Source organism: Cololabis saira, chromosome 12, assembly GCF_033807715.1.
Source record: "Cololabis saira isolate AMF1-May2022 chromosome 12, fColSai1.1, whole genome shotgun sequence".
NCBI lineage: Eukaryota > Metazoa > Chordata > Actinopteri > Beloniformes > Belonidae > Cololabis > Cololabis saira.
The window spans coordinates 2,316,652-2,438,547 of record NC_084598.1 but is presented as its reverse complement, the minus strand read 5'-3'; the positions used below and the strand labels follow the sequence as shown (position 1 = coordinate 2,438,547).

Genomic DNA, 121,896 nt, shown 5'->3' with positions numbered 1-121,896 from the left:
CTGTTTGGCTTAAGGATTTTCTCCCACTAGGGGAGTTTTTACCTGCCATTGTTTATGTAATAACTGCTCGGGGGTTTATGTTCATGTTCCGGGTCTCTGGAAAGCATCTGGAGACCATTTTTGTTGTATTAGACGCTATATAAATAAAATTGAAATGAATTGAATTGGAGCCTATCCCAGCTCTCCTTGGCCAAAAGACAGGGGTACAACCTGGAGATGCCGCTAATCTGTTGCAGGGAAGTTTATTAATCTCTACAAGAAGATTATATTGCTTGATAAAAGTTGACATATGGTCCTCTCACTTGGGGATAAAGAAAAATGTTTAAGTCCGAAGCAATTTGCTTCATGGACTTGAAAGGATGATGCACCCTTAGTCTTGTTGCCCTGTATGAAAAGTTGATTAGAGCGGCATTGGACAGTAAGTAGGTTCTTATTTGCTGCATGGAGCGTTCCATGCTCTCCTATTTTATGTGCAAGTGGGTTTACATAATATATAAGATGCTATAATTGCTGAAATCCAGACTGGCTTTATGAAAAATCGTCATATCAGCAATAACATTAGATTAATTTTGGACTTAATTGAGTGAGGTAAATTATTATTTTTTTATATATATAAATCTTTTCACCCTCACACAAATTGCACTTTTTTTTTCTCCACCAAATGGACACAATCAGCAGTGGACAACTTACTGGTTGACATCTTCCTTATACACGGTGAACTGCCTAAACGAGGAGGAAAGGAAAAGCGTAAAAGAAGAGACACCTAACTTGATCTTACCACCACTTCTATGGCATCATGCATAGGTTTCAGACCGGGACACGACGTACGGCGGCGTCTAGGGTTTCAGATGAGGCCGCGGCTGCTGGAAATCTGCCAAAACTACATCAATTAAAAGAAAATAAGGGGGGGAGTCGAGGAGCGAGGCCCCGGCCTTCACCTTCATCAAGTATTTGGTTCGGCCCGGTTCCAGATGCTGGCATCTGGACCTGATAGGGCCTTATGTTCCTGTCAGAGCTCTCCGTTCTCAGAGTGCAGGTTTACTCGTAGTTCCTAGAGTATCTAAATGTAGATTTGGAGGGCGGGCGTTCTGCTATCAGGCACCACTACTATGGAGCCAACTTCCAATCTGGGTTAAGGAGGCTGACACCACCTCCACCTTTAAAACTAAACTTAAAACATTTCTGTTTAGTAAAGCCTATAGTTAGTGTTTAGTAAACCTCTAGCTGGTGTTGGTAAATCTCTAGGTAGTGTAAATTTTAGTGTGTCAGAGTCGCTCCTGTAGTTTCTTGTGCTGGCCCCCCCTTCTCCTCCCTTTTCTCTCTTTTGTCCATGTTGCAGCATCCTTTGCCGGACACCGGAACCTGCAGGTGGTCATGGGTGACTTGTAGCTTGCATTACGGAGCACAAGTCTTTCCCTGACCCTGCACCCCAACCTGGGACTTGCTGATTGGGCCGGAGCTTCGGGAGCTGCGTGCTGGCCTGCAGTCCCCACCCCTGGTCATCCCGTTGCTGGCCCCCCTTCTCATCCCTTTTCTCTCTCTGCAGGTGGTCGTGGGTGGCTTGTAGCTTGCATTAGGGACAGTGTTGGGGGTAACGCGTTACAAAAGTAACGCAATTACAGTAATGTATTACTATTTGCTGTAACGCAGTAATATAACGCATTACTAATAAATTTTCGGTAATATTTTACTCGTTACAATCTAAGTAACGCGCGTTACAACGCATTTTAACCCGTTTAGCTGTTGTTTTTTAAAGAATTCACCAACACCGCGTCCGCGAGACATCCCGACAACAGAAAAAAGCGTTGGGAACGCGGCGCGGCGGAACGTAGCGCCGCTGGACACTGTTTGTGTGGGGACTGTTCAGTGAGCAGAGCCGGCAGGGAAAAGTCAACAGTGCGGCGTGTCCGCGTGTAACTTAAATCTACCATGGTCTCAGCGTTAGGGCTCGGCCAAGTGAGGCTTTATTAATATATGGGCTTTATACATTTATTAAATATATATGAGCGCGGAGTCGGCGAGGAGCTGCGCGCGGCGAGGAGCACAAGCCGGGCTCACAGTCAGTCGCGCTGTGAGAGCGGATTTATGGTTCCGCGTTAAATCGACGCAGAGCTTTCGCCGTAGGGTACGCAGTAGTTCGCGTAACCCACGGCGTAAGGCCTGCGTTGGTGTAACGCGGAACCATAAATCAGCCTTAAACCACACCTGCAGCCCATCAGGAGGAGAGGTTAAAACAGCTGCGAGTTGTTGATTGCTGGTTCGTTTTGTTAACTCTGAGAGCTTTATTGGTTTTTTTGTTAGCTTGCTGGTGTTTTTTTTCTCTCTGGGAGTTATTTATGAAGAAGTTCTGAGTTCCGTGTGAGCAGTAGCCTATTCGAGTTGAGGGGGGATGAGGGGTGATGTGATGGCACCCCCCCTGAAATTAAAACGGTCCAAATCACCCCCCCTGAAATAAAAACGGTCCAAATCATCCCCCCTGAAATAAAAACAGTCCAAATCATCCCCCCTGAAATAAAAACGATCCAAATCATCCCCCCTGAAATAAAAACAGTCCAAATCACCCCCCCCTGAAATAAAAACGGTCCAAATCATCCCCCCCCCTGAAATAAAAACGGTCCAAATCATCCCCCCTGAAATAAAAACGGTCCAAATCATCCCCCCTGAAATAAAAATGGTCCAAATCATCCCCCCTGAAATAAAAACGGTCCAAATCATCCCCCCCTGTAAAACTGCCATCCCTCCTTTCCATCCCTTATGTCATTTCATCAATGAATGTGGTTTTACTGCTATTTCAACATTTAGAGTCATCACCAGAAAAATAACACCAGAAAAATAACTTATTTGACAATTTTCACCTGTTTCAAGTAAATTTTCACTTGAAATAAGTAGAAAAATCTGCCAGTGGGACAAGATTTATCTTTTTTTGCTATTTTGTTGAAAGTAACTCAAAAGTAGTGTAACGCATTACAATTCAGATATAGTAATATTGTAATGTAACTAATTACTTTCAAATGACAGTAACTAGTAATATATAATGTATTATATTTTGGATGTAACTTGCCCTACACTGATTACGGAGCACAAGTCTTTCCCTGACCCTGCACCCCAACCTGGGACTTGCTGATTGGGCCGGAGCTTCGGGAGCTGCATGCTGGCCTGCGGTCCCCACCCCTGGTCATCCCGTTGCTGCTTCCACCTGCCTGCTGTGCTGTTGCCGTCCCTGACCCACCAGTCTGGCCCTCGGCAGGAGGGTCCCCCCTTATGAGCCTGGTCCTGCTCAAGGTTTCTTCCCTCCTAAAGGGGAGTTTTTCCTTGCCACTGTTTGGCTTAAGGTTTTTCTCCCACTAGGGGAGTTTTTACCTGCCATTGTTTATGTAATAACTGCTCGGGGGTCATGTTCTGGGTATGGGTCTCTGGAAAGCGTCTAGAGACAACTCTGTTGTATTAGACGCTATATAAATAAAATTGAATTGAATTGAATTGGCAGCGTATGGAGCCAAATCAAGGCCAAAAGTTTTGCTGATTTGAAAATAAAATTTGAACCTGAAAATTCGAGTTTTGATCATAAACTTATTTTTGTACAGTTTAATTTATTTTTTTTCAGTATCAGATCTTTTTTTCAGTTTCAGATCTTTTTATTTCAGTTTCAGATCTTTTTTTTTCATTTTCACATCTTTTTTTTTCAGTTTCACATTTTTTTTCCAGTTTCAGACTTTTGGCCTCGATCTGGCGTAGGGGGCGTGGCATCAACTGAGATGGGGCGTGGTATCAACTGAGAGGGGCGTGGTATCAACTGAGAGGGGCGTGGTATCATGAATGACAGCATAACAGAGAAGGCGGGGGACGTTCCTCAGTCATGTTGCCCTCAGGAAACGTAGGTTGCAGAAGTTATCAGTAGAAGTATGATTCAAACACTACACCATATCCACGTGATTGGCAGTGGAAAAAACAGATATTAGTGACACATTTCTGTTTAAAAAGCTGTTTTAGACCGTACTTGGCACCAATCGCAGTATAAAAGCAATAAACTATGCCAGACTGTACAGTTCAACAGCCACACTTTAAAGTTTGACATTTCCCACTTCCACATACTACCATGAACGCATCGCAGTATCGTTTGCGATGGCGTCCGCTCGGCCAGGACAAGCCGCGGGCCCCAGCACTCAGATAAGAAATGTTAGCTACTTTTTCAATAGATGCTCTGGGGAAATATCTTAAAAATTATAATGATGTGTTGAATCATATTTCTACTGATAACTTCTGCAACCTACGTTTCCTGAAGGCAACATGACTGAGGAAGGTCCCCCGCCTTCTCTGTTATGCTGTCACTCATGATGCCACGCCCCTCTCAGTTGATGTCACGCCCCCTACGCCAGATCGGGGCCAAAAGTCTGAAACTGAAAAAAAGATCTGAAACTGAAAAAAAAAGATCTCAAACTGAAAAAAAAAGATGTGTAACTGAAAAAAAAGAAGTGAACGGGAGTTCAGGGGCAGTGCAGGGTCGAGGAAAAGGTTGAGAAGGAGCAGGGCCAGGGAGAGGAGTCTTGACGGACAAATCTCTCCCCCGCCTGAACGGGCCGTTACCCTGCCCCTCTCACTCCCACGCTGCAGGTTCCGGTGTTGTGCGTTCAGAGATGCTCTTCGCCACCGGCAGAGGATGCTGCATGATGTACAAAAGAGAAAAAAGAGAAGAAAAGGGGGGGCCAGCACAAGAAACTACAGAAGTGACTCTAACACACTAGAGTTTACACTACCTAGAGATTCACCAACACCAGCTAGAGGTTTACTAAACACTAACTATAGGCTTTACTAAACAGAAAGGTTTTCAGTTTAGTTTTAAAGGTGGAGGTGGTGTCAGCCTCCTTAACCCAGATTGGAAGTTGGTTCCATAGTAATGGTGCCTGATAGCAGAACGCCCACCCTCCAAATCTACATTTGGATACTCTAGGAACTACAAGTAAACCTGCACTCCGAGAACGGAGAGCTCTGCCAGGAACATAAGGCACTATCAGGGGCCTCATTTGAAATGGACTGCGTAGGATTCATACTAAAAGTGCACGTACACCCAAAAGCCGAAAATGCCGGGCGCAAAAAAAAATCCGGATCAATAAAACCATGTGCACGCACACTTGCACGCAATTTCGCTTTATAAATCACAGTCCAGCTGGAAGGCTGCGCAGCTGAATCCGCCTCATATCCCGTCCTCTACACACCCACTTTTTACCATAAATGCATATGGATGAGCCTACTGAGCATGCGCAGGGGCTTCCTGCAGCCTGTTTGGTGTCAGAATGAATGAGAGGGTGATGGTTCTGCGTTCTTATGGTTCTGCGTCACACCAACGCAGAGCCTACGGCGTAGGTGCGCGTCGCCGCGTACCCTACGCCGTAGGCTCTGCGTCGTTTTAACGCGGGACCCTAATTGAGGCTTACACCCGCACGTAAAGGTTTCACGCGCGCGTAAAACTCATTATATATATGAAAAAAATCTGTGTCCTTTTAGGGGCTCTGTAGAGCCCCTAAACGATCTACGGAGCCCCTCATTTGTTTTGTCGTAAAGCGGTGGGTGAAGAGGAGGTTCCCGGCGTGTCACCGCGGCTGCAGCAGCAGCAGAATCCTGACTGACTGAGCTTCACACACAGAGGGACACGATCAGCGCTATTTTATTATAAGTCTGATATATGTTGTGATATGTGATGACATTATTAAGAGTATGACATGAATCTGGCTTCATTTCACCACCTCACAGCCTGCGTCGCCAGTTCCCCATGTCTTAAGTACATTCTTACGGGAGGGTCCGGGTTGCCGTAGGGATCCGCATATTTTTCGGTTAGTTTGTTCTTTTTAGATCCGAGGATTTGCGTAGATGCCGGCTTCCGCAACTTTCAGGCGCTTTTTCTGCGCAAGCAAGCATTATAGATGAGGCCCCTGGTCTTGCAAATATTGCGGAGCTAAGCCATTTTGGGCCTTATACGTAAGTAATAACATTTTTAATTGGATTCTGAATTTTACGGGTAGCCAATGGAGCGACGCTAACACTGGAGAGACGTGGTCTCTCCTGCTGATTCCTGTCAGCACTCGGGCTGCTACATTTTGGATTAGCTGGAGCCTATTCAGCAAATTACTTGGACATCCTGCTAATAACACATTACAGTCATCTAGTCTAGAAGAACTAGTTTTTCTGCATCACTCTGCGAGAGGATTTTCCTAATTTTTCCAATAGGTCGGGGTAGAGTTGCTGGGTGGTCGCGATAGCTTCACCCATTCTACCCGACAACACCAGCTTCTGGATCTTTTGTCGGTTTTTGATGGAGGCCAGCTCCTCTCGCACGGCCTGGTCGGTGGATTTGGCAAAGGCCTCGGCTGTAGCACAGTTACCGTGGTGTACCAGGTACGACGCCACCATCTTCTGGATCATGGACTGCCACTCGCCCTCACGCTCTCCGATGGGAAAGCGATCAATCTGGGCCTGAATCTTTGTCCTCCAATCGCGCATGTAGTCCTCGATGTCAAACACAAAGGGGTGCTGGCCAAAGTTAGCATCCACCACCTCTCCTGGGGTCTGAAGGCCCACTGTCGGGTACAAGTTAGCTGGTAGATCTGTGAAGGCAATACCGAGGCTGTGGCCGTTCTGTGTAGAAGCAGGTGTTGTTGATGAGGTTTACGCAGCAGCCAATCACATCGCCCGTTGTAAACGTGGGTCCGTAGGGTTGCCCGGTGCCAGACGAGCAGAAGGAGTGGTTATCTGGCCTGGCTTTTTCCTCAGGTTGACATTAGGTGACACAAATCCACGAAGGGCGACGTTAAAAGGGACATTATCTGCGGCTCACGCCTCTACGGAAAGTAGTTAAAACACGCAAGCGAAGAGATCTGGGACGAGATCAAAGCAGCCGACAGCGTTACATCAGACGAACCGACGGAAGTGTGAGGTAAATAGTGAGGTAAATTCTGATGTACCTATTTTGTTTCTGGAGTTTTATAAAGCCCTTGACACAATTGAGCATATGTTTCTTTTACATTCTCTTATTTGCATTCGGTTTTGGTCAAGTATTTTTTGATATTGTCTTTTTTTTTTTTTTTTTTTTTTTTTTTTTTTTTTTTTTACCTTGTCTGCACACATATTATTGATTGATACCATGACGGTAGAAACCAAAAGTGTATATATGTGCATTATTACTATATGTAATATATACATATATATACGCACACATATGCGTACACATACATAAATATACACATACAAACCCAGTGTTTTTTTTTTTTTTTTTTTGGGGGGGGGGGGGGTGGGGGGTGGGGGGGGTGGTGACGACATCCACTGCCAATCCAGGAAGCAGGAACACACGGAGACACACGTCAAGCACTGGAAATCTGCAACAAAAAACCACAAACAAAGCACGAAACCGGCACGGAGCCAACCAAAACAATAACAGCAATCGACCTAAATCTTGAGATCTGATCGCAGTCTGAGCTAAGCTATCGCTACCGCTACCTAAACCCAAAAACTAGAGAGCCAGCATGCAGGTGAACAAGCCAGTGTGTATGTCTATGTGTGTGTGTGTGTATGTATATGATCATGCGTGTGTGTGTGTGTGTGTGTGTGTGAGTGTGCATGTGACTAAATGACTATACGTGTGTATGTGTGTGTGTGTGTGTGTGTGTGTGTGTGTGTGTGTGTGTGTGTGTGTGTGTGTGTGTGTGTGTGTGTGTGTGTGTGTGTGTGTGTGTGTGTGTGTGTAATAAACCAAACAAAGCTCCACCTGAAGTGTATCTATAGTGGGGAAGGGGGGGGAGCGACCCCGCCACCCGCGAGACCAGAGGCCGACAAGGAAGAGCCCGGAACCCAGGCCACCGGCAAACCCCACAGAGGGGAGAAGTAGGAGGGAGGCAACCCACCGCCTGCGAGGCCCCCCCCCCCACCCGGCGGCGGCCGAGGGGGCCCGCGGGCCGGGCCCCCACGGCGCGGAAAGAAGCAGCCAGGGATCCCGCGGCGGCGGACCGCGACCCAGGCAATCCCCGGCCACCCGGTCCGGGCCGGACACGCGGCCAGGAGGCCCTCACCCTTCAGGCCAACGACCCCCACCCGGCAGGGGGCCAGCCTGCCCGGAGAGACAGAGCCGCCCCGGCCGCCGACGGGGGTAGGCGCACCCGTCCCCCACGAAAGTGGCCCTCCAAGACCAGAGGGGCGCCCCGCCGTAGAGGCAGCGGGGGGGACCGGAGACGGGCCCGGAGAGAGGGAACCCCCCAACAAGGCGACACCCGCGCAGAAGGAGTGGTTATCTGGCCTGGCTTTTTCCTCAGGTTGACATTAGGTGACACAAATCCACGAAGGGCGACGTTAAAAGGGACATTATCTGCGGCTCACGCCTCTACGGAAAGTAGTTAAAACACGCAAGCGAAGAGATCTGGGACGAGATCAAAGCAGCCGACAGCGTTACATCAGACGAACCGACGGAAGTGTGAGGTAAATAGTGAGGTAAATTCTGATGTACCTATTTTGTTTCTGGAGTTTTATAAAGCCCTTGACACAATTGAGCATATGTTTCTTTTACATTCTCTTATTTGCATTCGGTTTTGGTCAAGTATTTTTTGATATTGTCAATATGTTTTATAGAGATATTAACGGCTCTGTGATAATCAATATGAACAAGTCTAAAAGATTCCAATTTAACAGGTGTTCGGCAAGGCTCCCCTATGTCACCCTTATTATTTATCTTGGTCATTGAATTATTGTCAATTCATATAGTTATTGATAAAAAATTTGAAGGTTTCTCAGTTTTTGGTATAGAATGAAACATTTCTCAACTTGCTGATGACACAACAATTTTTTTTAAAGGATAAACATCAACTATATTAACCTACTTAACCAAATTTCAAATGTTTCATTTTTAAAACAAAATGTATCCAAATGTGAAATTCTGTCCCTACATAAATGCAACGGTGCTGTGATCTGTAATGTTCCAGTTAAGGAAACAATAGGTATTTAGGTATATTCGTAACTAAAATTAATCCTAGTAATCCTGTGTGTACCACAGAGTCATTCAAAGGGGTATTTAGACCCGCGAAGTGCTGTTAACACTATGTATAGTGGATTTTGACCAGTAATGTACTGAGGAATTTAAGTTACAAATAACTGAAGAGTAAAAGGGAATGTGACAATGCAATGTTGTAAAATGAAGCCTATGCGTAATGGTGACAGTTATTTTGTGTGTTTTATTGTGTTTTATTATTGTAAATAATAAAGAAAAATGACCTGGCGGAGAACAGAGACGCATCGTGCTTTAATCACTCCGCACTCCACCTGCTTTTTACAGGTACACATATTTGTTACCACGGTCCTCACCCTTGGGACCCGTAACACAGGCAGCATTTAAACTTTTCAAACAGAATAACTAAAACTAAATCCATTTTCAAAGGGACTTGTCTGTCCTGGTAGAGTCCTTCTCTCTAAAGCAGAAGTCCTATCTGGCTTTGTGTATCCGTCCTTATCTCTTTTTGTTAATTATTTAACAGTTACAGAAGTTAACATTTTTCTAAACTTCATTTTGAAAATCAAATCACACAAACTTAAGAAAGGTGTACTTTCAAATATTAAGGCAGGAGAAGCTCTTGAAATCTTAGATTATTTTGACACCACTAACACCTTTAAGGTTAAATGGTTAAAAAATGTCTTATAAACCAGGGACGTCTTCAACTCTCACCCCCGAGAGAACTTCTCTCAGATCCCGGGGTAGGCGGGGGACATCGAGTCCGAGTGGACCATGTTCTCTGCTTCCATTGTCGATGTGGCGGCTCGAAGTTGTGGACGCAAGGTCTCCGGTGCGTGTCGTGGCGGCAATCCTAGAACCTGGTGGTGGACACCGGAAGTACAGGATGCCGTCAGACTGAAGAAGGAGTCCTACCGGGCTATGTTAGCCTGTGGGACTCCTGACGCAGTAGATAGGTACCGGCAGGCCAAGCAAGCCGCAGCTCGGGCGGTCCTGGAGGCAAAAACTCGGGTCTGGGAGGAGTTCGTGAGGCCATGGAGGAAGACTTTCGGTCGGCCTCGAGGAAATTCTGGGGGACCGTTTATGGTGTGGGTGGGGAGCTGTTGACCTCGACTGGGGACATTGTTGGACGGTGGAAGGAATTACTTCGAGGATCTCCTCAAACCGACTGACATGCCTTCCATTGAGGAAGCAGAGAGTGGGGACTCTGGGACGTGCTCATCCATCACCCAAGCCGAGGTCACCGAGGTGGTTCGTAAGCTCCTCAGTGGCACTGGGGGTGGATGAGATTCGCCCTGAGTACCTCAAGTCTCTGGATGTCCTAGGGCTGTCTTGGTTGACACGCCTCTGCGACATTGCATGGAGGAAGGGGACAGTGCCGCTGGAGTGGCAAACCGGGGTGGTGGTCCCTCTCTTTAAAAAGGGGGACCGGAGAGTTTGTTCCAACTATAGGGGGATCACACTTCTCAGCCTCCCCGGGAAAGTCTATGCCAGGGTACTGGAGGGGAGAATACGGCCGATAGTTCAACCTCGGATTCAGAAGGAACAATGCGGTTTTCGTCCCGGTCGTGGGACACTGGACCAGCTCTACACCCTCCGCATGGTGCTCAAAGGTTCATGGGAATTTGCCCAACCAGTCTACATGTGCTTTGTGGATCTGGAGAAGGCATTTTACCGTATCCCTCGTGTCAATCTGTGGTGGGTAAGTGAGTATGGAGTCCGGGGCCCTCTATTAAGGGCTATCCACTTTATGATCGGAGAGTTTGGTTCTCATTGCCAGCAGTAAGTCAGACTTGTTCCCGGTGCATGTTGGACTCCGGCAGGGCTGCCCTTTGTCACCGGTTCTGTTCATAATGTTTATGGACAGGATTTCTAGGCGTAGCCAGGGGCCGGAGGGGATCCGGTTTGGGAACCACAGGATCTCATCTCTGCTTTTTGCGGATGACGTTGTCCTGTTGGCTTCATCGGACCGGGACCTTCAGCATGTGCTGGGGCGGTTTGAGGCCGAGTGCGGCGCGGCGGGGATGAGAATCAGCACCTCCAAAACCGAGGTCATGGTTCTCCACCGGGAAAGGGTGGGGTGCCTTCTCCGGGTGGGTGGAGAAGTCCTGCCTCCGGTGGAGGAGTTCAAGTATCTCGGGGTCTTGTTCACGAGTGAGGGAACGATGGAACGTGAGATTGACAGACGGATCGGTGCAGCGTCCGCAGTTTATGTGGTTGATGTACAGGACCGCCATGGTGAAGAAGGAGCTGAGTCGAAAGGCGAAGCTCTCGATTTACCGGTCAATCTACGCACCTACCCTCACCTATGGTCATGAACTTTGGGTAGTGACCGAAAGGACAAGATCGTGGATACAAGCGGCCGAGATGAGTTTCCTCCGCAGGGTGGCTGGACGCTCCCTTAGAGATGAGTTTCCTCCGCAGGGTGGCTGGACGCTCCCTTAGAGATGAGTTTCCTCCGCAGGGTGGCTGGACGCTCCCTTAGAGATAGGCTGAGGAGTTCGGTCACCTGGGAGGAGCTCGGAGTCGAGCCGCTGCTCCTTCACATTGAGAGGAGTCAGCTGAGGTGGCTTGGGCATCTGTACCGGATCCTCCTGGACGCCTCCCTAGGGAGGTGTTCCAGGCATGTCCCTCCTCCCTAGGGAGGAGTTCCAGGCATGTCCCTCCTCCCTAAGGAGGTGTTCCAGGCATGTCCCTCCTCCCTAGGGAGGTGTTCCAGACAAGTCCCACCGAGAGGAGACCCCGGGGAAGACCCAGGACACGCTCTCTGCTGGCCTGGGAACGTCTCGGACTCCCCTGGAAGAGCTGGAGGAAGAGCTGGAGGGATAGCTGGAGGAAGAGCTGGAGGAAGGGTCTGGGGTGAAACTTGGCATCTCTGTTGAGACTGCTGCCCCCGCGACCCGGGAACGGATAAGTGGCGGAAAATAGATGGATGGATGTCTTATAAACCCAGAATCGATCTGGTTTTTCAATCCAAGTCATATCTTTAATAAAATAGGAGGCCTGACTTTCCTCTTGAAATGTAACTTTTTACCGAGTAAACTACCCATCAAAGTATCCAAATTTCATCACTAGGCCCTTCTAGCTTGGAAACCGGCTTTTGTCCACAATTTTTTACCCGACTCTCCTCTAGAATAACTGCGATATATCTTGATTAGAAATACATCTATATTCTTTCTTAACTGGTTGGAAAGACACACCAACCACATCCTTAATCTTGTGTTAAACTGTGTTATACCTAATTATATTATCACAACCAAACTGGTCAAGAATCAAGAGAAGCAATAGACATGGAACTATAAGATAGGAGTCAACTGAGTGATGACATGTTTGGTGCCGGTTGATTCTTCCAGCTCAGTTATTTCTGGCGTAAGTTCTCCCTCTAGTGGCTGAACCTTAGAACTGCATTGCTCCTCCAGGAATGACAGCAGGGACTAAAACTTAACAATTAAAAATATAATGCTTACTATAATACAAGAATCAATTGCTCGAGTAATTAATGGCTTATATGTATAGCCTTAATTACAACATTACGCTTAATGAGATAGCAGTAGATAAATCTGCTCAAAGACAAAAAATTGATTAAAAGTTCTGTTAGAAACATTCATAGTTTTTACATTTTATGGAAAATCTTATACATCAATAATTGTGTTTAGAAGAAATACAAAGACAGGCAGGTCATGACAGAAATTTTATTCAGGACAAAGCCAAACTTGACATTTTCAGGAAGTTTTAGTCAATCTGCCAAACAAACAATGTACTTGATGGACAAACATCTCGTTTTTGGAATGCATTTAAGAACACATTTCATCCTTCATTCAATTTTTAATATTCTTCCCCTTCCTCCTCTCCCTCACCCTCAATGGAGTCGACTCCAACCTCCTCATAATCCTTCTCCAGAGCTGCCATGTCCTCCCTGGCCTCGGAGAACTCTCCCTCCTCCATCCCCTCACCCACATACCAGTGAACAAAGGCACGCTTGGCGTACATCAGGTCAAACTTGTGGTCGAGCCGAGCCCAGGCCTCTGCAATAGCAGTGGTGTTGCTCAGCATGCACACAGCCCTCTGCACCTTGGCCAGGTCTCCCCCGGGAACTACGGTGGGGGGCTGGTAGTTGATGCCCACCTTGAAACCAGTGGGACACCAGTCCACGAACTGGATGCTGCGCTTGGTTTTGATGGTGGCAATGGCAGCGTTGACGTCTTTGGGCACAACATCACCACGGTACAGCAGGCAGCAAGCCATGTACTTGCCGTGGCGAGGGTCACATTTCACCATCTGGTTGGCCGGCTCAAAGCAGGCGTTGGTGATCTCAGACACCGAGAGCTGCTCGTGGTAAGCCTTCTCAGCAGAGATGACGGGGGCGTAGGTGGCCAGAGGGAAGTGGATACGGGGATATGGCACCAAGTTGGTCTGGAACTCCGTCAGATCAACATTGAGGGCACCATCAAAGCGAAGAGAAGCAGTGATGGAGGACACGATCTGACCGATCAGCCTGTTCAAGTTGGTGTAGGTGGGGCGCTCGATGTCGAGGTTCCTGCGGCAGATATCGTAGATGGCCTCATTGTCCACCATGAAGGCACAGTCGGAGTGCTCTAAGGTGGTGTGGGTGGTCAGGATGGAGTTGTAGGGCTCCACCACAGCAGTGGAGACCTGGGGGGCGGGGTAGATGGAGAACTCCAGCTTGGACTTCTTTCCATAGTCTACAGACAGACGCTCCATCAGCAGGGAGGTGAACCCAGACCCAGTGCCTCCACCGAAGCTGTGGAACACCAGGAAGCCCTGGAGACCAGTGCACTGGTCAGCCTGCCAACATAACCACAGATGGAAGCCATGAAATACAGTTGTGTCATTTCATTTGATATTTTGATTACCACTATGAAGGAATTTACCCACCAGTTTACGAATCCTGTCCAGAACCAGGTCAATGATCTCTTTACCAATGGTGTAGTGTCCACGGGCGTAGTTGTTGGCAGCATCCTCCTTGCCGGTGATCAGCTGCTCCGGGTGGAACAGCTGGCGGTAAGTTCCAGTACGCACCTCATCTGAAAAGGCAGGGACAAATCAGTTCTAGTTTAAGACATTCAGTAGGATTTCCCCAACCTTGATGTCGACCCATAACTAGTGATTACCGATGACCGTGGGCTCCAGGTCCACAAACACAGCTCTGGGGACGTGCTTTCCAGCTCCAGTCTCGCTGAAGAAGGTGTTGAAGGAGTCGTCTCCTCCGCCGATGGTCTTGTCACTGGGCATCTGTCCATCAGGCTGGATGCCATGTTCCAGACAGTAAAGCTCCCAGCAGGCATTTCCAATCTGGACCCCAGCCTGACCAACGTGGATGGAGATACACTCACGCTGGGGGAGAAAAAAGGGAAAGAGATCATGTTTCTGCATGAATGGATTACTTATTGGCAAAACCAGTTTCTGATTAAAAAATAAAATCCGAAGTGGAAAACTTTTTGCACACCGGATTTAGCAGAAAGGTGCGTCGTAGGAGGAAAGCTGCAGCAAAATTAAATGACCGAAACGTTGGCCTAATAAACAAGTGTACGGTGAGAAGAAGGTGTGCGGGAGTTTCTTGTTTGATTAAGAAATTAAAAAAAAAAAAAAAAAGTGAAAAGAATTGTCAATACTTCGTTGAGGAAATGTGCTTTTCTTTATAGAACAAAAATAAAATCAACCAGTCAATTAAATACTTAATTCCTAATTAACATTTTCTTAATAAAAAAAAGAAATTGTTTTTTTGTTTGTTTGTTTTTTTTTTTTAAGTAAAAAGCCATTTACAAGTCACTGGAAGGTATAAAGGTCTGGATAGAAGTCAGAGATTCTGTAACCTCTGTAACGTCAACCGTATTGGAGATGAATTTCATATTTTGTTTGAATGTAAAAATGTAAATATAATGAATCTCAGACAAAAATACTTACTAAAGTATTATACAAACGGACCATCTATGTTTGAATTGATTTTGTTACTTCAGCCTAATAAATTAAATGTTATTTATAAATTAGGCGCCTTTTTGAAGAATGTCCTTCCTCTGTTTAAATGATTTTAATTTTTTTTACCTTTGCCAAATTGAGTATTTTAGTTGAACATGTACAGCCTGCCACTTGCGACAAATTTACAAATATTTGTGTTTTTGTGCTCCATACCATGTGATCATGGTCGTGAGTTAAAATAAATGATTGATTAATTGATTGATTGAAGACCGTCAGGGTGTTTCAACTTCCTGGCGCACTGCCCTTTTGTCTGGAACTGCGTTGCTAGGCAACAAGCTCCGCACTCCGCACTGACAACCCAGTAACGCTCAGCAGCCTGACACTTGTATTGAGGGAGACTCGCTAAATAAATCAAGTAGTGAACGGTTAATGAGAAGAAGGAGTTTCATCTCGTCACAGAATAAATAAAAAGGCCATTGCTGGATCAAACTGATGCGCCCCCCCGCCCTGTATCTGCGCAACTGTGAGCTTCTAACATGCATTTTTAATCACAGGCGCCATGCTGACAGCGCATTTCATCCATTTCCCCCATGCACGGATAAGGTTTCTTTGAGTGTGAGACATTTTCAGCAAAATACTCCCGATTCCCCCGTTAGTCATTTCAAATGAGACAACTAAATACCGCAGAGTGGGCGGTTGGGCCGAAGACATGACTTAAATTCTTATTGTGTCCCACTGAAAACCTCTTTTGTTCATTCAGCCCCGCCACGTACCCATCCCTGCACACCAAGAATAAAAACCCAATGGTACATCGTAAATAGAGCATTAATCTAGTTTAAGTATACAGGACTGTCTCAGAAAATTATAATATTGTGATAAAGTTCTTTATTTTCTGTAATGCAATTAAAAAAACAAAAATGTCATACATTCTGGATTCATTACAAATCAACTGAAATATTGCAAGCCTTTTATTATTTTAATATTGCTGATTATGACTTACAGTTTAAGATTAAGATTCCCAGAATATTCTAATTTTTTGAGATAGGATATTTGAGTTTTCTTAAGCTGTAAGCCATAATCAGCAATATTAAAATAATAAAAGGCTTGCAATATTTCAGTTTATTTGTAATGAATCCAGAATGTATGACATTTTTGTTTTTGTAATTGCATTACAGAAATTAACAATATTCTAATTTTCTGAGACGGTCCTGTAAGTACAAGTACAAGTAATAATCTCCATCTTTGCATGTTAAAGGTAAAGTTTTCCCTCTTTTATCCTTAAAACAAGGCTACATCATACAAAAAAAAAACAGTTAAAAATCAAATATGTCAATTTAACAAGTCTGTTTTAAAGTTCTTACCATTTTTGTTGAAGTTTAGAGGGAGGATGGGTGAATATCCTCGACAAGGTGTCTTACAGTTCGACTGTTATGTGGTCGATGTAAGAGATAATGGCGCACATGAGGATGACAGCGGTATTTATACCGCCGCGGCCCCGGCACCGGTCACTTCTGCCCTGCGGTTGGTCAGTTCCCTGTCACTCAACCGAGCTGGAGCGATCCTCGACTTCCTATTGGCTGATGTCTGACCTCAGCAGAAGCCCCGCCCACCAGACCCCACCCTACGCCCTCCCCAGCCGTCATTGTATTGCAGCCATGGCGTTTATGACAGAAAGTAAAATGCTGCGTAATTTTCAGTTTTCCTGGTAGAAAACTGCCAAAATCGGACATCCTCAGCCTATTCACATTATTAACATATTATAAAATCAATACAAATACAATTAAACATCAAATGGTTTGTGATAGAGTGGAATAGAATGAAGAAGATATACATTTACTATCATTCATTATTTAATTTACATTTATACGCCAGATCACATAGATAGGCTACAACTAAAAAGTCTTCATCTCTAAAATGTGCACCATCATTTGCAACCACTGACTGAACTACATTTCAAATCTTGCACTCGGAGGACAAGTCAGACCATGATGCTTTCTTTGTATCACACATGTAATTTTATAAATAAAGTAATTTGAAATCTGTGTCCGGATATATCATTTTAACGAAAGCCAACTGCTTTATTTTTTTTTAACGCAATAGTTGCTTTTGCCATCTGTCTCACAATAGGCTACCTGTTTCAAACTAATATTTGCAAAATACTAAAAAATTCATCCAGTTTTTGCAGGTTGGCTGTATAGACTTTAGCTGACAATATTTCCCAGTGGGTTGGTTCTGTTTTTCAGTCTTCCTTAAGATACAAGATAAACTGCCCTGTCACACAGGGGGGATACAGGCTGCAGAGCACTGTAGACGCCCAACCCCCAGCTCTGCTCCCAAGATTTAACGGTTGCTAGGAAATGAATAAAGGAGTTGCCTGGATACAGCCCAGTATCCAGACAGACTGCCTTTATCTGCCGGTCACGTGACGCAGCTTAAACAGCAGCATTAAGGCTGTACTGTAGCTGTGTGTGGGGCTGAGATCCGCCTCTTTCCCCAAATCTGCATGTACTGTATTGATGGGGAAACGCCCTTATATTGTCTCCATAAGGTTGATGCAGTTTGTTCTCATTGACGTTTTGCACATAATTGAAAGCACAAAAAAGGTTGATCTTTAAGAATTTAGTGACTGGATTCAGCTCTGTTTGCGTCATTCAACCATCACCATCACTTGTTTATAATAGATGGTTTGATACATTTATTGATATTTATTCCAGCATCAATGTGGCTCCAATGTCGATGCATTTCATTCTTATTTCTTCTGAACTCGTGTTTTCTTCCTGTAAAGCCCCACCCTCGCAACCGCACAGCAGTAAAGTGAAACGTCACACCACAAGTTTTCTTACATGATAAAAGGGACATTTTGCTTTTGTCTTGCTCAGTTTATTTGACAGCATTTTTATGCAACAACACAGTTGTGCTCTGCTACTTCGCCGGGTATCATATTCCTTCTTTGAGAAGGATGCAAAGCACTCAGGACCACTCCCATGTACCGAGCATTCCCATCCTCCCCTCTCATCTTCTGAGCAGCTGCTCAGACCCGCCCGGCCTCACAGCTGCTGCGGAGGAAGAAGAGCCGGTCCGGAGGAGGGTGGGAGGTAAAGTCCAAGGCTGTTGGCAGTGTTGGCAGTGTTGGCTGTTTCCTCTTCTTCTTTTTTGCCTTCCCCTGCTGTTCATATCAAGTACAGCAACCACTATTAGCTGCAGTGAATCATAATGTGGGCTGCATCCTCACCCTGCTGGTTATGAGACGAAAGCTCACACATTGAGAATCCATTTTTAGTTCATCCTTTTTTTTTCCAAGAATTTAATTTGACTTAGAAAGCACTGATCATGTCACAAGGTAAGCCTCATTTGAAATGGCCCTCATTCTTTATTATTCAAGTCCAAAGCAGTTTTTATGAAGTGCTGGCTCCGAGGAGTTCAAGGTCCCTGACACCTCCACTTTGTCCCTATAAACTGCAGTTCGTGCAATTTTAGGTCCTCACACAGGACAGGACAGGACAGGACAGTACCAGGGGGAGCTGAACACTAGTCGCCATCCTGCACAACAAGCAAGCGGAGACGACAGGCAGTCACGTGATCGCCCCACTGAATGACATCATTGCAGAGAATCTAGGACAAAGAGGGAGGAGAGCAGAACGCTGGCATATTGGATGATGGCAGCCTATGGCAGGCCTCTGCAACATGGATGCCTGGCAGATACCAGCTCAAGATGAAAGCTTTTTGTGCAGTAAAAGCGTTTGGGAACTTTCCTGAGCTGCGCTGGGGGAAATTATGCCACCCAGTGCGGGATGCTCAGTGATCATGTATGCCTAAGAATTTTTACCCTTTTTACCTGATCACCTATTTAGTCGGCTTGCCCTCAAAAATAACTCAAAATAAATTAAAAAAAAATAAATAATAATAATAATAATAATAATAATAATAATTGATTGAAAGATTTTAAGGAAATCCCTACGTTAAACCAATTCATCCCATCAATGATCAAAAATCCACCTTGCACTTTAAAGTTTCAACCATGCATTCATCCCTTTTGACGCTATTTATTTTATTTCAGTGGACTAAAAATCTATTTTAAAGCATCGATTTTGTTCAGATCAGAATGCACAACGCAGACAATATACATTTGGGTAGTTGCAAGGCTTTTTTTCTCATGGCACACATGCAGGAGCGGTGCGTGTATAAATGCGGGAGCGCCGCCCTCGCAGGCAGCAGTTGTTGCATCGACCCCGTTGGGTTCAACACGCGACGCTTTCTCCTCGTTTTTACAAAGAATCCCTCCTTACATTTTCACCCCATCCTCCTTTTGCCTTTGACACTAAATTGGAAACATGGTAAGTTCGTTTAATACTGGAATTCTGTTCCAGAAATTCAAGTTTAATTCAGCAGTCTGGGTCTCTGTTGTTACACGATTTCGTCATGACGGGTTTCCAGTACACAAACCTTTTTGACAGCCAGCAATTAATATCCGGAATAAATGTCTTTGCCGCGCGTCTTAGTGATATTAAGAATGGAAGAGAACTGTGTGCGTTTTTCAGTGGATGCGCAGATTGGTCCGCAGCAAAGGCGACGGGGTTGTCGTCGTAAAGATGAGAACAATGCACTGACTGGACAGTGCAGGATCTGCTTCAGTTCAAACCATGTTTTTTTCTTCCATTTCTTATACATTGTATTTGTATTTATAGACTAAATTGTGGCTGCATACTCTGTTTAGGAGCTGGGAGGGGCAGTCTGGGTGTGGATGGATGAATACATCCGATTGCAGTTTTGCATCATTTTTGATTAATGCGATGCAGTAGGAAATGTTTTTGATCAAATTTTCCCCCCGATGCAGCTCAGTTATTCTATCTCAAATATTATATTAAATTTCCGTCATAAATGTAAATGAAGGCATTTGATCGATCTTACCTAAATTGATTAATTTGAATAACGTTCAGATTTATTTCTAAAGCACGGATGTGATTTGTCAGATGTCTTTTCTTCGCTTCCAAATATCAGTAGTGCATGTGTATCTTCAAGGACACCGAATGGAAGATTCCAGAACATGAAATGTGCGCGCCTGTGCACGAGCAAGTGAATAGACTGCATGAAGAGAAGAGGGGCGATACTGGGATAGAAAGACAAGAGAACAAAAAAGACTGAAGAAGAGGAGAGAATGAACCTCCTCTGCTGGGGTTGCTGACGGGCTGTTCTGTCTCCTGCGGGTTGTGGTGCAGGGAGGTGCCTCTTGCTGCATTGCCTGTTCCCCTCAGATAGGGGGAGCAACTAAATATCCCCAGTGTTCAGATATCTTTATGTATACATTATTGTTACATATGTATTATCCTGTGTGAAAACAAATGTTAAACTAACACAATAGGACGGCAGAAAAAAAAATGATCTGCTTCTTATCTCTCTTTCTCTTTTTTCTCCCACAGCGTGAGTGTATCTCCATCCACGTTGGTCAGGCTGGGGTCCAGATTGGAAATGCCTGCTGGGAGCTTTACTGTCTGGAACATGGCATCCAGCCTGATGGACAGATGCCCAGCGACAAGACTCTGGGAGGAGGAGACGACTCCTTCAACACCTTCTTCAGCGAGACCGGAGCTGGAAAGCACGTCCCCAGAGCTGTGTTTGTGGACCTGGAGCCCACGGTCATCGGTAATCACTAGTTATGGGTCAACATCAAGGTTGGGAAATCCTATAGATACACTTCAGGTGGAGCTTTGATAGGATTATTACACACACACACACACACACTCACACACGCATACGCACACGCACACGCACACGCACACACACACACACATATACATACACGCACACTCACGCACACACACACATATACATATATTCATACATGCACACATACACACACATAGCCACATATACATATACACATTCTCACACACACACACACACACACACACACACACACACACACACACACACACACACACACACACACACACACACATACATATATTCATACATGCACACATACACACACATAGCCACACTTACATATACATGCTCTCACACACACACACACACACACACACACACACACACACACACACACACACACACACACACACACACGTACACAGCCACACAAACATATACATACACACACATACACACACAGTGTGCAGGGGTGGCAGTAGCTCAGGTGGTAGAGTGGGTCGTCCAATGATCGGAAGGTCGGCGGTTCGAATCCCGCTCTGCCCCAGTTTGCTGTCGTAGTGTCCTTGGGCAAGACACCTTACCCACCTTGCCCCGTGTGAATGTGTTTGAATGTGTATGAATGTTGGTGGTGGTCGGAGGGGCCGTTTGGCGCGATATGGCAGCCACGCTTCTGTCAGTCTGCCCCAGGACAGCTGATGCTACAAAACATAGCTACCACCACCAGTGAGGATGTGGATGAATGAATAATGATCTCTGTAAAGCGCTCTGGGTGCCTTGAAGGGCGCTATATAAATCCAAGTCATTATTATTATTAAAACACACACACACACATAGCCACACAGACATGTACATACACACGCACGTATACACACACATACACACACACACATAGCCACACAGATGTTCAGCTGTATGCTTGCTCTGTAGTTTTTGGGGTTAGTTAGTCTCGGTAGCTTAGCTTAGATTGTGATTAGATCTCGAGATTTGGGACGATTGCTGCTCGTGTTACTGAATATCTTCGACTAGAACTGATTTGTCCCTGCCTTTTCAGATGAGGTGCGTACTGGAACTTACCGCCAGCTGTTCCACCCGGAGCAGCTGATCACCGGCAAGGAGGATGCTGCCAACAACTACGCCCGTGGACACTACACCATTGGTAAAGAGATCATTGACCTGGTTCTGGACAGGATTCGTAAACTGGTGGGTAAATTCATTCATAGTGGTAATCAAAATATCAAATGAAATGACACAACTGTATTTCATGGCTTTCATCTGTGGTTATGTTGGCAGGCTGACCAGTGCACTGGTCTCCAGGGCTTCCTGGTGTTCCACAGCTTCGGTGGAGGCACTGGGTCTGGGTTCACCTCCCTGCTGATGGAGCGTCTGTCTGTAGACTATGGAAAGAAGTCCAAGCTGGAGTTCTCCATCTACCCCGCCCCCCAGGTCTCCACTGCTGTGGTGGAGCCCTACAACTCCATCCTGACCACCCACACCACCCTAGAGCACTCCGACTGTGCCTTCATGGTGGACAATGAGGCCATCTACGATATTTGCCGCAGGAACCTCGACATCGAGCGCCCCACCTACACCAACTTGAACAGGCTGATCAGTCAGATCGTGTCCTCCATCACTGCTTCTCTTCGCTTTGATGGTGCCCTCAACGTTGATCTGACAGAGTTCCAGACCAACCTGGTGCCATATCCCCGTATCCACTTCCCTCTGGCCACCTACGCCCCCGTCATCTCTGCTGAGAAGGCTTACCACGAGCAGCTCTCGGTGTCTGAGATCACCAACGCCTGCTTTGAGCCGGCCAACCAGATGGTGAAATGTGACCCTCGCCACGGCAAGTACATGGCTTGCTGCCTGCTATTCCGTGGTGATGTGGTGCCCAAAGATGTCAATGCTGCCATCGCCACCATCAAAACCAAGCGCACCATCCAGTTCGTGGACTGGTGTCCCACTGGTTTCAAGGTGGGCATCAACTACCAGCCCCCCACCGTAGTTCCCGGGGGAGACCTGGCCAAGGTGCAGAGGGCTGTGTGCATGCTGAGCAACACCACTGCTATTGCAGAGGCCTGGGCTCGGCTCGACCACAAGTTTGACCTGATGTACGCCAAGCGTGCCTTTGTTCACTGGTATGTGGGTGAGGGGATGGAGGAGGGAGAGTTCTCCGAGGCCAGGGAGGACATGGCAGCTCTGGAGAAGGATTATGAGGAGGTTGGAGTTGACTCCATTGAGGGTGAGGGGGAGGAGGAAGGGGAAGAATATTAAAATAAACATCAAGGAATTAGCTAAATGAGAGATAATGTGTGTTCTTGACTGCATTCCAAATAGATATTTATTCCATAAATTAAAGTATCTGTTTGGAGTTCAATTGAAACTCCTGAAAATGTCAAATTGGGCTTTGTTCGGAATAAAATCTCTGAGATGTGGGATGTTGTTTGTGGGTTTTGTTTTTTTTATTATAATGAATTCGTCATGAGCAATTTTCATCAAAATGCAAAAATGTAATGTTCTTATCTTTTTCATGAAGAATATTTTAAATAGTTACATTGCTGAGATTGATTTGTCATTTATAGCATATTTAATGTTTTACTTGTCAGAAGTAATTCCTGCAGAAATTATCACTCATTATAGTAACTATAAAGATCTTTATATCATTCTCATAACTGAATTTTCCATGTGTTTTTCCACTCATAACTAAGTACTAAAGTGATATAATAAGCCTGTGATAATGATGAAAAGAAGAAATTGCATTTTTTTTTTTTTTTTTTTTACTTTGTCTGCAAATATATATTAATGGTTAATACCATGTTGGTAAAAACCTGAGGAATATACAGTATATATATATTTAGTTCCAATATCCAAAAAACATGCATATTAGGTTAATTGATGATTCTAAATTGCCCGTAGGTGTGAGCGTACGTGTGTCTGGTTGTTTGTCTATGTGGCCCTGTGATGGACTGGTGACCTGTCCAGGGTGTAACCCCTGCCTCTCACCTGAAATGAGCTGGGATAGGCTCCAGCAGACCCCCGTGACCCTGCAAAGGATAAAGCGGGTATAGATAATGGATGGATGGATATATATTTATTTTTTATTTATTTTTTTTATCTGGTGGGTGGGGTGGGGGGGTTGGGGCTGCTAGTCTAAAACACGAGAAACACAGGGAAATGCACAACGAGCACACAAGTCTTGGAGATCTGTAAGAGAAAAAACAGACACGAGAACAGGCAGAGACACAAACAGCCACCATTCCAGGTCCCTGAGACTGAATCAAAGCTAGGCTACTGCGATTATATGTCCCCCAAAACTGCAGAGTGAGCATGTAGGTGAGTGAGTAGGTGTGTATTGTTTTTCATTTGTATGCAAATAATGAGAGACGGTGCTTCAAATATTTCATAATGCATTAAGGAGCTCGGCCTCACCTTGTATAACTTATTTCTATCTGTAATGTACAAAGAGAGAAAACAATAACGCTTAAACAGCATTTATTTGAAAAATGTTCAACTTACATTCTTGTCCAATTTAAATACTTCACATCCAAAGTTATTCCAAAAAGTACAAAAAAAAGTAAGCATGTCTACCACACATTTCCAGATTATAGCTTGATTTCATCCTAAATATCACTCATAAATCAAATTTTTTTGTAATCCAAAAGAAATGTTTAAAAAAGTATAAAAAGCCATTCTAGGCGCTTGTGATTTTTGTCTTTTTTTTTCTTTTAATCAGTTGCTCATGTGCTTGGCTTTGCTGGTAGTGTGACAGTAGCTAGGAGTGTAGCAGAGGGCAGTTGTCCGAGGCTCCTTGTCTGTTCAGAGACTTCCAAAACGTCAAGGCTGCAGAGCCATTGTGAGCCCTGCTAAGCTTGGTGCCTTCAGGTGGAGTAACGTCCTCCTTCATGGGATGGTAAGACTTATAGCGCCTATTCAACAGAGAAAAATATACTGAACATTTGTTTGAAGCATCCTTAAAGGTATTGTGACATCATTTTTAACATGCTTTTAACACTATTAAAAGTCTTGGCCAACATCCCTCAAATGTGTCTAAAAGAGTGTAACAAGAAAAACTTCACTCTTAGTACTCTTTTCCTGGCTTTTTATTACAGTGTTTTTTTGCGCCGTGAAAAATGCTTCCTTTCCCCCCTTTCCTGTCAATCATTGCTCCGCTCCTCCTCCAAACCTCCTCCAGCCCAACCATACGCTCACAGCGGCGTCGGAGCGACAGGCGAAGCATGCACGGAAGAGCAGCAGGGAGAACCACAGCAAACAATCATAAAAATAAAGGCATGCAAGCAGCACTGTCCCCTTATCTTAAGTCCAGTCAGTGGCCGCGGGTCTTCTTAGCAGTTTTCCTCCGGTGATTATAACAAAAGACGCTCTAAACAGCTCCGTGTTAAGCCTCATTTATGGTTCCGCGTTAAATCGACGCAGAGCCTACGCCGTAGGGTTCAGCGTTTGGTGCGCGTCGCAGCGTAACCCTACGCCGTAGGTTCTGCGTCGGTGTAACGCGGAACCATAAATCAGCCTTTATGGTGCGCTGGAGAGGAGGCAGGGAGCTGGGTGGAGGGGGCGGTGATTTAGCGGATCGTTACGTAACGATCCGCCACCAAACCACATGCGCCGTTTTTGCACAGTTATGCGGAAAATCCCAGAAAGCACACAATACACTGAATGTTAAAAGTTCGTTGTTTTTTGGGTGTAATTGATGTCAAGACACCCAACAAAACACAAAAAATCAAGAAAAATGTGTTTTTCATGTCACAATCCCTTTAAAGCATTACCAAAAATAGTTAGTTGGGTCTGTAATAATAAACCAGGAGAATTATCAACTTAATATACACGTCACCTCGGCCCAGAGAGGTTCTTTGCAAGTTGGATTTTACTAAATTGTTTGAGGGTTTTCATTTCTTTCTTAGTGGCAATTTTGACTGGAGCAGGCAGTTGATCAAAGACTGAAGTTAAACCCAAGAGGTCATGTTTTATTTCTCTGGCAAAATGCATCAGCCTCAGATATTTAGTCACAGTTCTTACCTGTAAGAGTATGCTACTATTCCCACTGTGAGAACAAGCACCAGGACTCCAAATATCACGATGATGGGGCCAGAGGAGGACAAACCTGAGTCTGAAACAGAATTCTCAGTAAGCAGTGCAAAGCAGTCATGTTATGAACTCTTGTATGGCGGCTCTGTCGCATACCCATGTCAACCTTGACTTTGGCACTGGTGACAGCTAAACTGACATCATTTGACATGGAAACATTGATGCAGTAGACTCCAGAGTTGTTGAAAAAGTGACGCAACACCAGCTGGCATTCCTTGGAGGGCTCCACCATGTTGCATGAAGTGTGAATTGGCTTCAAGCATTCTGCATCCAGAATCACACTGCACACTTCCTTTGGAAGACTGCAAGAAAAAGAAATCCCAGTGAAATGAAATAATGCTAAAAGGCATCCGTGTGACCCTATTTGCTGTGTGGCTGATTTAAAGCATGATGTCCGGCTCCTCACCTTCCCTGGCATGTAACAGTGATGTCGAAGACATTGGTGTCTATTCTGGGTGTTGCCATGACAGTGTTGTCCATTTGTACAATTTCCACTTTTTCAATGCCCTCTAAAAAAGACAGGGAGGAGGGAGATCACCAACGGTCATCTCTGAGGGTTTATTTCATTTTGGATAAAAAAGGGAGTGATTAAAAGTAACTGACCAAAGACTTCAATGCCAGTGCAGAAGGAGCCGTATCTGTATATCGCACAGCTGTCATCGCCGGCATCTCGCTTAGCTTCAACTGCAGCAGCTCGCCTTGTCAGCGCCACTGTTCTCTTTGCACCTGATAAGAGCAAACAAGGAATTATGACAATTTGAGTAATATTTGTTGATCTTTTATGGTAAACCTAAAAGAGCATTGTGGCAGGGTGCAGGATTGGGGCGTGGTCTGCAGGGGAGAGAGGGAGTGCGGGGGAGTGGCCCACAGGTGACGCGGCTGGAACAGCTGACGGTACACAGGTGTGTCTAATGACTCTCTGTGTATTTCAGTAGGTGTGCGGGCCCTGGAGAGGGGGAGAGGACGGACGCAGAGCGGAGCAGAGGTGCAGCTCTGCGGACGGTGCAGAAGCACAAAACTCAGAGAGAGAAACTAAAAAGAAATAAATATATTTCTAACGAAATCCCGGTATCTGCTGACTTCCTCTCCCGCTCCGAGGGAGGGGGGGGGGGAGTTGGCTAGGCCGGACGGTCCCCGGCCTGAGTCGGGCGATGGGGGTATGTGGCAGGGTGCAGGATTGGGGCGTGGTCTGCAGGGGAGAGAGGGAGTGCGGGGGAGTGGCCCACAGGTGACGCGGCTGGAACAGCTGACGGTACACAGGTGTGTCTAATGACTCTCTGTGTATTTCAGTAGGTGTGCGGGCCCTGGAGAGGGGGAGAGGACGGACGCAGAGGTGCAGCTCTGCGGACGGTGCAGAAGCACAAAACTCAGAGAGAGAAACTAAAAAGAAATAAATATATTTCTAACGAAATCCCGGTATCTGCTGTCTTGTGTGACCCCCGTAGCAACTCGCAGTGCTACAAGCATGTACTTCAATTCTCGCCTTGTTGGGCCACAGTCGTATGTGAACATGGAAAGCCTTCATTTGAACTTTAAGGCCCAGCTGACCGCATGGTTTGAGACAAAAGAACCTCCATAATGACTCAAAGCCCGAGCAGGATTTGCATTTACGGCCCTTGGGTGATAAGGAATAGCACCCTCATTGGGCATGGACCCCAAAACGCAGGAGGGGCCACAGGAGGGGCAGCCTGGGCCCAGCTATAAAGAGCAGGCTCCCCCCTCTCTCTTCTCTTCCTCTCTTGCTTCCAATATCTCTTCTACCTCGGACCTGTCCACGGTCCCATGGAGTTCTCACATTGTTGCGTCTCTGTGTGGGAAACATCAGAAGAACTTGGTTTTCCGGTAGTGAGAAGTTATTCTAGTGTCTTGGGTTTTACTTTTCCCCTCTCATCCTCTCCTACTAACCCCCACACACACACACACACTCTTATCTTGGTCATAAAGCCTCCGAGTTTGTTTTTCACTGGATGACACGAAATCTCGTCCATCATTTTGAATCATGCGAGACTCAGTCACCACGTGACTTTGTCAGCCATCTTTTCTTTTGCCTCACCACGTGTATGCACACACACACACACACACACACACACACACACACACACACACACACACACACACACACACACACACACACACACACACACACACACACACACACAAAACAAGTTGTTTTGTGTTTATTTTATACACATTTGTCACAGCTGCTGGTTGCAAAGGTCTGTGCTCGGACTCCTTCCTTCACTGTTATTCTGTACCGCCCCCCCGGCAACAGACTGGCATGTATGGAATAACAGTTTCTTGAGACTGATTTTGCTGTTTAGTTATTATTTTCCCGATAAGTCAGGTGGTGCCCCATTTTGATTGATTCATTTATAATAATTCATTTTGATAAGTAATCTTCTTAGTTATCAATTATTAATTATTTATTAATAACTGTCGTAAGACGATTATTAACAACTCCACTGAACCAGCACCCCCTTTGTGGCACATGTTAAGTTCCCCCGTGACTTCAGCGCCCAGGTAGGAGCACTGGGGGATAAAATGGGAAAAAAGTTTAGATAAAATTAATATTTTTTTAAATAAAAAAAAGAGTATGTACACATTTTCCAGATGTATATTATATCAACTGTATTTAAAAGAGTATTTGTCTTGACTGCTGTGAACAAGGACCCGAAACACCTTAAAGGAGGAGGCCCAGAAGTTATTTTGAGGTGTTTTTTAAAACAGCTTTTACTGCAATCCTTCTTTCATCGATGCGTGTTGCACAATCAAAAATAGATAAATCAAAAATCAAAAAAACAATCAACAACCTCCATTTAGCTTATAAAATTAGATTTCAAAGGATAAAACACAACAGATGATTTAATTTTCAACACTGCCCAACTTGTTTCATAGCATCTATGATCTTCAGAGGATTTACATGACATTTGCATTTTAGGAAATAGGCTGATGTGCTTATCTGCTTCCTTTGGTGGTCACACAGCTGGTGAGGTCATCATTTTGCACTTTAAAAAGGGATCTATTGCTATCAATGTGAGATTATTACTTTTGGAAAGGTGATGGTCTAGGAATGTTCATTTATTTAAACATTTTGAAAGTATTTACCTCCTACTAGCATGCTCCCTGCATCACCTGCAGCCGGCAGCTGGTTGACGGGGGACGGGGTTTTGGTGGCTTTGAGCACGTCCTCGGCATGGTGACTGATGGAGGTGGTGGAGGCTTCGCCCTCAGAGTTATCCTCCTCCGTGTCCGTGTAGACATTCTGACCAGTGGTTTTGGACGAACCCATTATGGGCAAACCAAACACCCGCGCTGGTGCTTTCACTTCACAAAGAAGAGATTAGGTAAGGTCAAATTAGATTCATAAGCAGAGATAGCAAACATAAAACATGTTAAATGATATATTTTGAGTAACAGTAAAGCAAACAAAGTTTTTTCTTCAACAAGCTTAAAAAAGATGCTGTCACGAAGTAGGGGAGTCTTGCTGGGGTTGATGGATCACAGTTGGGCTGAAGCGGCATTCACTTCCAGGCAGTACTCGAGTTGTAAAAAAAACAATCAGGGGGGGTGGTGGATTTTATCATATGGGGACAGATAATTTGTGCTGATTACAAATAATATAATATATTACAAATAATAGCAGTGACCAAAACACCTGCATAAATACTGCAGGAATGACATCTTAACAAGAATATTTGTCTTATTTCTAGTTAAAATGTCTCATTTTAGTAAAAAAAAATCTTATTACACTTAAAACAAGACTCATCACTGGAAAAAACAACAATTTTCACCTGTTTCAAGTAGATTTTCACTTGAAATAAGTAGAAAAATCTGCCAGTGGAACAAGATTTTTTGCTTGTAATGAGAAGATAAATCTTGTCCCACTGGCAGATTTTTCTACTTATTTCAAGTGAAAATTTACTTGAAACAGGTGAGAATTGTCAAATAAGTTATTTTTCTGGTGATGACTCTAAATATTGAAATAGCAGTAAAACCACATTCATTGATGAAATGACATAAGGGATGGAAAGGAGGGATGGCAGTTTTACAGGGGGGATGATTTGGACCGTTTTTATTTCAGGGGGGATGCCGTCCCCCCCTCAACTCGAGTACTGCTTCCAGGCCACTCAAGGATGCTCCCTCATTTTAAAACTAAAAGGGCTCTCCTTTCGACTGTAACTACAAAGCGGCCGTAGGTCATTCACTTTTTTAGTGAGCACAGATTTTTTAAATTTAAATAGCACTCCTCCCACTGAATGCTTTGGGCCGCCTTTAGCTTTGATTACGGCACACATTCACTGTGGCATCGTTCCAACAACTTCTTCAGGGTCACAACATTTATTTCTGTCAAGTGTTGGGATCTATTGAAGATGGGGGAGTTGGATTGCTGCGCGCAGAAATCATGTGTGTGGTAGTAGCTCTCACAGACACACAGCAGTTCCCAGCGTGCATAACTCGTGTACCAAACTTTGGGTGACTATTTGAAAATGGTTGTGAACAGGTGAGGCAGAAGTCTTTATCTGACTCAAACTCAGGAGGTGGTGATCTCTCTTACATTTCCAAGCAACTTTTTAAATGAAATCTGCGGTGGCTTCTTGTGTCCTTTAAAAAGACCCTTCTTTGCTCCTGCCCTTTACTCCTCCAGTTGTCTGTTTTCAGTGCATGTCTGTCAGGATGGCGGTCTTCCTCTTTGTCCTGACAGCACAACCCACTTTTTAATACTGAGCCTTCGGACATGGCAGCCAACTTCAGGACTGAAATGAATGACAAATTGACCAATTTGATTTAGAACTGGATCTCCAGTGGCAGAGAAGGTCAGCTGGCGCAAAGAGGTGGAGCCTGGCTTGTTGGGGCAGAGGCAGGCTGATAGGGAGGGGAGATAAGGGATAGGATATGGACAGTGTGTGACTGTTGAATGGTACGGTGGCCGACAAGGGCCCAACGCACCTAATGCGTCTCAGCTTCAAGTACAGAAACGATTCAAATTCACAAACTCAAAACGAGGTACAAAAAGAGGAACGTGGTGCAAATGAAAAAACCTGCTGCAAAAAACAAAGACAAATGCAGCATCATCAAACGCTGCAAATAGAGAAACGATGCAAAGCACAAAACGATATAAAACAAGAAACCATCTTCAAAAGAAAAACGCTTCATAACCGGTCACTACAACCGGAAGTGCTCCAAACCTGCAGGGGGCGCTCTCTCTCGGCGTAACAGCTCAATGGACAGACACACGGGATGTAGAGAGAGACCGAACAGCTGACTGAACCACAGTGTTTACATCCATTACGAAACGTTTCTTTATTATGTTTTACACCAGACGATATGTTGTGCAACAGGAGCTTAGCTGTCCAGTTATCAGGGGTTATTAATCATTTTATTCACAATTATTAATAATTAATAAAGTCGACTATTTATCAAATTGGATTATCAAAATGATAATAATCCTCAGGACACCACCTGGGCCTTAACCAGGAAAATGATAACCAGGAAAACTTTAAACGAGATGACCCCCCCTGGTCATCTCGTTGCTGCTTCCACCTGCCTGCTGTGCTGCTGACGTCCCCGACCCCCCAGTCTGGCCCTCGGCAGGACGGTCCCCCCTTATGATCCAGGTCCAGGTCTCTCCCCCCCTTATGATCCTGGTCCTGGTCCAGGTTTCTTCCTCCTAAAGGGGAGTTTTTCTTGCCACTGTTTGGTTTAAGGTTTTTCTCCCACTAGGGGAGTTTTTACCTGCCATTGTTTATGTAATAATTGCTCGGGGGTTTATGTTCATGTTCTGGATCTCTGGAAATCGTCTAGAGACAACATCTGTTGTATTAGACCCTATATAAATAAAATTGAATTGAATGATGAAACATAACAAAATACTAATACTAAATACAAACACAGGCAACACCCACTTATATATTGGATTATATCTTACATGTGGTGGGCTGATCAGCTGGACCAGGGGAGGTGGTGGAGTTATCTACCCCGGGCCTGCAGGTCTTGTCTGGGATGACGGCCTGGATCACCACCTGGGGCTTGAATGAGCCAGAGTTGATGTAGGTGTGAGTAACGGTCAGCTCTCTGGATATCAGGGCTCCACTCTCATCCCCAAAGCTCCAGTTGAAGGTGATGTCTGCGTTGCTGAGGTACTCGCTGGGGTCATGGAGGGTGATGGTGAAGGCAATAGCTCTGTTCTGCACAAAGCGCATGTCCTGGGCCGAAACATCGTTCACTTGGTCCAGGGAGACAGCAAAGGGAATCTGATCTGAAGAGACAGAAGATACGCGTTCGTTAGTTCATATAGCCTCTCTCAGTATAGCAATTATGCTGAAGGAGTTCAAATACTTTTGAAAAAGGGTCAAAAGCGTGATGGGTCTGGGTCTGGCATCTTTAACGCAAAATAATAAAGTGTAACACTCTCTCAGCTGAAACCCAAATACCTTTCCACTGTCTTTTTTTTTATTACTCAAATTTTAATGATTTTTAGCAGACAAGAATACACACAAGAACTTTGACAGTGTCAGTGATATACACCAGGGGTTAATTCCGGTGTTCGGGCCTCCCTGCCCTGCATGTTTTACATGTTGCCTTGCATCAACACACCTGATTCTAATGAATGGTCCTCATTAGTTTGTCATCGAGGTCTGTACAACTCTGTTGATGACACAGCTCCTTGTATCATGGTGTGCTGAAAGCAGGGTAGCATCTAAAACAAGCAAGGCAGGGGGGCCTGAGGACCGGAATGGAAAACCCCTGATATACACAATTACATGATACATCATCCATGCTTCTCCGGTTTCATTCAGACTCTCTAGTGGTGTCAATGTTGTGAGCCTTATATGATGTCCATTTGTCCCATTTCTTGTTAAATTGAGCTTGCTGGAGTCTCAGTATGTGTGTGAGTTTCTCCATATTGAATATTTCCTCTATAATGTCCAACCAGTTCCTCAGAGTGGGAGGTTCCTCTTTGCACCACTTCCTGGTAACTGCCTTTTTTGCTGCAGCTAACAGAATTTTAACCAGATATCTATCTTCAAATATAACATCTTCACTCGTGAAAGCACACAGATACAGAACCTTACATGACATTGGTAGTTCATACCCCAGTATACTTTTCATTTCCATCCATACATCATTCCAGTACTTTCTTATTCTCACACATTCCCAGAAAATGTGCGTCTGTCCCACATTCAGCTCCCCACACCTTCTCCAGCATGTTTGTTGTTCAGCCGTACATTTGTTTTTTGTCTTAGGTGTGATAAAAAAAACCTGGTTATATTTTTCCAGCAGAATTCTTTCCACATTGTGGAGCTGGTGGTGGTTCGCTGGTTGTGACAGATGATAAACCATTCTCTTCAGTTAGTTCTATTTTACTTTCTTGTATCCATCTGTCTCTAATATACAGTGTAGAGGTTCCCCTGTTCTTTTCAAGGCCCTGGTACAATGTTGAGATCACTCTACCTGTATTGCTCTCATACGCATTACCCAGTGTCACAGTCACTTTATTCAGCTCCTTGGGGAGATCTGGTTTTATTTCCTTCTCAAAGAAGTCCCTGACTTGGAAGTATCTAAACTGATCCCCAACCTCCAAGTCACATTCTCTCTTCAATTTTGTAAAGCTCTTAATTTTGCCCTCCATCAATTATTGTACACAATGCTGTAATTCCCTTATTTATCCATTGTTTAAAATTGTTATCTGACACCCCTGGTTTAAAGGAGCTTGAGGCAGGATTTATGAAAAAAATTCGTATACGTTTTAAGTTTTCTAGTAATAATGTCAGATGAAGCGTTCCAAACCCAAAAGAATGATCCTCTAGTGTATCTCTCCGTTGCCTTGAACAGGCTGTTGCTGCAAAATGTGCTGCAATTCGGGCCCAAATTTCCCGCGCTGGGCTGTGGATGTGACGTCACATGACGCTGCATGCACGTTCTCCCCGTTCTCCCGTGCCGGCTTCACTGTTGGCTGCAGTACCCCCGACGGCCGTCGTGGGGAAGGGTGGCGCTAGAGAGTCTCATTTCTTAAAAGGAGCCTCAAGCAACTTTAAATTTAGAGTCATAGGCCACCCAAGTAAAGCTTTAGATTTCCCTCCCCAAATTTTATTTCCTGATCACTGTGAACCAGATTTCCAATGTGAATCTTTCCACTGTGTTTAATCACCTGTGATGGAGAACTGCGTGGAGGCGTATCCCAGAGGAATGAACTTCTCTTTGCTCCGGTAGTGGTAGATAACGATGTCCATGGTGTAGGAGCCCAGGGGGGTGTCGTCTGTATCGATGGTGAGGGAGGAGGACGGCCCGTCTGCCACCTGCCAGTACTGACCTGCCCAAACAACATCCAGAGATCAATAAATAACTAATACAACCATGAATAATTCTGTTCAGCTGTTCATGGATTATGCCTGCTTACTTTGACGGGACATATGAAGATCAGTGTGATTGAATTTTCCAAATCATGTACAAACCATCAAAAGCTTTCACTGTTTCTTAGAAGCCTTTAGTAAGAGACGCCGCTCTACTCACCCCGAGTCTTCCACACAAACACGTAGGCTGGCTTCTTGTCTTTCTTTATTGGTGTTCCATCAGGGAAAACAGCTTCCCAGTCTCCGTTGGGTTCTGGGTATACTGGTTCAGACTCAAGATACTTTGTTCCTACAACAAGTTAGAGAGAGAGTTGTCAAAACCTGTGATGTATTGAGCTAAAAGCCAAAGTCTTAGGCATGTGTACAACGCTAATGTGCTGTTAGAAAACAAGGAAGTCATTTTTATGATTTTAATAGTCATGCATGTTGGCAAATTGAGATCTGCTTTTTAGTATTACACATAAAGTACAGATGTGTTACACAAGTATTTTCAATCTTGGACAAATCAAAACGTTGGCCTCATGAGGGCAGTATGTGAAAAGTAATTACATTTTATCCAGATGGAGGCGTACAAGTCTGAAGCTCACTATATAAACATGATTCAATGTTTTATTCTACAGGACTGTCTCAGAAAATTAGAATATTGTGATAAAGTTCTTTATTTACTGTAATAAAAAAAAAAAAAAATGTCATACATTCTGGATTCATTACAAATCAACTGAAATATTGCAAGCCTTTTATTATTTTAATATTGCTGATTAGAAGATTCCCAGAATATTCTAATTTTTTGAGATAGGATATTTTGAGTTTTCTTAAACTGTAAGCCATGATCAGCAATATTAAAATAATAAAAGGCTTGCAATATTTCAGTTGATTTGTAATGAATCCAGAATTTATGAAATGTACGATGTATATGAATTGTGTAAAACTTTTTTGTTTGCTGTTTTGAATCTTTTTGTCATTTTCACAGATTTCATTAACTTTGTGAATGGGACTCCCGACTGCTGCTCCCAGCATTAGTGCATGTGTGTGTGCGTTACCGTTGACGACGCAGTCTTCATTCCAGACCACGTTTCCCCCGGGCTGCGTCCTCTGGGTGTGAGGAAACTCCAGCTCAATGGTGAAGCCGACCTTGGCTCCCGTGAGAGTCGGTGAATCATTTCCCACATTGAAACTCACTCTTCCACCTGCATTTAACAAGGACAAGGACATTTACATGTCTGTCAGTTCAAAACATGTGCTTAAGGAGCACTAAATATTCTCATTTCACAAACTGCAACACACATACCTTTCCAGGAGTCTTTGCATCGCGGGTCACCTTCTTTCAGAATTGGATACATCTTAGTATTCCATGATGGATAGCGAATAAACCGGGTTTTGGGCCCTGATTTGAAAATAAATATATTAAAGACAACACATTAAAACTCCTTCATACACCTTTTTAGGTAACACTTTACAATAAGGGTCCCTTAAGTAACTTTAGTTAATACATTATTAAGCATTAATTAACAGTTTAATAATATGTAAACAACCATTATTATGTATTACTTAACTTTAATTAGCATATTAGTTAATGCATTAATAAACTATAATAATGTCTACTGCACAGAGTTAATTAAAACACCATTAGTAAATGATTACTAGGGAGATTATTAAAGTTTTACTTATGTATTAGCTAATGTATTAATGTATTATTGGTAAAAAGTAATGCATACATAAGGATAAATAATTACATAATGTAACGTTTATTAATACTTACTAATGTATGAATTAACTCTGAGCAGTAGGCATTAATTAACTGTTTATTAATGCATTAACTAATATGCTAATTAATGTTAAGTAATACATAATAATGGTTATTGAACTATTATTAAACTGTTAATTAATGCTTAATAATGCATTAACTAACGTTAATTAAGGGAACCGTATTGTAAAGTGTTACCCATTTTTATTAGTTATGGATCCAAATCTTCCAATATATTTTGATAGACCAATTCTAATTCCATTCTAAGTAATGGATGAATGGCCTGCCCTTGAAATGAGTGAGTTCCTCGTCTAAACCACAAACGTACGTAAAGCTGACCCCACGATCAAAGGAAAGCCGTTCAATACCAACTTCTGCTGCCAATCCCTCTCATGTGACACTCGGTGTGTGAAGGATTTTATTCCAGATCAGCAATGTCATCGGGTTGAATTTGGATCAGAACTTTTCTTATTCTTTCATTTGTTCAGTCAGCATAGACTGAAGCCAAACATGCACGGCTTTGTCTGGGAAAGCCACATACGGTCGCTTTCTCTTCTTTTCTTCATGCCATTGTTCTTGAAAATGGTTTTAAATGTTGCTTGTTTTAAAACAAAAAATAAAAATCAGGCAGGTAACACTAAAAACTAGACTTCTCAATTTTAGAGATTACTATATGTCCAAGAGCTCAACAGGAACCCCGATTCACCAGCAAGCATGAAAATATCGAAGGTGCAGAAACCAAAAAGCAGCTTTGCTCAATCTGAAGGCTGACTGTCAGAATGACAAGGAAAACTTTGTGTTGGTTATTTAATTGTATTTCTGAGGCGCTTCAGGAGTTGCTTTCACAGTTAACACATGAAACAACATTTTTAAAGTCAAAGAACATACAGGACTGTCTCAGAAAATTAGAATATTGTGATAAAGTTCTTTATTTTCTGTAATGCAATTAAAAAAACAAAAATGTCATACATTCTGGATTCATTACAAATCAACTGAAATATTGAAATTTGTTTTGCACTGTTTTTTTTCTTCTCGTACTGCACTACTTTTATTTTTATTCCACTGTATATACTGTTTATATTTTGTAATGATATACTTTTTACTTTTTCGCTGCATATGTGTGTTGTGTGTACTGCTGCTGCACAAAGTGAATTCCCCCCATTGAGGGATGAATAAAGGACTATCTAATCTAATCTAATCTAAGATATTAATTTTAAAATATCATATGGTTAAGGGATCAAATTGCTGATGTAGTATAGTAACATAATATAAATAGTTTTGCAGCCCTGCTGCTGTTACAGGAGTAAGTGACGTAGATGGATCCTCTGGTACCGCAGGAAGAACACGACCTTCTGTTCAGATAGCTTTAGTTTAGTTTAGTTTAGTTTATTGTTTTTGCAAAGTTTTAAAAAATATACAAGAAATATCAAATATAAATACTATAGGTGCAGGAAGAGGCAAAAAACCCAATGGGCTTATTTGAAGCCTCCACCCAAGTTATTACAATTTCATGTGTTATAAAGAACACAAGATTAACATAAAACAAAAGTATAACTACACAAAAGTGATGGCAAACTAATAATGCAATATATAAATAATAAAGAATAAAGACAAAAAAATAAGTGTCTGTGAGTGTGCATGGTATATTGTTTTTACAACTTATATTACTTATATTGACTCCTGAGCAAATAAGACGGTACATGTCACTATGAGTGAAACACAAAAAAATGATACATGTACAACAATACATTGGGAAAACAGTTACAAAACAGCAGTCAAGTTCCTTCAAACGTCTTTTGTAACATTTCAAAGAGGAAGAGTCTTTGCCAAGTGGGAAAAATCATTCCACAATTTAGTCCCTAAATCTCACCGAACATTGACGTCTGCAAGTGAGAAATTTAGGAGGATGAAGATCTGAGGATTGTCCAGGTGAATAAGAATCAACCTGGGAATTTAATTTAAAGTAAGTCTTGAACTGTCCTTCACTTGAATTTATCTTATAAATAAAAACGCATATCTGAAAAATATTGATATCATAAATAGTAAGAATGTGGAGTTTGTGAAATAAAGGAGTGGATGAAGCGTGTGACTCTGATCCAGTTGTAATCCTAACAAAACGTTTCTGTAGGACCAGAATTTTGTGAAAAGTTGTAGGAAAAGTATTTGCCCAAACTATATTACAATATGAGAGATAAGGATAAATTAAACTTTAAGAGACAGTTACATCATCAAAATCCAAATAATTGAAATTGTCATTTTCATGATGAAATTTACATTTCAACACTCAACTCAACCTGCAAATTAAGTCAATCGGATGTCTCAAGCTGCAGCTCATGTTAGTGAATATATATATGTATGTATATATATATATATATATATATATATATATTTAAAAATAAGGACTTCCTCTACTCACTTGCTACAGTTTGTGCAGCCACTGCCAGCAGCACCAACAGCACAGAAACTGCCCCCATTTCCAGTGTTCCTCCTGTCTGTGAAATATCCCTTTGGTAGTCGGGCTGCAGCAGAGAACTGGCTTTATAAACTTTATAAACCCCTCCCTCCTGTGGGGGGTTTCATCCTCCAGGGGGCTCAAGCCTGGACCGATGGTCATTGGTTTATTTACAGTAAAAGCAGGTCACAGACAATACATCCCATAATCACAGAAGAAATGTCAAGTCCCACTTGAACTTTTGCAAGCCAACACTTGATCACGAGACACGGTGCACGACGGAAACAAAGAAAACTTTCAAACTAATATCCTGCATCTCAGCTGCCAGGATGATTTAGAAAAACTGGGAACCAGCTGAACCTCTTTAGCTCTTATGAGTGCAGCACTGATGCTTAAAAGTTCCTGCAAATGAGCAGAGCTGGTAGAGGAGCCAAAAATTGTACTTAAGTAAAAGTACTGTTACTTCAGAATAATATGACTCAAGTAGAAGTAAAACGTAGTCATCCAAATAATTACTTGAGTAAAAGTAAAAAAGTACTTGGTGAAAAAACTACTCAAGTACTGAGTAACTGTTGAGTAACGTCTGATTTATTTTTTTGACACAACCATTCAAACAGACAAAAGTACAAAATAATCATCTTCAGGCAAATTAAATCAATAAAGTAATAAAATAAATGACAATTAATAAAAAATAGCTTAAATTAAAATAATCTTAAAGTATATTCAAGTACTTTAATAAATAATAAAATAAATAAAATAATAACAGAATAAAAAAATAAATTAAGCAAAAGTAGCACAACATTTCCAGCCTTTGTACTTTTCTTTTTTAACCAGGCAGAACTAGAACAAACATGAACTCATAGAAACTCTGTGTGTGTTTGAGTCTGTGTAAATGTGACAAAACATGCAAAAACTAACATTTTTCCCAAAGAATCACCCAGTGATGTCATGAGATTGACGCGTACGCGGATAAAAGGGATAAAAGAAAAGTAACAGCTCAACGTAGCCTAATGTAGCGGAGGAAGAGGAACAGTTTCTTCTTCACAAATCTACTCAAAAAAGTAAAAAGTATAGTGATTCAAAACTACTCCTAAAAGTAGAACATTTCCCAAAACTTACTCAAGTAAATGTAACGGAGTAAATGTAACTCGTTACTACCCACCTCTGGTTTGTATTTAGGTCATTTTTGTTTCTTTTTTTCATTTTCATCTTTAAACATACGGTAAAAGTGAAACTGTGAAACTGACTAAGCTGCGTTCATTAAACGGAGCGGTGGAAGAGACTGAACGCACTTTGGGAGCACTGTCATATTTTGCAGATGGAGCGGCAATTTACAGATTTGTAAAAACTGCAAATAAGGCTGATGTATAAAATGATCCAGCTTAAGATACAACTAAGTGGAAGTTTTGCCCTTCATTCAGTTCAGCTTTGTTTATGAAGGACCAAATCACAACAACTGTCATCTCAAGGCATTTCCAAGATACAGTTCAACTGGTTCCAAATGAATACTGTGGCAGGGTGGAGGAGCAGCCACTCCGTTGATTGGGCACACCTGTGCCCAATCAGCCTCTCCACCCTGCCTGCCTTCATAAAGAGCAGCTGCACACCAGCAAGAGGTCTGCTGGAGGAAGCTGCTGGAGGTGACGGCACGTGTGTCTTGGGTGAAAGAAGAGAATAAAGAGTTCCTGCACTAAACCCTGTGTCCTCCGTCCTGTCGGTCGACCCCGTACCACTAGCCTTGCTACAAATACATAGCCAATTCAGTTTTTTCTTTTCTTTTTTTTGGGGGGAGGAAACCAAAAGGTTGGAACAAGACTTTTTTTCAATATCCCCCCCATTTATATATTTTCTATACCTACTTCCAACACGGGGTCATGGGGGTCCTCTCCAAGCTTTAATGTTAAAATGCAACATACAGGACTGTCTCAGAAAATTAGAATATTGTGCTTTTCTGTAATGCAATTACAAAAATGTTGTACATTCTGGATTCATTACAAATCAACTGAAATATTGCAAGCCTTTTATTGTTTTAATATTGCTGATCATGGCTTACAGTTTAAGAAAACTCAAATATCCTATCTAAAAAAAATAGAATATTCTGGGAATCTTAATCTGTAAGCCATAATCGGCAATATTAAAATAATAAAAGGCTTGCAATATTTCAGTTGATTTGTAATGAATCCAGAATGTATGACATTTTTGTTTTTCTTTAATTGCATTACAGAAAATAAAGAACTTTATCATAATATTCTAATTTTCTGAGACAGTCCTGTATACATTAAGGAATATTAATGATCTATTGATTAAGAAATATGAAATAAGTAAAATATTTCATAAATCATTTGACTTTATTCATCCTCTCCAGACGGAAAAGTATTTAAAGCTCTATTTAATTCAAGACTATTACACTGTCTTTTACATTGTGGTTTTTGCTTACATGCATATAAAATCTCCCCTCATTCTCTGCTAGAATCACCTGACACATTGTGGTCTCTGATTACTGCTGATTATGAGCAGATTTACTCTGAGTTCATGCTGCAGCTAATGCCACCAAATCCTCGTCACAAAAAATAAAAAAAGGAAAACTCTTCAAAAGTCCTGCTTCTCTGCAAAGCAGCATATACTCTAAGTGAACACTGCTTCAATATATACTTCACTGCAATGCAGACATGAAATAATGTCTCAAATGTCAGCCATGTCTGTGTTTTTCATTCCTGTATCAGCAGAACAATAGATCACTCAAGTCTGCAGAGAAAAAATGGAAGGAATGTTTTGTGAATAAGGATTATTGAAGCACTTGTGACTCTAAATTCATCCGGCTTTGTCCTCCAACCCCACAGCCTTAAAGTCACTTTATTAAAAGTTTTTTTGTCTCGGTGTCATTAGCCAGATGGCAACGCCGTTTAAACCTCTTTTTAAACAAAGTCAGTATTCAGAGCAAATCCATTCCAAATATGTTTGATCTGTCGTCATGCCGACCATGAACTCTGTAATCCCCCTCACACCCCACGTCTAACAGAGATCCATCCATCCATCCATCTATTCATCTTTCTTTCAGGGGCATCAGGTTGTTTTGTGAGTTCATCCCAGCTGATACTGCAGTGGATGTGAATTTTCCCGAATGTTCAATTATGGTCACATTTGAACAGTCGCCGCCACATTAGGCTTCTTATTTATTTATTTTTTAACTTTTTGATACTTCTTACTTGGAATCAATTCAAGCAGCTTCATTTTAACATTGCAATATGTGAGTCCTACTTCTGTGTCATTTGACATTATAAAACAGATGGACATAGAGTCAATCTGCTCCTTTGGGGACTGAATTTTGGAGTCTGGTGTTGACTTCAAATGTAAGTGCAGGTTGAGTCAATTCTTTAAAATGTATTCAACCTTTTCTTCTTTTTAAATGTGATAAGTTGATTTCTTTCTTTTTATAAATCTTGAATAGAGTATACCGTCAAGCAGTGGCACCACCAGGGGGTGGCCAGGGGTGGCCACAGCCCCCTCTACAAATTTGCTGGCCACCCCACTGGCCTTAATTAAAAAAAAAACACTTGCCGGTCACATAGATTCTTGTCAAGGATGATGGTTTGAGGACCCAGATGCAGGAGTTCCAAAAACAGGGTTTTATTTAACAAAAGGGCAAGAACCAAAAACGCTGCAGAGCAGGATTATCAAAAACTGAAATCCTGACAGGACACATGGAGGAAGGAAACAGTACGGACAGACAGGGAGCATTCTTCTTCTTTCTTCTTCTTCTTTTGATTTTATTGGCGGTTGGCAAACAGCTTTCGGGTGCATTACCGCCACCCACTGATCTGGAATATGGACTAGGTATCTAAACGATCTCTAATGTATTCAAAATGAATGTATGTCAAACAATACAAAAAAAAACAATCAAAACAAACAAAACAACCAAATTCTCTTAAATCAAATAACCCGGCCTTATATCCTATTCATTAATCTAGTTTATTTTAAAAAAGCACTCATCACCTGAAGATTTCCGTAATATATTTATGATATTAACTTCCCCTAGCTTTCTTATTTCCTGCTTTAACACATCTCTCTCTGTTATATATTTGTTGCAGTCTAATAGAATATGGTCCACTGTTTCCTCCTCTCCACAATGTTCACACTTTCCTGTATTGTGTTTTTTTTATTAAAAATAGAGATCTATTCAGCCCAGTATGCCCATTCCTTAATCTTGTCATTACTCTTTCCTCGGTCCTGTTCCGCCCGCCTGATCCTGCATTCCCAACTAATGGTTTATTTTTAAAAAGATACCGTCCTTTACTTTCTTTGTTCCACTCATTTTGCCACTTTTTCCTGATTTGTCTCTTTATCACCCCTTTGACTTCTGATTTGCTGATGTTTACAAGGAGTTGATGTTCACTCCTCAAAGCCCCTTTGGCTGCTCCATCTGCCCTTTCATTCCCTTCAATCCCGATGTGTGCAGGAACCCACACAAAAATGACAGACAATTGCATATGCTTAATTCTAAATAATTGCATCATTATTTCAAATAATAGCTCTTCTCTGCATGTGGTGTTGCAATAAAATAAGCTTTTTAATGCTGCTGCTGAATCTGATAGTATAACCACTCTTTCTGGCCTGCTGTCCTCTACCCACTGCAATGCAATTATTATAGCCATTATTTCGCTTGTAAACACAGATAATTCATCCGATAGTCTCTTCCTGCATACAATGTTCACTTCAGGGATGACTACTGCTGCTGCTGTTCTGCCTGTCTCTGGATCTTTTGAACCATCTGTGTATATATGTAAAAGACAGGGAGCACGGAAAGACAAGACCAGATATACACCGGGGGTAACGAGACACAGGTGCAGACAATCAGGGCAGATGGAAAACAGGCGGGGCAAGACAGAAAACACAAACTGAGGGAAATATCAAACCCTGACAATTCTAGTCAGTTATGTGTTTCATCCCAAATCATTTGGCCAAATGTCAGTAGGCGTTTCTTTAAGTATTTCTGACCCTAATAATAAAATAAAAAAAAAATATATATATATATATATATATATACAAAAATATATATATATGTGTATTAATAAAATAAATAAATATATATGTATATATATATACATATATATGTATATGTGTGTAAATAAATATATGATATATTAAAATATATATGATATATATTATATATTAAAAATGCATATATATATATATATATATATATATATATATATATATATATATATATATATATATATATATATATATATATATATATACCGTATTTTCTGGACTATAAGCCGCACCTGTATATAAGCCGCATCCGCTCTATTAAAAATAAAAGATATGCAAGATATTTATGTTGTTAGATTAGATATTTACTGCATGTACAGAAGGATTTTGAACTGTAAATGATGTACATGTTTGTACCTAAATAGATCCTTTCCTAACAGTGTCTTTTAACACGGCAGCAACTTTGCTGATTAAAACGGGACAGAACCAAGAGAAAATAACCGGTATTTATTTATCTATTTATCTGTTTGAAATCTGCTTCTACCTACTTCTATCTGCTGAAGAAGAAGTAGCATATTCTTCTTTGCATTTATTTTGTCTTAGTTTTGATTTTAATTCTGGTTAGAGCGCCCTGAGCGGTGGAAGAAAAATCCACAGAGCTGCATCTTTGTATAAGCCGCATGGTTGAAAACCTATGAAAAAAGTAGCGGCTTATAGCGGTCCAGAAAATACGGTATATATAATATATATATATATATATATATAATATATATATATATATATATATATATATATATATATATATATATATATATATATATATATATATATATATATATATATATATATAATCTGTCTTAGGTTTTTACCAACATGGTATTAACCATTCATATATATGCAGACAAGTCAGAAAGTAAAAAAAAATAAAGTATTTCTCAGCCTGTACACTACAACAGTACAATAAAGTCCTGTAATGATGGTTTTTAGTTTTGGTGTGCACCCCAAGAATTTAAGTGGCCCCATCTGGCCCCCCTAGGAAACATGTTTGGAGCCCCCTCTGCCGTCAGGTAGCCGTACACCGTAGTGCAGGTCCGTGTGCAGCCTGTCCGCTGTGCCAGCAGGGGGCGCTGTGGCGACAGCGCGCTGGTGCACAAGTCCGTCGCCTGATCACAGGAAGTACTACACCACAAAGAAAGATGGCCGAGGTGGTGGAGCTGCAGAAACTGAAGGTTGGTAGCATCGTAAATGTGTTCTTTATTTCCATGTGGTGGTTACACTAGTAGGGAAGGGGTTAGTGCCGACGTTTATTGCTGACCGACGAACTGTGCAATGAACGACTACATGGTTTAAAAGGCGAAGGCGTGTGTTGAGAGAGCAGCAGCAGCAGCGACACCAGGCTGCAGCATGACCGGTGTTCTGCCATGTTCTGCTGCTTTGCCAAAAAATGCTACCTAATGGTTCTCTACCTTTTTGTAGAGCTACAATTTTACTGTGTTTTACTCCCTAAACCACTTCCTTGTCTCTTGCCAGCCCGTTATTGTAAAGAAGAATGTTCTTAATGACCTGCCTGGTTAAATAAAGGCGAATGACTGAATGAATATCAGATAAAGCGATAGAATTGTTCTTTTTCCCTCTTTATCGTATAATGTTCACAAAGTGTAATGCAATTCATGTCATGGGTAAGTGTATTTTGAAGGATCAAATACTCAACATCCCATATTATCAATTTTACATCGTGCAAGAAATGATGCAAACTTTGAAAATCGACTGTGTGTGCGCATGCGCAGAACCACAAAGTAGCATTTCTTGGCAGGTAGCAGAAATTGTCAGAACACCGGTAGCTGCTCGGAGTCTGCACCTTCTTAACATCAAATACTGGACTGTCTCAGAAAATTAGAATATTTTGATTTTCTGTAATGCAATTACAAAAACAAAAATGTCATACATTCTGGATTCATTACAAATCAACTGAAAAAATGAAATGAAAACTGAAAAAAAAAAATCACTGGGTTTGTATGTGTATATTTATGTATGTGTATGCATATGTAGCGTATATATGTATATATATTAAATATAGTAATAATGCACATATATATACCTTTTGGGTTCTACCTTCATGGTATCAATCATTAATATGTGTGCAGACAAGGTAAAAAAAAAAAACCAAATCAACTGAAATATTGCTAGCCTTTTATTATTTTAATATTGCTGATCATGGCTTACAGCTTAAGAAAACTCAAATATCCTATCTCAAAAAATTAGAATATTCTGGGAATCTTAATCCTAAATTGTAAACCATGATCAGCTATATTAAAATAATAAAAGGCTTGCAATATTTCAGTTGATTTGTAATGAATCCAGAATGTATGACATTTTAGTTTTTTTAATTGCATTACAGAAAATAAAGAACTTTATCACAATATTCTAATTTTCTGAGACAGTCCTGTATATATCCGACTCGTTCAAAGCCCAAATACTATTTCATAAAAAAGAAAAGAAAATCCTGTGGCCCAGTTAGGTTTACTTAAGAAATCCTAACTGAGCCCCATAAAACTGTACTATTATATTTGACTGCAAATTATGTTCCATAGGCTAAGTGGAAATCACAGAGCGGATTAAAACATGCTAGAGATCAGATGTCTCTGAACTGAGCTAAACCTGCTGGAACAAACATATGATTAAATAAAGTGGATGACTGGTTGTAAAGTGAAGGCTGCTCCCCCCAAAGAAATAACATGGTAATCAGACCAGGGTGTTTTCCATACAATTTAGAGTTTAAATTGTTTTAATTTTTTTAATGAAGTTTTACTGACAAAACCACTATTAAATTGCTATCCAATTATTCATTTAAAAAAATCTCCATGAAACTGATCTAAAACACACACTGGGCAGAAAGAAGTGTTTACTTTGGGATTTAGTTGGGTTGGGACATGTATTTTTCTTTCTGAAATTTTGTAAAGAAATATGAAATTGAGTTAATGATGTGCACATTAAAAAATAGCGTGTTTTCAGAGCGCCACGTAGCTCACTTGGTTGATCGGGTGTAAACTATTCAGAGGTCTTTGTCCTAGTACATGCAGTCCAGGTTCCAATCCCAGCCCGGGACTTTCTTTGCTGCGTGTCCTGCATGACTTCCCTCTCTCCCTGCCCCAGATTTCCTGTCAAGCAACGTTCAATAAAGACCAGGAAACAACATCTTAACATAAATAAGTAACTGGCTGAATTAATACTTGTTGCCAGTACGGTGGCCGAGACCCGCCATTGCTGAAAATAAAATAAACGCTGCAAATAAAAGTAACGCTGAAAATAAAAGTAACCCTGCAAATAGAAACAAACGCCGCTGCAAATAAACGAAACGCTGAAAATATAAATAAACCCTGCTGCAAATAAAATAAAATAATAAAAGCCACAACAGAAGTGAATTACCAGGGACTATTTTAGCCGATGCACCGGTGTTGCACATTAAAAATGACACGTAGCGGCGTTGAACACTAACCTTTTCACTTATTTTCTTGTTCATGGTTCTTCTTATTCCTCGCTCTTCTTATTTCTTCCTTTTCACTTACGACCTCTTCTTCTTCTCCTCTCACGTAAAAACACCGGTGCATCGGCAAAAGTAGTCACCGGTAATTCACTTCCGTTGTGGCTTTTTTATTTGCGTCGTTTTTTTTTTTTGCAGCAGCGTTTATTTTATTTGCAGCGTTTCTTTTATTTGCAGCAATGGTGGGTCTCGGCCACCATATGCCAGAACTTCCAGGATGATCTGTGATGTGATTAGAAGCTTCTGGACAGCAGGTGAAAAGAAGAACCATGAGCTGAAATAGTTGTCTGTTGCTCTATCCAAATCAAGACTTTGTTCTTGTTAAAACCCCAAAATGTGCAGCCATTTAAAAGGTTCTTGGCATGATGTCAAAATGAGCAGAAAAGTCTTTGTGGCTCAAAGCGTGTTTGGAGAACACCCAGCATCTTGTTGTTCTAGCTTTATTCCCTACGTTACAGTGGGGGTTTTCTTTAAATGATGGTGATTAAATTATATTTTTCTTGTGTTGCAGCTTGCTGAGCTGAGGCAGGAGTGTGAGGCCCGAGGTCTGGAAACCAAAGGAAACAAAGGAGAGCTGATCGCCCGACTCCAGGCCTATCTGGACGAGCATGGTGAGGCGGATCAATGTTATCTTTTTCCCATTTATGGACCGGAAACATTTGACTCAAACAGAGTAATGCTCAGATTCTAGCTTTCTATTTATCTAACTTCCATCTTCCCTCGCCTGCCCAGTCCCTGTGGCAGGCAAGAAATAGATGAACAAGTTTCTAAAGATAAAAGAGAAGGTGAGAGTGAATGTGCCAAAAGGAAAAGTGCATACAGTCTCACACGGTGTAGAAATGCAAGCATCAAAACACAAATGCATAAGAAGTCACTTACACTCATTTAAAAGAAGAGTCTCCTGATATCCTTGATTTCTTGAGATCTACATTTTTGTTTGTGTTGAGAAGTCTATAGTTGTATTTGTCTTCAGTTCAGTGGATATTGGTGCCGTCTTAAAGCCCCCTTTCCTTTCACACAGCACTCTCAGGTTGGGACTTTTGAGACGTCCCACTCTGCGTTGTATGTGACCGTGCCCAGGGCAGAACGGCAGTGCATTGTCAGTGACTACGTTTACATGCAGTAAAAATTTGGGTTATTGCTAATATTCCGGTTACTGAAACATTGGGAATATTCCGTTTACATGGTGATTAATCATTCAGGATATCTGGATCAAACCAGCGACGCACGGAGAACGTGATGACGCAATTCCCGTCATTTCTGCTTCTTCTTCCTGTATCCAAATTCAAAACAAATGCTGCTTCGCACAACTTTTCACTCACCTTCTTGTAAATCTTCTATCCCGGTACTTTCTAGCGTCTACAAATGCAGAAATGTTCATATCCTTCATTACATTTATGAAGTGATTAGTCTCCTCCTGGTCTTGGTTTCTCCGTGTTTATAAGAACTTCCTGGACTCAAAAGACCAGGATTCCTTGTGAACAGAGCATGTGCAGAAAACAGATTCCTGTTCCGTTTGATGGGGATATTCCGTTTGGTGTTTACATGACCCAATATTCAGGTTTAAAAGGAGAAACCCAGGGGTCATATTCTGGTTATTCAAATGGGTTATTGGTGTTTACATGGCCGTGCAAATTCGGGTTATTATTGCCAATATTCAGGTTTTAAAAGGGTTATTGATGCATTGAAACGCAGTCAACGTGTCATTGTGGTCCCGGGGGGTTCACCGTGGAGAAATGGAGTGACGGAGAAGTCTGAAGGTTCACGACGGCGTTGTTTTGACACAGAACCATAATTCAGCCTTAACTCTTTGTGTTTGCTGTTTTTTCTTGCATGTTCCAAACCAAAGAGGAAGATGTGGACGTGGATGAGGTTCTGGCCGAGGACGCCGTGGTAATGTACTTTGATTTTCTGACTGAAAGACGTGAGGTGTATTTACAACCTCTGATCAACTGTTTATTCTGCTCTCCCATAAAACTCTGCTGCTCCTCTCTAAAAGTCCCTGGTTTTGTGTGAATATGCTCAACTTCACCACCAACCTTTGTTTCTGTACTCATCTAAACTGCTGTTCCAGTTTGAGTCCTCATTGCACACTAAAGCCGGGCATACACTGTGCGATTATCGGCTCGTTTTGAGTTCGACTTTTTTTGATCGGGCCCGATTTCGACCCAATCGTTGCTCGTGCCTCGTGCAGTGTACGTGGGGTAACGACGAGAGATTAACACCTCACGACAAGCTCCCGATCACGAATCGTGAGGTCGCAAGAAAATCAAGTGTTTGAAATCCTGGTCGCTCCTCGTGAAGGAATCGCACAGTTGAAGCAGTGCTGCGACCCGATTTGACTCATCCTTTCACAGAGAGCATGCACAATCTCTGATGTCACGTCAAAAACTATTAATTGTAGTTTAAGTGTTGCAAATTCAAATTACAAATCATGTGTTAATAGCAAAAAAAAGACCGCATTTCCACGTACGGTGCGGGTCGCCGCGTACCCTACACCGTAGGCTCTGCGTTGGTGTAACGCAGAACCATAAATCAGCATTTAGTGTGTGCGCTGTCTGCTGTTCGGAAAACCTCTTTTTTCTCTTCTCATTTTGCTGGGACGTCGGGTCCCTCCGCCGAGACACAACTTTTGCGGTATGCGTTCTTTGTTGTGTCTAAAAATGATGCGCAGTGCCCACCCAATCAGAAACGGTATAGATATTTTTGGGATGTTTTTAATATATACAGTGCCCAGCATAAATGAGTACACCCCCTTTGAAAAGTAACATTTTATACAATATGTCATTGAAAACAAACAATATTTCCAAAATGTGCACAGGTTACGTTTAATACAGCATCTGTTGAACTTTTGACTTAAAACAAAGGTTAATAATATAACTCAGATGACATATTTTCCTTTTTTAGTCAAATTAGTGTGGTGCAATAATGAGTACACCCCACAACAAAAACTACTAAATTTAGTACATTTAGTACTTTGTATGGCCTCCATTATTTTTAATGACAGCTTCAAGTCTCCTGGGCATGGAATGCACAAGTTGGCGACATTTGGCAACATCAATCTTTTTCCATTCTTCTACAATGACCTCTTTCAGAGATTGGATGTTGGATGGAGAGTGATGCTCAACCTGTCTCTTTAGAATTCCCCAAAGATGTTCAATTGGGTTCAGATCAGGTGACATACTTGGCCACGGAATCACTCTCACCATGTTCCTTTTCAGAAAGCCAGCAGTGGCTTTAGATGTGTGCTTAGGATCATTGTCGTGTTGGAAAAGGGCACGACGACCAAGGGCAAGAAGTGATGGAAGCATCTTAGTTTTCAGTATAGAGCAGTACATTTCTGAATTCATGATGCCATCAATGAAATGCAGCTCCCCAACACCAGCAGCACTCATGCAGCCCCACATAAGGACACTACCCCCTCCATGTTTCACTGTGGGCACCATGCACTTTTCTTTGTATTCCTCACCCTTGCGACGCCAGACAGTGTTGAAGCCATCGGTTCCAAAAAGATTGATTTTGGTCTCATCACTCCACAGTATAGAGTCCCAGTAGCGCTCACCTTTGTCGGCATGTGCCCTGGCAAACTCTAGACGGGCTTTCTTGTGACTGGGCTTTAGGAGAGGCTTCTTTCGAGGACGACACCCATGCATGCCATTCCTCTGCACTGTACGGCGTATTGTGTCACGAGAAACAGTCACTCCAGTTGCACTTGCTACTTCCCTAGGTAATTGCAGGGAACTTGCATGCCGGTTTTCTTCAACCCTTCTCATCACAAGACGCTCCTGTCATGGTGTTAACTTCCGTGGTCGACCTGGACGTCTCTGTGCAGTGGTTGCAGTTCCATCTTTCTTAAATTTTTGAATTACTTTTGCAACTGTATTCTTACTAATTTGTAAGGTTTTGCTGATATTCTTGTAGCCTTTACCTTTCTGGTGTAAAGAAATGATTATCTTTCACAGATCTGGTGTCATTTCTCTTCCATGTGGTGCCATTGCGGACAGCAGGAAATGGGAAGGGGTGGTTTGCTTTAGGTAACCCCCTTTTGTAGCCACCTGTCTAATGAACACCTGTGTAATGACTAATTAGACTCACCTGTGGTTGAATGCTTGTTCAATTACACATTGGGAGCCTAAAATGTAGCTTTGCTCAGAGACCTACAGTGGGATGTACTCATTATTGCACCACACTAATTTGACTAAAATTGAAAAATATGTCATCTGAGTTATATTATTAACCTTTGTTTTAAGTCAAAAGTTCAACAGATGCTGTATTAAACGTAACCTGTGCACATTTTGGAAATATTGTTTGTTTTCAATGACATATTGTATAAAATGTTACTTTTCAAAGGGGGTGTACTCATTTATGCTGGGCACTGTATATATATATATATATATATATAAAATTATAAAAAAAATAAAAGATCCCCATAACCTTTGATCGGGTGGGCAGGACACACGTTTGGGTGGACACAGCCCGCCCCAGAACCGGCCTCGAGTTCCAGTAACAGAGGTCCGACGGGAGGATTATGAGCAGACGGGTCGCATCCGAGCATCAGGTCGTACAGTGTGAGACCATAAATCGTGGGCTTTGAACTTTTGAACTCCGCGATCTAGTCGTGCAGTGTGAGATGGGGCAGTCCAAACGATTTAAAATATTGCACAGTGTATGACCAGCTTAAGTTCTTCTTTACGCGTGTAAAACTTTGGCTCTCAAATGAGCTCTTTTCCCTTGCAAATTACGGTACCGTAACAACAACAATCCTGTTGGAGTTCCCATCCAGTAGAATCACATATGGGTCTGACATCACGGCCTCCTAGTGGGTGCACTTGTTTTATTTCACGTTGTCTGGTTAGTTGGACTCATTATTGATCTATGTTTGAGTACTTGCCAATACGGATCACCCAAACAACTTTTCACTGCTTTCCTGCTCGGAGGCAGAACCACGGAGGCCTCAGAGTAAAAGAGTCGTCGGCTCGGTTGGATCGCGGCTGTAACGACTAAACATAACGTTCCTCAGTAAACCACAAACAAACACTCACACAGACCGGGTCGGATCAAAACACGGGTTTTATTCCCCACTTCTCCAGCTAAACGCAGTTGCTGGCCAGCTCTCTGCGGTGCCATTAACCCCAATCTGCAGATAAAACTAGTTTGTTGAGGAAAAAATATTAACTCTATTTGTAGCTGCAGAGGAAAAAAATAATCTCACGAGGAAAACAAGAATATTGCTCACACCTCGGAGCCTCTTCAACATAATATAGCAGTCAAAAAAAGAGAAGTAAGAGTAATACAAAACATGTACTGTATGTTGTACTATTATACTAATTTATTGAAACACATGGTGAGTCAAACATTTACCAAAGCAGCGGCCAAACACTCCTAAACAAGGTAGTAAGACGGTGGTTCTGCAGAACTGCAGCAGTAAATCCTTCTAAAGAGTGGAGCTCCGACGAGGAGCTCCACTCTTTAGTAAGGATTTCATATGGATCCAACCCGTTAATAATCATTATTTTCTCCATATACCGCTCCCTGGCTTCCTTGTTTAAGGTATCCCGGTAAATTCCAGTTCCTTTCCAGCAGTTTAACATCTTTTTTTTGCGTTCCGCTGTTTGTTTACACTCACGGGGCTGCCAACACGGCTGCGTCCCAGAATGCACCTTGGTGACCAAGCCCTATTGACCAAAAATGCTGCAGATGCCCAAGCTGCAAAGACCTTTGCTTTTCTAGAGGTTTCTAGAGCCCCACTCGCTGATGAGCCGTTAATGAAACCCGTGTGACTAGTAGCAGCTGCTCTCACCCTCTCAATTCTCATGGGGGTATTTACTTTTCACACATTGGCTCTTCATTTTGATTTAGTTTTGTTTAATAAATAATAATGTGTAATATGTAATGGGCTGTTGTTCATTAACCTAATTTTACATAATCGTAAGGATTTTCCTTTGACATTTTGTTTTAATTGTGTGCTAACATGTAAAACCTCAATCTGAAAATGATGTACTTTCCTTTTCACACAACTGTCTGTAGCTGTGGAATGAACATTTCCATTTTGATTTTAGGACTTCACTAAAGTGGAGAGCTCCAACAACGTAAAAGAAGCCAACAATACTGAAATGACGGAGGACCAGCCGTAAGTTTATCTTCATTTAGTCATTTAACAGCAGCAGCTCTTCACCTTTACCTGTTACAAACTGACCTGTCGTCAGTTTGTTCAGGCCCAACACGGCGGCTGAAGAAAAGGGTTGATGTTTGTAAAAGATTTGTGACCTGTTTTGGAGACATTCCCTTCCTGTATCTCAGTTATGGCCAACAGTAGTTTAGTGATGTTTTAGCACGTTTAAATGTAGGAAAATGTTAGTTTGATATTTAAAGAATATTCACTTCTACACATGACACTACAGTTTCTGTGAGGTTTGTACGCAACTGTGAGAAACCAACAATCATATCTCCAACATGATTGCATCTTGAATTTTATAATGGAGTCTTCATGCTCATCAAATCTGGTGAAATGTCTAACGAGTTCCATCAAATTCTCTTTTTAGTTTGTTTCATTGATGTTTGTTCTTTCAGATCTGCTGAGGAGAAGAAGATTGTGAAAATAAGTCCTCCATCAACTGGGAGTGAAGTATGTACGGCATGATGTTTCCACCCGTGTTAAACCTTTCAACAAATATATAAACTAGTGGCCCTTTTGCACTAGTCTCGCTTCACCTCGGTTCTACCCGTTTTGCCCTTTTGCACTAGGGCTGAGACGGGCAGAGCCGCTCCAAGCCCATACATTTTTCTGTAACCATTCTAGCGAGGTTCTAATCAGGGCTGAGCCGGGACTATTTCTGACATCACCACCCTCCGCGCCACTGATTGGTCGGGGGCGGGGCCGTCAGACGTTTGAATCTGGAAGCGGGAGTCAGCGGGAGTCAGCGCGAGGCGACTCGCTGCGATTTTATTATACAGCACAAACGTCTGTTTGGTGATCCAACTCTGAGGTGCAGATGTTCATAAACCTGGTGGCTGAGGAGAAAATTAAAAAAGGGATGTAGACGGGCTGTTTTTTTCTCCGCCGCTCGCGGCTCCAGCTGATTTCTCATCTGCGCCGACACAAACAAAGGTGTTGCGCAATCGAGTACGTCACAGCAGCTTCACCCCAACCCCCCACCCCCCCACTTCTCATCTGGCTGTGCAAAAACACACGGGTGGAGCCGCGTGGAGCCGCGCCGGGCTGAGGCGAGACTAGTGGAAAAGTGGCATAGCACAGTCACTGCTGGAGATCCCTGACCGGATCTGATATTTAAATACTTAAATATGACGTCATGTGTGCGTCCAGTTAGAACCGGATTAGCGGCGGTCTCCACCAATAATATCCATTTAATGACCCTGATGGAGAATGTGAAGTTGATGCCCAGTTATAGGCAGATGGCTTTGTTTATGTGCCGTATTTTATGGATCACGCAAACATCAAAACTATTATTTAACTAACCTTTGGCATCATGTTTTTATGGACGTGTTATAAACTAGCTCTGAACGTCACACATCAGTCATCTGGATTGGACTTAATGTGATCAGCATTAAAACCAAATATGTGTCGTCTTTCTTTCTTAACCCTTGTGCTGTCAAGGGTCAAGGGAGGAAGGAAGGGAGGAAAGAAGGAAGGGAGGAAAGGATGAAGGAAGGAAGGAAGGAAAGGAGAAAACGAGCAAAGAATGTACGAGGGGAGAAAAGAAAGGAGTAAAGAAAGAAGGAAGGGAGGAAGAGAGAAGGAAGGAGAGAGCAGGAGGGAAGAAGGAAGGAGAGAGCAGGAGGGAAGAAGGAAGGAGAGAGCAGGAGGGAAGAAGGAGGGAGAGAGCAGGAGGGAGGAAGGAAGGAAGGAGAGAGCAGGAGGGTAGAAGGAGGGAGAGAGCAGGAGGGTAGAAGGAAGGAGAGAGCAGGAGGGAAGAAGGAAGGAGAGAGCAGGAGGGAAGAAGGAGGGAGAGAGCAGGCGGGAGGAAGGAAGGAAGGAGAGAGCAGGAGGGTAGAAGGAGGGAGAGAGCAGGAGGGTAGAAGGAAGGAGAGAGCAGGAGGGAAGAAGGAAGGAGAGAGCAGGAGGGAAGAAGGAAGGAGAGAGCAGGAGGGAAGAAGGAAGGAGAGAGCAGGAGGGAAGAAGGAAGGAGAGAGCAGGAGGGAAGAAGGAAGGAGAGAGGAGGGTAGGAGGAAGGAACAGGAGAATGGGGTGATTTTGACCCAGAGACAGTAAAGGGTTAACAGCTCGGGGCTCCAGCTCCACCCACAAACACTTCAATATATTTCGGTTAATTTCAGCTAAAATCCGCTCACTGTTTGAAGTGATCCCACCAAAACACTGGCTGGTCAGACTCTGCTGACGGCCCTGAGGAAGAACCAGAATATAATCTAATGTTCTAGTTGTTGGCTGGCGAGGAAACACCTCAGTATTGTTACTTTACTTCTCATCTTTGCACCAATGAAACGCGTGTTTTACCTCCATCATGTCCTAGACACGCTCTGTTACTCGCCTCTACTTCATATGCATCCTGCCATTGCTGTTCAAACCTATATAATGTTAAAGGGTTTTTAGTTTTCTTCTTTACCTTTCCTCCACCAGAGACTACAGAAGAGAGCCGAGCGTTTCAACATGCCAGCATCGGCTGAGAGCAAAAAGGCCATACGTGCAGCAAGGTGAGGCTCAACTAACTGTGGCATTTCTTTTTCTGCTTTTTCTTTGAAATCATTTGTATTTGGTTTTATAAGCCATGACCATAATTCCTTTCAGTATCATCACATTCACGATATAAGTTGTTTTTATCTGGGAAAATGTGTTGATTTCACGAGGTAGACGGTCGGATAGGACAAGAGTGCAGGTTACCTGAACATACAGGACTGTCTCAGAAAATGAGAATATTGTGATAAAGTTCTTTATTTTCTGTAATGCAATTTAAAAGAAACAAAAAAGTCATACATTCTGGATTCAATACAAATCAACTGAAATATTGCAAGCCTTTTATTATTTTAATATTGCTGATTATGGTTTACAGCTTAAGATTCCCAGAATATTCTAATTTTTTGAGATAGGATATTTGAGTTTTGTTAAGCTGTAAGCCATGATCAGCAATATTAAAATAATAAAAGGCTTGCAATATTTCAGTTGATTTGTAATGAATCCAGAATGGATGACTTTTTTGCCTTACAGAAAATAAAGGACTTTTTAGTAGGGACTTTTTTTTCTGAGACAGTCCTGTATATCATACACTCATTACTCAAAATTATTTGTTTTAATTAATAAGATGATTATGTATTTTTATGAACTTCCAGTAACAGTTTATTGCTGTTTTATCCATCAGAGTATCTTGTTCTTGGGATCTTTTGTGTTCACTCATAGGTTTTCTTAATTCCCAGATATGATGGAAATGAAATGACTCTAGTTTCAGTGACGTCCATCCTTAAAGTTTGTTTGAAACATTAATTAAATGTTGAAATTTATTGAGATTTTTTTTTTCCCCCCTTTTAGATTTGGATTACCGGCTACTGCTGCCAGTCCCTCCCCAGGTAACGCTGCCTCTGTACTCCTGTGTTTCTGCAGGAACTGTCTCTAACATCAACGGTCCGGGCTGAAAGGTTTCCTGTCAGAGATACTTTAGTGTGGTTTGTCCATCTTGTGTGATTTGGATATTTGAATCTTTTTTTATGACAGAAAAACTGATTTAAAAGGACAAAACAATAAGCATGTTTTGTTGTTTGTTCCTATTTTCAGGAGAACAGTTCATGTCAAAAGGCATCCAGTCTGATTTAGGGGCAGAAAAAAAGTGATTTTGATGCAGTTGTGGTTCCAAAAACCCCTTGCATGCAGTTGCTAAACATATATACAAATGTATGTGATTTTTATATATATACAAAATTACCACAACTCGAAGTTTTAAAACGGACCTTGAAATTTCCTCCCTGAAGTTTTTGGGCAGGATCTGCATCAGAACACTTCAAATCCTAATGTAAAAGTCTGTTATTAATCACCAGACTGTCATTTATGTGTCTGAAAGTTCTCTTGCAGTTTATTATTCTTGTCTTCATATGAAGTGTGTCGTGTCTCTTATTTTATACGTCTAATGATAGGCAAGGATGGCTGCCAACGTTTTGTACGTCGGTATTTTACTAAGTTGTGATACATGACATTATTTGGCAACCTACATTGTTTAACATGTTTCTCTGTTTTCTTGCAAACAGGTGTTGTTGCGAACAGTAAACCTGCTGTAAGTAATTGTTCATCATTAAGCTGATCATTAATGTAACTCCATGACGAGAGTGTGTGTTTACTTGTTTCTGTGTCTCGTGCAGGCGAACCTGGATCAGCTGAAGAAGAGAGCAGAACGATTTGGCATGAACGTTTCATCAATTTCACAAAAGGTGACGGAGCTTTTAAAATGAAGTACACAAGGAAGTACACAATGAAGTACACAAGGAAGTACACAATGAAGTACACAAGGAAGTACACGCCTCTGCAACTGCTCACTAATGTGTCCGTCCTTTGGGACGCTAAGTTTGGTGTTTATGTCAACTGAAGAAACACGTTACCATAAATCCTAATCCAAATCCTAACTCTTCATCTAAAATCGTCAAGGGGCCGGACTTAAAAGCACTTTATAAATAAATAAATAAATATAAAAAAAAATATATATGTGTATATGTATATGTATGTATATATATATATATATATATATATATGTGTGTGTATGTATGTGGGTCAATAACGTGACGCCTATATTTTCTGAAAAACAGTTTTTTTTTTCAATTCAAAAAAGGTTTAAATGGATAAAAAAAATACCATATTTATGACCTTCCTGTCCCACATATGGACTCACTTGAATTTTACAAAGAATACTAGCTATTTGGGATTTTGTTGTTGTTTTAAGCGTCAAAATGTCATGTGGTGCGACCGTCCCACCAGGACTCTGGTTTTGAAAACTTTTTCGAAATCACTCTAAATGTATTTAAATCAATCTTCTGCCCAATCTGGCATGATTTCTGATCTGTCTTATAGTGTGTAAGATTGCAACACATTTGTATTTATATTTCCATCATAATATACAAACAAAGTTTGACTGATGTCCATTTTATGAAATATCATTTAAAAAAACAACCATTTTTGTATAATACTGAAAACTTGTAAAAAAAAAAAAAAGGTGTCAAGATGTTAAGGAAATTAATTTATTTTAATATGAATCATGGTTGCACCACATGACTTTTTTTTAAGGCTAGTGCCAATTCATCTTCACAAAAAACTCTGAAATCACTTAATTAAAATTTTTTATATGAATTTATGTGTACACAACATTCTTAATGTTTGAACTACAGCAATAGATATTCCTTTTTTTATTATTTTAATATTGACCTGTTGAAAATCCTTATTCGTCATTGACCCATATACACACATACATGTACATAAGCATTAGACCAGGTACTCTGGATATCTGTGCTATTAAAGTCCCATGTGCTTGCTATGCAGTCACTTCTGAAATGAACTGCAGCTCTTTGAACATTTAAATTGTTTTTCATTTTAGTTTTTAAGGGAAAACATTTACTGGTTATCAACAAACAAATGTGTTTATATGTGAATCAGGACAGAACATAATAAATGATGTTAAATGGAGTCCATTGAAAAATAATATTAAGTACATGAACAAAACAAACAAACCTTCCAGTGTTTTCAATTCAATGTTATTTATATAGAGTATATTACAACAGAAATTGTCTCTAGGAAACTGTTCCAGGATCTTTGGAATAGTCTTTTCTAGTCTCCGTCCTCTTTTCGGGGACTGAGTCCTCAGTGACTGCGTTTACCGTTGACCAGTTCTGGCTTCACTTTCCACTTCTTCTTGTAAACCTTGGTGTTTTCACCAATCTTCCTAAAATACAGTTAGTAGAAATAAGAGGTTTGCCTTAAATTTGTTGGCTAGAAACTAAATAAAATGTTGTTAGTAAGAAAGATCTGTCCACCAGATGGTGCAACATAGTCTTAGGCAAACGCCAGCAGCTCTGCAGGTCGTCAGCTGTTACAGATCAATATCATTCAGGATTACAAGTTAGTATTTCCCTCCTTTTTCAGGTTGAAGAGGATGAAAAGCTGAAAAAGAGGAAGGAGAGATTTGGGATCCAAATGGGAGCAACCTCAGCGGATGCAGAAGACGTCATGGTAGGATTTTATTTTAGTTTGACTGGTGGTCAGTGTAGCACCCTATAATGTAATAACTTCCTGAAAATGTCATAACATTTGCACTTAACTCAATCGAAAATGTAATAGAACCCAATAATGTAATAACTTCCCCAATAATGTAATAGAATATCCTGACGGATATTGTAAAAACATTTTTACCAATAATGTAATACTTTACTACATTATTGGGAATTTATTACATGGAACTCAATGTCTGCAATTTAACCCAATAGTCATTCTGGTGTTTCAAATCCAGCGTATATAACATTCTTAGATACTTAAAACACAAAATGTAGAACTCTGGACTGAAAATGAACATATATATTTATATTTATTACATTATCAGTTTTGAGGAAGAAAAAAAAAGACCCACCTGAAAATGTAATAAATTCCCAATAATGTAATAAGGTATTACATTATCGGAAAAAATGTTATTACAATATCAGTCAGGATATTTTATTACATTATTGGTGAAATTATTACATCGATTTTATTACATTTTCGATTGAGTTAAGTGCAAATTTTATAATATTTTCAGGCGTTATTACATTTTCAGGAAATGATTCCATCATAGGAGCTACAGTCAGCCATAGAAATGATCACTGGGAATCCATGATGCTGACTGGTTTTCAATATCCGTTTTTTTCTCAACAGGCAAAGAAAATGAAGCGCAGCGAAAGATTTGGAAAAGTGTAATTGATGTTTGTTTTTTGTAAAGTGTTTTCATGGCTGTACGACAGAGATTTGAAAGGACAACGCAAGCTATGAAGTAAAGCTTTTAAATCAAAAGTACTCTTAATTGCAAAGGTAATGTGAGTTTTATTCATGCTAATTTCTCAAAAATTCCCATAAAAATCTGTTATTGAGCACAAATCACTTGATAATTCAGCCTATAGTTTCTATGTTGCTAAAGAGCCATTTCTTTTTCCCCATTTCTTAATTTTAGGGACAGCATTAGGTTTTGATTAAAGATTTTGAGGAAGGCTTTTCAGTTTGAATATTTGCTTCAATTAAAATGTTTTCATCCATTTATCAAGTATTTTTTACTTCTGTTGTACAAATCTTCCAGCTGTCCTAGAGGGGAGTATTTTTTTAAATATTAAAGCAGCACAAGAGGTTTCCCCAGGTTAAAATATAAGTTAATTTCAACTGAAACAATGTGAGTCGTATAAGAAACCTCTCACAAACAAACAAGAACAGAGAATCTGCTGATACATGTTGCAAAAGTGCTTTTGTGCTGCTTTAATAATTGAATATTGAAATAAATGGCACATAAAACCACCTGTACATTTGATTTCAAGTTAACGTTGATCTATCAGGTTATAAGCAGGTTGACACCAAGAACTTACAGAAAGCCTTAATTGAGCCGATATGCAGATCTCCGCCCGTTTTTTTTTTTTTGTTCAGTTGAAGGTTGGTTTCAGTCTAAATTGGTTTAAAAACAAAAAAAAAAAACAATGTTTACTATATATGTTACCTAGATTTCCATAGTTGTGACAAGGTGTTTTATGCTTGTGCAGATATATAGAGGAAAAAACACTGCAAAGTAAATAGTAGACCTAAAATGTTAATGTTTGTTTGGTGGATAAAGGATTATACAATCTCTGTTATGTCAGTCTAACGACTGGAAATATTAGACGACTCAAATTCATAGACTTTGTATTCCTATTTCTAACCGCCAAGACATTTAAACATCTCAAAGCCACTCTAAGTGAATTAGCTCTAACTGTTTCATATTCCTCATTTGTATCTAATTGTGCTTTTGATTTATCAGACTGCCCATTTATTTCTTGTTTTCTTTTCAGGAGTTCCATTATTACACTGCTTCCGTAATCTGTCCATTTTATAACATTTTGAGACTTTAAATAAAATTTTCAATTTTTTGACATTTGCCTTTTTAATTTCTTATTTCTGGATGTTTAACAACAAAAACATCCTAGCTTAAATTTTGGATTGAGAATGTTTTTTGGTTTGTTTCCATAAAGTTTCTCTGGACCTGCATTACTCTCACATTTTATGAATTTCTCCGTTTTCTAGCTCGTGTCGGTAGCACAGATTCACCGTCTTATTGAGATTTCATTTCAAAGTAGGTGAGGGTCGTCTTTTTAGACAAAATATTAATGTCAGACGGCAACAGCAACCTGTTCACTGTTTTTATACCTGCAACATTTCTGTTACAGATCTATGTATTTATGTACGACATAACTGGGTGTTAGGGTCACATATTTTGGGATTTGCACAATCCACATTTTTGTGAGATTTGAAACAAGATTTGAGAGATGGTTCATGCAGTACTGGAGTTGAGGGGGGATGAGGGGGGACGGCATCCCCCCTGAAATAAAAAACGGTCCAAATCATCCCCACTGAAATAAAAATGGTCCAAATCATCCCCCCCTGTAAAACTGCCATCCCCCCTTTCCATCCCTTATGTCATTTCATCAATGAATGTGGTTTTACTGCTATTTCAACATTTAGAGTCATCACCAGAAAAATAACTTATTTGACAATTTTCACCTGTTTTAAGTACATTTTCACTTGAAATAAGTAGAAAAATCTGCCAGTGGGACAAGATTTATCTTATTACAAGCAAAAAAAATCTTGTTCCACTAGCAGATTTTTCTGCTTATTTCAAGTGATGAGTCTTGTTTTAAGTGTAAGGAGATTTTTTTACTAAAATGAGACATTTTAACTAGAAATAAGACAAATATTCTTGTTAAGATTGTGAGTTTTTGCAGTGATCCATGTTACTTATCCTGTGAAGGACAGAGTCATATTGATAAGTTCAGAAAAGTGTTTTTTATTGTTGTGTTTTGATGTATTTGATGTAAGCCCAGTGGATATTTAAAGCTTACAGAAGGCTGCATTTAACTGCTGCTATGTCATTCCTGCAGTATTTCTGCAGCTGTTTTGGTCACTGCTATTATTTGTAATATATTATATTATTTGTAATCGGCACAAATTATCTGTCCCCATATGATAAAATCCACCATCCCCCCGATTCTTTTTTTTTTACAACTCGAGTACTGGGTACATGTAAAAGAAAGCTGATGCTTATAAAAGGCCTAATATTTTGGAGAGAATGATGCAGAGGGGAATAATATTGGACTTGATTGACGGTCCTAATAAAATGTAGCAGTTTGAAGAAATAACTGGGGGCAACAACTAGAGCTTTTTAAAGTTGCACAAATTAAAATTGCAATATGGACGGTATGCACAGACTGATTACCCGAGGCTTGAAATGCCCCAAAGATTTAAATAAAGCCAAGAAGTTTAATAAACTGTAATTTGTTCTGATATCTCAGATTTGGCATCACTGTCACAAACTGCCTGGGGCTTTCAAACTTTATTTAACTAAACAAATAGCTAATATCCTATCCTACTACTGGAAAAAACTGTTTCATCTAGTAACACGCTAACCCCGACTGACGCAGTTGGCAACATCTTTTTTCTTTTTTTTTTTTAAACAGTTAAGTCAAAAGATAAACCCTGCTGAGGAACAGATGTTAACTGTTAGAAGGGGTAAAATGTATATCTGAGCCAAGCAAAGAAAACATTTGAGACCGCTGAAAAGAACTGTCTAGGCCAGGGATCAGCAACCTCTGGAGCCACATGCAGCTCTTTAGCGCCGCCCTAGTGGCTCCTGGAGCTTTTTCAAAAATGTTTGACTTTTTTTTCTATTTTTTTCCTTTTTTTCTCTTTTTTCTTGTTTTTTTTCTTTTTTCTTCATTTATTTTCTTTTTTTCCTTTTTTTCTCTTTTTTTCTTTTTCCTTTCCTTTTTAATCTCGACATTTCGACTTTTTTCTCGAAATTTTTACTTTTCTCGACATTTCGACTTTTTTCTCGAGATTGTACTTCAATATTAATCTCGACATTTTGACTTTTTTCTCAACATTTCGACTTTTTCTCGACATTTCACCTTTCGCCATTTACCTTCATTCTAAGGCTTATACAAGACTTCATTTTTTGCGGCTCCAGACATATTTGTTTTTTTGTGTTTTTGGTCCAATATGGCTCTAAAACATTTTGGGTTGCTGACTCCTGGTCTAGGCATAACTCAGATTTGGAAGGTCATGAAGTCATGAATTGGAAAATCAGTGTTTATTGTAACTTATGAAAATGTTGAGTTCCCTGGTGAGTTTGAGTTCATATACATTTGTACTTGCTGCTGTAAACAGACATGATGACGTCACAACCAGGATTTAAATAAACTGAGTTTCAGTTTGAGCTGATCTGAGGCTTTCTGTGAGTTTGTTCCAGACATGTGGAGCAGCTAAACATGTCTGGTCCTGGTACAGTTACAAAATAATAAACTAAAGAAAATGCATGGCATGAAAAGTTACACATTTTCACCCTAACCCATGGCATTTATGATGAAAGCAGGAGAGAAGTGCAGCAGAACAGATCAGAGGACATAAGAAGGACCTAAATTCATTTCCCTTTCTACGAAAACAGCTCAGGTTATAAAAAGAAAAAACAAGTTATGAAAACGCAGTTGGTCAAGTTTATTGTTACACAGTTGATGTAGATAGGCCTACATTGTAATGTTAACTTGCATCTGTAAATAAGTAGGTGGGTTTGATGTCCTGTAACGGAACTATGGCTCATTTCACTTTCATTTCCAAGGAAATGAAAGTGAAACTTTGTTCTTCAGTATAAAAGCTGAGGCTCACTATCCCGCTGACATTAGAAGGGAGAGAGTTGTACTTGTTACAACTTCATCTTAGGACAAACTTGCCTGAACTCCGTGGTAATTCATCCGCAGCACGAGAGATATTTCTCAAGGTACGTAATTCTTTAAGCTTTTAGTATAGTTAGTTTTCTATAAAAAAAAATAAAAAAATCCGGCTGTGTTTTGTCATATACTAGGCCAGGGGTGACCAACCCGCGGCTCTTGCGAATGTATTTGATGGTGCAGTGAAAGACAGACACGTAGGAAGTGAGGGCAAAATATGCCACGACTGGAATCGAACCCGCGTCACTGTAGAGGGGAAGGTTTGGACGCGCTCAGGTTTGTAACAGAAATAAATTGGAGGGAATAAAATCCACTCTCAAGATGGCAGGGAAAAAATGCACGGCCAAACGAAAATATGAAGATAAACACAGGACGTTTTTAACAGAATGGGAGAATTTAATAATAATCAGGGTGTGGTTTGCCGGTGGGGACGGTGGGGATTTCCCCCCTCTGGTTTACACGTCCTACCCTCTGCTGAATTATTTTTATCCTCGGTGGGGACAAAATGTATCCCCCCCCACCCAAAGTATTTTCACCATTACATTGTAATTATTAACTAGTAATAACAACCAAAATACACAGAGTCCGTGTTCATTCTGCTTGTGTGTGATTTTGATACCGGTGTTGTGCCAAAAAGTGATTGCCTGCCAGAATCTGATTTCTCCCATGAAAATGGGTCTTTTTACCTGCCAAAAATTGATTGAAGGCCAAATACAATTAATGAAAGGTTGTTTCTACCTAAATATGATTTGATCTCATTCTTGAGCTTCATAATATAAACACTAGAGCTCACAGGATTGCTTTTAACTCTTTTAAAGGACCATTACAACACAAAATAGGCATTTTCACCTGCCAAAAATTGATTGAAGGCCAAATACAGTTAATGAAAAGTTGTTTCTGCCTAAATATGACTTGATTTCATTCTTGAGCTTCATAATCTGAAAATCTGACGTTTTAGAGCTATCGCTCAACGGGCTGCTGTGCGCGCTCCCGCGTACAGAAATCAGAAGAAATCAGATTCTGGCAGGAAATCACTTTTGGGCACAACACTGGGAGCGAGTCGCGCCCACAGAAAGCAGTTTTATTTTGAAAACCAACCAACTGCTGCACCTTAAAATGTTTATAATTTTTGTACATAGAAATTCCACATTTGTCTATTGTTTATTTGTTTATTGTTTACCTTTAAGACCATAGAGAGCGAAACTACCGGAGTCAAATTCCTTGTTGGACAATGTTCGAACCTGGCCAATAAAGATGATTCTGATTCTGAATTCTGATTCTGATTTTCTTGCATTCCAAAAGTCCGACTTCCGGCCCGCCAAAATAAAAGATAGTCAGTCAAATGAATGACAAAATGAAAAGAATCCAGAGCAGAATATCATCATATTTTACAGGATCACAAGCAAAAATCCAGAGAAAAAATGCGATGGAAGATGAAACCAGATCTGACATTGCTGATGGGATGGAGGACAGCAGCATCTCCCCATGTTTGCTGTTAAACTGATATCGAGAAAGAATTAAAAAAAAAAAAAAAATTTAATTTATTTTTATTTGTCACATTTAAAAACAATATTAGGAGAAAATATTTCTGCAAATGCAGTGGTTCAGTTCATGTTCAAAATAGGCCTATATCGCCTACGTTATGTAGCTTAAGTGTAAGGTTTACACAAGAAACAAGTTTTCATATAGTCTATACTGTTGGCCCGCTGTTGTGTGGTCATTTTTCTGAAAAAAAAAAGTTTCTCAAAATGACCCCCCCTCTGTTTTTTCACAAATTGCACCCTGTATATGATATAAATTCAATAATATTTTGGCAAAACATCGCGACAGGCCGTGGTGGCTTTTATAAAACGGTTACCAATAATGTAAATATGAAAGAGGAATACACTATCTAAATACATATTATCTAGTAAAAATAGCCCCACTGTGGAAAAAAGTAGTCCCATCTCTCCAGATTTATATCCGCATGTCGTCATTTTTTTCGGAGACAGGAACTCCTCAATCAATTCATCCATCGTTAACTCCTCCCCGGAGATCAACGTTTACCGTGAACATGCCAAATTAATTGTTGGCGAAAATAAATTAAATAAAATAATAAATACAAATAAACTTTAACACCAGCTACTTTTTGCTATACTTGCTTGCTGTAACCGTCAAAAAATATGTAACAGTTGGTTGTTGTCATCACGGATACATTGTTGCTTCCTGACGCGGAATGATATGCTGTGATAAGGCTTTAGAATAGAAGCCATAAGATTGTCCTTTATTTCTCCCTCAATGGAGAAATCCACTTTGTGCAGCAACATACACTCTACACACACATGCAGGGAAGGGGTAAAATATATATAATTGCGAAATATAAACAGTATACTGTATAGGCCTACATTGGAATGAAAAATAATATCATACCACAATTAACAACCAATCAGATTGCAGGATTTCACCTTTCCGTTTTCTAATGGTATTTTTACAGGACTGTCTCAGAAAATTAGAATATTGTGAGTCCTTTATTTTCTGTAATGCAAAAATGTCATACATTCTGGATTAATTACAAATCAACTGAAATATTGCAAGCATTTTATTATTTTAATATTGCTGATCATGGTTTACAGCTTAAGAAAACTCAAATATCCTATCTCAAAAAATTAGAATATTCTGGGAATCTTAATCTTAAACTGTAACCCATAATCAGCAATATTAAAATAATAAAAGGCTTGCAATATTTCAGTTGATTTGTAATGAATCCAGAATGTATGACATTTTTGTTTATTTAATTGCATTACAGAAAATAAAGAACTTTATCACAATATTCTAATTTTCTGAGACAGTCCTGTAAGTCTCAGAGAGAGCAGGGAGTGAGGGATCATGGGTAGTTGATGTGTGCATGTGGACGACGTGGCTCTTTGCAGTAACACAGTAACCAGTTGTGACTCTGACTGGTTGGCCACCCCTGTAGGCAATGCAGAAAAAATGATGGGTATGATTATTAAACGTTATTTACATTTTTACTTAAGTCAGGTGAAAAAAAGCAGAATATACATAATAAAAATCTATGAGAAGTGTGTTGATTTAACGAGTTAAATGCTTTTTGTGGATGAGTGGGTGCATCAGATGTCAGGAAGCAGATCTGTGCTGGGGCTTCAGCCCCGGCCTGTAATTTCAAATACTGAATGTGAAACGACTTCAGAATCACAACATTAGCGGCTATTCTTCCTGTCCTTTTTAATGTTAAACGTAGACCTCAAAGTCTCTCTAGATGGTGTGCATGTGAACACTATGTTTCTTCTGACTGGAGCAGAAATGGGGTGTGATGTGGAGAAGTAGGCCTGCCCAGAACTGTAACCAGCTACCCTTAGCGGGAGCGCGCAGAGCGAAAACTACATTTGAAATATTCAACTTTTATCGTATTCGATGGCAGTCTCCATGTGTGTGCTTCAGATTGTGTTTGGTGGAATATTTCTTATGTTGTAAAAATGCTTTTCTTATATTTTGATGTAATTTGTATGTGGTTTATCTGCATGTAAGTCCGTACAACTCTTAAAAAGGTCTGGGCCCCTGATTTCCTGAACTGCTGGCAACATCATCATTTACAACATCAGAGATGTATGAACATAATACTAGGAACAGCAAAAAAGCTGCTGAGGCTCTAACTCCTAGGCCTGTGGTAGACGACCGTAACGCCAATACACACTATTTACTTATGTTTAACCCTTGTGCTGTCTTTGGGTCAAAATGACCCAATTCTTCTATCCTTCTTTCCTCCTGCTCTCTCCTTCCTTCTCCCTTCCTCTTCTCCTCCTTTTTTACCCTCCTTTACTCCTTTTTCTTCCAACCTCCCTTCCATCATTCGTTCCTTTTTTACCTTCTTTGCTTTTCCTTCCTTCTTTCCTTATTTTATCCATTCCTTCCTTCTTCCATCCCTTCTTTCTTTCCTTTTCTCAATTCCTTCCTGACTCCCTTCTTCCCCTTTCTCCCTTCTTTCCTTTCTTTCTCCCTTCCTTCCATCTTTTCTCCCTTCCTTACTCCCTTTCCTACTTCCTTCCTTCTTTTCTCCTTTCTTCCTTACTTCCTTCTTTCCTTCCTTCCATCTTTTCTCCCTTCCTCCGTTCCATCTTCTCCCTTCCTTACTCCCTTTCCTCCTTCCTTCCTTTTTCTCCTTTCTTCCTTACTTCCTTCTTTCCTCCCTTCCATCTTTTCTCCCTTCCTTACTCCCTTTCCTACTTCCTTCCTTCTTTTCTCCTTTCTTCCTTACTTCCTTCTTTCCTTCATTCCTTCTTTTCTCCCTTCACCCTCCCTTGACCCAAAGACGGCACAAGGGTTAAAATGTTATATGTAACAGGAACGGGAAATAACGGTATAAGGTTTATTGACATTAAGCATTATTACAACAAAGAAATAATCTACCAATCACAAATGTCCTCACTTTTTGTGCCTATTTATTTGTGTTATAGTTGATATAGTTGCTGTAATATTACATAATTTACATTGTTTTATGTTACCTCTCTGTGGAACAGGTTTAATCCTGGACCAAATGTGCCGGCATAGCTGAGACTTTAACAATGGATAACTCAGAGGGGGAAGAGGTAAAATAAAGGCACAACACATGAACAGTATATATTTTTATGTTGATTAATTTAATGAGAGGATAATTTTTTCTACATTCATCAAGGATTTCTTTGATGCACCGGATTCCTTCCTTGAGCCTCTCAGTGATGAAGGAGACTCCTCTGCCTCGCTGCAGGCTGACCGTAAGCATGACTGATGGAAGATAAAAGATTTACAACTAAAAGCATCCTGTAATGTGAACACAGAGTATTGTTTTCTCCTCTGACAGATGTTCCTCCTCCAGAAGTAACAGTCCTCCGTGTTGGCAGTGACACAGTTTCTCTTGAGTTTGAAAGCAGCTCTTCCTCCGTTAGATACAAGCTCCATGTAGATTACAGCTGTAGCACCCAGAGAGGCAGCGTGGACACTGACCACTATGACAGCATCGACATTGAGGGGTTAAACCCCGGGACTGAGTATACTTTCACCATCAAAAGGATATCAGAAAATGGAACCGAAAGCAACGTCACTTCTTTGTCTGTATTTACAGGTAAATCTGGCATAAAAATGTTATGTTTGAATGAAATTTGTACAAATTATGAAGGCATTCGTTTGTTTATTGGCAACCACATACTGTAGGCAAATTTACATTTTATATTGATTGTGTTGAGTTTATTGTAATGGCTTGTGGCAGTCTGGAAAGAAAATGATTGCCTATCACCTATGCCAAAAAACAAAACCCAACCTCAAATTAAAGCTAACGTTAAGGCTGCAGTGGAAGCTTGTATGACTTGATGTAGATTCTTCAGGCCTGGACATTTAGTGGATGAAACCACCCACGACTCTCTGTATCAAACCATTCAAAAGTTATAGCAGAAAGTAGGAAGTATCAGATATCGACCAATCAGAAGAAGGGGCGGGGTTAATTTGCACCAATTATGTTCAAGGACTCAAAACCATGTCCGATGACACCACCCACGAGTCTTTATGTCAAACCATTCAAAAGTTATGGCAGAAAGTAGGAACTATCAAATATGGACCAATCAGATGAAGGGGGGGCACGCTTTTTGGCGTCTATCGTTGACATGGTAACGCTTTTGACTGAGAAAAGTAATGTGCGTCGTCGTCGTAGACGCACATTTCGATGTATAACACCTGGGTGCACATTACGGTTCGGGCGAAGAAGCGGCTGAAGGAATGGCATAAATTGCGCCAAATTACACGATTAATTCAAAATGCCGACTTCCTGTTCGGTTTCGGCCATGGCGCCAAGAGACTTTTCTTTATGGCGTCCGTATTAATGGGGCCATCGGTGTAAACCGGAGTCAAGTTCTCTCGTCTGATTTATGTCTGACCTGGCAATTAAGCTTTTTCTGATTCTGATTCTGATTTAAGTTGCGACCAAATTCTGCACGCAAGCCAGGACTGGCTTGCGGGGCACGTTTAGGGGGAAAAAGGCACTCCTTTCATCAGAAAAAAAAACGAGAAAAAAAAAAACATTCCTACAGATACAATAGGGCCTTCGCACTTCGCACTATGTCCGTAAATACAATCACTTTGAACTGTAAGACTTTAATTGTGAAAAAACATATTGCTTTTACATTTTACTCTCACAGAACCAGTTCCTCCTGCTGGGATAAACGTCTCTAACGTCACCGGTGAGTCACTGTCTCTGCAATGGGATCCTCCAGCTGGGGAAGTGGAGTCTTGCATCGTGACCTGCTGCAGTGGAGGAGAAACTGTGGAAGAGAGGACAACAAACACAAACAGTGTTACGTTCAGCAGCCTGAAGCCAGGAGTGTCTTATTCCCTCCAAGTTTCTGCACAACTGAGAAACCGAACTACCAGCACCCCAGCTTCAATAACTGTCAAAACACGTAAGTCAAAGAAAACATTACATTAATGAACTTAATTTTCCAGTTTCACATCATGTTGTTACATTAAGGGTTTAAATATAGATATCACGCATTTCAGCCTTTTTGGTTTTTGGAACGTAATATTTGGGAAATATTGGGATAAAGTTAAAGAAAATCTTGTCAGAATACTAGTGTAAAACAGTGTCTCTGTGTTTAAAACAATGAGCTGATGTCTTTTTTTTTTCTGGTAAATTTTTGTTGTCAAAGTTTCTTGCTGGGTAAATTCTATGCCTGAGTTGGCTGAGCAGCTGCTGTCCTACAGAGTGATGTCTGGTTCAGCTCCCAACTACCTCAACTTAATCATACCCTCCTGGCTGCTCACAGTGCTCCGTCTTTTAGTGTGTATATACACTATATATATATATATATATATATATATATATATATATATATATATATATATATATATATATATATATATTAGGGGTGTAACAATATATTGTGCAACGAAATTTTGCGATACAAAAACGTCACGATACATGTCGTAGAGGTGACAAAGTGTATCGCGATATTGGGTTATTAATATTAATCTATTGTGTTGACTAGAAACGCACATCCGAACGCGGCTGCGACCGCGCGGACCAAAATCTTACTCCGCTCAGAAGAAACTAGTACCGTTTTGCGGTCCCATTTTGAGCTCTGAACCTTTACTTATGTAAGTCTGGTGTAGAGTTAAGCCTTACCTTATTAAATTAAACCTTTTTCTGGTCGTGAGTAGGATAAACAGGGGAAAACTTCTGCGTGAGTTCGAGTGTACTTTAATGTCCCTCAACAGTGTAGGATTTTAGAACATCAACACAGCATCTTGTGCTGTATCACTCCGCCCAATCTAAAACATACTAATCACTACAGATAAACTGACTAGTGTAATTATAGTCCCTGATTTACAGAATATAAAGAATATATTTATAAAATAATGAACCCTGAATTACCAAAATAACCTTCTTAACAAAAATAAATCTCCTATTACACTTATAAGGTGAGCATGAATCAATCTTTTTTATGATGTAAAATTGTTTTTTTGTCTTTTATTTATTTAATTTTAGTTGTTGTATTTCTCGAAAAGAAAAAAAGTAAAATCATACATGAGAGAAACTATTCAGTTTGTGGGAAAATATTTTTACTTGTATGAAACTGAAGATGCATAATGCAAACCTGACATTTACTTTTAGTTCAGTTTGTGGAAAAAGGTTGGCCTGGCTTTCTCTTTAAGCATTGTTTTGTATTTTGTGTCTTTCAAATAAAAGACAATTTTTTCCAGTCATATGTTCCCCATTCAAGGTTGTTAAAAAAATACTGCTCTAATATCGTATCGTTATCGTGACCTCAATATCGTGTATCGTACCGTATCGTGAGATTAGTGTATCGTTACACCCCTAATATATATATACACACACACAGGCCAGAGACAGGGTTACACCCTGCACAGATCGCCAGTCTATAGTGAGCCACTACTTTAGACTAGTTTTAACCCTTGTGCTGTCTTCGGGTCAAGGAAGGAGGAAGGGAAGAAGGGAGGAAAGAAGGAAGGAATGGAGAAAAGAAGGAAGGAAGGAAAGAAGGAAGGAAGGGAGGAAGAAAAGAAGGAAGGAAGGGAGAAAAGAATGGAAAGGAAAAAAGAAGGAAGGAAGGAAGGAAGGAAGGGAGGAAAGAAGGAAGGAAGGAAAGAAGGAAGGAAGAGAGGAAGAAAAGAAGGAAGGAAGGGAGAAAAGAAGGAAGGAAGAAAAGAGGGAAGGAAGGGAAAAAAGAAGGAAGGAAGGAAGGGAGGAAAGAAGGAAGGAAGGAAGGAAGGAAGGGAGGAAAGAAGGAAGGAAGGAAGGAAGGAAGGAAGGAAGGAAGGAAGGAAGGAAGGAAGGAAGGAAGGAAGGAAGGAAGGAAGGAAGGAAGGAAGGAATGAAGGAAGGAAGGAAGGAAAGAAGGAAGGAAAGGAGGAAGAAAAGAAGGAAGGAAGGGAGAAAAGAAGGAAGGAAGAAAAGAAGGAAGGAAGGGAAAAAAGAAGGAAGGAAGGAAGGAAGGAAGGAAGGAAGGAAGGAAGGAAGGAAGGAAGGAAGGAAGGAAGGAAGGAAGGAAGGAAGGAAGGAAGGAAGGAAGGAAGGAAGGGAGGAAAGAAGGAAGGAAGGGAGAAAAGAAGGACGCCCCCGGCACTGCCGGAGCCCCCAGGCGGAGGGGGAAATGACCCAACATCCCTCCATTCATACTGACGACATAAGAGACACCTGAGAATGGCTCCACCCCGCCGCCACGTTTCATTCAGAAGACGCGCAGTCCTTCCTTGAGCCAGCAATAGTGCATACATTTTATTTATATATTTTAACAATAAAGTTGCCATTTGTGAAAATTCAGTGTTGTGATTTCTTTACAGTTAACATGATTCATTTGTCTTGTAACATAAGAAGTGAAATGATGAGGAATTGGAGTAAATAACCGTGGTGTACCTGTTTAGAATTAAATTCAATCTTCCTGTGTGAAGACGAGGTGACTAAAGGCTGATTTATGGTTCTGCGTTACACCAACGCAGAGCCTACGGCGTAGGGTACGCGTCGATTTAATGCAGAACCGTGGACACGCTTTGCTACGCAGCTGCTGCTATTCTCCCCGGAGCGACGCTTTGCTCCCTCCCCTGCTACACGTCATTCAAGCAGCCAATCAGCACAGAGCCTCATTATCATAGCCCCCCCTCCCCTCAGAATGAAGCACAGAAAAAGGCTTTAGAAGCGGTAAAACTACAGACATGGCCCACAGGCTGAATTTCTGATTTATGTAGAAAAAACAAGCTTTAGATTGTTTTTAAGACATTCAAGGCCTGTTTAAAATATACATTAAATGCCATAATATTTCCCGTTTAAGGTGATATCTTATAATACTATTTCACATCAGAATGCACCTCTATGCAGTTTTTCTCTGATTTTGTGTTTGTTGTTAGGGCTTTTTTAATTGTTTTGTCAAAAAAAATGGGGGGGGGGGCAGGTGTACCACACAATATTTGATCAATATTCAATTGTCACATTCATTTTCTTTGGTAATTTTCATCACTTTATTTTAAACACAAACATTTTTCTGTCTGCAGCAGTTTTTAGACAGAAGTAAAAATATGATCATTTTCTGTATCTCCACAGAAACCAAACTGGAAAGCCTTTTGGAGGATCTGGGGTTGACTCCGTACTACAGAGAGAAGCTAACACTCAGCAAGATCCTGGAGATTGATGAGAAGACCATCGCTGATGTTCCTGTCAAGAGTAAATCGGATCTTCCATGGTATTTTCTAAAAAGACTGATGATATTTAATGTGACAGCTAGAAATATGAAATGTGCATCAGTTAGTGAGTTGAACTGTGACGATTCATCAGGGAAGTTAGATTTGCGGGATCTACTTGACAGTCCAGACACAGGTGACACACTAAACCCTCTCGACATAATCACTGCTCTCTTTCTGTGTTCAGATGCTTTTGTACAACAAGAAATGGCACTAAAAATGTCGATGTGTCAGTTCGCTGTGCCTCTGCTGCTTCCCAGCTGTGATACAGAACAGTGTACGCTCATGCTGTGGGCCATGAGAGACATTGTCAAAAAGTACAGACCTCCAGCTCTTTCACAATCCAAGGGTTTCATTGAAGAGAGAATAGTTGATTCTCAAGTTCCAATGATCTCTTTTGTGAAACTGGGTAACTGCTCCTCGTCAAAGTCAGAGATCCTCAACAAGCTTCTCAGCAATTCTCAGCAGTACCACGACACCTTTGTTCACCACAACATGGAGGGTGGTGACAGTCCAAAAAGAATATCCAACGGACTGACAGAAATCACCTGGTACCTTCCTGGTGGGAACACAAACATTGATCATTTCAATCAACCAGTGGCTGTTGCTAATCTTCATGGGGACATTGCTTCATTTGAAGCACAGTACTCCTTTCTTTGTCAGACATCTGCAGCAGTTTTTGTGTTCTTTGACCATTTGGACTCTGAGTGCAAAATTCTCACAAACCAAAACCAGAAGGCTCAGATCTTCTTGGTGGGAAACAGTGAGAGCAAGAACTTCAGCTTAGAAACACTGGAAAACGTAGCAACTGCATTGGATTTGACTAAAAACAACATTATTATTAAGACAAAACAGAAAAATGATGCAGATTTTATTAAATGTTTGAGAAAAAAAGTGAGTGATGTAGTTGAGAACCCACAGATGAAGATGCCAATAGCAAAAATGACTGACGTTGCTCATGAACTGGGAATCTTGGTTGATGAAGACTCTCCAGAGTGTCAGGCTGGAAAGAAGAGCGCAGATGCCATCACTGAAGAAATTCAAGACCTCTTTTTGTACAAAGATGAACAACTTCCTCTGCAAGGCCAAATATGGAAGGATCTTACTCACTTAGAAAAAGAGGAATTTCGCCTAAAAAAAGTTGGATCCGAGGACATCGAAATGTACAAAAGTGACCTTGAGCAGCAGAAGGAGGAACTCCGGAAAAAGCAGAACTCTTGTGCTATGTCCCCAGCAATGACATGCTTCATCAATGCAATATCCAGACCAGGAATAGAAAGGTGTTATTTCCTGAAATGGATGCGAATGAACCTTGATAACATCTCTCGTTTAAAACTCTCCGCACTAAGAGATCTGTACAAAGAAAAGTGCAAAGATTCTGCAAACAAAGAGGAGGCGAAAGAAATTGACAGACAACTTTCCAACAGTTCTCTGGGGACTGAGCATTTCTTCCGTGAAATGGGTCAGATCTATGAAGCTTCCCTCTCACTTCCACAAACAGACCCATCACGTCAACAGTTGCAACATCTGCCCAAACTCTGTGCACAGTTGCTGCTTGATGGGTTTCCTCTTGAACTTGTTGATGGAGATGCATCCAACATACCGCTGAGATGGGTGAGTGACGTTCTCACTCAGCTGAATCACTTGGTGTCTCCAGAGAACAAAATACGGGTCGTTACAGTTCTTGGAGTTCAGAGCACTGGAAAGTCCACTCTCCTGAACACCATGTTTGGAGTGCAGTTTGCAGTCAGCAGTGGTCGATGTACTCGGGGGGCCTTCATGCTGCTCATCACACTCAATGAAGACGTCAAAAGAGAATTTGGCTGTGACTTCATGGTGATCATTGACACCGAGGGCTTAAAGTCACCAGAACTCGCTCAGCTGGACAACAGCTATGAGCACGACAATGAGCTTGCAACGCTTGTGGTGGGGCTGAGTGATATCACCATTATCAATATCGCAATGGAGAATTCAACTGAAATGAAGGACATCCTGCAAATAGTGGTTCATGCTTTCCTCCGGATGAAGGAGGTGGGCAAAAAACCAAAATGTCAGTTTGTTCATCAAAACGTTTCTGATGTTTCTGCTCATGAGAAGAACCTACGAGACAGGAAACTGCTCCTGGAGCAGTTAAATGAGATGACCCAAGCAGCCGCCAAAATGGAAAAGAGAGAGGAGAACAGAAGCTTCACTGATGTGATGGAGTACAGTCCAGACACCGGGAACTGCTACGTTCCTGGACTCTGGAATGGAAACCCACCAATGGCACCAGTCAATGTGGGGTACAGCGAGACTTTGTACGAACTCAAGAAGAACATCATCCAACAGCTGGGAGAGTGTGTGTCATCTGCTAATGATTTGTTGGAGTTTAAAGAGTGGATGACCAGTCTGTGGAATGCTGTGAAGCACGAAAACTTCATCTTCAGCTTCAAAAACAGCCTTGTAGCTGACGCATACATGAAGCTCTGCACAGAGTTCAACAGATGGGAGTGGGAATTCAAGAAAGCAATGTACAACTGGGTTTCCAACGCAGAAACAAAGATTTCCAACTTTGGTACAGTCGCTGCAAAGTCTCAAATATCTGATATGGAAGAATTCCTTACTCAGTTTGAATGTGATGCAACCACAGAGCTGTCTAAATGGGAGAAGAAGCTCCTTGGCAATCTGGAGGAATACTTCAAGCAGACAGATGGACACGTCTATCTGGTTGAAGGATACAAAGAGGAATTTAAAAACAGTGCAAAAAACATTCGCAGAGAATTGGAAAATTCTGTCGTAAATCAGCTCACAGCAGCAGCTGATATCAAACGGGGACTGAAAGAAGTCGACAAAATAAAAGAGAATCACACAAAAGAAATAGAAAAAGCAGTGAGTGAATTAATTACTGAGTGTCGAAAAAAAAAGGTCCAAATGACAGACGGAGAGTTAAACAAAGAGTTTGATAAGATGTGGAGAACAACACTGAAGAAGATGTCTTTCTCTGAACTAAAACGCACAGATGTCTTCACAGACGTGAGCCACTATCTGAGAGAAAATGATAAAAAGAAAGGGAGTCATGCTTGCCAACTGCTGAGTAGAAAAAAACTCCAAGAGTGTGGGTTGGAGTCTTTCATATACAAACCGGAAGGATTTATAAAAGACATAACACACAGAGTCAGGGGTTGGTTTAATCTTCAAGATCTTGTGAAAGCCAGACAAAAAGTGGCTGACAACATCATAGCTGCTTGCCAAGACTCTGTAACAGACAAAACCAAAAGGAAAACCAACTACCATAATACTTACATCCAGGAGATCCTTCACATGACCGATGAAAGGCTGAACAATGCTGATGTTAACACAGACATTGAGTTTGAAATTTCTCTCAAGCAGCACATCTGTGCAGTTGCAGCCAGAAACTTTCAGAGAATGCAAGAAGAATTCATGCAAGCAAATGACCCCAAGTTCCTTCTGGATAAAAACAAGGAGAAGTTCTGTGCAGATTTCAAAGATGTTTTCCACAAACGAGACCAGTGCCAGAAGAAGGCTGAAGAGTTCACAGAACAATGTCTGAAACCTGCTGTTGAAGACTTTGTCTACCGTTCTCTGGGTCCCAATATCACTGAAGAAATGATGAGAAGTAAAGCGTTCGGCACACGAACCTCCTTCCAGGGTTTAGTTCTGCTGGATTTGCTGTCAAAGGAAGACTTCAACAGCTATCTGAGCTTCAATTCCAAGTATGAGGATTATGTAAAAACTTGGATACTTGGACAAATAAAGGAGCACTTCTCAGGTGCGTCTAAAACATCTGGGTATGAGAAAGAACATCTCAAGTTGAGCATCAAAAATATAAAGGACGGCATGGAAAAGGCCAATTCAGAGAAGAGTGCTGACCTGAAGACATTTGTTGAACGCATCTGCAAAGAACTCGGTGATAAACTGGTCATTTCCCAGGATGCTCTTGGTGCCTTCATGATCCTAAACAACGCTGACCGGGAGCAGTTTGCTGGCTGGTTAACTGAGTCTGTGGAGAAGATGGAAGAAACTCTTAAGAAGAAGTTTGAAGACACAAGCTTTGAGAGAAAACTAGAACATCTCCGTGTGAATCCTCAGACTGAGCTTTTCAACAGAGTGGTTGGTTGTGGGCATCAGTGTCCGTTCTGTGAAGTCCCCTGTGAAGCAGGAGGAGGCAAACATAAAGATCACTTTGCTTCCCTGCATCGACCACAAGGTCTGGGTAGATACAGGTGGGAAAATTCAGAAAAACTTATAGCTGACATTTGCACATCTCTTGTGATCAGTGACAACAGATTTCGCTGCATCGCCACCTACAATGAATGGCATCCTTATAAGTCTTACAGGGACATTTTCCCAAACTGGCACATTCCTCCTGATGGGAGTCTTGAGGCATCAGACTTCTGGAAATATGTGATGAACAAGTACAACTGTTACTTTGCTATAGCATATAATGCAAAGCCAGCTGACATTCCTAGATCTTGGAAGAAAATTACAAAACAACAGGCAGAAACAAGCCTAAAAAACTCATTTAACATCAGCTGAGACTGATCATATTCAACCTCCCTCTCTTTGAGGGTGAAAGTGAACCTTCCACTCTGGATGTCGTGTCTTTTTAATGTTCTTAAAGTTTCTTTATTAACAACTTCAAGGTTTGGTAACAATGGGAAATCAAAAAGGTTTAAATTCTGATATGAGAAAACTGATGAATGTGGTTTATTTTTATCTACATTTGCTTATATCAATAAAAGGTCATCTGATTTACTTTTTTGTGCACTTTCTTATTCTTACAAATGTATATTTACCAAGGTACCAAAGTAAAGATTTTCTTTAGTTTGTAAAGGTTGAATGACAAGTTTTATTTTTATTTTTACTTTTTTTTGTCAAAAACATTGTCATGTGATTGAGTTTATTCTTCTTTTTGATCACTTTGGGAGAAGCAGAGGTTTTAAAAGTAAACATGATATTTACTCTGTTACAGCTGAAATGGAATTTTAGTTTTAATACAAATCTCACATTGTAAAATAAGTTGAATACTTTTCTGATTCAACACTATATATATATATATATATATATATATATATATATATATATATATATATATATATATATATATATATATATATATATATATATATATATATATATATATATTACACTGAGACAACAATCAGTGAACTTTAAAAAAACCACAGATGCGAAATACTTGCAGCTGTAAATCTGATGCATTACGATCATGACTGTACTTACTTTTTGGCATAATTGCATATGCTTTCTTCTTATCTTTTTTTTTTTTTTTTTGCTTTCAAAGTACAACAACTACTTTGCTGAAGTACATCATTATACATTGGACTATTTTGGAAGAAAAGAGAACATTCAAGAGTAACCAATGACTTTAAACAGCCTTCACTTGTGTTTAAAATAAACCTTTTCACTCATGAATATTTTACTCTTATATTCAGGTAGTCCTTTCATTGAATCTGTCATAATGTTAAAGAAAATCACTAACTAATCTCTAAATGTCTGTTAATTATTGTCATATGTGGATACTTAATCATCAGAAGTAAATAACTAGTTACTGTTCATCTTTACTTGTGTGTAACGTGACTAATAAAGGTTTATGCTTTCAGTCTAACTTGTGTTTTGTGCCGTCATTAAAAATAAATCCTGTGTCACATATTTCAACATATAATCTCAGTGTCTAACTTTCATGGATCTCTCAGAATTACTCCACATCCGTGACGCCTCACAGCTCAACTTATTGAACAGTTGCAGGATTTAAAGAGTATTAAATGCTCATTTCAGCACATCAGTTCTGAGTCCTGACCTCTGCCCCTTTTTTTCTTGCGTGTCACCTCCTCCTCCACTACTTCATGTTATACCAGCTTTAATCACAGATTACATAACCTTGAGCGTCAGACTTGACAACAGACTTCAAGATCACTTACACCCGTAAATGAGACCTGCTCATCCATCCACATTACTGTGGAAAAGAAACTTCATGACGCATCCAACAGGATTTATTCAGCTGAGACCTTTTCAGTGTGACTTTATTATCAGGCTGCACCTACAACTTTACCGTTTTTACCTCAATTACCAGATTTGGTAGCTTAAGTAAACATACTTACAAAATAGAGCAGAGAGGAAAAAAATATCAAAGTAAAAAGGTTTCATAATTGTGGCAGGGTGGAGGAGCTGCAGCCACTCAGGCTGACGGGACACAGGTGTGGCCCGTCAGCCTCTCCACCCTGCCAGCCTTATAAGGGAGACTGAGAAGTGGCTACTGCTGACCTGTGTGATGCTGTGCTTGTGCACGTGTGGCGGTGTTTGGCAATAAAAGGGTTCTGCACTAAACTCCGTGTCCTCTCTATCCTGTCGGTCGGGCCCCGTAGCACTCGCCCTGCTACACTGGCGCCCAACGTGGGGCCCGACGGGATGGAGAAGGGAGGCACGGAGCGGACGCTGGAGGCTCTCGCCCATGCCATGGCGGACCTGGCCGCCCTGCTCCGTGACCAGGGCGAGCAGCAGCTGGCGAGGCTGGAAGCGCTCGTGACCGCGGACCCACCCCTACGCCACGCTTGAGGTTCGCTGCAGCAGCGCTGGCGGGGCTGCAGCCGACCGGCCGGGAGGCAGTGGCTGCAGGTTGCCAGGCGACGGCTCCGGAGTCAGAGTCGGAATCGGAGGCGGAGTCAGGGGCGGAGTCGGAGGGGGCTGCGGAGGTGGAGGCGGGCCAGCAGCCGCAGCAGGGCGGCGTTACGGAGGAGGCGGTCCTGGACACACCAGCTCCAGAGCAGGGCTGCGCCGTGGAGGAGGCGGTCCTGGAGGCGGACCAGCGGCCGGCACGGGTCCGCGTCACGGAGGAGGGGGTGGTCCTGGACGCACTGTCTGGCCCGAGGTCACCATTGGCCCGGTCCCGAGAGCGGCTTTCTCGGCGGTTGGCCCGTCGCCGAGGACGGCCCCCCGACCGTTCCCGCTGGTCGGCCTGTCGCCGAGGACGGCCTTCCGACCGTTCCCGCTGGTCGGCCCGGCGCCGAGGGCGGCCTCCCGACGGTTCCGGGCCAGGAAGGCCCCGGGGGCGCAGACGGCGGTTCCGGGCTTCCTCTCCCGCTCCGAGGGGGCCGGGGGGGGGGAGTAGGCTCGGCCGGACGGACCCCGGCGCGAGTTTGGCGTTGGGGGTGTGTGGCGAGGGGAGGAGCTGCAGCCACTCAGGCTGACAGGACACAGGTGTGGCCCGTCAGCCTCTCCACCCTGCCAGCCTTATAAGGGAGAGACAGAGAAGCTACAAGGAGGACTGGGAAGCTGCTGCTGGTCGTGGTGCTTGTGCACGTGTGTCCTGGGTGTGAGATTCTGCTTTAATAAAAGGGTTCTGCACTAAACTCCGTGTACTCTCTATCCTGTCGGTCGGGCCCCGTAGCACTCGCTGTGCTACAATAATCTCCAATAATTGTGTTTTGGTTGAATTGTTCAAATTCCAAGTTTTTGCTTGAGTGACATACTGTATAAAGGATTAAAGTCGGTCACTGTTTCTTTGTTTGGGAACAATTCATAGATTAGATTTGTTTTTATCAAGATCATTATTTATTGTACAAAGCAGTTATATTGCTGCTGTCATAAGATATATGTTTGTTTAGTATAAATGCAGCTTTCACTCTTACCAATGAATAAACAATGGAAGAGATAGTAGAACAGGTCAACCCACTGAGCTGGAACGTCACCGTTACGCCCCGTCTAGTAGTCCCAGAAGGACAAAGACGCCCCATCTCCTGATCAGTCTGAGAAATGATATTTTATTTAGTTCACAAGTATTTTCTAAGAAGTTAGAGTTAATACCAGTGGACCAAGACCAAAATAAACAAAACAGAACTTCCTGAATTAAGTAGTAAATATTTTCTTTTTTTTCTGCATATATATTAATGGTTAATATCATGTTGGAAAAAACCTAAGGCATGTATATATGCATTTTAATATATAATATATATCATATATATTTTATTTATATTCTATTAATTGTTGGCAGAGCAGCCATACACAAGCTGCTCCCAACTTTTTCTAACCCTGCATTCACACTGAAAGCGTCAAAAATCTCCTGACGCCTGCATCGCCCTGCTTGGTGGATTCACACTGAAAACTGCATCACTGTCGACGCCTGCAGTGGGCGGGGCCTGCAGGAGGCGGGGCCTGCAGTGGGCGGGGTCAGCAGTGGGCGGGGCTAAAGCTGCGCTGCAGAACTGGAGGGAACAAAGTGCATATAGCCTACACACAGATAGATCATCCATCCATCCATCCATCCATATATCCACCCATGGATGGATATGGATGGATGGATGGATGGATTGCAGCAGCACGAGTGCTGACAGGAATCAGCAGGAGAGACCACGTCTCTCCAGTGTTAGCGTCGCTCCATTGGCTACCTGTAAAATTCAGAATTCAATTTAAAATTTTATTACTTGCATATAAAGCCCAAAACGGCTTAGCTCCGCAGTATTTACAAGATTTGATAGTGCCTTATGTTCCTGGCCGAGCTCTCCGCTCCCAGGGTGCAGGTTTACTCGTAGTTCCTAGAGTATCTAAATGTAGATTTGGAGGGCGGGCGTTCTGCTATCAGGCACCATTACTTTGGAACCAACTTCCAATCTGGGTTAAGGAGGCTGACACCACCTCCACCTTTAAAACTAAACTTAAAACCTTTCTGTTTAGTAAAGCTTATAGTTAGTGTTAAGTAAACCTCTAGCTGGTGTTGGTAAATCTCTAGGTAGTGTAAACTTTAGTGTGTTAGAGTCAGTAGTCATTGTCGCAGCTATAGAACAAAACTATAATAGTTAGTCTCAAATATAGCTTCGCGGTAGATATGCTGCTATAGGCTTATGCTGCAGGGGGGCACCGACATGATCCGCTGGGCGGTGCCTCTCACCCTTCTTCTCCTCTCCTTTTCCCTGCCTCTCTTCTCCATTACCATTTTTATTTATTATAAATATCTCATAGCTATCATTTTTGTCCATTGTTCCTGTAGTTTCTTGTGCCGGCCCCCCTTTTTTCTCTTTTGTGTATGTTTGCAGGCCGGAGCCTCAGGAGCTGCGTTCTGGCCTGTGTTCCCGGCCCTCCCCCCCCTCTGGTCATCCCATTGCTTCTTCCACCTGCCTACGTGGATGTCTGCTGTTGCTGCTTCCGCCTGCCTGCACCCCCCCCCCCCCTCTGGTCATCCCGCTGCTGCTTCCACATGACTGTTGTGTGCTGCTGACGCCCCCCCCCCCCTCTGGTCATCCCGCTGCTGCTTCCACATGACTGTTGTATGCTGCTGACGCCCCCCCCCCCCCACCTCTGGTCATCCCGCTGCTGCTTCCACCTGCCTGCTGTGTGCTGTCGACGTCCCTGACTCCCCCAGTCTGGCCTTCGGCAGGAGGGTCCCCCCTTATGAGCCTGGTCCTGCTCAAGGTTTCTTCCCTCCTAAAGGGGAGTTTTTCCTTGCCACTGTTTGGCTTAAGGCTTTTCTCCCACTAAGGGAGTTTTTACCTGCCATTGTTTATATAATAATTGCTCGGGGGTTTATGTTTATGTTTATGTTTATGTTTATGTTCATGTTCTGGATCTCTGGAAAGCGTCTAGAGACAACATCTGTTGTATTAGACGCTATATAAATAAAATTGAATTGAATTGCAGCGCCCGGGCAACGACGAACCCCCTAGGAATCTATGAGGTAGAGAAAGAGAGGGAACAAGGAGAAGAGAAAAGGGGTGGGGGGGAGGGGTGCCGAGAACGAGAGCGAAGAGGAACTGAGGGTTAGGCTGGTATTTGAAGGTATGCCGGAAGAGGCGTGGTGCCGGAGGAGGCATGGTTGAGGCGTGGCCCTGCTCCTGAAATTCGCTGGTTAAGCTCCAACTTTGGAACAGCCTGAGAACGTTCATTTGGGAATAAAACTACAGTTAAAACTACTCTAATAAAAATGACTCCTCATTGTCAAAAGAAAACTAAAAAAGAAAAATAAATGTCAACGTCCATAAGTGGACAAACCAGAAAATAAGAAAGAATTCACTCCACAACTGTAATTATATACGTAGTTCGTTAATGATGTTTTATTAGAATTTCTTGAATTATAACACAGAATTAGAAAAAGACAGTTGAACAAAATGATCAAACAGTTCAAGGAGAAGTCAAAATAAAGCGTCCGTACATTGCAGGACAACAGTAATACAGTTGCATCCACTACTACTGTGTTACAGGTACTACAACTGGTACTACTAGTACTATAACAGGTACTACTGGTACTACAACTGGTACTATAACTGGTACTACTGGTATTACAACTGGTACAACTGGTACTATAACTGGTACTATAACTGGTACAACTGGTACTATAACTGGTGGTACTGGCACTTTCGCACTAGGACTTACTTGGCCCGACTCGGCTCGGCACGGCTTTACACGGCTCCACACGTGTGTTTTTCCACAGCCAGGGGAGAAGTGAGGGGGTTGGGGTGAAGCTGCTGTGACGTACTCGATTGCGCAACACCTTTGTTCATGTCAGCGCTGATCAGAAATCAGCTGGAGCCGCGAGCGGCTGAGAGTAAAACAGCCCGTCTACATCCCTTTTTTAATTTTTTCTCAACAGCCACTAGGTTTATGAACATCTGCACCTCAGAGTTGGATCACCAAACAGACATTTTTGCTGTATAATAAAATCGCCGCGAGCCGCGAGCAATAGATCCATGGCCGTGAGTCGCCTCGCGCTGACTCCCGCTTCCTGATTCAAACGTTTGACGGCCCAGCCCCCCGACCAATCAGAGGCGTGGAGGGTGGTGACATCCCCGACCAATCAGAGGCGTGGAGGGTGGTGATGTCCCCGCCCCCCGACCAATCACTGGCGAGGAGGGTGGTGACCTCAGAAATAGTCTCTGCTCAGCCCTGATAGAACCTCACTGAAATGGTTACAGAAAAAGGTATCGGCTTGGAGCGGCTCTACCCGTCTCAGCCCTAATGCAAAAGCGCAAAACGGGTAGAACCGAGCTAAGGTGATACTAGTGCACTAGTATCACCTCTGGTCATCCCGCTGCTGCTTCCACCTGCCTGCTGTGTGCTGCTGACGTCCCCGACTCCCCCAGTCTGGCCTTCGGCAGGAGGGTCCCCCCCTTATGAGCCTGGTCCTGCTCAAGGTTTCTTCCCTCTTAAAGGGGAGTTTTTCTTGCCACTGTTTGGCTTAAGGTTTTTCTCCCACTATGGGAGTTTTTACCTGCCATTGTTTATGTAATAATTGCTCGGGGGTTTATGTTTATGTTTATGTTTATGTTCATGTTCATGTTCTGGATCTCTGGAAAGCGTCTAGAGACAACATCTGTTGTATTTGTTAAATGAAATATGACTGTTACTGTACTGCTGTTTGATGTGAGAGGAGCTGACGTGATGACGTCAGCGGTACGTCATATAAAAGGGTGTGTTCGCGCCCTGCTCACTCTCTCTGTCCTCTGCACCTGTTGATGAGAGCAGCCTGTATGTGCGTCGCTGAAGCTGTAATAAATACGCCACAGTTGGCTGAAAGTTTATTAAGTCGATTATTCTTTAGAATCTTACTTCTGCATACTGCTAGTGTGACCAAGGTTTTTAACAGGTTATGGGCCCAGGTCACGAAATAGATTCTAGGCTAGTCGACGACGAGCAAAGTAAGACGCCGGCCTGCTGGTGCGGTGAGGTAACGGTAGCTTATTAGCTGCAAAGTATAGCTAGTTTAGCAGTGGGAGAACCACGCGGAGCTAAAGCTGAGCTAACGGGCAGCCACGAAGCACGAGCCATGACGAACAGAAGCAAGAGCAAGTGGCCCACGTTTGACGGGCGAGCGGAGGACTATGAACTCTGGGAAGAGAGGATGCTGTGCTGCATGCATGGAGCGGGTCTGAAAAAGACTATCCTGGAAGAACCAGCGGGACCCATGACGGCAGAGCAGCGGGCCCCTGGATGACAAGCTGAACGCCGACGCATATTGCGCGTTGGCGCCGCTTCTCGACAACACGAGTCTCGGACTTATATTCAGGGAGACAAAGGATAAGGGCCGGGAAAGCCTCAAAGTATTGAGGGAACATTATATTGGCAAAGGTAGGCCACGCATCGTCTCCCTGTACATAACAATGACTGCACTGAAGAAAGCTGACACAGAGACTGTGACGGAGTATATTATCAGGGCAGAGCAGATTATTACCGCGCTTAAAAGCGCAGGTGAGGCGCCAAGCGAAGGGCTGATGATGGCGATGATTATGCGGGGACTACCAGAGAAATACAAGCCGTTCACGCTGATGGTGACGCACGGCTCAGTGAACATGTCGCTGGGAGAGTTCAAGGCCAAGCTGCGGAACTTCAAGGCCGCGGAGGACACCGACGCAGCCGCCGAGGAGGCGGGAGAAAGGGTGCTGAAAGCATGGGCGGCGCCAAAAAGGAGAACGAGCGGACCCCCGACGGAGCTGGCGTCCATCAGGACCATGGAGAGCTCCGGCAGGTCCTTCCTCACAATAACGTGCAATAACAACATAATAAACATATGTGCAATATCTGTCTGTCTACCTCACACACATCCTAGCTACTACAACTGGTACTACTGGTACTATAACTGGTACTACTGGTACTACAACTGGTACTACTGGTACTACTACTGGTACTATAACTGGTACTACAAATGGTACTACAAATGGTACTACAACTGGTACTACAACTGGTACTACTGGTACTACAACTGGTACTACTGGTACTATAACTGGTACTACTGGGACTACTACTGGTACTATAACTGGTACTACAAATGGTACTACAACTGGTACTACAACTGGTACTACAACTGGTACTACTGGTACTACAACTGGTACTACTGGTACTATAACTGGTACTACTGGTACTATAACTGGTACTACTGGTACTACAATTAGTACTACAGCTGGTACTATAACTGGTACTGAAACTATCAGCCCCATGGAGAGCTCCGCCAGCACCATGGAGAGCTCCGTCAGAACCATGGAGAGCTCCATCAGCACCATGGAGAGCTCCATCAGAACCATGGAGAGCTCCATCAGCACCATGGAGAGCTCCGTCAGAACCATGGAGAGCTCCATCAGCACCATGGAGAGCTCCATCAGAACCATGGAGAGCTCCATCAGCACCATGGAGAGCTCTGTCAGAACCATGCAGAGCTCCATCAGCACCATGGAGAGCTCTGTCAGAACCATGGAGAGCTCCATCAGCACCATGGAGAGATCCATCAGCACCATGGAGAGCTCTGTCAGAACCATGGAGAGCTCTGTCAGAACCATGGAGAGCTCCATCAGCACCATGGAGAGATCCATCAGCACCATGGAGAGCTCCATCAGAACCATGGAGAGCTCCATCAGCACCATGGAGAGCTCTGTCAGAACCATGGAGAGCTCCATCAGCACCATGGAGAGCTCAGTCAGAACCATGGAGAGATCCATCAGAACCATGGAGAGCTCCATCAGCACCATGGAGAGCTCTGTCAGAACCATGGAGAGCTCCATCAGAACCATGGAGAGCTCAGTCAGGTCCTTCCTCACCGCTGCCATCAGACTGTACAACCAGACTGATCACTGTAGCAACAGACAATAATAACAACAATGACGTGCAATAACAACATGTGCAATAAACATATGTGCAATATCTGTCTGTCTACCTCACACACATCCTAGCTACTACAACTGGTACTACTGGTACTACAATTGGTACTATAACTGGTACTACAACTGGTACTACTGGTAGTACTGGTACTAATGGTACTACAACTGGTACTACTGGTACTACAACTAGTACTACAACCTGTACTACTGGTACTATAACTGGTACTACAACTGGTACTATAACTGGTACTACTGGTACTACAACTGGTACTATAACTGGTACTACTGGTACTACAACTGGTACTATAATTGGTACTACTGGTACTATAACTGGTACTACAACTGGTACAACTGGTACTACTGGTACGATAACTAGTACTATAACTGGTACTATTGGTACTACAACTGGTACTAGTGGTACTATAAATAGTACTATAACTGGTATTACTGGTACTACTTGTACTATAACTGGTACTTCTGGTACTATAACTGGTACTACTGCTACTACAACTGGTAGTACTGGTACTATAACTAGTATTATAACTGGTACTATTGGTACTATAACAGGTAATACTGAAAGTGGTACGACTGGTACTATAACTGGTCCTAAAACTGGTACTATATCTGGTACTATAACTGGTACTACTGGTACTACAACTGGTACTACTGGTATTACAACTGGTACTACAACTGGTACTACTGGTACTATAACTGGTACTACTGGTACTACAACTGGTACTACTGGTATTACAACTGGTACTACAACTGGTACTACTGGTACTATAACTGGTACTACTGGTACTACAACTGGTACTACTGGTACTACAATTAGTACTACAACTGGTAACAACTACAACTACAACTATAACTGGTACTGAAACTATCAGCACCATGGAGAGCTCCATCAGAACCATGGAGAGCTCCGTCAGCACCATGGAGAGCTCCGTCAGCACCATGGAGAGCTCCGTCAGCACCATGGAGAGCTCCGTCAGCACCATGGAGAGCTCAGTCAGCACCATGGAGAGCTCCATCAGAACCATGGAGAGCTCCATCAGCACCATGGAGAGCTCAGTCAGAACCATGGAGAGATCCATCAGCACCATGGAGAGCTCCGGCAGGTCCTTCCTCACAATAACGTGCAATAACAACATAATAAACATATGTGCAATATCTGTCTGTCTACCTCACACACATCCTAGCTACTACAACTGGTACTACTGGTACTACAATTGGTACTACTGGTACTACAACTGGTACTATAACTGGTACTACTGGTACGATAACTAGTACTATAACTGGTACTATTGGTACTACAACTGGTACAACTGCTACTACTGGTACTACAACTGGTACTACTGGTACTATAAATAGTACTATAACTGGTACTTCTGGTACTACAACTGGTACTACAATTGGTACTACTGGTACTATAACTGGTACTATTGGTACTACAACAGGTACAATCGGTACTACAAGTGGTACAACTGCTACTATAATTGGTACTACTGGTAATACAACTGGTACTACTGGTACGATAACTAGTACTATAACAGGTACTATAACTGGTACCATAACTTTGACTACTGGAACTAAAACTGGTACAACTGGTACTACAACTTGTACAACTAGTACTATAACTGATACTATAACTGGTACTACAACTGGTACTACTGGTACTATAACTGGTACTACTAGTAGTATAACTGGTAATACTGGTACTATAACTGGTACTACTAGTACTATAACTGGTAATACTGGTACCATAACTGGTACTACTGGTACTACAACTGGTACTACTGGTACTACAACTGGTACTACAACTTGTACAACTAGTACTATAACTGATACTATAACTGGTACTACAACTGGTACTACTGGTACTACAGGTACTACAACTGGTAGTACAACTTGTACAACTAGTACTATAACTGATGCTATAACTGGTACTACAACTGGTACTACTGGTACTATAACTGGTACTACTAGTACTATAACTGGTAATACTGGTACTATAACTGGTACTACTAGTACTATAACTGGTAATACTGGTATTATAACTGGTACTACTGGTACTATAACTGGTACTACTGGTACTATAACTAGTACTATAACTGGTACTATAACTGGTACTATAACTGGTACTACTGGTACTACAATTAGTACTACAACTGGTACTATAACTGGTACTGAAACTATCAGAACCATGGAGAGCTCCGTCAGCACCATGGAGAGCTCCGGCAGGTCCTTCCTCACAATAACGTGCAATAACAACATAATAAACATTTGTGCAATATCTGTCTGTCTACCTCACACACATCCTAGCTACTACAACTGGTACTACTGGTACTATAACTGGTACTACTGGTACTACAACTGGTACTATAACTGGTACTACTGGTATTATAAGTGGTACTATAAGTGGTACTACAACTGGTACTACTGGTACGATAACTAGTACTATAACTGGTACTACTGGTACTACAACTGGTACAACTGGTACTACTGGTACGATAACTAGTACTATAACTGGTACTATAACTGGTACCATAACTTTGACTACTGGTACTATAACTGGTACAACTGGTACTTTAACTCGTTCTATAACTGGTAGTACTGGAACCAAAACTGGTACAACTGGTACTACAGGTACTACAACTGGTACTACAACTTGTACAACTAGTACTATAACTGATACTATAACTGGTACTACAACTGGTACTACTGGTACTATAACTGGTACTACTAGTAATATAACTGGTACTACTGGTACTACAACTGGTACTACTGGTACTATAACTAGTACTATAACTGGTACTATAACTGTTACTACTGGGACTACTACTGGTACTGTAACTGGTACTACAAATGGTACTACAAATGGTACTACAACTGGTACTACAACTGGTACTACTGGTACTACAACTGGTACTACTGGTACTATAACTGGTACTACTGGTACTACAACTGGTACTACTGGTACTATAACTAGTACTATAACTGGTACTATAACTGTTACTACTGGGACTACTACTGGTACTATAACTGGTACTACAAATGGTACTTCAAATGGTACTACAACTGGTACTACAACTGGTACTACTGGTACTACAACTGGTACTACTGGTACTATAACTGGTACTACTGGTACTACAACTGGTACTACTGGTACTACAACTGGTACTACTGGTACTATAACTGGTACTACTGGTACTACAATTAGTACTACAACTGGTACTATAACTGGTACTGAAACTATCAGCGCCATGGAGAGCTCCGCCAGCACCATGGAGAGCTCCATCAGAACCATGGAGAGCTCCATCAGCACCATGGAGAGCTCCATCAGCACCATGGAGAGCTCCATCAGAACCATGGAGAGCTCCATCAGCACCATGGAGAGCTCAGTCAGAACCATGGAGAGATCCATCAGAACCATGGAGAGCTCCATCAGCACCATGGAGAGCTCTGTCAGAACCATGGAGAGCTCCATCAGAACCATGGAGAGCTCAGTCAGGTCCTTCCTCACCGCTGCCATCAGACTGTACAACCAGACTGATCACTGTAGCAACGGACAATAATAACAACAATGACGTGCAATAACAACATGTGCAATAAACATATGTGCAATATCTGTCTGTCTACCTCACACACATCCTAGCTACTACAACTGGTACTACAACTGGTACTACTGGTACTACAATTGGTACTATAACTGGTACTACAACTGGTACTACTGGTACTACTGGTACTACAACTGGTATTACTGGTACTACAACTAGTACTACAACCTGTACTACTGGTACTATAACTGGTACTACAACTGGTACTATAACTGGTACTACTGGTACTATAACTGGTAATACTGGTACTATAACTGGTACTACAACTGGTACTACTGGTACTACAACTGGTACTACTGGTACTATAACTGGTACTACAACTGGCACTACTGGTACTATAACTGGTACTACAACTGGTACTACTGGTAGCACAACTAGTAGTACAACTGGTACTATTGGTACTACAACTGGTACTATTGGTACTACAACTGGTACAACTGGTACTACAACTGGCACTACTGGTACTACTGGTACTATAACTGGTACTACAACTGGTACTACTGGTACTATAACTGGTACTACTGGTACTATAACTGGTACTACAACTGGTACTATAACTGGTACTACTGGTACTATAACTGGTACTACTGGTAGCACAACTAGTAGTACAACTGGTACTACTGGTACTACAACTGGTACTACTGGTACTACAACTGGTACTACTGGTACTATAACTGGTACTACTGGTACTACAACTGGTACTATTGGTACTACAACTGGTACGACTGGTACTATAACTGGTAGTACTGGTACTATAACTAGTACTACAACTGGTACTATAACTGGTACTATAACTGGTACTATAACTGGTACTGAAACTATCAGCACCAGTTATAGTCTATGTTTGAAAAAAAAAAATATATATATATATATACATATATACATATATACAGACAGTGTATATACATTTTCCCATTCCAGTAAATGGGAAAATGTATCCAAACTTTTAATTGGTAGTGTATATTGCATGCTGACCTGGTGGTAGGCATTAAGAATAAGTGCTACTGGTACTACAACTGGTACTACTGGTACGATAACTGTAACTATAACTTCTACTTGGTACTTTACTAGAACTGGTACGTACTAACTGGTACTACAACTGTTACTACAACTGTACTACTGACTAAACTAGTAACTTACAACTGGTACTTATAGTACTATAACTGGTACTCTGCTACTTACAACTGGTACTATACAACTGGTACTACAACTGGTACAATTGGTACTACTGGTACTATAACTGGTACTATAACTGGTACTATTGCTACTACAACAGGTACTATCGGTACTACAAGTGGTACTACAGGTACTACACTGGTACACAACTGGTACACCTGGTACAACTGGTACTACTGGACTACAACTGGTAGTAATGTACTATAACTAGTATTATAACTGGTACTATTGGTACTATAACAGGTACTACTGGTACTAAAAGTGGTACAACTGTACTATAACTGGTACCTTAACTGGCATTACTGGTACTACTGCTGGTACTATAACTCCGTTCTATAACTGGCATTACTGGTACTACTGGTATAACCCTATAACTGGTACTATAACTGGTACTATAACTGGTACGATAACTGGTACTAACTGGTAAATACTGGTACTACTGGTACTATAACTGGTACTACTGGTACTACAACTGGTACTACTGGTACTACAAATACTACTGGCACTATAACTGGTACTACTGGTACTACAATTAGTACCACAACTGGTACTATAACTGGTACTGAAACTATCAGCACCATGGAGAGCTCCGTCAGCACCATGGAGAGCTCCGGCAGGTTCTTCCTCACAATAACGTGCAATAACAACATGTGCAATAAACATATGTGCAATATCTGTCTGTCTACCTCACACACATCCTAGCTACTACAATTGGTACTACTGGTACTACAATTGGTACTACTGGTACTACAACTGGTACTACTGCTACTATAAGTGGTACACCCGCCATGACCCGCCAAGCCGTATACTCAAAACGGTAAGGACGTCCATCATATTCAAAGTCGTCGTCCACAACCTCAGAATTTGACACATATTCAGACATGTTTCAAATAACTAACAGTAAACTAACAGTAGTGAACTCCAGCTGTACACAGAGCTGTGTCGTGGATGCGCGCACAGAGATGACGTCATGAGTTCAGAGGTGTTGTTTACAAACTGATTTATTTGTTACACACACAGCCCCGGATGTAGACAACAGGTCCTGGAAGCAGATCTAGTGATTCATAGAAGAAATGAACAAGTTTCGCGGCAATCATGTGTTATTTAGATGCTGCATCGTCTGTGTCCTGCTGTGCCCCGTTCACTACCATTATATGGAGAAGCGGCTCGCAAAACATCCACTGCCAATCCAGGAAGCAAGAGCACACGGAAGCACACGTCGAGCTCTGGAAATCTGCAACAAAAACCACAAATGAAACACAAACCGACACACAAAACCGACATGGAGCTGACCAAAACACGAGCAGCAATCGACCCAAATCCCCCAAACCTTGCAACTTTACCAAAAAATTATAACAATACACCATGCAAATTGCTTCTGTGAAATGATTGACGGTTTTTCTGACCCTGAGATTCTGACCAGACCACTGGAAATGAGGCGATTACTACCAGATAACTCTGAGGAAGCTGGTAGTGGCTCAGGGCTACTCAGAGATGTCTACAGTACATTTTGGCAGGATTTCTATGACCGCTACACACTCGGGACAACATAGAAAGTTCACCCTTCATCAGACACCATTTCAAGGCTGACACCTGGAAAGCCATTGGCAGAATTTTCTTGAAAGGATACCAAGACTGCCACTATCTTCTTATTAAGCTTGCACCCCCTTTCATTGAGGAGATGTTATTTGGAGCAGTGTACAGTGACCTGACAGAAGTCTTTTTTCAGTTCACAAGCTGATAGAGAGGTCCTCATGCAAGCTTTACAAGATTTCTCTGTTGAACCTGATGACCTTTTGGAGGTCCTCAACAACTACGACTGCAGAAGAAGAGCCTCAGCAGACACCCTTCCAGGAATTCTGGAAGAAATTTCCCACAAAGAACTTGTGCAAAAGCCAAAGTTTGTAATTGATTGTTGGAGGGACATCACAAAACCGCAGATGAGTCTGAATTATGAAAAGCTGACCAAGATGTACACCGACCTCAAACCAACAACTAAGAAGGTGTCAAGGCTGTTGAAGTTCCCAGCAGATATGATGGCAAAGCAAAAAGAGGTGGAACATCATCTCAGACGGTATATTAGGGAACTGGATGAAGCGAAACTTGGTAAATTTCTAAGATTCTGCACAGGATCCGATTTGATTCTGTCAGACATTATCACTGTTGAGTTCACAGTGATGTCTGATTTCACAAGACGGCCAATTGGACGAACATGTGGAATGTTCCTAGAGCTACCTGAGTACTACGAAAATTTCCCAGACTTTCGTGCTGAATTCAATTAAATTCTTGACAGCAACGTCTGGGTGATGGACATTGTGTAACACAATATGCAGCCCCTCCACCGTGATTGTGGCCATACTGCTTCCAAGCCATCATTTCTAAAATGATGCAAAAGGCTTGCTTGATGCACCATGAACTTTAGCAATATATCATTGATATAACAGCATGTTTAGTCGTGTTGTAACAGACACTCATTTCATTAGAAAATTGTACGTTTGGTCCACTCCAAAGTCTTACTTTTTTGACAAAAAAAACTACTTACTACTGTTTACAACTTACTTATTTTGAAAGTTTTGATGGGTGCAGTTTATCTTCAGGTCTCCTGTATTCATGCAGTAACCAAGAGCCCTATAAATGTATTCCCATGTAAATACATGTTCCACACTGCTTGTTTCTTCATATGTTCACAGTTGTGCAATTTGCAATTAATACAAAAATGCTAGTTTTGTGCCTTAAAAATGCCTTTTGTAGTTGCAGTTCTCAAGTGCAGTCATGCCATACTTTTTTGGCATGACTACAGAAGGGATCTGTAAGTGGTTGTTTTGAATGCTTTATGATTTTTTTTTAATTTGAAAATGTTCTTTTTTGTGATTTTGCACAAATTTCTTTTTTTAATTTATCAAACCACCGCAGTCATGTGCTGTAGGTCAACTATGTTTGTTTGAGCCAAATGAGGCACAATATATCCCACAAAAGGTGGTGGGAAGTTTACGACAAGTTTACTAATGTAGCCAAAAAAAATATTCAATTGTTATGTGAGGGCTATATGGGTTCAGTTTTTCATAATTTGTTAATAAAAGACAGTTACACTAATATCTTGTATGGTCTTTCTGAACTATTCATTAAGTCAAAGGGCAAGATTCACTAAAGTCTTGCAGGCCAATACCACAACATGTCTTTACAGTATTTCTAGTGAACAGTTTTGGTTTAATAGGTTAATACTCTAGTCTCACCCGATTAATTTGGCGGGAAATAAAGTGCACATTGTGTCATCATCCGCAATCCAACCTTTAATGAAACAGCATGTTTATTCAATTGTTATAATCAGTTATCAGATTGATACTATTACATAACATTTGTCACTGCAACAAAGGTAATTCCGGGACACCTTACACAAATTCAGGTTGGTAATAAGTCGGACTGTGTCTCACCTGACTACAACCAAGGATTTAATGCGATCAGAAATGTTCAAAGAGGGCAATATAGAGTCAGGTTGAGGATACTGTGTTATAGGAATAAGATCTCAGAAGTGAAATCCTATAAACATCAGCTATACTTATTTACAGCCGTTGTATTCCCTGCTTTCCTTCAGCACAAAAACTGGTTACTGGTACACGCGACATGCCATTCAAACCAAATGCATGGGTCCATCTCACATGCCGCAAGGAGGCTAATATATTGTACAGTACAAATGATTCCTTTGTGCAGAGAGAATTGTCGACCCTCAGACACTTTGCAGTATTTCAGTTCTCAATAAGGTGTACAGTTCAGCAGTGGAAAACACATATGTAGGAGCATCCCATCCCCTTTCCTGCATCAGAAGACAGCAGAGATCAAATACAGTTTCATCACATGTATATTGGCTTTTGGGGGTGCACTCCTCCCTACAAAGGGCCAATTCCTCCATGTGTATGGGCTTGAGATTGTCCTCTGCGCCGTACATGCCTGGAAGTGTGTACATCAAAACCGGACGACCTCCAATCACACCATCAGCTGCCTTTGCTCTTATCTTGTGTGAATTCCAGGTTCTCATGACTTCGTCAAGTTCAGCCTGCATAAAAACAAAATATTAGACACAAGCTGAAGTTTAATTCATCATACATACATACAATAGGCTATACATACAAGTATAAATGAAATAAATGTTTTTGTTGTTGGAGGAATGCCAATATGTCAGTTCATTTATAGGCTATTTAGTTTGCTAATTGTTGGAATTGCTCTTACCTCATCCGACACCCACTGACTGCCCTCCAGGGTCCTGAACGAGGTGTCCGATGACTGCCTCCACACGCCCATCATCTTTTGCCGTCCAAAGTCTGTAAACTAAAAGAGAGTTGTGATTCCTAGTTAGGTCAATTTCAAACTGGTTCCTGTTTTCTTTAAAGGCAACAGGCCCAAACTAACCTCAAGGCCAAACGGCCAAAAAAAGGCCAACGGGCCAAAAGAATGGATGCAAGGCCAAACGGCCAACAACAGGACCAAACGGTCAACAACTAATAGAAGGCAACCTTCATCCTGCATGGTCTGAGTCTGAGAGGGAACCTGAGGTGGGATCCTCACAGGGGCTGACTGGTTTGTTGTCCTTGGTGGGTAAATTTTTGGGGCAAAACATATAACGGATGGCCTTGAGGGCATTTCTTGTGTGTCCACCTGGACTTGTGGCACAGAATTTGAGTCTGTGCTTTCCGGTCTCCGGTAGGGCTTGAGGTGGTCAATGCTGTGGGATGTGCTGAGGATTTTTCCGTCGGAATTTTTTAGTGTGACCTTTTTGCCAATTATTCCCTGAATGGTGTATGGCCCTATAAAATCTGATTGAAGTCGTCCGCCATTCCGCCCACGCTTTCTTGCATTGTAGAGGAGAACTTCATCTCCTGCACTGTAGCTCATTGATTGAAATTTTTTTGTCAGCTTTCTTGCATGTGCAGCCACCTGCTTCTCCTGTCCCTTTTGCACATTTTCATTGACCGCCTCCTTGGTATCCTCTCGATACGCTTTTTGGCGTCAACAAACCCGGTATACGCAGACTCTTGGGGTAGTATGACTGTTGATACCTACGGGGATTAAGAAAGTATCAATTATTATCTTCTCTTCTACTCCTAGGCTGCGTCCCAATTGACCCCCTCGCCCTCGTTTTCTTCACTACCCCTACATTTTGCGCGTTCCCGTGACGGTAGTGGTGTCCCAATTCCTCTTTTTACCTAGGGGGAGTGGGCATATCGAGGGCTAGGGGCTGAGAATAGCCCCTACGGATCGAGTGATTTCAAATGCTGACTTCGCGAGCGAGGGGGTATGAACATTTCCCAGAATACTTTTCGTCGTCATTTGCGGACTGAATCCAAAAAAAAACATGGCAGACATTTCTTAGTGAATAAATCAATATTTTGAGTTAGTTTCTGCATAAAAATGCGTTTTGATTACATTTCTAGCGACAAATGTATATTTTACTTTCATAATATTCACTCAGTGAAGGTACATAATCCCTTTTTTGTCCATTGTTCGTGAAGAATGGCATCGGAGTAAAGGCTGTTAGGTTACGCCGTAGGCTACGTAACCTACGCCGTAGGCTACGTAACCTACGCCGTAGGCTGTGCGTCGATTTGACTCGCTGACCGAAGGCAAACAGGCAGACTCGTCTCAGATTGTGACCGAGGGAGCAAGCATTTTTTTGTGAGAAATAGAGAGAAATAATCCTGTGACTCGTCAGATTTGTTTTGGATGTTTCTGATATAATAGTTTTCAGAAACCACAAAGTAATCCAGCTGTTATCTGGGTAATTTACACACTTTCAGATAAAGTTGCCAAAGAACACGCCAGAATAAAAGGGATTTATTGTTCCACGTTACACCAACGCAGAGCCTACGGCGTAGGTTACGTAACCTACGGCGTAAGCTCTGCGTCGATGTACGTGGCGACGCGCGCCGTACCCTACGCCGTACCCTACGCCGTACCCTACGCCGTACCCTACGCGTCGATTTAACGCGGACCCAAGTTCCCGAGCCGGCAGACAGAAATCTAGAAATTTCGGAGCAAATTTCTTAACAGGCGTAGCTACAACTGTTAGATTTCATCTATTAAACCAACATCTTCCTAAATGATTTATTTCAGCCAGCGTAATTCTCAACAGAGCTGCAGGTTTCTCTCCCGGGGCTGACGGCGTGGGTCGACCCAGCGATCACGTCTGTCCCCCCGGCTGTGAGCTGCTGCTGCTCCCCGGGGCCGGCGGCTCTTCTCATCTCCGAAAACGTGGAGTCAAATTTCCTAACAGGCGTTATTTGGATAAACTGAGCCCAGGTTGGGGATCTTAACGGTTACTTTTAAGCCTGAAAAAATATAAAAACTTAATAAAGTGGCATATTAACAGCGCTACAGCTGAAATTAAAACAGCTTTTGGCTCTCAGCTTCCTGATCAGGTTAGGGATGAAAACGAGGGGGAGTAGGAGAAATGGGACAGGCACCTGGGCCAAGTGCCCTAGATCTCAAGTGCCCTAAAATCTCCCCCTTCTTTTTTAGGGGGTAGGGAAGAAAAGAAGGGCGAGTGAAGGGGAATTGGGCCCTAGTCTCCTCCATGTTTCCCCTCCCTCCTCTTCTGCTCGGACACACACACACACACACACACACACACACACACACACACACACACACACACACACACACACACACACACACACACACACACACACACACACACACACACACACACACACACAGTGAACCTTTGACCTTAAGGAGAACAGTGTGGCATCCAAAAAGATGTCCCAGTCATCCTGTTGGTCATTCACCAACTTCCTTAGAGCTCTAAATGCAGGCAGAGTAAAAAAAATGTATATATTACGGATGCAGTTTTGAAAGCCATATAGATGCAATATAAAATGTTAAATACCTTTTGATGTTGTCATTTGTTTTTTCATCAAGACCGTTGGTCTGTGGATGATACGCAGCTGTGACCGACCTTTATATTTTTGTGACAGGCTCACAAGGGGGAACCCAAGAGTGAGACAGTGGTGGAGTGATTAATTCATTTATTGTAAGGAAGGGGAAAAAGGGGGTCTGGTTAGGGCAGAGGTGGTTGCTGGCACGGGGAATGGTGGCTAGGAGAACAGACTGGTTGGTAGCTGGCAGATGAGAGTGGTCCTGGGGGAACAGCAGAAAAAGCAGTCAGTAAACAAGCTCAAAAACAACAAGAAGATTTCACTAGGGTTTCACTTGGATCTGCCTGACGTGCGCACCACAGAGGTTTGACAACATTCTGGCGAGGAGTGGTGGAAAAGCCAGTGTAGAAATACTGCAGTGGAGATGAGTAGATGGCAGACAGGTGTGGAGGAATCCAGGAGCTGAGTGTGAGTGGCAGATGACCACACCCACACCAGCACACAGAGCAAAACACAGGGAGAGACACAAGGAAACACAAGGGAGGAGAGAACACAGGGAAACACAGGGGAAGAGGGAGGTACAGCCATGGCTGTAACCATTTTGAGTGGTTGACATAGTCCGGTGTTGAGCTTGAAACAGAGAAACAACACAGAATCAGTTACACACTGACTCACATACACATTTTTGGCAGCTTCTTTGTTGACACCCCTGAAGCGGGTCCTCAAGCCTATTTCAAAGATTACCCATTCTGATTACTCAGCTTACCTCATTGACAAACTCTCTGCCCTAATCCGAAAGGATTCTGGTGGGGCAGCCATGGCGGTAAATGGTCTTGCACAAATTCAGACTTTGTTCTGAGGGGAAGAGCCTCTACTCATTTTGAAAAGTAGTCTGTTGCAGTTAGGATGTTTTGGTAGCCCGTTTTGGTCCTTGGTAGGGGCCCAGTTAAATCAATTCCCACAAGCTCCCATACATCCGACACCTAATGTAGGAATAAAATGCACTCTGTATGTGTACAGTAGATCTTGGTAAATGCACAAACAAATTTCATGTGATATATATATATATATATATATATATATATATTACCACTCTATTACCTTAATGCATTGTAAGGGTTGGACAGCTGTCAGAGGCTTTCCCACCTTCTGGCATTGCTCACACTCCTGGATCTGGAACACATATTGTTTACAGGGGAAGTGTCATTACTGCGCCCACAGCACTGATAACTGTATATGCTCGTGAATATGTCAGTACGGAACATTACAACATACCCATTTGTCGATATCGACGGTCATTCCAGGCCAATAGAATCTGGAACACAAGGCACTCCTTTGTCTTGTGCATTCCAGTTTTTTTACTATTTACTATTTACTTTTTATAGGTTATATATGATATGATATAGTGAGGAAGGGACAGGACTAAATAAGCGTTCTGCTTCCTCCTGTTCCCTCTGGAACACATTGTTTTGCTGTGTTTTTTTTAATGAGACTGTTAAATTGTTTTGCTTTTTTTTATATTTTGATGCTTTTAATTGGATTGGGTTTTGTTGTGTTCGAGACAAAGCCAACAATAAACAATAATAAACAGTGTGGCCACCCAAGGGAGCGGAGTGGAACTCGTCAAAAAGCTGCCTCTTCTCTTGCTGAGTTTTGACAGCTCGCCGAGTTCCAAAAAGGAGATGACCACCTACAGTACATTAAAATAATTTTAAGAATCATGATAACACAAATTATCATTAAATTATTTAATGATGCATTGAAGTACATATCTGATTAATTACAGGTTTATGGAAAATACAAACCTTGCAATGAAAATTTGGCAGATTTTGCCTCTGGGCCTTATCATACCCCTCCGGGTAGGATAATTCCACGAGGAAATTGTACACATCATTGTACCTGTCTTCCATAACTACAAAAGAGTACATCATTGATATTCAGGTAACGTAACTAATCATTTGTATAGCACTCTTCTCAGCACTGGTAAATAGAGCGCTTCATAGGATATATAAACCAAAATAAAAAATCATCCATAAAAAATAATAGTGAACCTATAATATTTAGGATATGCAAAAATAGGATTAATAAATAATAATAGGTCGAGGAACTACCTGGTTGACGATGGTTCAGGAGTTAGAAGAGAAGAGGTTTCTGACAAAGACAGACAGACAGACTTATTATATTATTTATTATATTATAGCATATTTTATATCATGCACATATTATGTATAGACGAATCCGGCGAAACCCGGAAGTCGAGCGGGCCGCCATTACTGCGGTGGCGGCTCCGCTCCTCCGCTCCAGCCCATAGACATATATATGTATATAGATCCATGCTCCGCTCCCTGCCAGGCTCTCTTAATGTATTTGTATCATCGGAACACTCCTGTCCCGGTCACGTGCATTTGTTTTGATAGTGAATGAAGACGGGATGGACTTTAAAAACTACTTTTCTGTTTCACCAAGTGAACAGACGGAACGCAAAAAAAGATGTTAAACTGCTGGAAAGGAACTGGAATTTACCTGGATACCTTAAACAAGGAAGCCAGGGAGCGGTATATGGAGAAAATAATGATTATTAATGGTTTGGGTTCATATGAAATCACTAATAAAGAATGAAGCTCCGATGAGGATTTACTGCCGCAGTTCTGCAACACCCACGTCTTACTACCTTGTTTAGTGTTTGGCAGCTGGTTTGGTAAATGTTTGACTCGCCATGTGTTTCAATAAATTAGTATAATAGTACAACATACAGTACATCTTTTTTATTACTCTTACTTCTCTTTTCTTTTTTTTTTATGCTGAAGAGGCGTGAGCAATATTTTTCTTTTCCTCGTGAGATTATTTTTTTCTTCTGCAGCTACAAATAGAGTTAATATTTTTTCCTCAACAAACTAGTTTTATCTGCAGATTGGGGTTATGTATGTATGTATTATGTATCATCCGGAGCTGAGATAGTTCTGCCCTTCAATTAGAGACCTGTAATTGCGTTTTTTTTCGTCATCGGACGCCAGGCGATCAATAAAATATTCTTGGATACCTAAAATTAAACAAAACATAAACAGGTAATATTTAATTGTGCAGACGTGCCTCGTAAGGAGAGGAGGTGGAGAGAGCTATATTACAGTGTTTAATCATACACTCCCTTATCTCCCTATTCCTCTATTCTTTCCTGCTTATCGCTCAAACAAATCATTATTTATGAATTAACATCAGCATTAATTTAAGATACCTTCATTATTTATGGAAGGTCACTGTCTAACATCATCAATCCAGCTATAATGATGCTGTAGCGTCAGGTTAGAATAACAGCGCTGCGGTGGCAGATTGACACCTGCCACCGCAGCAATGGCGCCGCCGCAAGATGGCGGCACACACAAACCGGTCGCCGGATTCGTGTATAACATATGACAGCAATACATGCATTATTATTATCATTATGATTATGATTATTATTATTACCATTATTACCATTGTTATTACTATTATTATTTTTGCACTACACCCCACCCTACTATTTACTCATATTTACATCTCTCATAGGGCGTTGCAACACGGTAGTTTATATTCAATTAACAAAAGTCATGCAAAGGGTAGCCGACACGCACGCAAACATGAAAAACTACAAGAAAGTTGGAATTTGGTTGTAGGAAACACTAAATTCTTACCATTTTCACAGTTTTCTTCTTAAACAGCTGATCAGGACGATTCCGTGTTGTTTTAGTCAAGGCGATGCTGTTGACTCGTGCGCATGCGCAGTGACGCAAAGTAGGACATTCGCCGGGTAGGATAACTTGGCAGAACACACCTGTGAACACCGGTAAGTCCCGGGAAAAAGTCGCCCTTTACAAGGGATGAGTTAAAACTTAAAAGCCTGGAAACGGAGCGGATCCATGCTTTGGACCCGTTACCGGTCCGTGTGGCAGTCTTACAAGGGTTTAACGACCAACGGCTGAAGTCTGAATTATGCTCTGCGTTAAATCGACGGCGTAGCCTACGGCATAGGCTCTGCGTTGGTGTGACGCGGAACCATAAATTAGCCTTAACGATTGTTAGCGCAACCGCCGTTACAATCAGAATCAGAATCGTGTCACATCAAGTCAGATCAAACAAGACAGGGAATTTGACTTTATTTTCGCTCACTGTACAGTAAATAGGCAATAGGCAATATATTAACATATAGACAATTTAAAAAAAGTGAAAGGTGCAGCAGTATGTGGTAGACATGATTATTGAAAGGTGCATTTTTACAGCATATGATTGTGGTTTTTATTATTATTTTTGCACAGTGGTTGATTACTCTGAGACTATGAGTGATGAGCTTGGGGGAAGAAACTTGGTGCGTCCGAAATGCCATACGATCAGAGGTGTCTTCAGTATTCACATTCATTACTCAGGTAGAAGTATAGATACTAGAGTTTAAAAATACTCCTGTAGAAGTTGAAGTATCAACTCAAGTTTTTTACTCAAGTAAAAGTATAAAAGTACTGGTTTCAAAACAACTTAAAGTATAAAAGTAAAAGTAATGTAAGGGGAAAAAAAAGCCATTAAGGACAAAAGCCATTGAAAATGAATGCAAATATATTAAAGAAGCATATATGTGTACTATTGAGCATTAACATGTGTTTCAGAGAGCAGCAGATATGATGACTAGTTCCTATAAGTATTGTAATGGTGCAAAAAGTCAAACTTCATGTTCATGTTATCATTTATCCTAACCTTTATTGGAATGTACATCCAAGTTTAGTTGCAGGAATCTGAGGGAACGGATGTAAGAACAAAACTGGACAAGAACATCTGAAACAACCACAACCAAATTCACCCTATCCGGATGGAGCAATTTAACTGGATAGTTTTTATTTAAAGGCCGAAATGAAATAGAGTAACGAGGCTGTTTTTAAAATGTAAGGAGTAAAAAGTACAGATAATTGTGTGAAAATGTAAGGAGTAAAAGTAAAAAGTCGTCTGGAAAATAATTACTCCAGTGAAGTATAGATAACCAAAATTTCTACTTAAGTAAGGTAACAAAGTATTTGTACTTCGTTACTTGACACCTTGCTTGGTTCTGGTTCTGGAACCACAACCAACCAGATCCAGATGAACCTCAGGGGTCTGGGAGCTTCATAGGAACTAACAGATCCAGATGAACCTCAGGGGTCTGGGAGCTTCATAGGAACTAACAGATCCAGATGAACCTCAGGGTCTGGGAGCTTCATAGGAACTAACAGATCCAGATGAAGCTCGGGGGTCTGGGAGCTTCATAGGAACTAACAGATCAACCATGTATTTTGGTCCAAGACCATTCAGTGCTTTAATGTATTCTGTATCAGGTTTCATCCATTAGATCAACAACAAATAAAATCTTTTTCTGATACCATTGTTGTTTAAATAAGGTTTTCCTATTGATTGTAATGGTCCTGCTATTCCACAAGGTGGTGGCATTAGGTGTGAAATTGTGTGTAAATATCATTTTCCAGTACTGCAAAATGTGTTTATGGAAGTTAGATAACTTGATAGGCAAATTAGAGATTTCAAAGTCACAACTCATCACAAATTCTATCCCTCCAACTTTCTGGAATAAGCTCCTTGGTCTGTGGAACCATAAAGAATCAGGCTTTGCCAAGTAATTTTTAATCCAATTCAGTTTGAAAGTTCCATTCATAGATTCAAGTTCAGTGGCTTTCAGACCACCAAGGTCGTAGTTTTTAATAAGGTGAGATCTTTTTAGATAGTGGGATTTGTTTCCCCATATGAAATCACAGAGTTTACTGTTTTGATCATTTGAGGAGAAACGTACAGAGATTGACACGGATAAACTAATTTGGATATTCCCTCTGCTTTGGTGAGTAGGACTCTACCTAGAATAGACAGATCTCTTATGAGCCAGTGATTTAGAGATTTTTTTATATTATCTATTTTCTTTTCTATGCTGATTTGTTCTCTTTTATTTTTATCTTTAAATATTGTTATACCTAAGTATTTTACTTAATTCTTTACAGGGATACTTTAGATATAAGCTTCAGCGCATGAATACAGAGGAAACAGTTCAAATTTTTTTAAATTTAATTTAAGACCAGAAGCTTTTGAGAAAATTTAAATTGTATCCAGAGCTTTTTTAATAAAGGATTTATGTTTTAATAGAATAACTGTATCATCAGCAAATTGACTGATTTGGAATTCATGGTCAAAGATACTGATTCCTTTGAGGTGTGGCTGATTTACAATAAGGTGAGCAAACATTTGTGTACATAAAACAAATAATAGTGGTGAAATGGGACACCCCTGTCTTATGCCATATTGGATTTTCAATCTTGGTGTCATTCCTGGATTTAGGGAAATATAGCTATAAATGCCGTTATAAAACATTTGAATAATATTGCAAAACCCGTCTCCCAATCCAATGTTTTTCATAGTTGTAAACATGAATTCGTGTTCCACGGTATCAAATGCTTTGAAAAAATCTATAAATAAAATGAGACCATCTGACTCAATGAGTGTTTCATAATCAATCATATCTATACATGCTTGTGAATATGTCTGCCTTTTATAAAGGCGGATTGATATTCCTCAATAAGAGTTTCAATGACACATATTGCATATACAAGGGCGAGAAGTTTATAGTCATTACAGAGCAGTGTAATTGGTCTCCAATTGTCCAACATCAGCAGGTCTTTATTTGGTTTAGGAAACAAGGTTACTAGGCCTGTTTTCATGGTGGGGGATAAATATCCATCTTGAACACAATCTAAAAAAGCTTTATGTATTAGTTCCCTAATATCATCCCACAAGTGTTTCAGAAATTCAGATGTAAGTCCGTCTATTCCTGGAGACTTTCCATTTTTCATTTGTTCCATCGCTAGTTCAATTTCCGTTATGGTTAAATCTTCGTCAAGCAGGTTTTTGTCATCGTCACTTATTTTTTTTATGTTATCTTTGATCATTTCAAAAAAGAAGTCACATTTAGATTTATAAATGTCACTGTAGAAATTCCATATTTCACCTTGGATCATCTTTTGGTCTTCTATTGTGGCGTTGTTTACCTTACTACTACTATTACTGTCATTTAGCAGGCACTTTTATCCAAAGCGACTTATATCTGAGACACACACACCAAGAAATGAGGGTTAAAGCCTTGCTCAGGGTTAGAGCTGGGTATCGATTCAAATGTCAAGAATCGATTCGATTCCGATTCTTAAGATTCAGAATCGATTATCACCATTTGATCTGATCCGATCCGATTCGATATTGATTTGGGTTAGTGTTGCCTGGATTATATGACTGTAAAATAAATATTGAAATACTAATTTCACAATAATTATTGTGAAATAACCAAGAAATAAATAACTCAAATAGGCATTTCAATATCCATTTAAAGTGCAAAAAAAGAAAGAAATTGCAACAGTTCAAGCAATAAACAAATTATTTTAGCTTGTCTGATTTATTCTGTCACCAGACACACAGCTTGCCATGAAGCACCCGGCATTTTTCAGGTATTTCATGACAAACCGTGTCCGATAACAGAGAAACCAAACAAGCTATAGTAAATATACATAATATGAACTTCATTGAACTAATATAACATTTAGAAATTTAAGCTGAAATGTCCAGCATTTTCTCTAAAGAAAAGTTAATTTAGTTCAGGAGTTTTCAAAACTACTGGGATTAAAGTTCACCAGGCAAAAATGTAATGATGGAGGGGAAAAAAATAAATGTTTTCATAAAAAAAAATAAAAATAAAAAAAAATCGATCTTTAGACATACAGCGCATCAAAGTTGTTGTTTGTTGGGCGACTCTCCAGAGTACCAAAGCCTGGATGGACAACAGAGGAGGTCGGTCAGCCTGGCCTTATTAATGCTGTCCCTCAACTAAAGGTCACAGGAATGGCCGGTGAGATAATAATGATGGTTTTCTACCTCCTCAGGATGAAGAGCTGCGTCACCTAGTGCAGGAGTTTGGACACAGAAGCTGGACTTCAGTTGCTCTAAATTTCAGTGTGAGTATAGATGCAAGATCATAATAAAACATGATGACTTTAAATCCGCAAAATAAGTCACTGTGCACAATTTTATTGTTTTTCTTGTACATATGTGACACCAAACAGAGCAGAGTTCCCAATTTCATTATATGCAACTCATTCAATGGCAATAACAGCTTTCTATTTCTATTTACAAAACGCATAACCATGACAACACAGGAGCACAGCTAACTGAGCTGGTTTCTGTATCAGGGTCAGAAGTCTCAGCTGCAATGTCAACGTCGATGGCAGGAGATCAAGAACCCAGAGCTGGTCAAAGGACCCTGGTCTGAGCAGGAGGACAATCAGGCACGCACTCATCTCAGACCAAATGAAACCTCAGTCCCACATATCAAGCACCATATTAATATAATGTCACTTCCTGTGCAGCTCATCAAGCTCGTCCAGAAACACGGTATTAAGTGCTGGTCACTCATTGCCAGGCACATGCACACCTGTAACGGTAAGCAGTGCCGTGAGCGCTGGTACAACCACCTCAACCCAGAGGTGAAGAAGGGCAGTTGGACACTAAAGGAGGACAGCTTCATCTGTTTGGTTCACAGTCTTCTTGGAAACAGCTGGGCAGACATGTCCAAAATGCTGCCGGGCAGGTACAGGTGTCTCCAGGTGTGTCAGACTGTGTCAGACCAGATTCGAGTTCTGAGACCTGGTGTGTGTCTGTTCTCAGGTCCGACAACGCCATCAAGAAATGCTGGAACTCCACCCTAAAGAGGAAAGTAAAGCAAGGATGCCTGGACGTCCTGCACCTCCAAAGCCCCCCCGGTTCCAGCCCCAGACCTCCAACCCCAGCTTGTGGCCCCTCCACATCATCCGTCCTTACACAGGTCAAACCTTACCCAACGTTCACCGATCATCTGCTCTGCATTCATCCATCATCCACCCAACATTCATCAGTTCACCTAACTTCCACTAAATCTTCACCCAATGCTAACCCAACATTTATCCATCATCCATCTAACATTCATCCAACATTTATCCATCATCCACCCCTCAAGTCAAGTAGACTTTGTTTATAAAATACATTTAAAACCAAAATTATTCCCCAAAGGAAGATGAGAGACATATATATTATATATAGTAAAATAGTGGGACAAAATCTGAGTCTGCACACTCTGTACCCAGGATAAGGCTGATATTTGCATTACACCCAGCCACGATTCAACCTTCATCCACCCAACATTCATCAGTCATCCACCCATTATTCATCAATCATCCACCCAAGACTCATCCATTATCCACCCAACATTCACCAGTCATCCACCCAACACTCATCCATCATCCACCCAACATTCACCAGTCATCCACCCAACATTCAACAGTCATCCACCCATTATTCATCAATCATCCACCCAACATTCATCAGTCATCCACCCAACATTCACCAGTCATCCACCCAACATTCACCAGCCATTCACCCAACACTCATCAGTCATCCACCCAACACTCATCAGTCATTCACCCAACACTCATCAGTCATCCACCCAACACTCATCAGTCATCCACCCAACATTCATCAGTCATACACCCAGAATTCATCAGTCATCTACCCAACATTCATCAGTCATCCACCCAACATTCATCAGTCATACACCCAACATTCATCAGTCATACACCCAACATTCCCCCATCGTCTCCCCAACATTCATCGGTCATCCACCCAACATTCATCAGTCATCCACCCAACATTCCTGTCATCCACCCGACATTCATCAGTCATCCACCCAACATTCATCAGTCATCCACCCATTACTCATCAGTCTTCCATCCAACATTCATCAGTTATCCATCCAACATTCATCAGTTATCCATCCAACATTCATCAGTCATCCACCCAACATTCATCAGTCATCCACCCAACATTCATCAGTCATACACCCAGAATTCATCAGTCACCTACCCAACATTCATCAGTCATACACCCAACATTCCCCCATCGTCTCCCCAACATTCATCGGTCATCCACCCAACATTCATCAGTCATCCACCCAACATTCCTGTCATCCACCCATTATTCACCAGTCATCCACCCAACATTCACCAGTCATCCACCCAACATTCCTGTCATCCACCCAACATTCATCAGTCATCCACCCAACATTCCTGTCATCCACCCATTATTCACCAGTCATCCACCCAACATTCCTGTCATCCACCCATTATTCACCAGTCATCCACCCAACATTCATCAGTCATCCACCCATTATTCATCAGTCATCCACCCAACATTCATCAGTCATCCACCCGTTTATCAGTCTTCCCCACAACATTCCCCCATCTTTCAGCCAAGATTTGTCCAACAATGACAGCATCTGCTCTACATTCATGACTTCTCCAGGAGTCCCATACTCTACTCAGCACCAATGATGACTCCACCTACACCTCCATCGAGCAGAGCATGGAAAGATGCCATGGTATTTCCACCCAACCTTTCTCTGCCGGTGCCCCTGCCTCCTCGTCAGGTTATAGTTCCTCTCTGAGCATGTGCCAACTAGCAGCAACTGCAGACCTGATGGAAAGGGTAACATTTATCTCTGTTCACTTTGAGACTGAGGGTGTTATTTTGTAGTGGAACTGTGGATGTCTGTTCCTTCTCATCTTTCATGTCAGTGCTTTCCATCAGACATTTTAGACTTCTGTCCTTCACATGACTCCCCCTCCCCTCTCAGCTGCCTCATTCTGAATGATCATCCTCTTCCTGCTGCCCATCAAAAGATCTTCAACTTTCCTTGACATGTATCTCTGTCTTCTTCACAGAACCTGGACGCATGGAGCTGCAACTCACTGGAAATGACCTCCCACACAAATCTATCCCCAGTGAAGCTGTCCAACCTCTCATTGACAGAACTCTCCCACCTGTCCACGATGACTCGCATCAGAAGCTGCGTAAGACACAGACTGTGATTCAGGCTCTGCAGTAAAAGTCCTGAGACAAGTTCTCCATCTTCTACACCTGCGTAATCCAATGAAGGGTCACAGGAAATTTATTATCAATTCTTATTATGAATTATAATTATATATCACTAACGTTGGCTTGACGTCTAATTGCAGCAAGGTAACATGGACTAGATGTTGAGGTGGTCTGCTATCACGACATAGTTAGTTATCTAACGCAATAGGACGCACTGACGATTTTTGAGATTTTTGGGAGAAATAGAGATTAATAGAAATAAAGATTTTAAGTGCTCCTTATAGTGCGGAAAATACGGTAGCTAAAGTGATGACAGTGACAAACCGTTTCCACCATAGTCATCAATATAGACACTCAAAAAGACCACACCCCTAATCGTGCATAGATTAGTAGTTGACACAAATTAAACATATAATTCTTCCCTGTACAGTAAGGGATGCAACATCTACCTAAAAGAAAAACCCAACTTGTTTTTAGTATCAGACTCTAAACATGTTTATTTTTGCTGTAAATTTGGACTTTATATCATGAACTTGAATGAAGATGAAGTGAGTTTTGGAGCCGGTGTCCTGCAGCAGCTCAGGTGATGTCAGTATATTCCGAAGGTTGCAGGTGTGAAGAAAGAACTGATGAACAATGACGGGGCCACCTCCTTCCCAGAATCCTCCTCTTCATCTTGGAACAGAAGCAGCGTTGTGGGAACTTCCATCTACTCTCCTTCTCAGGTGACTCCCTCAGCAGAGAGGTGTGACGTTTACTAGGGGATTCTTCAGCTCATGTGGTGTCTTTGGTGTGTCCCAGTTCTTTGATCTGTGGGGTGTGGAGGACCTGAACTTCCAGGGACCAGCCCTCACGTCTACGCCGATCTGCTCTTTTGAACATTCCAGCCAGCAGGATGACTGCAGGTCTGTCAGGATTTACTTTCAATCCATATCCAGACATGTACAGATGTACAGACTGGCAGTAGCCATGACAATGTCAGCTTCAGCATCCATAGCAGTTGAGAAAAAAATAACTAGGGGTGTAACATTACACTAATGTCACGATACGGAACGATACACCATATTGAGGTCTCGATAACGATACAATATTATAGCAGTATTTTTTTAACAACCTTGAATGAGGAACATATGACTGGAAAAAATTATCTTTTATTTTAAAGACACAAAATACAAAACAATGCTGTGTGTTTGCACTATTGTTACAGTTTGTAATGCTTTATAACTGTTTAAGTTTTAAAGAGAAAGCCAGGCCAACCGTTTTCCACAAACTGAACTAAAAGTAAATGTCAGGTTTGCATTATGCATCTTCAGTTTCATACAAGTACAAATATTTTGCCACAAACTGAATAGTTTCTCTCGTGTATGATTTTACTTTTTTCTTTTCCAGAAATTTAACAATTAAAATTAAATAAATAAATCAAAGTAAATAAATAAACTATGAAAAGTCCCAAACTCAAAATGCAACATGACTGTTATTTATCTTCTGCCAGAATTCAGAGCTTCACCTGCTCCAGCCTGAGGCTGTAAGGTTGAACCCCGTTATCGTTTCATCCTCCCACCTTTGGGGACGAAACAATCTTCACATCATAAAAAAATATTGATTTATGCTCACCTTAGAAGTCAAAACCCCCCAAGAGTCCCGTGATTGGGACCGCAAAACGGTACTAGTTTCTTCTGAGCGGAGTAAGATTTTGGTCCGCGGGTCGAGGTCGGCACGTGATCCCGCTGCACCAATAGGATGTTACTAGTAAACACAATATATTCATATTAATAACCCAATATCACGCTACAGTTTGTCACCTCCACGACACGTATCGTGATGTTTTTGTATCACGAAATTTCGTGGCACGATATATTGTTACACCCCTATAAATAACTTAGCTCATCTTTAGCCAACAAACCCTCTCATGAGTTCACAGAGGCCTTCGCTGGACACATACATGTAAACACATGGACAGATTAAACATTAAACTGCATTCATAAGCTTCACAATTTGTGAATAGAAAGTCTTATAGTAAATCAGACTACAAACGTTGTTATTGGCATGAAACAAATGTCAAGAACTTTGCAACATATATTGTGATGTGATGACAGTCCCATCCCTTGACTCCTGTAAGCATTTTCAATTCAATTCAATACATAAACAATGGCAGGTAAAAACTCCCATAGTGGGAGAAAAACCTTAAAGGAGCCGTCTGTAAGAAATGTCCAAAACTGGTACTGCAGTCACTTTCAAAATATTGTTGAGCGGCGTGTACCCTCCCCCTCCTCCCCCCGACCAGAGGTTGCCAGGTAGTAGGGCTGGGCGATATATCGAGATTTTAATATATATCGATATATTTTCAAACGCGATATGGTACGAGACTATATCGTTTATATCGATTTAAAAAAAAATATATATATATATTTTTTTTTTTATGATTTTGATATAGCTTATTTTGTGACAAATTGACTTGAATGTTTTATTTGAGATTTGCACAACTGTCAACCTCAGTGGAAAAGTCTGCCTGTTACTGTCTACATTGTATTAATTGCACACTGTATTTTAATTTAATTGTTATGCAGGAAAGGGATATGTTTTATTTTATTCAAGAAGCATTTTTATATATATATTTTCTATATATGCAGGCAGTTTATTTTTATTTCATATGTTTTATACATGTTGATATTGTGCAGACCTCTGTTAATAAATGTACCTGTGTGACATTTGGCACGAGGCATTGTATTAAAACTGACTGTTTTTTTTAAGCGTTTGGTTCAGAAAAAATAACAGAGATGCTATGCTATAATGCTTTGGGGGAAACCCCAATTATGGCACAGAAAAAATATCGATATATCGAGTATCGCCATTCAGCTAGAAAATATCGAGATATGACTTTTGGTCCATATCGCCCAGCCCTATCAGGTAGGCTGCAGAATGCAGCAGGAACGTAGGCTGCTATGGCTGCGATAATTAGAGCCGAGCTGGCAACCCGGATGACATGATAAGGAACGCCAGGATTGCTTATTTTGCCAATCTCATCTCATCTAACAAAGGAAACTCAAAAGTCCTCTTTGAAACGATAAACACTATTGTCTCTCCTTCTCCACCACAAGTTCCTGTCTTCTCCATCACTGACTGTAACAACTTTCTTAAATGTTTTGTGGACAAAGTTAGTGATATCCGGGCAAATATCCCCCCACCATCAAACCATAGCACTATCAGTGCTTCCTGCCCCACAATTTTAAACTCCTTTTCTCCTGTTTCTTTAGAGGACATCTCTGAACTGTTGCACAAAACTAAGCCCTCATCTGGCCCTATGGACATCCTCCCCTCATTGTTGTTTTTAAATGTTTTCAGTTCCATTGGTTCTACCATTTTAGACCTGATCAATCTTTCCCTTTTATCTGGCTTGGTTCCTAGCCATTTTAAACATGCTATTGTTCAGCCGCTCCTGAAAAAAAAACAAATTTAGATCCCAGCCTCCCAACTAATTACAGGCCTATATCCAAGCTGCCGCTGTTATCAAAACTACTAGAAAAAGTTGTTTCAAAGCAGCTTACTGATGTTTTAGAAACACATAACATGTATGATGCCTTTCAATCAGGTTTTCGTAAATTACACTCCACTGAAACAGCTCTTCTGAAGGTCACAAATGATATTATGATGGCTGCTGATGATGGGAAGTGCTCCTTATTGGTTTTATTAGATCTCAAATCTGCTTTTGATATCGTCGATCATGCTATTCTCTTAAATAGGCTTAATCTGTCGGTTGGTATTTCTGGGACTGCCTTAAATTGGTTTAAATCATATCTTGCTGACAGAAGTTTCTCAGTCTCTGTGGGTCAGTTCATGTCAAACACAGCGCCTCTGTCATGTGGTGTCCCACAGGGTTCTGTTCTGGGTCCCATGCTGTTCTCCCTATATATGCTGCCTCTTGGACAGATTATTAGCGGTTTTAGTGGCATCTCCTATCATTTTTATGCTGATGACATCCAGTTATATTGTTCTTTTAAACCAAACGATTTTAACCAATTGTCCATTTTAAACAACTGTTTGGATGCAATTTAAGATTTGGATGGTTGATAACTGTCTTCAATTAAATTCAGACAAGACAGAAGCCCTTATAGTCGCTCCTGAAATTCATATCCCAAACATAAAACAATATATGGGGTCTTTAAGTGCCTGTGCTCAGCATAAGTTAAGAAACTTAGGTGTCATCTTGGACCAATCTCTGTCACTCGACAATCATGTCAGTCATCTTGTGAGTTCATGCTTTTTCCAATTAAGGAACATAGCTAAATTAAGATCCGTGGTTACCAAGGTTGAGATGGAGATGGTTGTTCATGCTTTTATTTCTTCTCGCTTAGATTATTGTAATTCTCTTTTTACCTGTTTAAATCAGACCTCCTTAAATCGTCTCCAAACTGTCCAGAATGCAGCAGCCCGCCTTTTAACTAGTAGTAATAAGAGAACACACATCACTCCAATTTTATCCTCTCTTCACTGGCTTCCCATTAAATTTCGCATCCATTTTAAAATACTGGTGCTAACTTTCAGAGCTTTGCATGGCCAAACACCACAATACATCGCTGACCTCCTCCTACCTTATGCGCCAAATCGGGCTCTTAGATCAGCACACCAATCGTTGTCTGTCCCTCAAACTCGTTATAAATCCAGAGGTGACCGTGCTTTTCAAGCTGTTGCGCCAAAATTATGGAATGCTCTCCCTTCACAACTGCGTTCTCTAGACTCATGTGAAGGCTTTATGAAGCAGCTGAAAACGTTTTTATTCAGGCAGGCTTTTGGTTAACCGTTTATTGTGTCTCTGCGTTGCTGCTATGTTTTTAATTGTGCGTTGCAACTATGTTTTTAACATGCCAGCCCAGTGCTGTTTTCTGTACCTTGTTAATTTTATCTAGGTTTTTATATATATGTATACTATTGGTATCTTTTCTATTTAATCTCTTTTAATGTGTGTGCCTTTTTTTTTTTTTTTTATGTAAAGCACTTTGTGATTTTATATCTGTGAAAGGTGCTATATAAATAAACTTTACTTACTTACTTACTTACTTACTTGGTGATTGGGAGATAGGTGGAGGGTGGAGCTTCAGAAACAATACTGACTTGGTGATTGGGAGATAGGTGGAGGGTGGAGCTTCAGAAACAATACTGACTTGGTGATTGGGAGATAGGTGGAGGGTGGAGCTTCAGAAACAATACTGACTTGGTGATTGGGAGATAGGTGGACGGTGGAGCTTCGGAAACAATACTGACTTGGTGATTGGGAGATAGGTGGAGGGTGGAGCTTCAGAAACAATACTGACTTGGTGATTGGGAGATAGGTGGAGGGTGGAGCTTCAGAAACAATACTGACTTGGTGATTGGGAGATAGGTGGAGGGTGGAGCTTCAGGCCAAAACAAAAAATGACAACATAAACATAAGTTGAGGGCTGCAACTCCTCTTTTTAAACTGGAATATCTTGGCTTGAGTGCTGTTGTCAGTGACATAAGTATTTGAAATGAACATGATTTTTAAATGTCTGTTGACATATAAGGGTAATTTTATGATTCGTTTTATTATTGCTCTTACATACAGCTCCTTTAAGCCAAACAGTGGCAGGAAAAACTCCCCTTTAGGAGGGAAGAAACCTGGACCAGGACCTGGATCATAAGGGGGGACCTCCTGCCGAAGGCCAGACATTTTTTGAATACTCCCAGGTCTGAAGAAGGTTCTGGCTGCTGACTGTGGGGTAGTGGAGCGCCGCTGGAGAAACACATGACCTCCATCACAACAGAGACTTATAGCGGTGCCGTGTCCGGCTGCGTCTGATCGGGCTAGCGACACTTTTAGTCTCAACAGTAGCATTACACCGCTCAAGACCACTAATGTAGTCACTACTGTAAGTAAAGTAGTTTATGATCGCCAGCAGCTTTTCTGAATTAGGATCATTCCACAACTTTGGTCCCATACACATCAACAGGAATAATAACAGTCACGGCTTCACAACAACACTGTAACAGAAGAAGAAGAGGGAGACTTTGTGTCCATCTTACCTGCAACATGATCAGCTTAGTATGTACAATTTTTACAGAGCCGCTGCATCATTAGCATCCATTTTTTCACATATTCGTGCTTGTTTACTAATTGTAGCAGAAGAATGCTAACTTGAAAGCGCGTGTGGCGCCACTTAGCATCGCAGAGTCAAACGCACCTCACCCAATAATCAATCGTCTTCTCGTGCATGTAAACTTGGATTTCTCTGAACCTCCAGTTTAATCCTCAGCTGGATTGTTGACAATAGAGGCTATGCATTGACGTCACTTCCCCACTGGATCCTTACTCTCACTGAGTGGCAAAACATCAGCAAAAACAGCTGCAACTAGTGGAGAAGACGGGATAACAGCCGATTATGGTCTTAAATTAAAGACAGTTGGACTTGACAGTGACCCGTACAGTTACCCCAAGAACCAGTGGTCCATGGACATTAATATTTGGTACAGTTACCAAGAACCAGTGGTCCATGGACATTAATATTTGGTACAGTTACCCCAAGAACCAGTGATCCATGGACATTAATATTTGGTACAGTTACCAAGAACCAGTGGTCCATGGAAATTAATATTTGGTACAGTTACCAAGAACCAGTGGTCCATGGACATTAATATTTGGTATAGTTACCAAGAACCAGTGGTCCATGGACATTAATATTTGGTATAGTTACCAAGAACCAGTGGTCCATGGACATTAATATTTGGTACAGTTACCAAGAACCAGTGGTCTATGGACATTAATATTTGGCCACAAATCCAGTTTCCTGATATTTATATGTACTTAATTTCTACGCCTGGGAAATACACGAAGCAAAGCTTGAAGGCTTACAAAAGTCTTGAGCTTGGTCCGACTTCAAGGCAGGATTTGTTGTAGAAATTAAAGTGATGAGGACACTGAACTTTATGATTTGACCATTTAACGTTAGCTACCCAAAAATCCAACATTACCTGATACAAAATGGGAACCGCAAATCCACGTTTCGGTGCCTGAAATCCAGTTGTTTCTGTGAATTGCAGCGATCCATTTGTCACTCTTAAGCTTATTTTTCTGCAGTCTGTAAAACGATAACTCTGATTTCTTGCTAAATCTATGAGTACAGTCGATCGCACAACAGCTCTTTCCCATTTTAGATGTTTTCCAGTTGCTCAAACTCAAAGTCTACGCTGCCGCTCAGTCTTTCTGACACTCAGTCTTTCTGACGCTCAGTCTTTCTGACACTCAGTCTTTCTGACACTCAGTGGGCGAAACCCGCTGTGAAGTCGCATCTGTGACATCATGCGCATTCCCTCCCTTTCCTGTTCTCTGCTGCCCCCCGCAGTTCAGCTTCGGCAGTGAACAACTCCTTAACATTGGGAAGTCTGCTCCCGAAACTTTTTAACCGGTTTTCATGGAACCAGACAGTTTTAAGGAGATTCTGGTCGGAGCAGCAGCGGCTCTCTACCGGTTTCGCAGGAGACGCAGGTTCAAACCCCAGAATGGCAACCAAGATGAACCTTGGGCCCCTGAGCAAGGCCCTAACCCTAGTTGCTCCATGATGTGTGTGTCTCAGATGTAAGTCGCTTTGATAAAAGCGCCTACTAAATGACAGTAGTAGTAGGTTGAACATATTATTTTGAGTCTTGAAAAAGCCAGAAAAGAGCCTGGTGCTGAGGACTCTGACGCTGTGTTCAGGGCCCACTCAGCGATGAGTGATGAGGTCACAGCGGTGCTGACATCAGCTCTGGAAACCCCCACGCCGCTGAAGATCAGCAGTAGCCAGAAGCAGGTGAGAGGACGCAGAGCTTCAGGTCAGCTGATTAACGTTCCCATTAAAAGCTCAAACCGTCTGTGTGTGTGTGTGTGTGTGTGTGTGTGTGTGTGTGTGTGTGTGTGTCTGTGTGTGTGTGTGTGTGTGTGTGTGTGTGTGTGTGTGTGTGTGTGTGTGTGTGTGTGTGTGTGTGTGTGTGTGCACCCACATGTGCTTAGGTGTGGGAGGAGAAGAGCGCCAGTGTTGACAGTCAGCAGTCCAACAACAACTCTGAGGTCAGACACACCAACAACACACTGTCAGACATGGTGAACATGTGCCGATTGAACAGTCTGAGCAGCAGGACCTTTCTGCTGATGCTCCTGGTTAAGGCCCCGTTTACACGTAGCAAAAACAGCAGTGTTTTCATGCGTTTTGGCCGTTCGTTTACACGAAAACGAAGCTCAAAGTCACCAAAATCCATCATTCCTGAAAACTCCGGCCAAAGTGAAGATTTGCAAAAACTCAATTTTCAAGTTTGCTTGTAAACGGAGGGAAAACGGACATTTAGGCTGGTGTGTATTTACAGAGTAAATCCTTCATTTTGCACAGAGTACGTTTAGATCCACCAGGATCAGGGATCGATTACTTGGGTCTGCGCCCAGAGCGAGCGAGGCGTGATCATTTATCCTGACGCGTCCCCGCGGCCGGGGAGGTCGGTGCCGCTCGGGCGGCTCCGTCGTTACTGGTGAAAGATGGTAGATGTAGATGCATGGCCTGTCGTGTCTGCTGGACTGGACTGTTCGGGCTTTCGAAAAAGCGTCGGAAAGTGACTCTTCTGCAGCGCGACCAGAGAGCTGCGGTGCTGGCTCTGCCCGTCGTGGCTGATCAGGCTCGGATGAAACCCGACACACTGAGTCCTGACAACTTATTAATGTAAATAACCTAAAGTAAAATCAAACTAAGTTTTGTCCTCGCTCTATTTTTAAATATGCACACTTGTATGCCTGTGTGTGTGTTCAGGCGGCGCTCCGTGTGTGTTGACGGCGCTTTTCCACACGGCGTGCCGTGTGTGTGTTTTAAATCCAGAAATGACACACAACTGAGGGTGCGCCTTTCCACACGGCGCGCCGTATGGTCGTCAAAATATGGTAATTAGCTTGGCTATATACAGAGATGAGAAGCGTAACAGGTGGAAAGGAAAGTTCAACCCGGAATGGACAGATTCATCCTGGTTCAGTCTTCCCACTGGGACAAAACCAGTGTCTCATACGTTCAGAGACCGTGGCGTTCAAAGTGCGAAAGTGAAACATCTCTAAAACTGATCCGTGAAAAAAACAATATTGCCAAAAGCTTATATGAAACAATATCTTTGTTTCCTATTTTTTATTAATACACTTCCCATAGCTTGTCAGTAAATGTATCTTTTTTTTTTTTTGCTCTCAACCGCCCCAAATGTTGAATGTCTGTAGATAATTGATTATTTTGTTTCATTTGAAGAATTTTGTTCAATAAAGTTTGTAAACCTCCAAGCGGGAGCTGTTGTTGCTGCCATATATGGTCAATTGGAGGCGTTTCTGTATGCAAATGAGGGTAACCATGCACGAGCACGGCAGTTTAGAACAGGTGGGATTTATCATCACTGATGTGCGTACGACCAGCGTCCGCACGTTTGATAAATCCAGATTTTTTTGTACTTACACACATTCTAAATTTCATTCCTACGACAGAATTTAGAACCTTTTCTACGAACGATTGATAAATGAGGGCCCTGGCCACTCTGTACTGAAAAAATTGGGCCCCAAGGTCAGAAAGGTTAAGAACCCCTGCGGATGTGGGGACTCCGTGACCCTTGGGGTGTCCGCCGGGGTGGCCTCGGGGGGGGGGTGGGGCCGGGTCCGGGGATCGGGCCTCCCCTGACCGGGGGGTGCATGGGCGGGCACGGCGGCGGGGTGGCACCATTCCCAGGTGTCTATGTCTTATGTTGTCAGTATGAATGGGAGGATGTTGGACCGTTTCCCCCTCCGTCTGGGGGCTCCGGCGGCGCCGGGGACGCCCGTGGAGGTACGGTGGGGCCCTGGCCCGGCTCGGAGGGCCGGCCCCCGTCTACTGGATGGCCGGTGGGGGGACGCGGGTGTCTTATCAGGGCCGGCTTTGCTGGTCCTGCTTCCTGGCTTCGGCCTCCGCTCCCCCTCCTTCCCCCCCTACACGATTCATACGCACATAGGCGAAGGGCGGGGGGTCCGGGTCGTGGGGGGCATTGTCCCGCGTGGCCCGGCACTCCCCGCCTCACGGTTTTAACAGCAAAATAGACACTGCACATTCAACACTTAATAAATACATTTGACAAGGACACGTAGTTCGGGAGGGGGGGGGTCGGTGTCAAATCGATACTTGGCCCTCCCCCCTCCCTGTTTTTATGGCATTAATCACATGCACTCAACACCAGGGGCGGGAGGGGGTCCCACATCACCCGCGCTCCCTCACCGGCCTGGGATAGGTGGGTCGGGTTACCCGGGCCTGGCGGGGCTCGCGTGCAACCTGGGGCGCCTTCTGGCGGTGCTGGACCCCTCCGAGGAGGGGGAAACGGTGTGTGATTGTGTGTCTGTGTCGGTGAGAATGCGGTATGGAAGGGTCCTGCCATGGAGGATTCGGGCCTCCATTGGCAGGACATCAAAACTTAATAATTTATCATTATTATATTATACAAAGATGGTTATTATTATTATTATTATTATTATTATTATTATTATTATTATTATTATTATTAGTATTATTATTATGTATAGTATATCATATTATTATTAGTATAGATATCGGATAGGTGAATGGATGAATGAATGGGATGCCTGGGTCTGGGGCCCTCCGTTGTCGGGCCTGCACGGGTGTCGCCTTGTTGGGGGGTTCCCTCTCTCCGGGCCCGTCTCCGGTCCCCCCCGCTGCCTCTGCGGCGGGGCGCCCCTCTGGTCTTGGAGGGCCACTTCGTGGGGGGCGGGTGCGCCTGCCCGCGTCGGCGGCCGGGGCGGCTCTGTCTCTCCGGGCAGGCTGGCCCCCTGCCGGGTGGGGGTCGTTGGCCTGAAGGGTGAGGGCCTCCTGGCCGCGTGTCCGGCCCGGACCGGGTGGCCGGGGATTGCCTGGGGCGCGGTCCGCCGCCGCGGGATCCCTGGCTGCTTCTTTCCGCGCCGTGGGGGCCCCGCCCGCGGGCCCCGCCCGCGGGCCCCCACGGGGGGGGGGGGGGTTCGCAGGCAGTGGGTTGCCTCCCTCCTACTTCTCCCCTCTGTGGGGTTGCCGGTGGCCTGGGTTCCGGGCTCTTCCGTGTCGGCCTCTGGTCTCGCGGGTGGCGGGGTTGCTCCCCCCCCACCCCCACTATAGATACACTTCAGGTGGAACTTTGTTTGGTTTATTACACACACACACACACACACACACACACACACACACACACACACACACACACACACACACACACACACACACACACATAGTCACTTAGTCACACGCATATACACACACACACACACACACACACATGATCATATACATACACACACATAGACATACACAATGGCTTGTTCACCTGCATGCTGGCTCTCCAGTTTTTGGGTTTAGGTAGCGGTAGCGCTAGCTTAGCTCAGACTGCAATCAGATCTCAGGATTTAGGTCGATTGCTGTTATTGTTTTGGTTGGCTCCGTGCCAGTTTCGTGCTTTGTTTGTGTTTTTTTTTTTTTTGTTGCAGATTTCCAGTGCTTGACGTGTGTTTCCGTGTGTTCCTGCTTCCTGGATTGGCAGTGGATGTCATCACCCCCCCCCCCCCCCCAAAAAAAAAACAAAAAAAAACACTGGGTTTGTATGTGTATATTTATGTATGTGTACGCATATGTATGCGTATATATATGTATATATATTAAATATAGTAATAATGCACATATATATACTTTTGGTTTCTACCGTCATGGTATCAATCATTAATATGTGTGCAGACAAGGTTAAAAAAAAAAAAAAAAAAAAGAAAGGTTAAGAACCCCTGATGTAAATGATGGTATTTTTCGAAACCGGCTATGTGTAAACGTGGCCTAAGTCCCATGACCTCTGACCTGCAGGTGGAGGGGGAGAGCCTGTTCAACTCCGTCCTGAAAAGTTCAGCTCCACCTCAGAGGTCACCACCAACTCTGCTTGCTTCCTGTGTCCTCTGTCCTATGAGGAGTTTGGCTGCTTCCCATTGATGGGACCGGGGAGCATGTGGTGGAGCCAGCATGCCACCGCTGCCCTGGACTCACCAGAGCATTTGGCTTATAGGAAAAAATACTTTGAGGTAAAGCCCATAAGAATTCCATAGAGACCATTTTCACCTAAGCCAACGCAATTCCAACACCAAGCAGCTAACTGTATACGTCATAATGTGGAAAATGCCACAGAAAAGTGTTAGTGAAGATTACAAAACAATCTTAAAAGTAATGTTTATGGAGACTGCTCGAGCTGTACAAGCAGGGCGAGCGGAAATATATTGTTTATATCGTTGCTTTT

The 121,896-nt window shown here is 42.0% G+C and overlaps 5 protein-coding genes across 5 annotated transcripts; 3 read left to right on the top strand and 2 right to left on the bottom strand.

Annotated features, from left to right (window-relative positions):
* Positions 1–12,661: 12,661 nt before the first annotated feature.
* Positions 12,662–16,436, bottom strand: LOC133456645 (tubulin alpha chain-like). Its single transcript, XM_061735158.1, has 4 exons — positions 16,282–16,436; positions 14,116–14,338; positions 13,880–14,028; positions 12,662–13,789 (listed from the first exon to the last, which is right to left on the bottom strand). The coding sequence occupies exons 1-4, from the start codon at positions 16,282–16,284 to the stop codon at positions 12,809–12,811; spliced, it is 1,356 nt and encodes a 451-aa protein (XP_061591142.1). The 5' UTR covers positions 16,285–16,436; the 3' UTR covers positions 12,662–12,808.
* Positions 16,437–19,098: 2,662 nt separating this feature from the next.
* tuba1c (tubulin, alpha 1c) lies at positions 19,099–23,019 on the top strand. The gene is made up of 4 exons (XM_061735159.1): positions 19,099–19,254; positions 20,338–20,560; positions 21,639–21,787; positions 21,878–23,019. The coding sequence occupies exons 1-4, from the start codon at positions 19,252–19,254 to the stop codon at positions 22,856–22,858; spliced, it is 1,356 nt and encodes a 451-aa protein (XP_061591143.1). The 5' UTR covers positions 19,099–19,251; the 3' UTR covers positions 22,859–23,019.
* Positions 23,020–24,059: 1,040 nt separating this feature from the next.
* pmelb (premelanosome protein b) lies at positions 24,060–38,284 on the bottom strand. The gene is made up of 12 exons (XM_061735157.1): positions 38,199–38,284; positions 35,327–35,422; positions 35,079–35,225; positions 34,199–34,327; positions 33,837–33,998; positions 31,614–31,943; positions 28,793–29,011; positions 26,291–26,413; positions 26,094–26,196; positions 25,784–25,989; positions 25,619–25,709; positions 24,060–24,510 (listed from the first exon to the last, which is right to left on the bottom strand). Exons 1-12 carry the CDS (start codon positions 38,254–38,256, stop codon positions 24,357–24,359), a joined length of 1,818 nt encoding a protein of 605 aa, XP_061591141.1. The 5' UTR covers positions 38,257–38,284; the 3' UTR covers positions 24,060–24,356.
* Positions 38,285–44,403: 6,119 nt separating this feature from the next.
* sarnp (SAP domain containing ribonucleoprotein) lies at positions 44,404–60,849 on the top strand. Its single transcript, XM_061735156.1, has 11 exons — positions 44,404–44,455; positions 47,279–47,378; positions 48,617–48,660; positions 52,827–52,897; positions 53,338–53,392; positions 55,364–55,437; positions 56,267–56,304; positions 56,977–57,002; positions 57,088–57,156; positions 58,856–58,942; positions 59,618–60,849. The coding sequence occupies exons 1-11, from the start codon at positions 44,423–44,425 to the stop codon at positions 59,657–59,659; spliced, it is 639 nt and encodes a 212-aa protein (XP_061591140.1). The 5' UTR covers positions 44,404–44,422; the 3' UTR covers positions 59,660–60,849.
* Positions 60,850–63,611: 2,762 nt separating this feature from the next.
* Positions 63,612–78,412, top strand: LOC133456642 (interferon-induced very large GTPase 1-like). The gene is made up of 6 exons (XM_061735155.1): positions 63,612–63,746; positions 68,211–68,279; positions 68,366–68,444; positions 68,531–68,791; positions 69,858–70,118; positions 73,274–78,412. The coding sequence occupies exons 2-6, from the start codon at positions 68,256–68,258 to the stop codon at positions 77,944–77,946; spliced, it is 5,298 nt and encodes a 1,765-aa protein (XP_061591139.1). The 5' UTR covers positions 63,612–63,746; positions 68,211–68,255; the 3' UTR covers positions 77,947–78,412.
* The last annotated feature ends 43,484 nt before the right edge of the window (positions 78,413–121,896 follow it).

Excerpts from the sequence above, each read along its gene's own strand:
- pmelb (XM_061735157.1), bottom strand. The coding sequence starts at position 38,256 with ATGGGGGCAGTTTCTGTGCTGTTGGTGCTGCTGGCAGTGGCTGCACAA. Across the intron at positions 31,944-33,836 it reads CACGCAGTTCTCCATCACAG|ATCAGATTCCCTTTGCTGTC; the intron begins GTGATTAAACAC and ends CTGTCTCTTCAG. Across the intron at positions 26,197-26,290 it reads CACTGGCATTGAAGTCTTTG|AGGGCATTGAAAAAGTGGAA; the intron begins GTCAGTTACTTT and ends TGTCTTTTTTAG.
- LOC133456645 (XM_061735158.1), bottom strand. Across the intron at positions 14,029-14,115 it reads CCTGGAGCCCACGGTCATCG|ATGAGGTGCGTACTGGAACT; the intron begins GTAATCACTAGT and ends CTGCCTTTTCAG. Across the intron at positions 13,790-13,879 it reads TGGACAGGATTCGTAAACTG|GCTGACCAGTGCACTGGTCT; the intron begins GTGGGTAAATTC and ends TTATGTTGGCAG.
- LOC133456642 (XM_061735155.1), top strand. The coding sequence starts at position 68,256 with ATGGATAACTCAGAGGGGGAAGAG. Across the intron at positions 68,792-69,857 it reads TTCTTTGTCTGTATTTACAG|AACCAGTTCCTCCTGCTGGG; the intron begins GTAAATCTGGCA and ends TTACTCTCACAG. Across the intron at positions 70,119-73,273 it reads TTCAATAACTGTCAAAACAC|AAACCAAACTGGAAAGCCTT; the intron begins GTAAGTCAAAGA and ends GTATCTCCACAG.
- tuba1c (XM_061735159.1), top strand. Across the intron at positions 20,561-21,638 it reads CCTGGAGCCCACGGTCATCG|ATGAGGTGCGTACTGGAACT; the intron begins GTAATCACTAGT and ends CTGCCTTTTCAG. Across the intron at positions 21,788-21,877 it reads TGGACAGGATTCGTAAACTG|GCTGACCAGTGCACTGGTCT; the intron begins GTGGGTAAATTC and ends TTATGTTGGCAG.
- sarnp (XM_061735156.1), top strand. The coding sequence starts at position 44,423 with ATGGCCGAGGTGGTGGAGCTGCAGAAACTGAAG. Across the intron at positions 44,456-47,278 it reads TGGAGCTGCAGAAACTGAAG|CTTGCTGAGCTGAGGCAGGA; the intron begins GTTGGTAGCATC and ends CTTGTGTTGCAG. Across the intron at positions 56,305-56,976 it reads TGCTGCCAGTCCCTCCCCAG|GTGTTGTTGCGAACAGTAAA; the intron begins GTAACGCTGCCT and ends TCTTGCAAACAG.